Genomic DNA, 140748 nt, shown 5'->3' with positions numbered 1-140748 from the left:
ATCTCTTTTTCCATACAAGTATGAACTGATGCCCTTACGAGCCAAGGGAAGCCCACCCATGGTGGATATGATTTCACGAGAGACTCTCTCAAAATTCTTCAAAGAATGGCCCATGCGAAATGCATGTCTGTTAAATAAAAGCAAGGAATGCACCTCATCTAATTCGTTCAATTCATACTTATAGTCTACCTGAAATTCAGATTGATCAAGAACAACTTTATATCTAGTTGTAACAATGATTATGCTCCCTTTCGTAAACCACTCACGTTCTCTAGCCAATGCATTTAGTTGATCTTGGCGATCAACATCATCCAGAAGAATGAGAACCTTTTTTCCTTTAAATCTAGATTTGACCAAACTAATTCCATCATCAAATTTACAAATTTGGATGTTCGTTTGCAGATATTTCCTTAGTTAGTAGATTTTGCAGATAAGGAATATCTTTGCGGTCAATTGTTTCTCGTATATCTAGAAGGAAGCTACGATATACAAAGTCAATCGACAGCTCATTGTAGATGAACTTGGTAAGAGTCATCTTACCGATCCCACCCATGCCATATATTCCAACCAATCGAGCATGACTGGTAGGAGTGTCTACCCAATTCCTAATGTTGCACACATGATCGTCAACTCCAACTAAGTGCTTGGGAATGTCAAGTTGAATATCATGTCTCAACTTGCTCAGAATAGTTTTGATAACTTCTTTCACTAATTCTCCTTCACGCCTGTCCAACAAAAAAGACTCCTTATAACTTCGTGGTTTTACGTAATCTCATCAAAAGACACCCACATATATGTGAAGGATGGATGGAACCAATTAACATGCAATAGGAAAACTTGAAAAGAAAAAAAGTTAAGGTGGAAGTGAAGTACCCATTAGCAATTTTCTCAGTTTCCCATCCGTTTATGTCACTCACTTCTTTAAGTTGCCGCTGCCTTTCCTCAATATCCTTCTTATCAAACTGTTTTCAATGCGAATGGAAGGTCTTCCCAAAATTTCCTTTCAGATGCCATACATCCGACGGGGCGACTTTGTAGAAAATGGACAATACTATGTGTGATGTGCTCTTCTTGCACTCCATGACATGGATCAACTCACGGAGGCACCATCTGCTCGAACCGTACTTTTCAGAGATGGGGACTAATATCTTAGACCGTGTGATCGCATTAAGAATCTGCAACTCGAAATCCTCGCCAATCGGGATGCTGATATCATCCTTGAACATAGAAATCAGTATGGTCCCTGCGTTGACCAGACTGCGGTGGAGGTAATTGGTGAATCCATTGCGGGTATCCGAGCCTCTAAAGCTCAGGAACACGTCAAATTGATGGCTGACTCCTCCTGTGGGTATCAAAGGGAAGGAAGAACTGGCGGATGCTCCCTCAGTGCTCTGTGTTTCTGCTCTCTTTTTCTTCTTATTGAGATTGTTGAACAAAAGCATAGAGAGAAGAATCGGCACAACAAGCACCGTAGAGGGACGACCAAAAATGAAACGGTGCATCACTTTGTTTGCGTTGCTCTGACTTTGCCCTTCCTCCATGGAAGTCTGATAGGCGAAATACGGATGCTTTCCTGCTGCATGAAAAGATCAAGATAAACAAATGAGAAGGCTGGATGGAGAGCACATGCTTTCCATGTAAAATCAACCAAAATTAAATGGGCGATGCTCAAATTTAATCTTACGTGCATGTCGGCCCGATGCATCCCAACCATACATCATGTGAGTTTCACATGAGGGCCACTAATATTAACCCAGATCATCTAAAAAATATTCGTGTTTACTTCAACCATGCCTTGGAGCGCTGCTTACCAATATTCCTATCACCTTTCTGTGTCTTCTCCATTTAGTTCTTCTCCCACCACATCCAAAATGTCTAACATCATGGGTGGCTTTGAAGGGGGCGCCGGGGCCCCCAACTTTTCAAAATTATGTTTAGGCTCACTGGTTTGAAGAAATTCACAGATTTATCCATAAATCCGGCCAACTTTGGCGGGCGGGAGCCAACATGTGTCAATTTTTAAAAATTTCTTAATATCTTTTCAATTTTTTAAGAGTTTTCTCTCTCTCTCTCTCTCTCTTTTTTTTTTTTTTGTCCTTCTCCTTCTTCTGCCCGCCGGTTGCCAGAACGGTGATCGAACAGAGGCGAGGGCGAGGTTAGCCTCGCCATCACTGGGCAAGGCTGAGCCTCATCCTGTCTAAATTATTTTAAATAACTTCCTAACGGAAACAGATACGAATCGATCTATATATCTCAGAATACAGAGGATGACGCCTTGATCTAGAAAAGAGTGTGAAAACGTGTGAAACAGAATAATCAAGTCGAACGCTGGACTTCGTACAGTTCTTCAACATTCGTTCTATCATCAGTTATCACGTGAGGTTGAGCCAGACGGCAGTCTCAACAAGTTTGGCCCTATTTGGTTAAATAATGCAGTCGGGTGCAAGCAATTCCACAAAAGCAATGTGCTGAGCGTGATAAAAATGCAAGCATGAAGTCAAGATGACCATGGACGACACCTCCTTGAGCAGAGGTGGTTAATCAAGGTTGGGGCTTTACCTGGAGGAACGATGCAGAGATGAAGTTAAAGCAATGGGTTCGTTTTGTGCTCGAGAATCAGTTGAGCTCGGAGCAGATCAAGCTGCGTCCGAGTCCCGAAAGGCGGCACAATCGAGAGGATCACACCTTCACGCCTCAATGAGTTATCAAAACATATGTTTCTTGTCGCGTCCCTCCCGAACCGGGGGCTCGTCTGGCAAGGTATTCTCCCAAGAACGATGAACAACAACAGAACGACCGTCTCGGTGGTTTCCCTTTCTGGGGTTTGCGTAGGTGTCTTTGCCTCTGGACAAGCCAAAAGCAGATCAAATGCGTTTCTCCTCTTCAAGCACAAGCCATTCTTGCACTTGAACAAGCTCTGCTTCCTCTCTTGCACCGAATGATAAACACAGACGGGCTTTTGGATACAAGCAAAACTTTGCGGTGGATAGCGTTCTTGGGCGAGGCAATTCACTTCTTGAACCCTCGTCTCTTGACCAAGACCACAACCAGCACAGTAGACTTCCATGATATTTTCTCACCTCTCTTTGTGATTGGACCACGTGGCCACGCAAATCGGGATGGGAATGGAGATGGCCCGCATTTTGCCTTCCCTGCCTTAAATGAAAGAATTCGTACTCACAGTGGGGTCAAGGTGCTCATACTGAAAATTTTAATTCACATGATGCTTTTCTTTAAGAACTATGTAACTCGGGTGTGCAATCGAACCGGGTAGATTCGAAAATCGGACCGAACAGCCCCAAAAATCAGTTCGGTTCTTGGTTCTCATTGAAACCGGCATGATTCCTGATTCCAAAAATTTGGAATCGATTGAAACGAGCCTAGTTCCTAGTATATCAGACCGGTTTTAGATACATTAAAAAAATCCTAATTTTCTGAGTTGAGCAATATCCTTATGAATGAATGAGGATGGAATTTTATAAAGTCACGTGCATGAACTTTTTATTGTATATAATTGTACGTGATTACATGTTTTGGAACTTCTCATCGTTTATAATTATACATGACTACTGTTTGAATTTTTTATAAATTGTAATTGTATGTGACTGCTCATCTTATGATTTGTTTTTTTTTTTTTTACAAATAGAGATTTATGTGACTCATCTTTTAATTTGAACCATTTTGTTGCTCATATTGTTTTGCTATAAAAAATGAAATCAAAAAAGAAAAAGGAAAATAAATTTTCGGTAGACCCTAGAACAAGATCGGAAAAACAAGATAGGTTCTAGAACCGATTTCAGAAAAAACAGGATAAGTTCCAAGTTTCAAAACTGGAAATAATCATCTCTAGACAACACATGACACTCGGCGAAACGAGAATAGACTTTGATGTGTATAGACCACTTTTTTAAAGAGGTTATTATCCTTACTATGGTGGGAGAAAGAACATAAAGCAATAAACCTCGAGAAGACTCGAATGATAAAACCTAAGTGAAAAGTTTAGGCACAATGGAATTGTCAGTGCCCTGTATATTTTCAATTTGTTCGATATGTTCTTACTAAACTTAGCCATTCCGAAAAATTGAAGACGGAGACACTAAGGTGGCAGCCATTAGTGCCATGACGACGTTGACCACCAGGACGGGAATTCTAGGCCCAATGGCCAAGTGACACATGATCTGTTCCCTGCTCGTTTTTCTGCTAAGATTATCTAGTGAACCCGATACACAAAATGCACACCTCAACTTGAATTTGGACCTCTAGATCTACTGATCTCATATCATGGATCTTGTCGGTTTTGGTGTTGCAAATATGATCATTTTCTCTTTATCAATTAGCTCCACATCCAGACGACGACATCAATTAGCTCCACATCCAGGCGACGATATCAATTAGGGGCCATTCGACTAAACCTCCTTCATACACTTAGGTACGTAAGAAATCGAACTCATATAGCGTGCTTGATCTGCACACGATTTTTTATCTAAGGTATTTATGGATCAAAGTTATGGTGAAGTGTAAGGGAGTGAAAAAGCATCCACAGCCATCGTGAGGGAAAAGTACATTTTTAGTGTCAAAAGTTGTATATGGAGATCACTTTGATGCCAAAAATTTCAATCGGATCACTTTAGTGCTAAGTTTTTTGAAAAACGATCACTTTGGTGCCAAAAATTTTAATCGGATCACTTTAGTGCTAAATTTTTTGAAAAACGATCACTTTGATACCAAGTCCGACTTGCTCAGCCGAAATTATGACATCGTACTTTTTTATTAGTATTTTCAGGTGACGTGGCTTGCCGACGGTCCACTATGGCATTTTTTAAAAATTGAATTTTTTTATTTAAAATAATTAGAGAAATAACCTAAAAAAAACTTAAAAAAAAAAGATTGCGGGCGGTGAGGGTTGCTGTAACTCTCGCCGTCGCCGCCCTACCATTGCTAGTAGTGACTCTCGGCCGGACTTGGGTGAGGGCTGCCGAGCTCTCACTTGAGGCCGGCGGGGGTCACCGAGCCTCGAGCCCACCCTCCTTGGACATTGCTGGCAATAGTGGGGCGACGGCGGCAAGAGTTACAATAACCCTCGCCGCCTAAAGTTTTTTTTTTTAATTTTTTTTCAACTTATTCTAATTTATTTTAAATAAAGTTTTTATTTTAACAATTTTATATTAGCTTTTTCTTTTTTAAAATATTATTTTATTATTTTTATTTTTTTCTAAATTTTGAAGTCCACGTGGAACCAACGTGGACTTCATTTAAAAAAAACCAATTAAAATTTAAAAATTAATTAAAAATTTTACTTGGCAATTTTGGTAGGAATTTTTCGCAGGAGGCGCCAAAGTAATCATTTTTTCTTTGACTTGGCGTTAAAGTGATTTGATTGAAACTTTTGATATCAAAGTGATTTCCGTACACAACTTTTGATACTAAAAGTGTACTTTTGCCGCCACCGCAAAGGTATGGACATGGTGATTCCTAAGACAGTCCTTCATTACTCTAGTGGATCTTTTCAGATTCTTCTTGTTAGAAAACGACAGACAATGGCGTGGCCATTTGTGAAATGTGCGGGTAGCCTCCACATCAGGGGGACATTGCAACCGATTTCAAATTTTAGGGGAGACATTGCAAAGAATTAAAAAGTGAGGGGCAACTCGTAATAAATGCAAAAGCATGGGGAGGACAAGCGTGTTCACCCATATTCCAGCCATCTACGATCTACCATTCAAAACCAAAATCCAAAATTCCACCGTCAAACCGACTCCATAGACATTCCATCTCTCTCTATCTAAATGGGCTGCTGCGGCGACGACGACGACGGGGAACCCCCACTCCCTCCCCCTCCCGGGACCCCCAATCTTTCTCCGCCGTCATCCTCCGCCTCCTCCTCCACTGATTCCACCATTTCGCCGATGAACTCCCACTTCTCCGCCCTCACCTGCCGCGACACCCTCCGGCTCATCTTCGAGAAGCTCCCGGTCCCGGACCTAGCTCGCGCGAGCTGCGTCTGCCGAATCTGGAACTCGGTCGCCTCCGATCGGGGCATGGTCACTCGAGCCTTCGTAGCCCCCTGGAGGTTGAAGGAGGTGGTCGGCGTCCCCAGCTCGGGTAGCTTCTGGAGAGATAATGGCATAGGGAAGTTCGCGATCTCGCATTGGATTAAGCGCGGCGATAGCGTTGCGGGCCTAGCTGTGAAGTACTCCGTTCAGGTGATAGAGTTTCTGTCCCTTTTGCTGTATTAATTATAAGCAATACTGTCAATAATGTTCGCGGCGAAATGATGTTCTTAGTATACTTTACACGTTGCAAATGACATGCTTTGACGCTGCATTTGTGATGGAGATTCACTTTCAGCTGATTCCGAAGAACATATAGACCGCTTTTTCCATTTAAAGGTTAGCTAAAGGGGTGTATATAGCTACAGCTTTTGAAACTTTACGGAGAAAGATTCCTGATAGTGTCCTTCTGATGTTTGGAAGTCTTGTAGGTTTGCTCTGCATGTAGTCATGGGTAGACAGAGTCAGACGTAGGTAGGTCTGTTTGAGTGATGATGAGGTGGATGTAAGCTGGGAGCTTAATTGTGAATTTTCGTCATGAAATTTCGGGTGAGTTGCTTGGCTGATGGTTTAGAATCATTTGGTTTGCTCCTCCAGTTCCTTGGCGCTGAGAAAATGGGTCGAGATGGACTTGGTGCCTCTCATAATATGTGAACTACTTTGCGATCCATTACCTGAATTACATTGCTAAAACCGTGAATCCAAAGAAAGGGAAGTAAGATGGTGAATTTGATGAAATGAGTAAATTATTAGGTGACTAAGATCATTGATTGGTGAAGGACCTGTTGGTTGAGGGATGCTGTGAAGCTAGTGACTATTATCAGGTCTTTGCAGAGACTTTTTCTCCTTGAAGAACTTTCTGGTGTACCACCACCAAGTTGTGTAGCTACTGTTGATTGGTACAGAATTATTATACAGTTTTCACAGAATTTTGAGTGGTCGTATGCTTTCTTAACTATCAAAATTATGTCATGACTTATTCTACCAAACATTTTATCCCCTAGAGTCCCATTTTTAGTGATTCTCAAATGCTCACCAAGGATTATGGTAGAGTAGAGGACCCCCCTTTTATTTCTGTTCTTTACCTCTATGTATATCATTTTCTGTAGGTTTTCTTTTACTCTTTTTATACCTCCATCTGATAGGGTTCTGGCCTCTTTGAGGTTAGATTGGGTCATATACAATGAGAAGGAAAATGTTGACAAGATGCTAGATGATCTATATATCATTTGATGATGTTCATAGCTTCTATGTGCAAGCTGGTGGTTGGATGACTTCAATGTTGATGATATCCACTGAATGGAGTTAGCTATATGAACCAATTAACCTTGCTGCTCTATTTTGTACCAAAGAGGTCATAGGATAGATGCTCAATGGAATTTCCTGCAAAGCTTGTACATTCAATTTGCACTGGAGAAAGCCCAACTGAGTGACATATGAATTTGGTGATTTTGGGATAACTTAATTTATTGGCGAAGCCTAGAAAAAAGGAAAAGAAAACGGTTATGCTTGGAAGTCATTGTTGGGGTTTCTTCTGGAGGTGTGAGGAAGGTTGGGGCTAGAACATACATGTTCTGTCTTAGGGAGCATGGGGTTCTCTTCATGTCACACATTCTGCAATCTGTTCATGTGATAATGTATTGTTAACTTTGCCAAGCAAAAAGCATATCTGATTACTAATAGCAAAAGGATATGCTTGATTGACCAACATTAATATGTAAACACCATCTAGTAGCTCCCAGAACAGTTGGGGCTAGTAATAATGATGCTCAGATGTTGCGAATCGTCAGTATGTAATGATGGTTGATGCACTTTTGTGATGGTCATGATAGTTCCTGACTAAATAACACTTACACAGAAATAGCAGGTGATTCTGCAGAAATGGAGATGTTGATCCATGGAAATGGTTGAATACGAATCTCAAATTCTGATACCAGAACTTAATTGTTGGTGAAATTAGGAAATGAACGTGTATTTTCATGGAACATTGTGATGGTTGTAGTCATAATGATTCCTGAACAGTCAGAAATGATGTGTTGTGATCCATGATTTCGAGTCAGATCTCTGTGTGTTGACATTTTCGATCAACTGTTGGTAGAGACTTACGTTAAGAATGGCTCCCCTCAATTTTTCCTCCTGCTTCGAAGTTTCTTTCATGCATATCCTTTTTGTCCCTGTCTACACCGCATGTTACATGCTTAAAGAATTTTTTTCATGCTGTCAGGTCATGGACATAAAGCGCTTGAACAACATGATGAGTGACCATGGTATATATTCGAGGGAGAGGTTGTTAATCCCCATAAGCAACCCTGACATTCTTATCGATTCCACATGCTACATAGAGCGAGATAACCATGCAAAGAGGGAAGTTGCCATGCTTTATCCAGAAGGCGTGCGGGACATAGAGATAAGTTCTTTGTTAAAGAGGACATCCTCTGAACAAGGGAAGAAGAGAATACTCGACTCGCTCCGGAGGAGCATGCAGGTTGATGATGGGACTGCACAGTACTACTTGTCTATCTCTGATGGTGACCCAAGGGCAGCACTCTCTGAATTCTCCGAAGACATTAGGTGGGAGAGACAGGTGGGGTTGGCCTAATCTGAATGGTTAGGCATCGTCCTGGCTGCTTTAAAAGATGAAATGAATGGTGAAGGACCTTGAAGCAAGGAATTGGAATTGGAATTGGACCTATTTCTCCATGTGTATGAGTAACTTGTTTCCCACACTTTGTGGATACAGCATTGTAGAATGCACTTGTAATATGCATTTCATATGAAAATACAGTGTCCAAAAGGAAGAGGGTGACGGTGCCTTGTATGATTCTCTGATCAAGTGATCAACGTACATATGTTTAGCCATTTGCAAAGAAGCGGAGCATACGATTCAGTTATGTGTGGACTGACAATGTTTTACGAAGTAATTTGTGCGTGGATCGACTAATGTTTTAGCGAATAGTCCAAGGTGTTGATAAACTTTAGAGATGTAGCTATGGTTGGACAGTTTCTTTTGAATTGGGTGACTATGGCTGTGGGAGAAGTCTCTTGAAAGTTTGTTATTCAGGAGCGTCGCCACTGACCAGGACAGTTCTGGTGTTCCGTATTAGTAAGTTCATAAATATTTTTGAGTAACTTTTGAAAACAGTTTGTAAGATAAAGGCAAAATGGCACAAATAGTTGCTAAATTTTTTGCCTTACTTGTAATGTGTAACTTGTTCAATGTGATCTCTAAATTTTTGGTGCATGTTTAATTTTTTTTCTTTTTTTTTGGTAAGGTTGGTGCATGTTTAATTTAATCTATGGACTATATCAAAATGTTCACCATTGTCTCTAAATTTAAATTAATCGAAAGATAACATTTGATATTTTCATATAATATGAGACTATATTGAACATTTACCAAAATTTCAAGGATCACGCTGAATAAGTTGAAAGTTCGGGAACAACATTGTACATTGAGTTAGAGTTAATGACCACATTTGATAAGTTAAAAGTTTAAGGATGACATCGTCCATTGGATGAAAGTTTAGGGATTATTTGTGTCATTATCACTAAAACAAATGATCAGCGACTTATTTGGCTTTTGACATGTTTGTACCCACTTTTATAAAGGATACTGGGGTTTGTTTGATTGTTCCAAAATTATCATTTTTTTAATAATTTATAGATGTTAATTGGTGAAGCTTATTTTGGTCGTTAATGTCATTAGTTCTTTTATGAAATTACAAATCTTAATTTGAGCTACACACAAATTTTTCTCTGATTAAGTTATGAACTAGTTTTGTTCTACTTTAGGTTGCTTACCAATTTTTATTTTTTTTGTTTTGAAATGCTCGACGATTTCAACGACTTAGACATGTTTTCTTTGTGTGTGTGGAGCTTAGCAACCTGTTGAAATAACAAACTTCTATAAGGAGTAACCAACCTTAATTATGGTGATTTCCTAACTTTAACAAGGTTTCAAACTAATATATACTTTTATTTGAATCATTTACTTGTGTTTATTTGGTTTCTCTGAAATCACCAACTTCTATTAGAATTCACCTACGCTTATTTCCGTATCTTATGGACGTGTTGAATGACTAACTCTTATGCGAGATTACTTATCTTTTAATTCGAGTGACTACTCAATTTTTGTCCAATAAATTTTAACTAGTTTTAATTTGCAAACTTTACATGACTAACTTAACGGGGTTTATCAATTGTTTTGAAAATAACAACTGCTTCAATTGTTTATGATTTTTTTTTTTTTGCTAAGCTTTCAAAATTAGTTAATTTGGTATAGAAAGTTAGTAATGTGTTGGTAATTTGAACACTCTGGGAAGCTTATCTACCAACAGGGCTCATTTGTAAAATTTACAAACAATTGCCAATATGCTGTTAAATACGATAGGGGTGAAATCATTATTTTGTTGGTAATTTATCGATAACTATCTGAGCCCACTTATTAAATAAGCGAATAGTATATAATGGAATTTGACATTGGTAAAGTCTTTATTTCGTTGGCAAATTACTAGCAAATAAACGGGTTCACTTGTAAGATAAAATCGAAGATTATTGGATGATTCAGTTTTTAAATCACTAAAGTATAGACAAGTGGGCTTGTACAATTTCAAAAACAGTCGATAATCTACTAAATAATTTAAAATTTATAAAAATCATAATTTGGTTGCTAATAAATTGCTAATATGGTCGAATCTATCATTATACTAACTAAATCGGCCCAATGAGTTCTCGGTCAAAATTTTATGTTCCCGGGCTAGTGCACCGCAGCGAGAGGGAAAATGGGAAAGAGCTTGTAGAAGACGCTCTTAGTTTCGCGAAGCCAGGTTAACACCACACCAGAGCTCTGACCTCTTGCCTGCAATCGACTTTTGGCTAACCACGCAGTGGGTTTCGGCGTTTCGCGAGCAAGGGTCGTGGAAGGTTTCGCAAATGGAGACTCTTCCGACAGAAGATTCGCAGCCCAATACAGCGCCGGATTCGGAGGACTCCTCGATTTTCAGCGTCCGGATTGTGTCGATCGACTACTACATGGCGTCTCCGATCCCGGATTTCGATGTCTGTTACAGCAGCTTTCAAGGTACGGCAATTCTCGACTGTGGAAACATGGGCGTTAGTGGAAACAAGAAAACGAATGGAAAGACTCGTTTTTTCACTGTGCCCGTGATGGCGATAGATAGTCGCAGCTCAAGAACTTTGTTGGGTCTTTCTGTTTCATGGAGTTGTGGCTGAATTGGTCTCTTAGAACGTGTCTTGATATTGTCTTCTCCTAGGAACAACGGTGCTTTTGAAGTTATTCTATGTTTTCATAGCAATAATATGTATGCAACGTGTCTTTGGTAAAAATGAATGAGAGTCTCTTTTGTAGCATAATTTTTGTGTTCGATTCTTTACACTGTTAATTTTGTTGCTAAAGTAGGACTAAATCAATCACTGCATTGCAGACAAAAGTTTGATGGCTTTTTTCTTACGAGTGTGAGAAAAATGCTTGGCTTAGTGTTCTGTTATGAAGAACTTATCAGTTTGTCCGTGGATGTCTTATTTTGACTTCTTGTTAGGGCTGCTGGATCTATGTTAATTAATTTACTGGCATGGATATCCGTAGGGATTGATTGGAATTGTAGCGCGGAGTCATGGAATCAGCCCATCGGCATCTTTATAATTTGTTACTTGATTGGTTTGGTTGCTTAGAAAATCCAGAGAGTATTGAATGTTTTTCTAAATATTTGGTGGACACTGTTCAACTCACCGTCTTCTTCAGTAGGCTGATGATTACTTGTTCTTTGGAGCATGTAGTTGTCTTCATGATGGAGTTTTTGAAATTTTCTTTTTTGTTGCTGAAGCATAGACAAGAAGGTGGGCTTATAGTTTTTATGTGGCACAGTACCATGTCAATCTTTAGAATTCCGTGTGAGGATTTGACCTTTAAGTAGCAAAAGTGAAAATAACAGATGCAATTACTATGGAGTAGCTAGAAATTGCTACTTTTGTATGTTCATAATCTCGTTCATGATTGATTGATGAAGGTGAAAAAGTGAACGTGGTTCCTGTAATAAGAGTATATGGTTCAACTCCTGCTGGTCAAAAAACTTGCTTACATGTACATAAGGTGAGTGTAGTCCCTGTTTATTTGTAGTTTTTTAGTTGTTCCAAGTACTTGCTCCCGCCCTCCTCCCCCCAACCCCCTCTTTTCCCTTTTCTCTCTCGAGCTGTGGAGCAATAATTTCCTTCTTCCCAAGAAAGAATTTGAACCAGCATAGGTTTTACGGACTTAACTTTAGGTACAGGCTACAAGAGAAAAGGCAAATTCAGGTTGCAGAAACTTTCTTCCTATTTCTGCTTGCAAGAGGCAGCATATTGGCAACGATGTTCTTTCTCTGACTGGCTGGACACTAGTTGAATGTCTAAATAACAAATGAAGAGCTAAAATGGCCACAAGTAATCAGTTGCAAAAAGTACATGATGCTCATCCACTGCATATCTTATGAGGCAGAAATATGTTGTACATATTTCCTTCATACTGGTTCTAAACTATGTTTCTTTTCTTGTAGGCTTTACCCTATTTGTATGTACCATATGCAGATATTCCGATCCATCCAACATCTGAAGGTACTTATGCGTGTTACAAATGCTTAGACTGCTTTGTGCATATCCTGGTTTGAAGAAACTAATCAACATTTCTCTCAGTTTGCAATACCTCTATCGTGTAGCTCGTGTGTTTTCAGGGTGATATGTTCTTTTGGCAACGTGGCAATGGTTTCACATGGCCAGTTTTTGTCAATGTGCTTGCAATGTATTGTTGTTGTCGACTTAAACTCAATTTCTTTGAATTATACGTGCTTTCATATATTGAATTCATGTCCTTTTTTTAACTAGTTCTGATTGTTCTGATACTTCTTGGAATTAATTGGGCATCGTTGAATTGCACAGGGGATGCGTTTACAAATGCTGTAGCTCTAGCCATGGAGAAAGCCTTGAAGGTATAATTTTTCATTCTCCGAAAATTTTAAGGTTGTAGCTTTAACTTGCTTAATTGGTTTTCATGGGATTTTTTTGCATTATTCGTTTGCTAGTTTGTGTCTGTAAGTATTGTTTTGTGAGTTGCTACAGCTCAAAGGCAATGCAGGCATGAGACGGCAACATGTGCATGGTTGCAGCCTTGTACGAGCAAGGAGATTTTATGGTTATCATGCATCTGAAGAGCTGTTTGTCAAGATATACCTGTATCCGTAAGCGATGGCTTGTACTTATATATTTTTTTCCCTGAATATTACATCGAAACATCTTTGAGGCACCTTGACTGAAGCTTTAGCTATCATCCGCCTGACGTCTTGCGTGCTGCCAAGCTTCTTTTGGTATTCTTCTCTCTCTGTCAGTAGTGCCTTATTTTCCAGTGGAACTGGAATCTCTTTTGAATGCTAAACTGTTTTCATTGTTTTGCTCTAGATTTGGTACTTGTCATCTTCGGCTTCTTCACTTGCATGCCTTCGAGTGTTTCCATTGTTTCGAACTGGAGTGTGCATGCCTGAGAGGGTTTTTAACTGAATTTTTCTGTTATATCACAAAAGGAAAACATTTTCTATTCATATGTTATTCGGGGCATCCGAGAAATATATGGGTCAAACTATGGCAATTAAGTTTTGATGGAATGAGAGGCCTGAGAAAATTGGTCTATGTTTTGTTCTTCGATGGAATAATAAAACGTATTAGTGGAAGCCCACTAGTAATTGAACGTGCCCATTGGAGTATGTTTTGTTGAACGCTTTCTCAGATACCAATTCCTTCAGAAGGTCAAAGAAGTATCTTTTGGCTCATATGGTTTCACAATTTTTAACCTGCAACAGCACTCAACAAATCCCCTTTTTCCATCTCTTTTCAAAGGGTCAGAATCAGTCTGCTGCTGGTGGTGGTCAATTCTACAAGTCACATGCAGGAAAGTTTTCTTGAAAGAAAAGCTTGTAAATGGAGAAGTTAGTTTTGGTAAAAAAGGGAAAACTTCTGAATATCATGCTAACATTTCACGCAAATATCACTTTGCATAATCGAATTTTGAAATCCCCAAATTGCATCTTGGCCCCAAACTGCATAGTCTAAAGACCAAGTTGCCCTTCCTTCAACAAACTACAAAAAAGATTATCCCAAAATCATTTCCAAGTCCTAATCATCTCCACCAATCACACCAATCAAAGGCTTCACAGCCATCAGTCACTGTCTTTGGCCATGCCCTGGCTGTCTTCAACCTCTATTCCTCCCCCTTCCCCCCCTTCTCCCTCTCCCTCCCCAGTTCAATATCAATAACTCTCTCGAATTGGTGTTTTTAAAAGTAGTGGTTGCAAATTGGTATGTGCATGAAAATTTGGATGTATTTGGAATTGTCCCAAACGGTAATTTTCTATGAGGAAGGTTTTCTTTTGAGAAAAGCTTGTAATCAATATGTTAGTTTTGGCAAAAAAAAGTGTGTCATGTATTACAAGTTCCTGTAGTGATCTTTTTTCTCTATTTTTCTTTTATATATGGTCCAACATCGTTTTCCAGGGAGGGGCAGTATTTGACAGAAGTTTGCAGCCGCATGAATCGCATATTCCCTATCTTCTTCAGTTTTTGGTATGATCTTTTGACATTTGTTTATCTTTCTTTCTTATCCAAATTTTCCTTAATGCATCATGCCTAGACTTGCCATCTTTCATGCGTGTGTTTCTTGACGCACTTGAGGTTAACTAATGTCAGGTCGACTATAACTTATATGGGATGGGTCTTCTTCATCTAATGAGAATAAGGTTTCGACATCCAATACCAGATATTTTTGCCCCAAAGAGATGTAGTTACAATGATCAAGGAGGACAGGTGATGGCAAAGTCATATTGCTTGTTTGCTGCTTTTAAGTCATAATTATCTCCTCTTGTTTGGCAGATGCAATGCAAGATCGTCTTTCTTTTCATGCTTCATATTGTATATGGTTTTCATAATATACAGGTACGTATGTTTGTGGATAGTCAATGATACTTGGAAGTTCCTCATTAGGTTGTCTTGGCTAGGGATGCCCACCTGGAGACTCCTGTTTGGATATCATCTACGATCCCAGGAAGTTGGAGGTGGCAGCCTCTGGGTAGCTTGGATGCTTCGTCTGGAGACATGGCTAAACGTCAGAGCACGTGTGAACTGGAGGGAGATGCTGGCATAGATGGTTTGTTGTCTTTATTCAAGATATAAACATAGAGGCACTTCTTTTTCTCTTAATAAATTGCTTTCCCTGTTTGGTGCAGATATTGTCAACCAGCAGTTCAAAACATATACATCTCTTTCTCAAGCTCGTTCAGATGTGAAAATGGTCCAATCTCTTGTGCCAATTTGGGAGGTTTCCTTTTGTCCATTCTTTCAGCAGTTTAATTTAGATTAATGCAATAGTATTTTCCTTATCCATTACTTGCAAAGATGTTTTGATTAGGTTTCTATTCATATAGGAGGAATTTGAAAGGAGTGGGATGCACGAGGCAGCACTACCGCCTGATCCTGGAAAACCACGCCCTGAGGATGTTCTGAAAGTTCTCTCACGTGGTCTTGACTTGGAATACAAGCTGTTGGATCTCTGTTCAGGTGTTGTAAGTTCAAGCACCCCAGAGCGAAGTATGAGGCCGCTGAGCTTGAGAACAGCTCCCCTTGATGATGGCAATTTGACTGAGTTAGCCCGTGCCGAATCAAGTTATGCTGGTAGAGATCTTTTGCTGCATCTTGAGGAACAGGCTCTGAATGGTTTCCCCTCATCAACAGATTTGTTCTGTGGCGATAGAATGGTTGCAACATCCGTCAAAGAAAAAGCTGCATGTTATGAGTTGTTGAATGAAAATAGATCATCTCAACTGACACAACCATTGGGTGGGAAGGTAATATCATGGCTCTCGAGGTGTCTTTTCCTTAACATCAATGCTTTTTGGTGATTTTCATGTAAGCATTCTTTTGTTATCTTTCCTTTCCTTTTTGTATTGCATCTTGCTCATCCTTAGCTGGTTTATTCTACTGCCAATTATTGATATTTTCATCGTTTTCAGTTGCATGAAGCCAAGACAGTACCTTACCCACTTCCTCTTGCTTCTGTTACTCTGGTGTCTCCTCAGACTGACATAGGGTTGTTTTAGTATCCTCCTGGTGTAAATCTGTTTAAATTATCATTTGGCAGTTTTATTCTGTTTAATTAGGATAGAGAATACTTCATCTACTTTGTTGTTGAGCTATTTTGTATCAAGTGTTTTGTACTTGTTAGCTTTTCCTTTTCTTTTTCCTTGATATTGCCTCTTTCATATGGTGCTTGTTATGGCGTTGCATTGTACGAACAGCGAAGCCACTCGTACACTTTTTGTATTGGATTTCCGCTGTGGATCCTTACTGATCTTTTTTTCACCGCTCTTTTTGGCATCATGAGTGATCATCAATACTCATTTCCCCTTTCAAGCATCGCATCAAGGACTTATAAATCATTGTTGATCACTTAAGTCATTTTCTAGAATGTAAATTGGTGCAACTCACTGGCATGTAAAGGAATTTTTCTTTCCAGGGATAGCTTGGAGGCAATTAGTTTGTCATCGAGCAATAAGTCCGCTTTTAGCATGAGCGCAAAATCCTCTAATTCACTCATCCTGTTGTTATTTCTCTGTGCATTTTAGGTAGTAGATAAGGAAGTCCTTGGGCTTCTCAAATGGCTTGCCACATCCCAGGCTGCTGAAGACATAAACTCGGATGATGAACTTGTTCGAGAGACCATTCTGACTCCCCTTTTGCCCACAACAACTATTGATAAGGTGCTAGAAAAGGCTAATATCGAGTATGAGAGTGAGTCTCAGAAAGAGTGTCAGGACATTCTTGATTCAATCGAGGATACGAATGATTTTGGCAGTTCAAAGGAAAGAGGAACTTCTTCTGCTTATCCTGGTAGCCATTCCCAAGCTTCATCAGAGAAAAGTATTCCCCAAGTTGATGGCTCTAGTGATGGTTGTTGCGATTCTCCTTGTAATGGGTTGGAAGAAGGTTTATCTAAGATGGAGAAGAAGGTTGAACTTAAGAAATTCTTGCAGCAACAAGCTCTAGATAATAACAGCAAAAGTTCTTCCACTAAGAAAAGAAAGAACAGTTCATTATGGGGTAGTTTACCTTTTGCCATGATTCCCAAGGTCACAAACCACCCAGAGTTGATGAGTCTAAACATGAATGATGAATCTTCTGGGGGCTGTGAGGATCAAAATTTGGAATGTTCTAGTTCATACAGTCAGAGAAGGTTGGACTTTCTTTCTGATACACCAACAGAAAAAGCAGAATCAGATACTCATTTACGGGAAGCAAGCGTATTTGAGAGATGCTCTGTTCGAGATCTGATGAGGAAAAAGCGATGCCACCTTTCCAACCCCCTAGACTGCACTCCTCACAGTGGAAAAAGGGTAGATGTGTTTGCATGTCCTGAAGAGATAGACTTGCTTGAGCATGGCAATGAGGATGGCACAAGGCAGGTCAGATCATGTCCTGACTTTCAGATAGAGTCAAACGAGGCTTGTCAAGGAAATTTTAATGTATCTGGGACAGCACTAAATGGAGGATTCCTTCCAGTGGACGTAGTTAAAGTACCACAGCGGTCTTCCTCTGAGATGCATAATTCTTTACATCCATTGTTATTTAATGAAGTTAACGAGACTCGAGGGCCTGTCCTCAACAGTAAGTCAGCAACTTCTGATGTCTCCTCCTCCAGAGGTAATAAGCTATTAAGTAAGATGGAATATCACTCCCAGGACAAACTTTCTCCGGAAAAACTGCATTCAGTACGTGAGACAGCTAGTGCTACTGGATCTGAGATATATCACAGAAGTGTTCACTTAAAAAAAAGTGACCACGGGACAGGAAATCTGATGGCATGGAAGGCAATGCCGCATGAGAACCTTGAGGCCAATGAAGACACGAATTTTACACCGTTAAGAGAAAGCTTTGATCGTAGTGACGGTGAATTGGGACAAGATGTGGATTTCTCAAGGGCTGTCACCTTAATGCAGACAACTGTTGATGCATTAGAGAAACCTTCACCTTTAATTGCCATGACCCTCCGGGAGAAACCGCCTGTTGCTGACTGGGGTAATGAGGCTCCCGAACATCTAATGCCCCTGAATGGTAAAATTAAGCATTCTCACTCCATGGTCATGGAACATGATGGGCATGAAGGAACCTCAGGTTGGATGTTAGCACTTTTGGTACTTTCCGGTGACTCTAGATTATGTTTCAGTTTCTTAAATCATCAATGACTTTATGGCTAAATATTATAGCTTTTTGCTGACAAACTCATGTTGCCTCCTCAAGGGAGAGCTTTGGTACTTTCCGGTGACTCTAGATTATGTTTCAGTTTCTTAAATCATCAATGACTTTATGGCTAAATATTATAGCTTTTTGCTGACAAACTCATGTTGCCTCCTCAAGGGAGAGCTTTGGATGAAATTCCTCCATTCTTCGTCCAAGGCTTTAGAGAAGACAAAGAGGTTCAAAGTGGTGGCATTACGGATGGTGGCTCCAATTACAATCAAGAAGCTCATGTGGGTGTCCCTACTCACTATCAAAATGATGGCTCATGCTTATACCTTTTGACACCTGTAATTTCACCTCCTTCTGCTGATATCATAAATGACTGGCTATGGTGCAGTGAGAAAGGTAGTTCTCGTGCATAAAACAATCCATATATCTCGTTTCTCATGTTAGCCGTATAATATTTATGTTCTTACTTTAGGTGCTTCTGGAAAGAACTGTAGAGTATTGAAGGATTCTTTGCCTTTGGAAGGTAATTTGGTTATAAATGCTTTGCCATACTGGCAGTCTTGCAGTTCTGTTTCTTCAACTTAGTGGCTTGTGGTTTCTGCAGGATCTCCAGTCACCCCAATTCATTCACAAGAAACTTCCCAAGATGATGTCAATGGGATTGTGCCCGAATCTGGTTCTTTATCTCATTGTAAGCCTTCTATAATGCAAGTTAGTCAGGATAAGTGTGGAAAGCTAGAGGCGGAAGAGGAGTCATCTCATAGTGAGACAGCGACATTGTTCATCGATGGAAAAAGTACTGCTAGAGTGAAATCACACCACTGTTCTCAAGATATCTCGCAGATTTCAGGTCCAGACGGAAAATCCAGATCTACACCTTTCAGTCAATTAGGATTTCGAGATCCTGCAAGCACTGGGGGAGGGCAACAGCTTACATTATTGAGTATAGAGGTACATTTGACATGGTTTCTAATTTGATAAAAAAGTTGCTGGGAAATGGGCATTGATTCTGATAATTTATTAAGTGGTGGGTCAAGTCATCTGGATTTGATAGCACTAAAATTAAGGTTTGTGTACTAGAAAATTATTTAAAGGATTACCTTATGAGTAGAAATCATTTGATGTAGTTGTGAATAAATTTTGTAAGTAACTAAGGTACCCAAATGCTTGCAGATAGGGATCTACAGGATTTGCAACTTGTAATGTGGTAAATAAGATAATTCATTTGATGATATTTGACTGGAAAAGATATTGAACGATCTATCCTCCATATACATGATTTTCTGGATATTTACTGATGTTTCCTGAGGACGTTATGCATAACCTCTCCTTACAACAATTTCAAAATTACATTTGGGTGACGCTTGTACCTTCTACCCGTATTACCTACCTCTATAACTCAACGGTAAATTCTTGAAATTAGATTTAATCTATTTGGTTTTACCAGGTGATGTTTGAATTTTATTTTTTATTCTAACATTTGAATTGAATTTGATGCTTTGTGAAAGGTTCAAGCAGAATCTAGAGGAGATCTCCATCCAGATCCTCGATTTGACGCTATCAATATTGTAGCTCTTGCTGTTATGAATGATCAGGACTCTGTTACTGACGTATATGTGCTGGTTCACTGCAAAACTGATTGTCAAAGGTAAGATGCAGTTATGAGGTGATATGCATTTTCTCTGTTCTGATATTCTCTTCTTAGGGACTTCATGAACTGTGTTGTAGCTGCTCGACATGGAGAGTAGTGTTTTTGGCAGATTTGATGCTTCAAACAAATGGCCTCTTTTTCTAGAGATCCTACTTTCTTACCGTGATATCAATTTGCTAATAGGTCATACTATAGTAGGCAAGTTTGATTGCTGAACTCCAGCAATTTCTAGCGGAGAGTGGTAATGTTAGCAACTCTATATGGTGTTGAATTGTTAGGCAGTTAAGTGCTAACTTCTGTGCAAAATGAGTTTAGCATAGATGACAAAGCTTCAGTGGATATATGGACACTTGAGGAAGATAGTTTTGGAATAGGACGAAAAATATTGCCGGCCCAATTGAGGATAAGATTGGAGAAACTCTTTTAAGGTTATTGGCTGCATGAAACAATCGACATTGATTGATCCATTGAGAAGCTGTGACGTTATGATGGAGATGTAGGGTAAAAGGACAGGCAACTAAAATGACGTGAGTAGACTCCTGAAGGAAAGATATCAGATACTTCTATTTAGCGTGGTGTAAAAGGATCCATGTAATTGACCTCTGGCGGACAAGCTTGCTTGTTGTCATTGCATAACATATACACCTACGAGCAGCTTCTTTAGATGTCCTTAAATTGAAGTTTAACTTAAGCTGAGTAGGAAAACCTTCTATAAATTGAAGCAAAAGCTTGATGATTTATCATTTTTCAAATTACCCAGAATCAACTTTTTAGCAAAAATTAGTGCAGTTCACTTTTTCAGTTCCTTAGTTGAAATGAGGTTGTCTGCTTTTGATTTCTCAATCTACTGAAGTCCTTGCTTTTGTTATATGACCGGGGCAGATACAGGCACCACTTTGCTATTATGACATAGCTATCTGATTTTTAATCTATGACGTATGTGGCACTTCTACAAATAGGTAACCAGCTGCATTTTGTCAACTTAATAAACCCAGTTTTTTAGACGTCACTCTTTGGATCATTTTTCTTCTAAATTTTCCCGCTTTATTATTATATATTTCACATTTAAGTTGTGAGGACAAGATAAATTATTGCTTTACTCTGATATAAGCGCAGATTGTTAGTGATGATGTGGAGCATAGTTAAACTTAGTAGGCTGACAGTGTCACAAAGGAATCAAACTAGCATATCAATTCTAAGAGCTAAAAAAGGGTAATCCCTATATAGCACGTAACGTTGTGGACAAGGCTAATTTGTTGAGCCCTTTGGTATGTGCTGCAGTTAGTGTGACATGTGTGTTTCATGCTCTTGGATTAAATTATCCTTTTCTTGTTTCATTGTCATCTTGAAGGAGTCATGATGGAGTATCCAGCTGTGAGGTTTTAGTGTTTCCGCAAGAAAATCAATTGTTGACCCACTTTGCTAAGATTGTAAGCAAGCTTGATTCAGATATATTGGTGGGATGGGATGTTCAAGGTGCTTCTCTTGGTTATTTGGCTGAAAGGGCTTCATACCTGGGAATTGGTTTGCTTAATATGATATCTCGAGTTCCATCGGACAGCAAAGTTTTTTCTGGAGATTCAGAACTCATTGACGAAGGGATGCCAGAGAATGCACCAACTGAACCTTTGATGTTTGATTCCGTACAAACAGGAGGTGCTGTTATTGAAGATGAGTGGGGTAGAACCCATGCGAGCGGTCTTCATGTTGGTGGTCGAATTGTCTTAAATGTTTGGCGCTTGGTGCGTGGTGAAGTTAAGCACAATATGTATACAGTGGAAGCTATAGCTGAAGTTGTTTTGAGAAGGAAAATTCCCTCATTTCAGCACAAAGTACTGACAAAATGGTTCTCTAGTGGGCCTGGAAGAGCAAGATATCGTTGTCTTGAATACATGATCGAGAGAGCAAAGTTGAATGTAGAGATTATCAATCAACTTGACTTGGTATTTCTATGCAATCATATAGTTTCGTGGTTCAATTGATTATTTTCTCTCTCATATATGCATAACATTCGATGTTTCTTCTGTTCAAGTTTTCAATCTATTTTGTGTATCAAACCTAGTGGAAGGTTGTTTGTGTTTAAATAGTTCATATGAAATGAATGGGGGTAATTGCTCATAAAGAAGCTTGAGGAAGAGACACCTTATATATGGATGGCATTCCAGTCATAGAATTTTAGTTGGTGAAGTCAAGTGCTAAGCCGTTTACTGGAAAGTTAGATGAAGTTCTAAGCATTTCAGTTGGTTTGGTCAAATCCTAAATTGTTGTTAAAACGTGCATCAAGTCCTGAAATTTTACTGGCAAATGCATTATGAAGTCACCAAGGAGGCTATTTTTGGCTTCCAACTAGGCAATTCCTTATGCTATGATCGAAAGGATTTAATTACACTTCTAAAGAAAGGTTTAATACTTGATTGCACCAAATGGAAGGGTTATGGCATGATTGGATTTTGTACGCATGTTTTAAGATTTTAGATGAAACATTCCCTTTTTAATATATCGTCTCCATCATATATGCATAAACTTTCGATGTCCTGTGGTTCAAGCTTTTATTAATGTTCTGCCTCAAAGCTAGGTGGAAGAAGTCAATGGGGGTAATTGCTGATGAAGAAGCTTGAGGAGCTAGACGTCATGTGCAGATTGTTTTTAGTCTTAGAATCTTAGTTAATGAATAAACCATTACTTAGAGATCATTTGAGTTATAAACATTTCGTGGGCTTAAGTACATCTGCCTAATGTGGGAACTATTTGCAGGTCAACCGAACTGCAGAGCTTGCCCGCGTCTTTGGTATTGACTTTTTCTCTGTTCTTTCTCGAGGTTCACAATACCGTGTTGAATCTATGTTCCTCAGGTTGGCTCATACTCAAAACTACATTGCCATTTCGCCTGGGAATCAACAGGTACTAGTCATGCTGCAGAGATTAAAGAGATGATTTGTCTAATTTTGGGATGGAACGGATGTTTGCTTTCTATTTCGCAATGGCATCCCTTGGGCTTTTCCCTCTTATTTTCAATGGATTATCTCAAGCTCTTTCTAAGTATTTGGATCTGGCTGGCTGTTGAAAATGTATATGAAATTGTAATCAGCATGTTTTGCAGAGCCTTTAATGTATTTGTTTTGTATTCTGTATCAAAACTTTGGTGATTTCTTCTTTAGGTACTTTTCATCTTCTTTCCCTCTATCATGATAGATGTGAGAAAGGTACTGCATAATGTTTGAATAACGCACTTTACACCAAAAATATTACTCCGTGCAGACTCTCATCCCAAAAATCTTTCAATAACAATCCATAAGAGATGTCATAAGTTCATTCATAAGCAGTATATGGCCACCACTATCACCGCGTTTTTCTTTCTTAAAAAATGTCTGCCTTTCTGCTTTGTATTTGAGAGACCCTGTGCCAATGCAGAAGTATATTAGATTGTAGTGCTTATTTAAAAGTATGAAATGATTGGTTCAAATGCATTTTTATGGTGCTTTCTAGCTCTTCTACAATCTATCCATCTAGTGACTTTTAATTCTTTGATGATATTGTTTCTGTTCATTTGGTTGTTTTCCTTGTTTCTGGTAGACAATCCCACGTGTATTCTATATTATGTTCCTTCAGGGATTCTTATATCGACTTAACAAGACAGTGAACTCACCTTCTGGTTGATCAGGTTGCTTCACAACCTGCAATGGAGTGCTTACCACTGGTGATGGAACCAGAATCTGGTTTTTATGCAGATCCTGTGATTGTTTTGGATTTTCAGTCTCTATATCCATCAATGATAATCGCATACAATCTTTGCTTTTGCACATGCCTCGGAAAAGTTGTGCCTTCGAAGGCCAACACACTTGGAGTGGCTTCTTTTACAGCAGATCAATATGTTCTGCGAGATTTAAAAGATCAAATGCTGTTGACACCAAATGGTGTTATGTACGTGCCTCCAAAGGTAATTTAGGCTGTAAAGGAATTTGCTCTCTTTATATTTATAAATCATTGATCAATTTCATAACGGTTTAAGATTTTGGTTAAAAGGGGATCTAACATGTCTTAAAGGACTGTTCTAGAGTTTGAATCCTAACAATCGTCGTTTTTCTGCCTTTTTTATTTTTATTTCAAGTTCTATTGTTTCTATCTCAGGTTGTCTACTAGATGTGGCTACGTCCCTGTTCGTGTAAGGCCTGATTTAGATGCAGGAGTGTTATGACATATGCCATATACCTGCGTTAGGGGTAATGACACAAATAGTCATGAACTTTGGCCTAATGTGCAATGTGGTCCCCGACCTTCTTAAATTTGTTCAATGTGGTCCCTAAACTTTAGCCTAATGTGCAATGTCGTCCCTGAACTTTTAATTTGTTCAATGTAGTCCTTGGACTTTTGATAAATTTTCAATTTAGTCCTTGGACTGTATGAAAATATTCCATATTGTCCTTCCACTAATTCAAGTTCAGTGACAACAAAAAACACTTTCATACAGTCCAAGCACTAAATTTAACATGTACCAAAAGTCATTGGACCACATTGAACAAATTAAGAGTTTAGGGATAACATTGCACATTGAACTAAAGTTAAGGGACCGCATTGAACACAGTTAAAGTTGAAGGATTACATTGTACATTGGGCTAAAGTTACGGACCATTTGTGTCATTTACCCTTCTCGGCTTAAGCTTTTGGGAAGATAGTTATGGTCTTTAATATGCACCAACTTAAGGAAGTTTATTTGGTATATTCCATACACTGTTCTGGGTGTTCTTTAGTGCATAATTGCGACAATAAGAAGCATCTAGGAGGACATCCATCTGTGATTATAGAACTCCAGTTTGATATGCTTATGCAAATTGAGTGTCCTCACTCACGAAATTCCTAACTCATGAAAGGCCAGGCTCTTGGAAGGTATTCAGGATTAGTGGGCAGACTGATACTGGAAAGACTTGAGTACATATAATGTTCCATTGGCAGGCAAACTTGCGTTTAAGCAATAATATTGGTGATTTGATTGGTTCTATTTGCCAATTCCTGGGTTCTATATATGAAGGATTTAGTCTACTGTGATGTTGAATTTCTCTCTTGAAGGTCTATGGCTGCTTTTGTGTGGGTTAATGCAAGAGAGCTTATATTTTTTCTTTGGTTCTGAAGTAGAAATTGATTTTTAGTCGCATCCACTCTTCCTCTCGGAGATATCTTTGTAGAAGAAAAATATTCTAATAAACTGTCTTGATGCAGGTACGTAAGGGCATTCTGCCTCGTTTACTGGAGGAAATATTGTCAACCAGAATAATGGTAAAGCAAGCAATGAAAAGATTGGCATCTCCACAGCAAGTGCTTTACAGGGTAAGGCCTGGGCACCTATAAATTTATGACTGGAACCAGGTAGAAGCTTAGCTTGGCATGACTAGTTTTTTCACTTTTTTGTTCGAGGCAATTTCACCTTCCCCCTCCAATTTAAATGTTTGCTTGAAACTATGGTTTCTCGTGCCTTTTGACTCCTCTGTTCTATGTAGTTCACAGGTCAACATTTTGTATAAACATTGAAATTTTGACTGCTCTTGTTTTTCAAAATATGTTGTGAAATCATGAAAGGTGGATGAAAGGTGGTTAAGCAGCTCTTCTCTTGTTTCAGATTTTTAATGCGAGGCAACTTGCTTTGAAGCTAATAGCCAATGTGACTTATGGCTATACTGCTGCGGGTTTTAGTGGCCGCATGCCCTGTGCAGAGCTTGCAGATAGTATTGTTCAGTGTGGCCGCAGAACACTAGAAAATGCAATTTCCTTTGTAAATGCAAATGACAAGTGGAACGCAAAGGTTATCTATGGAGATACTGATAGGTAAAGACAGTCTATCTCTGAGAAAGATGTACATTTCGATGAACATTTTCAGGAATTTTAGTCCATGCCTGTTCCTGTACGTCGACCGTCACCTTCAAGACTAAAAAGTTGTGATTTGTGAGATGATATAAACACCACTTTAGGAGTTCCGGAGGTTCACTATAAGTTGTTTCCTCGTTTATCTGGTTGTAACATTAACTGGTCCAATGCTGATTTAATTCAGGAGTCTTTCCCACTCCGGATTTTTTTGATGGAAAATGAACTCGTAGTGCCTAATCTAGACAGATAAGAACCTTATGATAATATACGTGCAAGTGATAATTTTTTTTCCTTTTTTTTGTGCATAGTATGTTTGTCCTCTTGAAAGGACGAACTGTCAAGGATGCTTTTCGAATTGGTCAAGAGATTGTCTCTGCAGTAAATGAGATGAATCCAAATCCAGTTGCTTTGAAGATGGAGAAAGTCTATCACCCTTGTTTCCTCCTTACAAAGAAACGTTACGTAGGTTACAGCTATGAGACTCCCAACCAAGTAGAACCTCTTTTTGATGCCAAAGGTATCGAAACAGTACGCAGAGATACATGTGGAGCAGTTGCCAAAACTATGGAGCAATCTTTGAGGATCTATTTTGAGCATCAAGACATTTCCAAGGTAAAGTCTTACCTGTTCTCTTCTTCCTGTGGATGTTTTCTCCTTATTTTGAACTTTTTTCTTGAGTGAACTCTTAGGACTCATATGTCCAAATATTTTCCTGATAAGTATTGAACTTGAGCAGATTGGTCTTCTTCTTTTCCTTGGAGTTCAAGTTGAAGAACTTGTAAAGTTAGACATTGTGATCTTGGAGTTTATCTTGTTCAGTCATAAATGGAAGGAAAGGAGATTCATACCATTTGATATGTGCACTCGTTTATCCATATGTACCATCTAGACCAGATGAAATTACATAATACTGTTCAAATTACTAAGACGACACTTCTCAAGTCTGCACCTGGTTCATTCGTTTACTCTTTTATGCGCCGGTTGAAGGTGCCAATATATCTCTCTATTGAGGATTTATACCACATGCACATAATAGAAAAGGCTTCCTAATTATGGTGGCAGATGGATTATGTGTCTGTCTAAAACCATACTAATTATAGGAGTTTGAACTCTTTAGTACAGACTTATTATCTCTGTGAATTGAAACAAGTAAATGTACATGTCTGTCTACTTATTCTCACGTGATTATTACACAATAGGGGTTTCAATGGTTCTACTGAACTCCGACTATTTCCAAAGAATGCTTATGATCTGTAGTACCATAATCTTTCAAACAGATGGGGATTCTGTTGATTCAGAATTGAACATTGGAGAAGTTGGTAATCTGAGTGATCCAATTTATTTGATGTTTCTGGAATGCTTACTTGCTCATCCCCTTTTTTGTTCAGCTAGAGGCATTGCTTAAAAAGGTGATTTGTAGATTTTTAAGCGCTCCTTCATATTGCTCTCTTTGCACAGGTTAAGGTATATTTATACCGCCAGTGGACAAGGATTCTGTCTGGAAGGGTATGTCTTCAGGATTTTGTTTTTGCGAAGGAAGTTCGATTAGGTACTTACAGTACAAGGCCTTCGTCATCACTCCCACCTGCAGCAATTGTTGCAACAAAGGCAATGAGAGTCGATCCCAGGGCAGAACCACGTTATGCGGAAAGAATACCATATGTTGTTGTCCATGGGGAGCCAGGGGCACGCTTAGTGGATATGGTTGTTGATCCCATGGAGGTTTTGGAGATTGATTCACCTCTTCGACTCAATGAACTGTATTATATAAAGAAGCAGATTATTCCAGCTTTGCAGCGAGTATTTGGACTTGTTGGTGCTGATCTAAACAAATGGTTTTCAGAGATGCCCCGTCCTATTAGGGAAAATTTTGCAAAACGTCCCATTAGTTCACCTAATCCACAGCGAAAACGAATTGATTTCTACTATCTTTCGAAACATTGTATACTTTGTGGTGAGCTGGTCCCGACATCAACGTATTTGTGCAATAAATGTTCACACAAGAGGCCAGCTGCTGCAACAGCTTTAGTTGGAAGGACATCAAGAGTGGAGAGAGAGATGCAACATCTTGCTGCAGTGAGTATTTTTATCTGCACTATAAAGTTTTCTGGGAATTGGCATTTAGTTTGGTGTCTCATCTGCCCATCTGAGTGCATTCTAGCGATGATGTTGCTGACTTCATCCTGCTAGATAATTCACTGAATTATAAAATCTTTTCTTATATAATTGCTGTACCAATGGTTGAGCAGTAAGTCTCTTACTATTTTCGACAGATGACGCTCTTATTCACTTACACTCTCGTGCCTGCCTTTTCTGTTCTGTCTTAAGAAGTACTTTAACCTTTTCCTATTTAACTGTCTACCCAGTGTAAATTTCCTCTCTCTACTGTCTTCTAATCAAGAATTGGAATATATGGAGTTTCCATATGCATGCAGAATCCCCTGTGGCAGCATTTTTCCATCTTTCGGCTGTAATCTTATTTAGCAATATGAATGAGCTCGCAGCTGCTTCACATCATATTATTTGAATTATCAATGCAGATTTGTCGGCATTGTGGTGGCGGGGACTGGATTTTGGAAAGTGGAGTGAAGTGCACTTCACTCGCTTGTCCAGTGTTCTACGAGAGGCTCAAAGTTCAGAAAGAGCTTCGAGGCCTTTCCGCCGTGACCAATGAGGCAGGCTTGCACCCGAAGTGTATGGTGGAGTGGTTTTGATTTTTGACCACAAAAGTCAGGTACCCTTTTGAGAGTGAACAGGATCAACGAAGTGCCAGAATCTTTGCCGCTTTCAGCTGTCAGTGGATTCGCTTTCTGTTTCTTGTCAAGGTTCTCAGTTTGTTGGTGTGAAGTCGTCGTTGAACTTTCATCCCTCGAATCTGTCGATTCATCTGAAGTTGGTTGAGGGGATAGAAGAGCATGTAAGCCTAGGTTGTGATGTTCAAACATCGAAGAGGACAACGAAGGACTCGTCCTCCTGCTTCTCATGGCGAGCCCTGAGCTGGAGGACACTCGGGCTTTTTCAAAGCAAATGAGTTTAACCAGCCGACGGTGCTTTGAGTTCGCACGGGGAGCTGCTGCGAATTGGCTGCATGTGCAATTAGAGAGATCTGTAAATGTGTGTACAACACTAGGGAAAAGGAAAAAAGTTGGTCGTTTTTCTGTTGTAAATTTGTAATCATGACATTGTTATCAGCTAATGTATAATACCAAAAGCACAGTTGAATTGAATTGCAGTCTTTGCTCGAAAAATTTGAAGTAACAAGAGGAGGGAGAGGCTGCCCTATAGTAGCTTCATCTCATCCACTTATCTTAAAGATTTGACACTATCAAACTCATTCAGCAGTACTAAAAGCCCAGTTTAATGTCTGTTTTATATTCTGTATCAAGACATTTCATCCTTCTGCAAAACATAAACGAAAAATTGAGAAGGGACGTGGACTGAGAACACACCATCTGCTGATATCTAGAGCGTCTAGACCGAGGGCGAAGTACTCGAAAGAATTCGTAGGAGGGGTCATTTCATTTTTGGATTTGGACCAAACAGGTTCAAGAGATGAGAGGATTAAGGATACCCACTAGAAAGGCTAATCCAATCCATAATGGCGTGCCAGAAAATAAAACATTTTTTTTCCTCCACCAGTGAAGAGCTTGTTCTTTTTTATTTTTGGTCGAAAGTGAAGAGCTTGATCTAGAGAGAGATTACATAAAGAATGATACAGAATGCGCCACAAGAATAATCGCGAGCCACACGATCGCCTGGATCACCAGGTCCACGCCTAACGAGCCGTACATGGCCTTGACAGGGGGACGCCGGCGGCGAGTGAGTTGGTCAGCGTGCACGGCGGCGAGAAGCTGGTGATGGACCAGCCATAGCTCGCCTTGGTGCTGCACTTGGCCCCAAAACGCGAGCACCACCACGACTATGATGACCTTGGAGACCAACGTCGGCAGCAATGAACATGTAATCCCAGGGATCGACATGGACCGCGAACTCGTAGGAGAAGAGAGAGGAAGGGCGAAGTAGCAAACGAGCCGATTCATCGCGTCGCACTGGTCCGGCGTGAAGATATTCCACCACTTCACGGACCTGTAGCCCAACATCAACGGCTAACGGGCGATAATACGAACTACTTTTCCGAGGTATCAAAAGTCGTGAATCTGACAAATCCGAAAAATAAATGATTCGGAGAACATTCTCTTAGAGAAATGATTGGTTCTGCAATTAATCAATAAGAGATGTTGTTCATTGTTTTTTTTTTGGTAAGGAGAGATGTTGTTCATTGTTGGCATCAATTTTCATCTAAATATTCTCGTGAACGATGAGAATATCTTTCATTCATTCATTCATTTGTATTAGCGGCAATTAATCAAACACACCAAAGATTGATTTAGTAAATTACATTTATATGGTTGTCAATTGTCGGTGATTCACTTTCTGTTTGCCACAAACACCCCAAATTTTTCCAAAGGGGCTTTGGAGGAGTAAAGCCCCTTGAGAAAAGCTAACCAAACGCACCCTCAGTATGTTATTGTGCAGTCATCTGAAAAGTCGCCGGTACCTTTTATCCCTCAAATCCGTCAATTCATTTGATGTTGGTTGATGTTGGTTGAGGGAAAAGAAGAACATGTAGGCCCAGGTTGATGGTCAGCCATTGAAGCGGACAACGAAGGACTCATCCGCCTACTTCCTGTGGCGAGGCCTGAGCAGAGAAAGGATGCCTGAAGCACACTGGGGTTCTTTCGAAGCAAATGAGTTTAACCAATCGATGGGACTTTGAGTTTATTTGAGGAGTAGTGAATTGTCTGGATGTAAAAGGATCTGTCAATTTGCGTACGACACAGAAAAACAAAAAAAAGTTAGTCGTGAATTTGGAATCACGACAGTTTATCGGCTAATGTATAATACTAAAAAGCACAGTTGAATCGAATTGCAGTCTTTTGCTCCAAACATTTGAAGTTATAAGAGGAGAGGCTGCCCTATTGTAGCTTCATCTCATCCACACTGCCATTTTCACTTGTGATTGTTGTGTAGCCTTGCTGCTTCTCCCGGTCGATCGCAATCCCGTCGATGAACTTTGATATATTTCAGGCACGAAAAAAAAATTTACATCTCAATTATCGAATGCACTAAACTTTGATTTTTGTTTCTTTTTATATAATTTGTGTATTTGAATCAATTTCCGGTTTCCGACCAAAAAAAAAAAAAAATTCAATTTCCGGTTAATTTCGACAATTGAAAGCCCAGCCCAATTATTTCCTATATGACTAGTCTTCGGCCCATTTTCAGAACAAGCCCACTAAGGCCCATGAGGTTTTAGGTTCGTCTTCTTCCCCCGCCCCGCTTCTGCTTCGCCGTGAGACTGACTGTGATAGATTCATGGACGACGTCATGACTTAAACCCTAAATAAACCTCTCGCTTTCTCTCTCTAGCACCCCCTTCTCTCTCTCGATGTCACGAACCCCACTCTCTCTCCTCATCCTCAAGCGCCTCTCCCCTCCTTGCCCGGCCCCTAGACCCTACCCCCTCTTCGCCGGAAGACGGTACTCCTCCTCCTCTCCCTCGGCTCCTTCGCCGGAGCCGCCGCCGAAGCCGTCCAACCTCTCGGCTCGCCTCAGCTTTGTGTTCGAACAGATCGACGCCATCGAGAAGGAGCGCGAGCGGTCTCAGAAGGACGAGACTCTCCAGCGGATACGCGCCTGGCGCGAGGCGAAGAACGGTCACTTGTCGCAGAGCGTGGGCGCCGAGACGGCGGGAACGGCCGGGGCATCGAGCTTGGATGGTGATGGTAAGGATGGGAGTTCGAGGGAGGAAGTGGGTTCGCCTGAGAGTGGAGTGAGTGGTTCCAAAGGAGGGGAGTCGGTGAAGGAGGTGGAGTTGGTGCATCCGTGGAGAGAGTGGATTGAGTTGATGGAGAGGCTAGTGCAGCAGAATTACTTTGATCATAGGAGGAAGGATGAGGACAGGATGGTGAGGGAATCGGGGTTCGAGGTAGAAGATATTCCGGAGGAGCGTTTCGATGGTAATGCCGATCTCAAGACTGTTCAGACGGCTTGCTTGAATTTTGGGAAAGACCGGTTTGACATCTTGAGGTGTGTGGCGGTGATGATTGAAGCATTTCGCACTCTCAATATCTAATGTGATAGCAAAGTTCCTCTCGAGACGTTCCAAATGTGATAACTTTGTCAATTGCTGTTCGTAACTAAGAAAGACTAATGAGGTTTTCTTTATATACACAGTGGCATACTCTGTAAGTTTTCGTAGTTCTCAGTGAAAACTCAGCAAACCGACAACTCGGCCCAAATGTGGGTCATTTTGAACAGAAGTGAAATGACTGAAAGTAATTTTAATGTAATGATTATGCTGGTTCGATTTGAGTTCTTCTTATCATGTTTTGCTTGTTGATTAACTCTTGGGGCACATTATATTGCTTTTTTTTTTTTTTTTTGAGTTTTTGTGGTGAATTGTGTGTTGTGTAGACTATTTATCTGCTGCTGCAAATGAATATCCAGCTACTACGACTTGTCTGCAGCAAAATACTTTTGTTTGTGTAGTAGTGACTAGAATGTTTGGTAACATCAGAGGTTACATGAGCACTTTGAAAATGTGGAATATATTTAGGTTTCTTGGCTTGAGGGTTTTAGTGGCCAAGGAGAGTATGTCTCCACTTTTTTAATTTTATATGAGGAATGGTTCAGATTAGATCTCTCTAATTGCCATCTCTCTAGGAAATATCAGTATCCTTTCTAGCCAATAAAGTTTGAAATCTCTAATTTGGATTTTAATAAGGAAGAGCTGGTGAATGTGGGTCACCTAGAGCTACATAGTCGAGTTTTCCCATTTGAAACTGAAGCCACAGACAATTCATGTGATGTTTTCACAATGCACTTCCCGAGTTTATTTTGAAAAAACAAAAATTTCCAATGTGGAAATGAGTGTCAATTTCTGGCAAAAAGGCCTGCATCAGGTCTTCAGCTTGATATTCATTTGAATAATAGTGCTGCAGATTTTTCCAATGAATAATAATTCTTTTCATCAAGAATGATCCCACTAAGTGGTTTCATGTGTAGTTTCCTGAATATAAGAAGAATAAGATGAGCACTAACCAAGTTGACACTCGAGCCAATCCAAGTTGGATCTTTCGGTGATCTCAACTCATATTACTGAGTAGGGTTGAGATTGTTAACTGCCTTTGCACTAAAGTCTTTCTAAATATAGCACCTTGTTTAATGATGGCTGAGGTAAAATTGATGTCAGGTCATTGTCGAGACAGGACATTCAAATTCTTGTTGGTTATGGATGCCCTAGTGCTGACAAGAAGGTGGTTATGGCTGCCAAACTGTTGAGAAAGCATGTGCACCTTGATGAAGGAGATGTAAGAGTTGCATCTTTTACTTGTTACTTTTTTTCCTCCATCTTCAGTTTCTTGCATGCAATTGTCTCTTTCTTTAACTTCTATATGTTCTGGATATAACTGATTAGTTTGCAGGTGTGTAGTTCCTGCAATCTGAGGAGCTCCTGTGAAAAAGCATATCTTTTGACCAACAAAGAGGACGAGGCACGAACGATTGATGTAATGCGAGTTTTGGCTACATTTGGTCTTGATCATGCCCATGGCTTAGTGGCAAATAAACCTCTTCTGAAGCAAAAATCTGTGAAAATTGTTGTGCGCAAGTTGCTTCATCAGGTTGTTAAGTTGAGTGCAGTTCCTATTGATCCAAACCTTCCCCCTCCAGTTATCAAAAGACCTCCACCTAAGGTCAAACAACCTCCACCAACTCCAAAGAGACGAGTTGGACGGGATGATGTAGAAATGAAGAAAGGAGACTGGTTATGTTCTAAGTATGATTCTTTACTTGTTTCTTACACTCGTATTACCATGTAGGATTTCTCCTTAATTAAAACCACAATTTCAATAGGTTCTGCTGAACACTTCTGTATGGCACTCATATGCATAATATTAATACTTGGACACCTGGTGTGATTTCCACAAAATTTAAATTAAAGCCGTTTCTTGCGCTTTTTATTCACATTTCCCCATCCCGTGAGATCTTCTTATGAACTTAGCTACATTGAGCTTGCAGTGTCTGAAGAGATGAATGATGCTGGATACTTACCGTTTTGAAAAGATAGAATCTTTATTACCTTTTTCTGTTTGGTTATGTTTCTTATATGCATGAATATATCCAAGTTGGTCTTTCCTGAAGGTGCTAAAATTTTTTAATGTGGTTTCAGGTGTGACTTCATGAATTTTGCAAAGAATACAGTGTGCCTACAGTGTGATGCAAAGCGTCCAAAGAGACAGCTGCTTCCAGGAGAATGGGAATGCCCAGAGTAAGTTACTCTGAGATTAGTTGAAAATTTGTGGTTTGCGTATTTTGCATTGAGTGGTGCCGGCATTCTAGGAGCTTTACAGTTACATCATCTATCATGTAATTTTAAGTTTTCATATTTACATGCCAGTTCTTTACTTGTTGTGGAACTTGCGCCACCCTTTTAATGTTGCAGTGATTATTCATAGATTATATGCTTCAAAGTCATGGTGCCAGACTCCATCGCTCCCTGAGTTTGGACCTTTTTTTTTTTTTTGTATTGATGGTGCCAACGCTGTTGGAGCTTTATTGTCGCATCATCTAGCATGCAATTTTAAGTTGTTTACATGCCATTTCTTGAAAAGTTGTGGAAATTGCCCCATCCCTTTAATATTGGAATAATTATTCATTACTACAGTAACTTTTATTCATTATATTGTTGAGATATAATGAGCAAAGTGTCGAAGAATCTTCAATGTGTACAGAGATCCAAGAAGATGTGCCTACGCACTACTAATTTTACAATATACTGAATGAACGGTCCATACTAATTGTGCATTTTACATAGCTCACACTGGTCCTGGTCCATGTTTTCTGGTAGGTGCAACTTCTTAAACTACCGGAGAAATACGGCCTGCTTCCATTGCGATTGCAAGCGCCCGCCTGACCAGTTCATGGAAGACAAATTGCAGGAAAGACATCAGAATCCAAGGACAAGGCTGGAGAGGACTGCCAGCCGCCCAGAAGTCTCTAATGCATGGAACTTTGATTTTGATGATGATGAATCTGATGGAGCAGATGTTGCTGCTTTTGAGTATGCAGACTCGTCAATGAAGGGCAAAGATTCCTGTTTACATAGCCCGGAGCAGGGGAGGAATCATCAAGGGTTTGAAGAAGATTTTCGTCGTGATAATAAATTCCCAAGAGTTGTTAACAGAGAATACTCTGATTCCGATCACGGTTCTCGTACTGGTTTTGACGATTTTGATGATGAGGAAGATGACGTGGACAGATACGAGCTAGATGCACGGAATAATCCACCGGTTAGGAATGGGTCATCAATAGACTTTTCCGAGTTTGAAGGGGACTCGGGTCCGAAGATGGAGACGTAGACAATAAATCACTTGCCCGACAAAAACCAAGGTTACCCTCTCCCAATAGGCAATTGAAACCCTTACATCGCGGGCCCTCTGTTCCTGGTTCATATGATGATGAAGTTGATTTTGATTCCGAGGATGAGAGTTCAGTCCGTCCTAATTGGAGATCTAGTCACGTTGCCGATTCTAGAAATAGAGGCGAGTAGAAGTCCTCCCGAGGTAAACTCGGGGGATTGAGCTATGGCTCGATGAAGAGGCCGGGCTGTATTCGATTCAGGCGATGATTCGGACGAGGACTTACGGATGCGGGGAAGTAAAGCGGGTAAATTTTCTGATAAAGTAGGACGTCGGAGGAATTCTCACTTTTCTGACTCCGAATCAGATGAATATGCCAGTTCTCATAGAACCAAGTTTAGAAGAAAAGACATGGAACCAAATAGAAGAGGGAGCAAACTTGATGGGCGTGGCTCGCGTGGTAATAGGGACAACTTTTTGGATGACGACTTTGATGGGCGGTTAAGAGGGGCACGTGGAGGTATCAAAAGCAGAGGACCTCGAGTAGATGAGTTCAGTGGGCGGAGGAATGCTCGGAGATTGGATGGTTCAAGGAATTATAAGAGTCCCGGACCTCGAGCAGATGAGTTCGGTGGGCGGAGGAATGATCGGAGATCGGATGGTTCAAGGAATTATAAGAGTCCCGGACCTCGAGCAGATGAGTTCAATGGGCGGAGGAACGATCGGAGATCCGATGGTTCAAGGAATTATAATAGTCCCCGACCTCAAGCAGATGAGTTCGGTGGGTGGAGGAATGATCGAAGATCGGATGGTTCAAGGAATTACAAGAGTCCCGGATCGGGGAAATTTGAGAACAACCAGCGGGGAAGGTTTAACACACACAAGGATGACAGGGGCGGCGATTCCGATGACTTCGGAAATCGAAGGCGGGTCATTGAACGATGATCTCGGTTTGTCGCTTCCGGAAAATTCGAGCAAATTCACGTACGTATGCCGGGTAAAGTAGTTTTGCATGAGAATCCCTTATGGAGCGGAATGACGCTACCGGAATAGGGTCTTTCTAATTGTCTGCTTATCTAAGGTAATATCTCCGAGAGAGCACGGTGGAAACAGTGAAGTGATTCGATCATCCTCCTTCCTCTTGGCCTCGTGACTTAGTTTCGGGAGAAAAGATACCGACTTGTGGTACCAAAGTCAGGCACATTGAGGCTTGAGATTTTCAAATGTATGATTATTTTTTTTTCTCTTTCGGAAAATTTTTAATTTTTATACTAAGCCCTTGTAACAAAATGAAAGGGATCTACATTTTTTGCGTTATCAATATATGGTGGGCCACACGACAAGGCAGTATGTCAAGTGTCGTGCCATATGGCAAGCACATGATAACGCACCGAATGTAGGACCGAAAGTTCTTTAAATTCGGGCTTGAGCAATATGCAGTACATTCAACAGAGAATGAGAAGATCAAATGAAATAGGTAGTGTCATTTCTTAACAGTAGGTGACCAAAAGGTCGTGGAATACAAGATGTGGCATCTTCTTCGCATACCAGTCGAACTCTGTGTCAAGGCCCAGTAGATTTTACGAGGAATTACTGTTGCTGTCCGAGTGCAGGTGGCGTAACTACACCAGCTACGACCAAAGGGCAACCAAACCGATCGAATCCTCAAGTTGGTAATGGGCTTTTATGGGCCCGAACTGGAAGCATGAAAAAGCCCATTAGTGTTGTTTGGGCTAGAGCCCACTATCATATCAATAGTTCTTCCCGGGAGAATTATAAAAAAAAATCCTAAATCTATTGTAATTGTGCTGATTCAGTTTTAAACTTTTTGCAAGTATGTTAATTCAGTTCATTTGACTAAATTTAGTCAGCCGGTACTGATGTAGACGCTAATTGTTTCATTTTTTTTTAATTATGTTGTTTTTTCTTTTTCTCTTCTATCTTCTTCTTCTTGCCAACGATCGGCCAAAGGCAATGGCAGGCAAGGTTGCCTTAGGTTAAGCTTGCCATCGCTAGCCACGTTGAGGTTGAGCCTCACTTGGCCATGGCAAGCCGATGTCACCTATCAAAGGCGAGGCTCGCCCCCGCCAGGGGTTGGGGAGGTCAAAGAAGAAAAAAAAAAGACAAAAAGACAAAAAAATTAAAATATGAGTCGCCGGCCTCAAAGTTGGTTAGAATTTTTTTTTTTTTTGGTTGGAAGTTAGATGAATTGAATTGCCACAATTATAAAAAATTTTATGACTGAATCGGCAATAAAAAAAATAAAATTAATAAAATTAAAATAAGTTTAGAATTTTTTTTGCTAATTTTTCCTGCAGTTTAGCAAATGAAAACTTTTCTATCCCTTATAATTAGTGAAAAACAACATGATTAGTTTTTATTTTTTTTTTAATATAATCAGCTGGGCGAAAGCGAGAGCTAAAGCGGGTTTTTCATTTTCACTCTCTTCTCTCTAAAACCCCTCAAGGTTCGCCGTGGTCGTAATGGCAGATTTCCAGACCTCGACTCACCGAGCCAAGTGGATATTCACTCCTCATGATCTGGTAATTTCTTGAAATTTCCAATTTGAGATCGAAAACTTGGAAAAATTCTAGCTGTGTGCTCCGTGGAGTTTCCAAGGCATGCATGTTCTACCGTTGATCGATATGTGGTGGAAGCGATCGATTTGAAGGAGCTGAATGGATTTCATTCTGTGAAATGGCCTGCATTTTTCAGTGTCCTGTAGTATAAGAATATGCAATCTGCTGATGAGCTGTGAGAATTCCATGATTAGCTGTGAGTTCGTTGTGCTTGGTGGATGTAAATTTCTGGGTTCTATTTTGTACTGGGCCTTTTGTTTTTGGGATGAGGAAGTAAATTGCTCTACTTTCTACTGGTGCAGGCTGAAAAGTATAAGGCTGCTAATCAAAGAGCGGTACAAACTCTTGAGAAGGTTCGGATTTCTTCCTCTGTCGTCTTTGGGTGTTTCTCGACGAGTGTCACTCCCACTTGGATGGCATTTGAATACTTTTTGTGACAGCTTTTGCTCGTGCGGTTTCAGTTCATTAGCTTTGTTGTTTTATTTGTCCTTGCTCAATCCTAGAAGAGCGCCACGTGAAGTACACGGGAGATTGGCCGGTGTTGGATTTGTGACTACTTTTCTTTGCTTATGAGATTATATTCAGATATCTTATGCATCGTACTTCTAAGGAAGCAAAAGAAGTTATTTTCTTCTTGGTATGTATGAAAGAGGAGAGTGCTTGAATAGGGGACCTTCTTTGTTACCTGGCCTTTAGCTCAGAAACTTGCCCATGCACTTTTGAGTTAAGCTCATCAACCAATTGGTCTTGAACCTTGATTGTTTATGCTGAACTACAGTTGGATGCCATAGAGGTCTTGTCGTCATGTTTTCTCCTGCTTTTTCAATTGTTCCGAGTCCCTTCAAATATCAAGGCCAGGAAACCTCTAATTGTATTGTTTCCTGATGGAATTTGCTGATATGATGTGAAGTATGGAGCGACACGCATGGAAGTAGATGTCGATGGTACATTGCTATACCGAGAGGCTCAAGTTAATTCGAATGGTAATCCGTTTTCTTTTGCACAGCTATAACTCTTTCAGATGTATTCCTGGTGGTGATTGTTTAGCCACTCATTACATGCTCTTTCACAGTGGTGTGAATCCAGCAATCTACTGCCTAATTTTTTTTTCTACCCTCAACAGACAAGCATTCCTGTCCAAAACTCCTTAATATTGAGGAAGAACAGTTTTTGAATTGCCGTACGCCAACTAATAGCTTTTAGTATTGTCATGGCTATTAATTTCTCAACCTTAGATTTGCCAATCGGATGATCACCCGTTTATCTTTTCGACCCCATTTGGTGACCACGAAATTGCAATGGCACTCAACTTTTGATTTTGATGATCATTTCAAGCATTTTGTAGGCCACATTTTCGCAAATGTTCCTTTTAATTTCAATTGATATGCTACGTCTATCTTTTTTTCAAAGTAGCTTATAATTTGCAGGTGATCTTCCCAGAAGGACATTTTGGCTTTTAACTTATAATTGGAAAATGGAAATGTCGGGGGAGGAGGGTTCAATCTCACAAAGGAATTAAACAGATCTTACTTACAAGATTTAATTGGCTTCAAACAATAGTGATGTAACTCATAGGCAAAAACTCCTCTTTGATACTCTCATAAAGAACAACCACTTCTTACAAAAGAGTAAAAATTAGATAAAAAATAGCAGCATTCTCTGAATATGAAACCATCAATTAGAAAACCTATTCAAAAAAGCAAATTTACTTAAATCAGGAAATTGTCCTTTTTTCGGTTCAAATTCGAGAAATATTTTAATAGGTACATTGTCCAAATGTAAGTGGACAAAGTAGTACAAAAATTGCTAATTTTGCAAATTACCGTAAAGGTTGGGTAACTTTGTAAACGTGTTGGTAAAACAAGTTAACACTAAAAGAAGCCACACGGGTAATTTTCTTCACAAATACATTTTTTTTTAACACTTTCGAACTTATTCAAACTTTCTGGCTCGAAAAAAATATTTTTAGACATGGAACAGTAAAGTTCTACCACACAATGTGGTTGACTATGGCCAGCGGATCAAGTGATACTCATGACCATACCACACTATAAAAGCTCCGGCAATCTTCACAATTACCCCTTTTTTTTTTTTTTTTTCAGATTTATCTCAAACTTATTATTGCAAGATGAGATTACATACAACAAGGAAACGAAGAATCAACTTGACGTCATGTGTTTATTTATTTATGTTTTGTTGGAAGAATTCACTGGAGAAAAGGTCTAAGCTTTTTGATGCACGGCAACATAATTGCTAAGGATATTGGTTGAATCACCGGCACGGAACGAACGAATCTACAACTCCACAATGATCTGAATACAATCACAATGAAAGTATTCTCGTTCCATAGGCAAAATGCCGATTGCCTTCTCATAGTAACGATGGATGCATTTTGTGTGTTTATTTGATGGAGAGGAGAATGCACGTTTCTCTGTAAGTTTCTTTGTTCTCGAACATGTGTCATCGAAGTTATTAACTTTCTTTATTGATAAGGAGACGGTGCCTTTCTAACACACCCCTTCGCCTCTCAAACACACCCTACCATGGACGAACAGCCAAAATATAACATGCTTTTTTTTTTCCTCGTGAAGTACTCGAACGGAGACTTACTAACCTCGACATCAAAGCGCTAGGAATTATTGAAATACTACAATTACATCATACACTATACTTGCAAACTTAACGACACCATACAGATATGCATCGTTTATTTATGACTTTCATCACGCAAATCAATATGAAAGTGCATACTAGTAATGATAGTTTACCTCATACATCCCGGAAAAGCCTGTTGATTTTCAGTTACCTATTTGGTGTGACGACGTTTGGTCCAGACTTCACATCGGCAAGGGACTAACGAAGAGCAATGTAACATAACCTTTGAGATTGGTTCCAGAATGGGTGTAGTGATCTCCGTTGGTGTACATCACATCCATCGCCCGCGAGAAATTGAGAACCCGTGTGAGAACCGGTGCTGGAACCGCGGTTGGACGAAGAAACTCTTCATTGGTGTCCTTCCAGGCATCAATGACTCCTTTCCGGATTTCCTTCTCAGCTTCTAGCTCCGACATACTGCGTTCTTTCATGAGCAACTCCACCGCAGACACTAAGTGCCCCCTCTTTTGCTCAAATCGTATGTCAAACGACATTGGTGTCGTTAGATTAAGTGGTGGTTAATCAAATTTCATAAGATCATCCGAGGAAAATTATGTTTTTCACTATACGTGGTGGGAGGAAATGTCATCCATGAGCCTACCGATAGTTTCTGCAGCCTTCACAATCTTGCAGTCACCACTCGCCCATTCAAAAGTATGCTTTGTGACCACATCACCCATTCCCACTAGTGATGTAGTCGATAACAGTCCATAGCCAGTCGTTATTAGTTGAAGGGGTATGTACTCCTTCAATGTTGGTGTGTAGTTGGTATGGAACCATTTGGCTTCTTAATAGTACGCTCTTGCTTGCTTCTTCATCTAAGAAATTGAACATAAACAACAACGTCGGATTTCTAAATAAAGAGCGCGTTCGACGCATGTAAAGTGTACCAATGATGCTTACGGCTTCTTTTGCATAGATGAGGCGGTACGATCTTCCTTCTATGGCCAGTTCATTCCCAATTTCTTCATAGAGATGGAGAAGCTCCCTGTAATAAGCTTGCATATACTCTGGTTGTCCATCCATGGCATCAATATCCCACCCGAATCCAAGTCCTAAAAAAATAAGCCACTTGACTCTATACAAAATTGATCAAATTCAGAGGTTTGAGATAGAGAGTGCAGATTACGTACTTTTGGATTGCTTCGGTGATGAGTGCAAGTTCTTCCAACGTGCCATACACATCGTAGATATCGTCGAGAATGGAAGTCAAGGCGATCACTTTGGTTAGTATATCTCTGGCCAAGGCGAACTCTGGCTCGAAATATACTCCCGAGATCCGGAAGAACAATTCCACAATCCTGTCTCTAGCAAATGGGAAATTCCTCGGAACATCTATGGCCTTCCACCACCTATGATTAGACAAACATAAGCGTTATCGAAAGTACTTTAGCTCGATGACTTCGCATAGTTTAAACTCCCATTTTCACTTGTAAAGGACTTTGAAAAGCACCATCTAGAAGGGTGAAATGAAACTAGGCAAGTAAACCTTTGGAACAACACCAAAAATCGATAGTACGGGCATTGTTAAAACATAGCCCTAGAAGCTAAATTCAGATTATGCTATCACATGAAGTTAATGAACCTTGTAATCTTGCCAAGTTCCTTCTGGTGTTGCTCTTGCAGTAAGTTGAAATCTAGTTTAGCCAAGGCGAGCAAGACTTAATCATGTGAAGGATCTTCTTGGTAGAGTGGAATGTAATGCCTCGCCTCGAGCCTCGGCAACCCCTTGCGAAGTGGTTGCTTTAGGGCATGACTCACTTGTTTCGCAAGACTAGTGCTCACTTTGTTTTCATTGATTAATTCAAGGTAAGTTGTAGCAAAAGAAAGTGCTTCTTCCAAGATAGAATCGCTATGACACCTTAATTGGCAAGCTTCATATAGGCTAAGCAATCCGCCCACATCACCGATGAGTGATTCCCTAAAGTTCCCTTCACTATCTTTGAATTTGTTAAAGACATCCGTGCCACCAATCAACATGGGAAAAAGACGTAATCGACTAGAAATTAGGAAGGGAGTATGCATGGTTAATTTTCTGCTACTTGTTTCTCCTAAAATTCGATAGAGCGATAGGACTTTTATGGTATCTTCCACATTGGTTCACTAAATCAAAGACATACCCAATGAAATATTGTAACCTTGTTGTCGCAACAATCGAAAGATAAGAGCAACCATGTGAAGGTCATCTCCCCTAAAATCTGCATGATCAAGTCGGGAGTAACTTTTGTGAATTTGTTCTAATTGCTCATCCATGTCACGTTCAAAATGGTATTCAATTCCCAAGCGTTGGATTTGATCAATCAAGAGAAGCATCTGTGAAGGCTTGTCCGCGACATCAATCAGCATCTTCCTTACCTCTCCTTTCGGTTCCTCCACTCGTTCCTCCACTCTTCCAAGGAATTTGAACTCCTGTAAATATATCATACTCTATTTCAAATAAAAGCAAGCATGAGATGCATATTTTGTAAAATATAAAATTTATTTTGATGATCCCATCTGTGTATTTAATTTAGATATTTCATAGGGTGGGTTGGGTTAAAAATGTTCTGACTCAAATTTGTCCATTTAACCATTTTTGAGGCATTTCCATGCAACATAAATCTAGTAACCCATGCTTAACCCTATCAATACCCAACTCATACTCGCAATGGAGGACATCCTGGGATTGGTGAAGCTTTAAGAGTTGTTTTGGACTAAAAATGCAAAAGTGTTATGGTCGAATGAGAGTCCTTTTAAACCCATAAGTGACTGCACAAGGATTGAAGACCGGACATAGGACCTACAAGAGACTTTTTTAGGAGAAAAATAGAAACAACAATTCCGTGCACGTACAGAGAAAGAGGGCTTAAGTACACTACAAGTGTCAAAACTTATATATGATGCTTACTTTAGTGTCAAAACTTTCAAAACTATCACTTCGGTGCGAAAACTTGCAAAACAATCACTTAAGTGTCAATTTTTTTATAAAAAAAATAATCACTTAATTGCCAAATGTTTTGAAAAACACACACATCAATGCCAACTCCGGGGAGCCACTTCAACTCAAATATTAATAAAAATAGGTCACGTCGGATTCCGGTGAGCCACATCAGCTCAAATTAGAGTTGGCAATGAAGTGATCAGTGATCGTTTTTTTAAAAAAATTGACACTTAAGTGATCATTTTTAAAAAAAATTGACATTAAAGCGAGTGTGGTACACAAGTTTTGGCACTTATGGTGTTCTTTAGCTAAGAAAGAGAGAGTGGTGGTGCTCCTACGTGGTGCCACCGGAGCACGAGTAGGTTTATAATGGTCGGACAGCTTGCCAAGCCTTACTGTCTAATGGCGGAGAAAATCGAAATCTTGCTCTGTTTGTGTCGCAGAAAATGTCGTGTTTTTGGAAAATGATTTTTATTAAGTCAATTTTCTGAAAAAATGACGATATTTTCCCCTGTTTTGCTAAAATCTAAAATGAACTAGAAAACATCAACCACTACATTAGGAAATTCAGTTTGATTTTCCTCCTCACACTCATTCTAATAATATTTCGTTTTTCTTCTTCTTTGGCCGGTCGCTGGTGATCGGCCCGGGCAAGGTGGAGCCTCGGTCCTCGCCGATCGAGCGAGGCCTCGGGCATTGATTTTCTTTGCGAGGGTCGACCTCGCTCAATACCGATGCAAGCTCGACTTCGCCGGGTTTGGCAAGGCGAGCCCACTCTAGTCTCGCCGAAGACGAGGTTGAGCTCGACCTCACCCGATCTAGCGAGGTGAAGCCTCGCATAAGGCCGGCGAGGCTCGTCCTTGCCTATGGCTGGTCGCCGATGACTGGAAGAAGAAAGAAAAAACAAGGAAATCAAAATGAAAATAAAAGAAAAAGAAACAAGGAAAACAAAACAAAAATGAAATTATTCAGAATTAATAATAGAAATTGCTTAAAACATTTGGAATTTATTTTGAAATAATCAAAAGGAAAATGAATGTGAAAGAATGAAAGGAGGAAAGATGAGGGAATGTTTCAACGTTCTCAAAAACAGAGAAAAACATTCTCCTCACTTTTGAACGTGTATTTTTCATGGGTAGAAAATATTTTGCTTAACTTGTTTATCTTCCGCGAATTAAGCACTGAAAAATTCGAAAAACATTTTCCTGAACGTTGTTTTTCATTAAACAAACGGAGCCTAAGTTTGCAAAATGCAACCGCAAGAAAACAAAATAAGAAGATGAAAGGAAAATCCCAGACCAATGAGGTGGATGGAGAAGCATATTTAAGGAAATAATCGCCCCATATGCTCGGATGATAACCCGCCGACCTACGTCGGATCGCGGGGCCGGTTCCTTCATTCGGAGAAGGGGATGGAATTGTCGATCTCCCAAGAGACATTTTGCTTTTCGCCGTCTTCTAAGATTTAGGCATCCGAGCAAATATAGATAAAGAACGCTAGAGGGTAGAGACTTTTCTATGAGTGACCAAAACGTTATGGATTGGATGGGTTCAGGTCTATCACCACTACTATTTAGAATTTATAAGCTCAACTTGGAAAGGTCGAGGGGTTACCGAACCAAAAACGCAACAGTTTATTTTATCAAAATGCGTTCTTGCTGGTGTAGTTTCTATTCAGCGACGACTCTCGTAATATCATCTAATTTTATCCAATCAGCTACAAGTCTTAGTTAATTCATATTTGGAGTCTTAACCTTAATTGTTGCGTTTCTTCGTTTGGCGATCAAACGCAACTACTGGGTATAGCCAATACAAATGCAGCCCAAACACATACATTGGGTATAGCCAATACAAACGCGTTCTTACCGGTGTAGTTTCTATTCTGTGACGACTGTCATAATATCATCTAATTTTATCAAGTCAGCCACTAGTCTTAGTTAATTCATATTCGGAGTCTTAACCTTAACTGCTGCGTTTCTTCGTCTGGCAATCAAATGCGGTTGGCGGATTGAGAAGCATACAATAATGGTACGCGAGTTTATGACGCCCAGATATTGATGCCATACAGTTGACAAAAACCATGAAGATAAGCACCACCATTTCGTCTCTTTCTCAAACGACAAAGAACGTAACATATTATAGAAATGAAGAACGCTAGAGGATAGAGACTTTTTTGTGAGCGTCCTAAACGTCATTGATGGGTATTTATTTATAAGTAAGAAAAGTATCAAGAAAAGTTTTAAATTTATTATAATTATATTAATTCAGTTTTAAATTTTTTAATTATAATAATTTAATCGTAATTATTAAATTATATTTTGAATTTGAGCCAGTGTACGATGTACCTACGTTGAATTTAATTTTGGTCGCGAGTAAAAAAGAGGGGCACACTTATTTTATTATGTCTCTATATGCACCTCCTTTTTTGTGGGGCCCATGAGGAAATTACAGGAAAGTAAATGAAGAAGGCTTTTTGCCCTGCTGGTTTTCTTCCCTGACACTTCGAAAAGACAAGTGCCGCACAGTGAAAGAAATCGTGGTTTTTAAGCAGAAGCCCCGCCGCGAAAAAATGGAGAGCGCCGCACAGCGGCGTCCGAAAGGCTGAAGAGAGCGCTTCGGGAGGTAATAGAAAAGGCGGGCTCTTGAACACGCGAAGATTTTGTACGTGAGTTTTTATATCTACTTTTTTTTTGGTCCAATAGTTTTTATATTTACTTGAGAGTTGTTTTATTTATAAATATTTTGATTTTGGATATAATTTAGATGTAGAAAATACGAGCATATTAAGCGATTGTAACTCCGATTCTCCGATTATAGTGTATTATTTTTGCTGGCTCTTCTTTTGAATGTAGACATTCGGATCGAGCCATGTAATTTCTAGAGTCTTTTATCGTTCCTCATTTATTTCTCCAGGCTTTTCGCATTGACTTATTTTGCAAGATCCCGATTAGTTTCCGCGTAATATTACTACAGTAATCTTGTTCACATTTTTTTGCTGATTGAGTTCATTTGGCCAAATTTGGCGAGAAATCGCCGACGTGGACGCCTGCTATCTACATGGTACGATCGACGCCGATGTGGACTTCTCAAATAATATTTTGAAATTTTCTACAATTTTTGTTTTTCTTTTCTTTTCTTTTTTTATTATTGTTTTTGTTTTTTCCTTCTTTATTTTTCCTTTCATTTTGGCTAATGAGGGCCAACAAACCCTTGCTGGTTGTTGGCAAGGGTTACGGCCCTCACCCAGTCCCTTGCCTAGGAGTACCGCAAGGGGAACCTTTGCACCCTTGCCGGCAAAAATGAAAGGAAGAAAAAAAAAATATTAACATACTAAAAATTTTATTTTATTTTAAGTATAAAAATCGTCCACGTCAGCGCTGGCTATGCCTTATAGGCCAACCGTCTTCTACGTTAGTGATTTCCTAGCAAAATTAGCCGGACAAAATCAATTAGCAAATTGTAAAAAAGTTTAGGACTAAATTAACATAATTATGATGTTTAGGACTAAATTAGCACAAATATAATAGGTTTAGACTTTTTTTTGTGGAAAAGGTGGAGCGGAAAAGAAACAGAAAACGCAAAAGTTTATTTTATCAAAACACATTCTTCCCCGTGTATTTCTATTTCGTGATGAGTCTCGAAGTGTTATTTACTTTCGAGGTCTGATTGATACACCGTGTGTTCATGTATAGCAAAGAGAAGTTGAATAGCTCATGAATGCGGCCATGGAAATAGGACAGCTCTCTAAGAATTTGACCTGACTATGGTGCGGACTGTCAGCGCTAATGCATGTTTGTGATTGCTTCTCTACTGTTCATTTTGCAAGAAGAAGCTCTGCTCTGTTTTCCGTTGTGTCTAACGTACGGAGAACAAGAATTTAACCTTCGATTGTGTCCAAGGTCGATTCAATGGCTCCATTCCTCTGCGAAAATGGTGTTAATCATGTTGTGTTGTTCCTGACTTGGTTCAAATCGTGAAGATGATGGTGCATGCAGAAAGTATGTGGGAACTTGTATTGAAATAGTTTGTTATCATGCGAAAGAAGTAATTATTGAACATCGAAAAAGGTAATTGTTGAATATGAAATGAAGTGATTGTTGACGTGAAAATAAGTGGTAGGGATATGGTATATATTCCCAAAAGATGTATTTATTGGTTGTCTATAAATAGTACTGGGTGAGCAAAAGAACCGGACTGATTCGGGAACCACCGGGACCGAGCAAATCGGCCAATTCTAGGAAGCTACCATGATTACCGGTCCAATTTTCGGTTCCTAAATTTGGAACTGGTGAATATTGATCCGGTTCCTGGTTTCAAGTGTGGACCCACCCACTCGGACTAGAGCAATTTTTTTATTGTTATTATTAGAAAACAACAACAATTGTTCTTCGGCCGCATCTTGGGAGACTTAACTGGTGGTACTGGCGTTCATATCCCCACCATCCCGAGAAATAGTCCATTGCATGTGGGAAACCTCGGTTATAAAAAAAAAAAAACAATAATTGTTCTTCATCTTCACTATCCAACATCAAAAACCTGGCTGCCTCATTCCTATTTTAAAGTGAAGCATAATGACTTTGAGGCAAACTCCTATAATGATTGTTATGATCAACAAATTTTGTGGCAAACTCATAGACTTGGTTCTTGATGATCAACAAGTTTTCCCATTTGAGACTGAAGCCACAGACAATTCATGTGATGTTTTCACAATGCACTTCCCGAGTTTATTTTTAAAAAAAAACAATTCTAATGTGAAAATGAGTGTCAATATCTGGCAAAAAGGGCTGCATCAGGTCTTCAGCTTGATATTCATTTGAATAATAGTGCTGCAGATTTTTCCAACAAATAATAATTTTTTTCATCAAGAATGATCCCACTAAGCGGTTTCATCTGTAGTTTCCCGAATTTAAGAAGAATAAGATGAGCACTAACCAAGTTGACACTCGAGCCAATCTAAGTTGGATCTTTCAGTGATCTCAACTCATATTACTGAGTAGGGTTGAGATTGTTAACTGCCTTTGCACTAAAGTCTTTCTAAATATAGCACCTTGTTTGATGATGGCTGAGGTAAAATTGATGTCAGGTCATTGTCGAGACAGGACATTCAAATTCTTGTTGGTTATGGATGCCCTAGTGCTGACAAGAAGGTGGTTATGGCTGCCAAACCATTGAGAAAGCATGTGCACCTTGATGAAGGAGATGTAAGAGTTGCATCTTTTACTTGTTACTTTTTTTCCTCCATCTTCAGTTGCTTGCTTGCAATTGTCTCTTTCTTTAACTTCTATATGTTCTGGATATAACTGATTAGTTTGCAGGTGTGTAGTTCCTGCAATCTGAGGAGCTCGTGTGAAAAAGCCTATCTTTTGACTAACAAAGAGGACGAGGCACGGACGATTGATGTAATGCGAGTTTTGGCTACATTTGGTCTTGATCATGCCCATGGCTTAGTGGCAAATAAACCTCTTCTGAAGCAAAAATCTGTGAAAATTGTAGTGCGCAAGTTGCTTCATCAGGTTGTCAAGTTGAGTGCAGTTCCTATTGATCCAAACCTTCCCCCTCCAGTTATCAAAAGACCTCCACCTAAGGTCAAACAACCTCCACCAACTCCAAAGAGACGAGTTGGACGGGATGATGTAGAAATGAAGAAAGGAGACTGGTTATGTTCTAAGTATGATTCTTTACTTGTTTCTTACACTCGTATTACCATTTAGGATTTCTCCTTAATTAGATCCACAATTTCAATAGGTTCTGCTGAACACGTATGTATGGCACTCATATGCATAATATTAATACTTGGACACCTGGTGTGATTTCCACAAAATTTAAATTAAAGCCGTTTCTTGCACTTTTTATTCACATTTCCCCATCCCGTGAGATCTTCTTTTGAACTTAGCTACATTGAGCTTGCAGGCTCTGAAGATGAATAATGCTGGATACTTACCGTTTTGAAAAGATAGAATCTTTATTACCTTTTTCTGTTTGGTTATGTTTCTTATATGCATGAATCTATCCAAGTTGGTCTTTCCTGAAGGTGCTGAGAAATTTTAATGTGGTTTCAGGTGTGACTTCATGAATTTTGCAAAGAATACAGTGTGCCTACAGTGTGATGCAAAGCGTCCAAAGAGACAGCTGCTTCCAGGAGAATGGGAATGCCCGGAGTAAGTTACTCTGAGATTAGTTGAAAATTTGTGGTTTGTGTATTTTGCATTGAGTGGTGCCGGCATTCTAGGAGCTTTACAGTTACATCATCTGTCATGCAATTTTAAGTTTTCTTATTTACATGCTAGTTCTTTACTAGTTGTGGAAATTGCGCCATCCTTTTAATGTTGCAGTGATTATTCATATATTATATGCTTCAAAGTTAAGGTCCCAGACTCCATCGCTCCCTGAGCTTGGACAATTTTTTTTTTCTTTTTTTTGCATTGATGGTGCCAATGCTGTTGGAGCTTTATTGTCACATCATCTAGCATGCAATTTTAAGCTGTTTTTACATGCCATTTCTTGAAAAGTTGTGGAAATTGCCCCGTCCCTTTACTAGGGGAATAATTATTCATTACTACAGTAACTTTTATTCATTATATTGTTGAGACATAATGAGCAAAGTGTCGAAGAATCTTCAATGTGTACAGAGATCCAAGAAGATGTGCCTATGTACTACTAATTTTACAATATACTGAATGAATGGTGCATACTAATTGTGCATTTTACATAGCTCATGCCGGTCCTGGTCCATGTTTTCTGGTAGGCGTAACTTCTTAAACTACCGGAGAAATACGGCCTGCTTCCATTGCGATTGCAAGCGCCCGCCTGACCAGTTCATGGAAGACAAATTGCAGGAAAGACATCAGAATTCAAGGACAAGGCTGGAGAGGACTGCCACCCGCCCAGAAGTCTCTACTGCATGGAACTTTGATTTTGATGATGATGAATCTGATGGAGCAGATGTTGCTGCTTTTGAGTATGCAGACTCATCAATGAAGGGCAAAGATTCCTCTTTACATTGCCCGGAGCAGGGGAGGAATCATCAAGGATTTGAAGAAGATTTTCGTCGTGATAATAAATTCCCAAGAGTTGTTAACAGAGAATACTCTGATTCCGATCATGGTTCTCGTACTGGTTTTGACGATTTTGATGATGAGGAAGATGACGTGGACAGTTTCGAGGTAGATGGACGGAATAATCCACCGGTTAGGAATGGGTCATCAATAAACTTTTCCGAGTTTGAAGGGGACTCTGGGTCTGAAGATGGAGACGTAGACAATAAATCACTTGCCCGACAAAAACCAAGGTCACCCTCTCCCAATAGGCAATTGAAACCCTTACATGGCGGGCCCTCTGTTCCTGGTTCATATGATGAACACGTTGATTTTGATTCTGAGGATGAGAGTTCAGTCCGTCCTAACTGGAGATCTAGTCACGTTGCCGATTCTAGAAATAGAGGCAGGAGCAGAAGTCCTCCAGGTAAAGTGTTGACGAAACACCTTGCCATTGGAGTTAGGTCCGAGCAGCGCGTGAATAAGTCAGTCCATCGCAACGACGAGTTCCGAATCCTAGAGCTCGAAAATTCGTATTTGCATAAGGCTTTGCCGTGCCAAACCCAATGCACAAGCTGTAAAGACCAACCTCAAAAGGTGGGGTCGAGAAACAACTGATGCTGCTCCTAAACTCTCGAGCTCGGCTGGTCTTTTACGTACATGTCCGCACGAGAATGTGGTCGATCCTACGCAACAAAACCGCCACCGCCACGACGATGACATGCTTCTTCCTCGCCCACTCGCTCCCTCCCCCACTCTTCTCCGCCCTTTTTAAACCCTCCCCTCCTCTCTCCGCCGTGAGTCTTCTCTCTCTACTCTCTCTCTCTAGCCATTTTTGTCGACGCCTCAAATTCATCGCTCGCTCCTTCTTCTTCTTCGTCTTCTTCTTTGCCAGGGATTTCCTGGTGCTGGTTGGGGCCCCGCGATTCGTTCCTTCTGCTCCAGGTCGGACCGCGAGCGCCGAGCGATGGCGGACCGGTTGGAGGGCTTCTGCGATCCGAGCTCCATATCGTACCTCACGCAGAGAGAGGCCGCCGAGATCGACGAGAACCTCATGGGCCCCCTCGGCTTCAGCGTCGATCAGCTCATGGTCGGTGCCTGAGTTCGAATTGTTGAGATGTGACCGCACTGCGCGTCGCGTTGTCTGTGATTGTAGTGTTTTTGGGGTGTGGAGTCTCGTTTGCAGCTAGTTCGAATCAGTTTACATTTTTGGCTTTTGATTTCTGCAGGAGTTGGCTGGCCTGAGCGTGGCGACTTCAATCGCTGAGGTAAGGCCTTCCTCGCCTTTTTCTCAATTCTGTTCTGTCACTGCTGTTTGAGGACTTACGGATGCAGAGAAGTAAAGTGGGTAAATTTTCTGATAAAGTAGGACGTCAGAGGAATTCTCACTTTTCTGGCTCCGAATCAGATGAATATGCCAGTTCTCATAGAACCAAGTTTAGAAGAAAAGACATGGAACCAAATAGAAGAGGGAGCAAATTTGATGGGCGTGGCTCACGTGGTAATAGGGACAACTTTTCAGATGACGACTTTGATGGGCCATTAAGAGGGGCACGTGGAGGTATCAAAAGCAGAGGACCTCGAGCAGATGAGTTCAGTGGGAGGAAGAATGATCGGAGATCGGATGGTTCAAGGAATTATAAGAGTCCCGGACCTCGAGCAGAGGAGTTCAGTGGGCGGAGGAATGATCAGAGATCGGATGGTTCAAGGAATTATAAGAGTCTCGGACCTCGAGCAGATGAGTTCGGTGGGCGGAGGAACGATCGGAGATCGGATGGTTCAAGGAATTATAATAGTCCCCGACCTCGAGCAGATGAGTTCGGTGGGCGGAGGAAGGATCGAAGATCGGATGGTTCAAGGAATTATAAGAGTCTCGGAGCAGGGAAATTTGAGAACAACCAATGGGGAAGGTTTAACACATACAAGGATGACAGGGGCGGCAATTCTGATGACTTCAGAAACCGAAGGCGGGTCATTGGACGATGATCTCGGTTTGTCGCTTACGGAAAAATTGAGCAAATTCATGTACGTATGTCTGGTAAAGCAGTTTTGGATGAGAATCCCTTATGGAGCGGAATGACCCTACCGGAATAGGGGCTTTCTAATTGTCTGCTTATCTAAGGTAATATCTCTGAGAGAGCACAGTGGAAACAGTTAAGTGATTCGATCATCCTCCTTCCTCGTGGCCTCGTGACTTAGTTTCAGGAGAAAAGATACCAACTTGTGGTACCAAAGTCAGGCACATTGAGGCTCGAGATTTTCTCATGTATGATTTTTTTTTTTCTCTCTTTCGGAAAATTTTTAATTTTTATACTAAGCCCTTGTAACAAAATGAGAGGGATCTACCTTTTTTGCGTTATCATTATATGGTGGGCCACACGACAAGGCAATATGTCAAGTGTCGTGCCATATGGCAAGCACATGATAACGCATTGAACATAGGACCGAACGTTCTTTTCAATTCGGGGTTGAGCTATATGCAGTACATTCAACAGAGAATGAGAAGATCAAACGAAATAGATAGTGTCATTTCTTAACCGTAGCTGACCAAAAGGTCGTGGAATACAAGATGTGGCATCTTCTTCGCATACCAGACGAACTCTGTGTCAAGGCCCAACAGATTTTACGAGGAATTACGTTTGCTGTCCGAGTGCAGGTGGCGTAACTACGCCAGCTCCGGCCTAAGGGCAACCAAACCGATCAAATCCTCAAGTTGGTAATGGGCTTTATAGGCCCGAACTGGAAGCATGAAAAAGCCCATCAGTATTGTTTGGGCTAGAGCCCACTATCAAGTTAATAGTTCTTTCGGGGGAGAATTTCCCAAAAGATCATAAATATATTGTAATTGTACCGATTCAGTTTTAAACTTTTTGCAATTATACCGATTCAGTCCATCTAACTAAATTAGGCCAGCCGGCGCTGACGTAGACGCTGACTGTTTTAATTTTTTTTATAATTATGTTATTTTTCTCTTTTTTCTTCTATCTACTTCTTCTATGGCCAACAACCAGCCAAAGGCGTTGGCTGGCAAGGTTGTCTCAAGTGAAGCTTGCCTCCACCGGCCACGTCGAGGCCGAGCCTCGCTCGGCCATGGCAAGTCAACGTTGCCTATCAAAGGCAAGGCTCGCCCCACCAAGGGCCGGGTGAGGTCGAAGAAGAAAGATGAAAAAAATAAAATAAAAATAAAAAATAAAAAATATTAAAATATGAGTTCTCCGTAAAGATGTCAATATGGGTCATTAATTCACTTTTTAACTCACTTTTTAACTCACTTTTATACACTTAAGTCATATATGGGCTCACTAAATTTAAAAAATAGTTCAAATATGGATATAAACTTATAAAACCTATTTAAATATGGGTTTTAATGGATTTTAGCTCAACCCATTTTCGACCTATTTTTGACCCATGGGCTATATCTTTCCAAGCGCCCGTCGTCGCAACCGCTAGCCTCCAGCGGCCCACCACCTCCACCTGCCTCGCATCTGCCGCCACCGCCGCTTGCCCACTACTGTCGCCGCAGCCGCCCACAACCACCGCCTGTCCGAGCACAAACCTCACAATGCATAGATACGAAGGCCTGAGTAGAATTGGAGATTAGATTCTATCGCTATGTCCTCTCCGATTTTGAAAATCAACGGAAGATGAGAGAGAGAAAGAGAGCGAGCCACAGAGCAGAAAACAAAGATGATGACAGATTTTACGGTGATGACGGAGGAAGGAGAGATGTTTCACTCGCATTTTCCTCGCATTCACTGTCCGGGTCATTTCTTCTTCTTCCTTGAAATCATGAGTACTCGTTTTCCTTCTCTCCAATTCATTATTCAGCTCAAGCACACCCCCCACTTCCCACCTTCTTCTTCTTGGCTCCGCTTTGGCGCTCCGAAACTAGTCCCGCCACCCTTTGTCGCTCTCGTAGCTACACCTCACCTGCTCATCGCACCCGGTCCTCCGCTCTGTTGCTCGGCTACGCAACCCACGGCCTCTTGCATCGAGCATGGCCCCTTTGGCTCCACCTCTTGTTCGAACCTTCTTTCCTTCCCGACCTTCTCCTTCTTTCCCTCATAATCTCTGCGTGCGGCGCCGCCTGCCATTTCGACCTGGTCCTCCGGGATCACCTCTTTTCTGCCGTGTTTATTTATTTATGTTTTGTTGGAAGAATTCACTGGAGAAAAGGTCTAAGCTTTTTGATGCACGGCAACAAAATTGCTAAGGATATTGGTTGAATCACCGGCACGGAACGAACAAATCTACAACTCCACAATGATTCGAATACAATCACAATGAAAGTATTCTCATTCCATAGCGAAAATGCCGATTGCCTTCTCATAGTAATGATGGATGCATTTTGTGTGTTTATTTGATGGAGAGGAGAATGTACGTTTCTCTGTAAGTTTCTTTTTTTTTTTTTAACAGGTGTCATCGAAGTTATTAACTTTCTTTATTGATAAGGAGATGGTGCCTTTCTAACACACCCCTTCGCCTCTCAAACACACCCCATCATGGACGAATAGCCAAAATATAACATGCTTTTTTTTTTCCCGTGAAGTACCCGAACGGAGACTTACTAACCTTGACATCAAAGCGCTCGGGATTATTGAAATACTACAATTACATCATACACTATACTTGCAAACTTAACGACACCATACGGATATGCATCGTTTATTTATGAGTTTCATCACGCAGATCAATTTGAAAGTGCATACTAGTAATGATAGTTTACCTCATACATCCCGGAAAAGCCCGCTGATTTTCAGTTACCTATTTGGTGTGACGACGTTTGGTGCGGACTTCACATCGGTAAGGGACTAACGAAGAGCAATGTAACGGAACCTTTGAGCTTGGTTCCAGAATGGGTGTAGTGATCTCCGTTGGTGTACATCACATCCATCGCCCGCGAGAAATTGAGAACCCGTGTGAGAACCGGTGCTGGAACCGCGGTTGGACGGAGAAACTCTTCATTGGTGTCCTTCCAGGCATCAATGACTCCTTTCCGGATTTCCTTCTCGACTTCTAGCTCCGACATGCTGCGTTCTTTCATGAGCAACTCCACCGCAGATACTAAGTGCCCCCTCTTTTGCTCAAACCGTACGTCAAACGACATTGGTGTCATTAGATTAAGTGGTGGTTAATCAAATTTCATAAGATCATCTGAGGAAAATTATGTTTTTCACTATACGTGGTGAGAGGAAATGTCATCCATGAGCCTACAAATGGTTTCTGCAGCCTTCACAATCTTGCAGTCACCACTCGCCCATTCAAAAGTATGCTTTGTGACCACATCACCCATTCCCACTAGTGATGTAGTCGATAATAGTCCATAGCCGCTTGTTATTAGTTGAAGGGGCATGTACTCCTTCAATGTTGGTGTGTACTTCGTATGGAACCATTTGGCTTCTTGATAGTACGCTCTTGCTTGCTTCTTCATCTAAGAAATTGAACATAAACAACAACGTCGGATTTCTAAATAAGGAGCGCGTTCGACGCATGTAAAGTGTACCAATGATGCTTACGGCTTCTTTTGCATAGATGAGGCGGTACGATCTTCCTTCTATGGCCAGTTCATTCCCAATTTCTTCATAGAGATGGAGAAGCTCCTTGTAATAAGCTTGCATATACTCTGGTAGTCCATCCATGGCATCAACATCCCACCCGAGTCCAAGTCCTAAAAAAATAAGACACTTGACTCTATACAAAATTGATCAAATTCAGAGGTTTGAGATAGAGAGTGCGGATTACGTACTTCTGGATTGCTTCGGTGATGAGTGCAAGTTCTTCCAACGTGCCATACACGTCATAGATATCGTCAAGAATAGAAGTCAAGGCGATCACTTTGGTTAGTATATCTCTGGCCAAGGCGAACTCTGGCTCGAAATATACTCCCGAGATCCAGAAGAACAATTCCACAATCCCGTCTCTAGCAAATGGGAAATTCCTTGAAACATCTATGGCCTTCCACCACCTATGATTAGACAAACATGAGCGTTATCGAAAGTAATTTAGCTCGATGAGTTCGTATAGTTTAAACTCCCATTTTCACTTGTAAAGGACTTTGAAAAGCACCATCTAGAAGGGTGAAATGAAACTAGACAAGTAAACCTTTGGAACAACAACAAAAATCGATAGTTCGGGCATTGTTGAAACATAGCCTAGAAGCTAAATTCAGATTATGCTATCAAATGAAGTTAATGAACCTTGTAATCTTGCCAAGTTCCTTCCGGTGTTGCTCTTGCAGTAAGTTGAAATCTAGTTTAGCCAAGGCGAGCAAGACTTCATCATGTGAAGGATCTTCTTGGTAGAGTGGAATGTAATGCCTCGCCTCGAGCCTCGGCAACCCCTTGCGAAGTGGTTGCTTTAGGCCATGACTCACTTGTTTCGCAAGACTAGTGCTCACTTTGTTTTCATTGATTGATTCAAGGTAAGTTGTAGCAAAAGAAAGTGCTTCTTCCAAGATAGAATCGCCATGACACCTTAACCGGCAAGCTTCATATAGGCTAAGCAATCCGCCCACATCACCGATGAGTGATTCCCTCAAGTTCCCTTCACTATCTTTGAATTTGTTAAAGACATCTGTGCCACCAATCAACATGGGAAAAAGACGTAATCGACTAGAAATTAGGAAGGGAGTATGCATGGTTAATTTTCTGCTACTTGTTTCTCCTAAAATTCGATAGAGCGATAGGACTTTTATGGTATCTTCCACATTGGTTCACTAAATCAAAGACATACCCGATGAAATATTGTAGCCTTGTTGTCGCAACAATCGAAAGATAAGAGCAACCATGTGAAGGTCATCTCCCCTAAAATCTGCATGATCAAGGCGGGAGTAACTTTTGTGAATTTGTTCTAATTGCTCATCCATGTCACGTTCAAAATGGTATTCAATTCCCAAGCGTTGGATTTGATCAATCAAGAGAATCATCTGTGCAGGCTTGTCCGCGACATCGCTTAGCATCTTCCTTACCTCTCCTTTCGGTTCCTCCACTCGTTCCTCCACTCTTCCAAGGAATTTGAACTCCCGTAAATATATCATACGCTATTTCAAATAAAAGCAAGCATGAGATACCTATTTTGTAAAATATAAAATTTATTTGGATGATCCCGTCTATGTATTTAATTTAGATATTTCATAGGGTGGGTCGGGTTAAAAATGTTCTGACTCAAATTTTTCCATTGTTTTGATGCATTTCCATGCAACATAAATCTAGTAATCCATGCTTAACCCGATCAATACCGAACTCATACTTGTAGCGGAGGATATCCTGGGAACGGTGAAGCTTTGAGAGTGGTTTTGGACTAAAAATGCAAAAGTGCTATGCTCTAATGAGAGTCCTTTTAAAACCCGTAAGTGACTGCACAAAGATTGAAGACCAGACATAGGACCTACACAAGACTTTTTTAGGAGAAAAATAGAAACAACAATTATGTGCACGTGCAAAGAAAGAGGGCTTAAGTACACCACCAGTGTCAAAACTTATATACGGCATTTACTTTAGTGTCAAAACTTTCAAAACCATCACTTAAGTGTTAATTTTTTAAAAAAAAAAACTATCACTTCATTGCCAAAACTTTCAAAACAATCACTTAAGTGTCAATTTTTTTTTAAAATGATCACTTAATTGTCAAATATTTTAAAAAACACTCACATCGGTGCCAACTCCGGCGAGCCACTGCAACTCAAATATTAATAAAAATAGGTCACGTTAGATTCCGGTGATCCACATCAGCTCAAATTAGAGTTGGCACTCAAGTGATCGTTTTTTTAAAAAAAATTGGCACTTAAGTGATCGTTTTGAAAATTTGGCACTAAAGTGAGTGTGGTATACAATTTTTGGCACTTATGGTGCTCTTTAGCTAAGAAAGAGAGTGGTGGTGCTCGTACGAGGTGTCGCTGGAGCACGAGTAGGTTTATAACGATTGGACAGCTTGCCAAGCCTTGCTGGCTGATGGCGAAGAAAATCGAAGTACCGCTCTGTTTGTGTCGCAGAAAATGTCGTATTTTTGGAAAATGATTTTTAGTAAGTCAATTTTCCGAAAAAATGACGATATTTTCCCCTGTTTTGCTAAAATATGAAATGAACTAGAAAACATCAACCGCTACACCAGGAAATTCAATTTGATTTTCCTCCTCACACTCATTCTAATGATATTTCGTTTTTCTTCTTCTTCGGCCGGTCGCTGGTGATCGGCCTAGGCAAGGTGGAGCCCCGGTCCTCGCCGATCGAGCGAGGCCTCGAGCATTGTTGTTCTTTGCGAGGCTCGGCCTTGCTCAATGCCGATGCAAGCTCAACCTCGCCGGATCCGGCAAGGCGAGCCCACTCTTGTCTCACCGGCAACGAGGTTGAGCTCGACCTCACCGGATCTAGCAAGGTGAAGCCTCGCATAAGGCCGTCGAGGCTCGTCCTTGCCTGTGGTTGGTCGCCGATGACTAGCGGAAGAAAGAAAAAACAAGGAAATCAAAAAGAAAATAAAAGAAAAAGAAACAAGGAAAGCAAAACAAAAATGAAATTATTCAGAATTAATAATAGAAATTGCTTAAAACATTTGGAATTTATTTTGAAATAATCAAAAGGAAAATGAATGTGAAAGAATGAAAGGAGGAAAGATGAGGGCATGTTTCAATGTTCTCAAAAACAGAGAATAACATTATCCTCACTTTTGAACGTGTATTTTTCATGGGTAGAAAATATTTTCCTTAACTTGTTTATCTTCCACGAATCAAACGCTGAAAAATTTGAAAAACATTTTCCTGAACGTTGTTTTCCGTTAAACAAACGGAGCCTAAGTCCGCAAAATACAACTGCAAGAAAACAAAATAAGAAGATAAAAGGAAAATCGCAGACCAATGAGGTGGATGGAGAAGCATATTTAAGGAAATAATCGTCCCATATGCTCGGATGATAACCCGCCGACCTACGTTGGACCGCGGGGCCGGTTCCTTCATTCGGAGAAGAGGATGGAATTGCCGATATTTGAAGAGACATTTGCTTTTTGCCGTCTTCTAAGATTTAGGCGTCTGAGCAAATACAGATAAGGAACGCTAGAGGGTAGAGACTTTTCTATGAGTGATCAAAACGTTATAGATTGGATGGGTTCAGGTCTGACACCACTACAATTTAGAATTTATAGGCTCTTCCTACGTTGGAAACTTGGAAAGGTCGACTGGTCGATGGCGTGCCGAACAAAAAACGCAACGGTTTATTTTATCAAAACGTGTTCTTACCGGTGTAGTTTCTATTCCGTGGCGACTCTCGTGATATCATCTAATTTTATCAAGTCAGCTACAAGTCTTAGTCAATTCATATTCGAAGTCTTAACCTTAATTGATGCGTTTCTTCGTCTAGCGATCAAACGCAGCCATTGGGTATAGCCAATACAAACGCAGCACAAACGCGTACGTTGGGTATAGCCAATACAATTCACACAGCTGGCGGATCGAGAAGCATATAACAATGGTACGCGAGTTTATGACGTCTAGATATTGATGCCATACAGCTGACAAAAATCAAGATGATAAGCGCTGCCATTTCGTCTCTTTCTCCGAGGACAAAGAACAAAACATATTATATAAATGAAGAATGCTAGAGGGTAGAGACTTTTTCGCGAGCGTCCCAAACGTCATTGATGGGTATTTATTTATAAGCGAGAAAAGTATAAAAAAAATCTTAAATTTATTATAATTATATTAATTTATTTTTTAATTTTTTTAATTATAATATTTTATTTGTAATTATTAAATTATATTTCGAATTAGAGTCAGTGCACGATGTGCGTACGTTGAATTTAATTTTGGTCGCGAGTAAAAAAGAGGAGCACGCTTATTTTGTTATGTCTCTATATGTACGGTCAAATTTGGACCAAATTGTGTGGATCTCCTTTTTTGTGGGGCCCATGAAGAAATTACAGGAAAGTAAAATGAAGAAAGCTTTTTGCTCTGCTGGTTTTCTTCCCTGACACTCCGAAAAGACAAGTGCCGCACGGTGAAAGAAGTCGTGGTTTTTTTAGCAGAAGCCCCGCCGCGAAAAAATGGGGAGCGCCGCACAGCGACTTTCGAAAGGCTGAGCAGAGAGCGCTTCGGGAAATACTTATGTGTATGCCACAAATGAAACTAAATGTTTTTGTTCTGATACCATCATCAAAGTCCGGCTCCTCGAGCTAGGCCCAATCGTCGATGGGATGACCCACGAGCCTGTCTCGATCCAATCCGATTCACAAAGGGAAGGAAGACACAATTAAGCAAGCTCCAGCGATGTTATTTAGTGAAAAATTGCAAATTTATAGGCTATAAATGAACGAGTTGGATCGATAATTCAAGCATCGATCAATCGGCAGGTTCGGTTTAAGTTCGCTCAATGATTACCTCTGTGTCGATTCCACGGCGACTTCCAAATATCTTTTCATATGGGCGCGAGTTCTCCGTAAATAATTTTTTATGAAGTGTAATTAGTTCTTTTTCTATAACATTGTGTGTTTTTTTTTTTTCCATTTGGTTGAAATGAAAAGTCAAGCGTCTTTTATCTTTGGCTGACGGGGCTGGGTCCCCTTTTCCCACGAAGGGGTACGAAAATAATTGTACCTTCGCTTGCCCGACAATGACCTCTGCTTTTTCACACGTTGATTGGACAGCGGCCAAAACTCGACCACATAGTGAGATGTCGGCCCCACGGCGGCTGAGCATTGCCACGTGGTGGGGCCCCCCGGGGTTCGCTTTGGACGGTCGCGATGGAGCCCGCCGCCCCCGATCGCGATCACAGCCTGTCACCGATGAGAAAATATTGGGTACCCACGGGGTGCCAGCACATTTTTACCCAGGTTGATTCACTGAGCGACGCGTGTTTAATGGGGCTGGATCCCTTGGGTGGGCCCCCTCATTGGATCGAGATAAAGGAAAGGACAGTCATGATGACATCTCAGCCGCCCACGTGGCTCCATTTATGGAGCTTTTGGCGTCTTGTGATGGACTCGTGATCCGGAAGTAAGCCTTTTAATTTGAGGTACACGGGGCGGTTGGGTCGTTGACGCCGCCAGCTGTCACTTTGCACTCTGCACCAAATCCGACGCCACCGACTAATGTTAAGTTCAGTGGATTATGTTACTATAATCCCATTATTTAAGGCCTAACGACATTATTGTTAGTTTATTGGATAGAAGCCACGAACCTCTGAGTGGATAACGATGTCCCCAAATTGCAATTGGGACAACTTTAAGATTCATCCAAGTGCCTTTCAGATTTGAAATCGAAGTGTACCCAAGAGTTAATGCTATTGGGCTCTTGAACATGCGGAGATTTTGTATGTGAGTTTTTATATCCAGTTGAGAGTTGTTTTATTTGTAAATATTTTGATTTTAGATACAATTTAGATGTGAGAAATACGAGCATATTAAACGATTGTAACTCCGATTCTTTGATTATAGTGGATTATTTTTGCTTGTTCTTCTCGTGGATGTAGACATTCGGATCGAGCCTCGTAATTTCTGGCGTTTTTTATCGTTCCTCATTTATTTCTTCAGGCTTTTCACATTGACTTAATTTGCAAGATCCCGATTAGTTTCAGTATAATATTACTACAGTAATCTCATTCATATTTTTTTGCTAATTGAGTTCATTTGACTAAAATTGGCCAGAAATCGCCGACGTGGACGCCGGATATTTACGTGATACAATCGACGCTGATGTGGACTTCTCAAATAATATTTTGAAATTTTCTACAATTTTTGTTTTTTTTTTCTTTTCTTTTCTTTTTTTATTATTGTTTTTGTTTTTTCCTTTTTAATTTTTCCTTTCATTTTGGCTAACGAGGGCCAACAAACCCTTGCTGGTTCTTGGCAAGGGTTACAGCCCTCACCCAATCCCTTGCCTAGGAGTACCGCGAGGGGGACCTTTGCACCCTCGCCAGCCAAAATGAAAGGAAGAAAAAGAATATTAAAATAATAATTTTTTTAAAATTATAAAAATCGTCCACATCAGCGCTGGATATGCCATATAGGCCAATCGTCTTCCACGTCAATGAATTCTTGGCAAAATTAACCGGACAAAATCAATTAGCAAATTGTAAAAAAGTTTAGGACTAAATTAACATAATTATGAGGTTTAAGATTAAATTAGCACAAATATAATAAGTTTAGACTTTTTTTGTGGAAAAGGTGGAGCGGAAAAGAAACAGAAAAAGCAAAAGTTTATTTTATCAAAACACGTTCTTCCCCTCGTATTTCTATTTCGTGATGAGTCTCGAAATGTTATTTACTTTCAAGGTCTGATTGATACACCGTGTGTTCATGTATAGCAAAGAGAAGTTGAATAGCTCATGAATGCGGCCATGGAAATAGGACAGCTCTCTAAGAATTTGACCTGACTATGGTGCGGACTGTCAGCGCTAATGCATGTTTGCGATTGCTTCTCTACTGTTCATTTTGCAAGAAGAGGCTCTGCTCTGTTTTCCATTGTGTCTAACGTACGGAGAACAAGAATTTAACCTTCGATTGTGTCCAAGGTCGATTCAATGGCTCCATTCCTCTGCGAAAAAGGTGTTAATCATGTTGTGTTGTTCCTGACTTGGTTCAAATCGTGAAGATGATGGTGCATGTAGAAAGTATGTGGGAACTTGTATTGAAATAGTTTGTTATCATGCGAAAGAAGTAATTATTGAACATTAGAAAAGGTAATTGTTGAATATGAAATGAAGTGATTGTTGACGTGAAAATAAGTGGTAGGGATATGGTATATATTCCCAAAAGAAGTATTTATTGGTTGTCTATAAATAGTACTGGGTGAGCGAAAGAACCGGACTGATTCGGGAATCACCGGGACCGAGCAAATCGGCCAATTCTAGGCAGCTACCATGATTACCAGTCCGATTTTCGGTTCCTAAATTTGGAACTGGTGAATATTGATCAGGTTCCTGGTTTCAAGTGTGGACCCACCCACTCAGACTAGAGCAATTTTTTTATTGTTATTATTAGAAAACAACAATAATTGTTCTTCCTTACCAAAAAAAAAAAAAAAACAATAATTGTTCTTTGGCCGCATCTTGGGAGACTTAACTGGTGGCACCGGCGCTCATATCCCCACCATCCCGAGAAATAGTCCATGACATGTGGGAAACCTCGGTTATAAAAAAAAAAAACAATAATTGTTCTTCATCTTCACTATCCAACATCAAAAATCTGGCTGCCTCATTCCTCTTTTAAAGTGAAGCTTAATGACTTTGAGGCAAACTCCTATAATGATTGTTATGATCAACAAATTTTGTGGCAAACTCATAGACTTGGTTCTTGATGATCAACAAGTTTTCCCATTTGAGACTGAAGCCACAGACAATTCATGTGATGTTTTCACAATGCGCTTCCCGAGTTATTTAAAAAAATAAAAACAATTCTAATGTGAAAATGAGTGTCAATATCTGGCAAAAAGGCCTGCATCAGGTCTTCAGCTTGATATTCATTTAAATAATAGTGCTGCAGATTTTTCCAACAAATAATAATTGTTTTCATCAACAATGATCCCACTAAGCGGTTTCATCTGTAGTTTCCCGAATATAAGAAGAACAAGATGAGCACTAACCAAGTTGACACTCAAGCCAATCCAAGTTGGATCTTTCAGTGATCTCAACTCATATTACTGAGTAGGGTTGAGATTGTTAACTGCCTTTGCACTAAAGTCTTTCTAAATATAGCACCTTGTTTAATGATGGCTGAGGTAAAATTGATGTCAGGTCATTGTCGAGACAGGACATTCAAATTCTTGTTGGTTATGGATGCCTTAGTGCTGACAAGAAGGTGGTTATGGCTGCCAAACTATTGAGAAAGCATGTGCACCTTGATGAAGGAGATGTAAGAGTTGCATCTTTTACTTGTTTCTTTTTTTCCTCCATCTTCAGTTGCTTGCATGCAATTGTCTCTTTCTTTAACTTCTAGATGTTCTGGATATAACTGATTAGTTTGCAGGTGTGTAGTTCCTGCAATCTGAGGAGCTCCTGTGAAAAAGCCTATCTTTTGACCAACAAAGAGGACGAAGCACGGACGATTGATGTAATGCGAGTTTTGGCTACATTTGGTCTTGATCATGCCCATGGCTTAGTGGCAAATAAACCTCTTCTGAAGCAAAAATCTGTGAAAATTGTTGTGCGCAAGTTGCTTCATCAGGTTGTTAAGTTGAGTGCAGTTCCTATTGATCCAAACCTTCCCCCTCCAGTTATCAAAAGACCTCCACCTAAGGTCAAACAACCTCCACCAACTCCAAAGAGACGAGTTGGACGGGATGATGTAGAAATGAAGAAAGGAGACTGGTTATGTTCTAAGTATGATTCTTTACTTGTTTCTTACACTCGTATTACCATTTAGGATTTCTCCTTAATTAAATCCACAATTTCAATAGGTTCTGCTGAACACATTTGTATGGCACTCATATGCATAATATTAATACTTGGACACCGGGTGTGATTTCCACAAAATTTAAATTAAAGCCGTTTCTTGCGCTTTTTATTCACATTTCCCCATCCCGTGAGATCTTCTTTTGAACTTAGCTACATTGAGCTTGCAGTGTCTGAAGATGAATGATGCTGCATACTTACCGTTTTGAAAAGATAGAATCTTTATTAACTTTTTCTGTTTGGTTATGTTTCTTATGTGCATGAATCTATTCAAGTTGGTCTTTCCTGAAGGGGCTGAGAAATTTTAACGTGGTTTCAGGTTTGACTTCATGAATTTTGCAAACAATACAGTGTGCCTACAGTGTGATGCAAAGCGTCCAAAGAGACAGCTGCTTCCAGGAGAATGGGAATGCCCGGAGTAAGTTACTCTGAGATTTGTTGAAAATTTGTGGTTTGTGTATTTTGCATTGAGTGGTGCCGGCATTCTAGGAGCTTTACAGTTACATCATCTGTCATGCAATTTTAAGTTTTCATATTTAAATGCCAGTTCTTTACTAGTTGTGGAAATTGCGCCACCCTTTTAATGTTGCAGTGATTATTCATATATTATATGCTTCAAAGTCATGGTCCCAGACTCCATTGCTCCCAGAGCTTGGACTTTTTTTTTTTTTTTTTGCATTGATGGTGCCAACGCTGTTGGAGCTTTATTGTCGTATCATCTAGCATGCAATTTTAAGTTGTTTACATGCCATTTCTTGAAAAGTTGTGGAAATTGCCCCGTCCCTTTACTAGGGGAATAATTATTCATTACTACAGTAACTTTTATTCATTATATTGTTGAGATTTAATGAGCAAAGTGTCGAAGAATCTTCAATGTGTACAGAGATCCAAGAAGATGTGCCTATGTACTACTAATTTTACAAAATACTGAATGAACGGTGCATACTAATTGTGCATTTTACATAGCTCACACTGGTCCGGGTCCATGTTTTCTGGTAGGTGCAACTTCTTAAACTACCGGAGAAATACGGCCTGCTTCCATTGCGATTGCAAGCGCCCGCCTGACCAGTTCATGGAAGACAAATTGCAGGAAAGACATCAGAATCCAAGGACAAGGCTGGAGAGGACTGCCAGCCGCCCAGAAGTCTCTAATGCATGGAACTTTGATTTTGATGATGATGAATGTGATGGAGCAGATGTTGCTGCTTTTGAGTATGCAGACTCGTCAATGAAGGGCAAAGATTCCTCTTTACATAGCCCGGAGCAGGGGAGGAATCATCAAGGGTTTGAAGAAGATTTTCGTCGTGATAATAAATTCCCAAGAGTTGTTAACAGAGAATACTCTGATTCCGATCACGGTTCTCGTACTGGTTTTGACGATTTTGATGATGAGGAAGATGACGTGGACAGATACGAGCTAGATGCACGGAATAATCCACCGGTTAGGAATGGGTCATCAATAGACTTTTCCGAGTTTGAAGGGGACTCTGGGTCTGAAGATGGAGACGTAGACAATAAATCACTTGCCCGACAAAAACCAAGGTTACCCTCTCCCAATAGGCAATTGAAACCCTTACGTCGCAGGCCCTCTGTTCCTGGTTCATATGATGATGAAGTTGATTTTGATTCCGAGGATGAGAGTTCAGTCCGTCCTAACTGGAGATCTAGTCACGTTGCCGATTCTAGAAATAGAGGCGAAGCGAAGTCCTCCCGAGGTAAACTCGGGGGATTGAGCTATGGCTCGATGAAGAGGCCGGGTCAGTATTCGATTCGGGTGATGATTCGGATGAGGACTTACGGATGCGAGAGAAGTAAAGCGGGTAAATTTTCCGATAAAGTAGGACGTCAGAGGAATTCTCACTTTTCCGGCTCCGAATCAGATGAATATGCCAGTTCTCATAGAACCAAGTTTAGAAGAAAAGACATGGAACCAAATAGAAGAGGGAGCAAATTTGATGGGCGTGGCTCGCGTGGTAATAGGGACAACTTTTTGGATGACGACTTTGATGGGCCGTTAAGAGGGGCACGTGGAGGTATCAAAAGCAGAGGACCTCGAGCAGATGAGTTCGGTGGGCGGAGGAATGATCGGAGATTGGATGGTTCAAGGAATTATAAGAGTCCCGGACCTCGAGCAGATGAGTTTAGTGGGCGGAGGAATGATCGGAGATCGGATGGTTCAAGGAATTATAAGAGTCCCGGACCTCGAGCAGATGAGTTCAATGGGCGGAGGAACGATCGGAGATCAGATGGTTCAAGGAATTATAATAGTCCCCGACCTCAAGCAGATGAGTCCAGTGGGTGGAGGAATGATCGAAGATCGGATGGTTCAAGGAATTACAAGAGTCCCAGATCGGGGAAATTTGAGAACAATCGGCGGGGAAGGTTTAACACACACAAGGATGATAGGGGCGGCGATTCCGATGACTTCAGAAACCGAAGGCGGGTCATTGAACGATGATCTCGGTTTGTCGCTTCCGGAAAATTCGAGCAAATTCACGTACGTATGCCGGGTAAAGTAGTTTTGGATGAGAATCCCTTATGGAGCGGAATGACGCTACCGGAATAGGGTCTTTCTAATTGTCTGCTTATCTAAGGTAATATCTCCGAGAGAGCACGGTGGAAATAGTGAAGTGATTCGATCATCCTCCTTCCTCTTGGCCTCGTGACTTAGTTTCAGGAGAAAAGATACCGACTTATGGTAACAAAGTCAGGCACATTGAGGCTTGAGATTTTCAAATGTATAATTATTTTTTTTTTCTCTCTTTCGGAAAATTTTTAATTTTTATACTAAGCCCTTGTAACAAAATGAAAGGGATCTACAGTTTTTTGCGTTACCAATATATGGTGGGCCATACGACAAAGCAATATGTCAAGTGTCGTGCCATATGGCAAGCACATGATAACGCAGCGAACATAGGACCGAACGTTGTTTCAATTCGGGCTTGAGCTATATGCAGTACATTCAACAGAGAATGAGAAGATCAAATGAAATAGATAGTGTCATTTCTTAACCGTAGCTGACCAAAAGGTCGTGGAATACAAGATGTGGCATCTTCTTCGCATACCAGACGAACTCTGTGTCAAGGCCCAACAGATTTTACGAGGAATTACTTTTGCTGTCCGAGTGCACGTGGCGTAACTACGCCAGCTCCGGCCTAAGGGCAACCAAACCGATCGAATCCTCAAGTTGGTAATGGGCTTTTATGGGCCCGAACTGGAAGCATGAAAAAGCCCATCAGTGTTGTTTGGGCTAGAGCCCACTATCATGTCAATAGTTCTTCCAGGGAGAATTATAAAAAAAAAAAATCCTAAATTTATTGTAATTGTGCAAATTCAGTTTTAAACTTTTTGCATGTATGCCAATTCAGTTCATCTGACTAAATTTTGTCAGCCGGTACTGACGTAGACGCTGATTGTTTTATTTTATTTTATTTTAATTATGTTGTGTTTTCTTTTTTTCTTCTATCTTCTTCTTCTTATTGCCAACGACCAGCCAAAGGCGATGGCTGGCAAGGTTGCCTCAGGTGAAGCTTGCCTCCGTTGGCCACATTGAGATTGAGCCTCGCTTGGCCATGGCGAGCCGATGTCGCCTATCAAAGGTGAGGCTCGCCCCCACTAGGGGTTGGAGAGGTCAAAGAAGAAAAATAAAAAAAAAATAAAAAAAATTAAAATATGAGTCGCTGGCCTCAAATTTGGTTAGAAATTTTTTTTTTGGGTTGGAAGTTAGATGAATTGAATTGCCACAATTATAAAAAAGTTTATGACTGAATCGGCAAAAAAGAAAATAAAATAAAATTAATATAATTAAAATAAGTTTAGAATTTTTTTTGCTAATTTTTCCTGCAGTTTAGCAAATGAAAATGTTTCTCTCCCTTATAATCAGTGAAAAACAACATGATTTGTTTTTTTTTATAATATAATCAGCTGAGCGAAAGCGAGAGCTGAAGCGGGTTTTGTAGTTTCACTCTCCTCTCTAAAACCCCTCAAGGTTCGCCATGGCCGTAATGGCGGATTTCCAGACCTCGACTCACCGAGCCAAGTGGATATTCACTCCTCATGATTTGGTAATTTCTTGAAAGTACCAATTTGAGAGCCGAGAATTGGAAAAATTGTAGCTGTGTTCCGTGGAGTTGCTGAGGCATGCCGGTTCTACCGTTGATCGATATGTGCTGGAAGCGATCGATTTGAAGGAGCTGAATGGATTTCATACCGTGAAATGGCCTGCATTTTTCAGTGTCCTGTAGTATAAGAATATGCTATCTTCTGATGAGCTGTGAGAATTCCATGATTAGATGTGATAGTCCACTGTGCTTGGTGGATGTAAATTTCTGGGTTCTATTTTGTACTGGGCCTTTTGTTTTTGGGATGAGGAAGTAAAGGTCTGTATGGTAACGTTTCTATTTCCGAGAACATATTAAGAACAGAAACATTTTTTTGTTTTTCTGTTCCCGAGAACATATTAAGAACAGAAACATTTTTTTGTGTTTCTGTTCCCGACTATGATTTTCAAGAACAGAAACGCATTTGGTAAATACAAAAAAAAAAAAACACTTTTTTCACCAAAAACGCGAAGGCCGGCGATCGGCGACGGAGGGTGGCGGTGGCGGCCGGCGACGCTCAGCGGGGGCCAGAGGCCGGCGGCGGCGATGGCATCCGGCGACGATGGTGGGCTATGGTGGCTTGCACAAACTCGCCCTTGAGTTGTTTCTAAAAAGTGTTCAGAAAAACAAGAAACAAGTTTTTTTTGCTCCTTAATTTTGCTTCAAAAGTGTTCTCCGGAACACTTTTGGAATATCTTTTTATCATACGCGTTTCTGTTTCGAAAGTGTTTCGGGAACACTTTCGGAACAGAAACACTTTCTAGGGAGTGTTACCATAGGCCCTAAATTGCTCTACTTTCTACTGGTGCAGGCTGAAAAGTATAAGGCTGCTAATCAAAGACCGGTACAAACTCTTGAGAAGATTCGGATTTCTTCCTCTGTCGTCTTTGGGTGCTTCTCGACGAGTGTCACTCCCACTTGGATGGTATTTGCATACTTTTTGTGACAGCTTTTGCTCGTGCGGTTTCAGTTCATTAGCTTTGCTGTTTTATTGGTCCTTGCTCAATCCTAGAAGAGCGCCACGTGAAGTACATGGGAGATTGGCCGATGTTGGATTTGTGACTACTTTTCTTTGCTTAAGAGATCATATTCAGATATCTTATACATCGTACTTCTAAGGAAGCAAAAGAAGTTATTTTCTTCTTGGTATGTATGAAAGAAGAGAGTGCTTGATAGGGGACCTTCTTTGTTACCTACCTAGACTAGCATCTCTTAGTTGCGGATATTGAAGCTGCAACTCTCGATCTTGTCCCTTAGATCTGGCGACTGGATTCGCTCTCGTCTTCCCTCTCGCGCGCTCCTCTCCAGCGCACCGCCATGGGGCGGAGCAGCCTTGAACCTCAACTTGACCCAGGGCGGATAGGGGCCTGACCATGGGAGTTGACTTGCCGAGTTGCCGGCCGGCTGCGACGCGAGGTCGGCACAGCAGACAGGGCAGGTGACGTTGCCGATGCAGTCGGGATGGAAAGCGTGGCCGCACTTCGGGATCAGACACAGCATGTCGTGGTCCTCGAAATCGTTTAGGAATAATGTTATGCTGAACTACAGTTGGATGCCATAGAGGTCTTGTCGTCATGTTTTCTCCTGCTTTTTCAATTGTTCCGAGTCCCTTCAAATATCGAGGCCAGGAAACCTCTAATTGTATTGTTTACTAATGGAATTTGCTGATATGATGTGAAGTATGGAGCAACACGCATGGAAGTAGATGTCGATGGTACATTGCTATACCGAGAGGCTCAAGTTAATTCGAATGGTAATCCCTTTTTTTTTTGCACAACTATAACTCTTTCAGTTGTTTTCCTGGTGGCGATTGTTTAGCCACTCATTACATTCTCTTTCACAGTGGTGTGAATCCAGCAATCTACTGCCTATTTTTTTTTGTACCCTCAACAGACAAGCATTCCCGTCCAAAACCACTTAATATTGAGGAAGAACAGTTTTTGAATTGCCTTACGCCAACTAATAGCTTTTAGTATTGTCGTGGCTATTAATTTCTCAACCTTAGATTTGCCAATGGGATGATCACCCACTTATCTTTTCGACCCCATTTGGTGACCCCGAAATTGCAATGGCACTCAACTTTTGATTTTGATGATCATTTCGAGCATTTTGTAGGCCACATTTTCGCAGATGTTCCTTTTAATTTCAATTGATGTGCTACGTCTTATCTTTTTTTCAAAGTAGCTTATAATTTGCAGGTGATCTTCCCAGAAGGACATTTTGGCTTTTAACTTATAATTGGAAAATGGAAATGTCGGGGGAGGAGGGTTCAATCTCACAAAGGAATTAAACAAATCTTACTCACAAAAATTAATTGGCTTCAAACAATAGTGATGCAACTCATAGGCAGAAACTCCTCTTTGATACTCTCATAAAGAACAACCACTTCTTACAAATGAGTAAAAATTAGATAAAAAATGGGAAGCATTGTCTGAATATGAAATCATCAATTAGAAAACCCATTAAAAAAAGGAAAGTTACTTGAATTAGGAAACTTTTCTTTTTTTGGCTCAAATTCGAGAAATATTTTAATAGGTACGTTGTCCAAATATAAGTGAATAAAGTAGTACAAAAATTGCTAATTTTGCAAATTATCGTAAAGGTTGGGTAACTTTGCAAACGTGTTGGTAAAATAAGTTAACAATAAGAGAAACCACACGGGAGATTTTCTTCACAAATACATTTTTTTTAACGCTTTCGAACTTATTCAAATTTTCCGGCTCGAAAAAAATATTTTTAGACATGGAACAGTAAAGTTCTACCAGACAATGTGGTTGACTATGGCCAGCGGATCAAGTGATACTCATGACCATACCACACGATAACAGCTCCGGCAATCTTAACAATTGCCCCTTTTTTCTTATGTTTTTTTTTTTCAGATTTATCTCATACTTATTATTGCAAGATGAGATTACATACAACAAGGAAACGAAGAATCAACTTGACGTCATGTGTTTATTTATTTATGTTTTGTTGGAAGAATTCACTGGAGAAAAGGTCTAAGCTTTTTGATGCACGGCAACATAATTGCTAAGGATATTGGTGGAATCACCGGCACGGAACGAACGAATCTACAACTCCACAATGATCCGAATACAATCACAATGAAAGTATTCTCGTTCCATAGCTAAAATGCCGATTGCCTTCTCATAGTAATGATGGATGCATTTTGTGTGTTTATTTGATGGAGAGGAGAATGCATGTTTCTCTGTAAGTTTCTTTTTTCTCGAACAGGTGTCATCAAAGTTATTAACTTTCTTTATTGATAAGGAGACGGTGCCTTTCTAACACACCCCTTCACCTCTCAAACACACCCCATCATGGACGAACAGCCAAAACATAACATGCTTTTTTTTTCCCCCGTGAAGTACCTGAACGGAGACTTACTAACCTCGACATCAAAGCGCTAGGAATTATTGAAATACTACAATTACATCATACACTATACTTGCAAACTTAACGACACCATAAAGATATGCATCGTTTGTTTATGAGTTTCATCACGCAAATCAATCCGAAAGTGCATACTAGTAATGATAGTTTACCTCATACATCCCGGAAAAGCCTGTTGATTTTCAGTTACCTATTTGGTGTGACGACGTTTGGTCCGGACTTCACATCGGTAAGGGACTAACGAAGAGCAATGTAACATAACCTTTGAGCTTGGTTCCGGAATGGGTGTAGTGATCCTCGTCGGTGTACATCACATCCATCGCCCGCGAGAAATTGAGAACCCGTGTGAGAACCGGTGCTGGAACCGCGGTTGGATGGAGAAACTCTTCATTGGTGTCCTTCCAGGCATCAACAACTCCTTTCCGGATTTCCTTCTCAGCTTCTAGCTCCGACATGCTGCGTTCTTTCATGAGCAACTCCACCGCAGATACTAAGTGCCCCCTCTTTTGCTCAAACCGTACGTCAAACGAGATTGGTGTCGTTAGATTAAGTAGTGGTTAATCAAATTTCATAAGATCATCCGAGGAAAATTATGTTTTTCACTATACGTGGTGAGAGGAAATGTCATCCATGAGCCTACAGATGGTTTCTGCAGCCTTCACAATCTTGCAGTCACCACTCGCCCATTCAAAAGTATGCTTTGTGACCACATCACCCATTCCCACTAGTGATGTAGTCGATGCCAGTCCATAGCCACACGTTATTAGTTGAAGGGGCATGTACTCCTTCAATGTTGGTGTGTAGTTGGTATGGAACCATTTGGCTTCTTGATAGTACGCTCTTGCTTGCTTCTTCATCTAAGAAATTGAACATAAACAACAACGTCGGATTTCTAAATAAAGAGCGTGTTCGACGCATGTAAGGTGTACCAATGATGCTTACGGCTTCTTTTGCATAGACGAGGCGGTACGATCTTCCTTCTATGGCCAGTTCATTCCCAATTTCTTCATAGAGATGGAGAAGCTCCTTGTAATAAGCTCGCATATACTCCGGTAGTCCATCCATGGCATCAACATCCCACCCGAATCCAAGTCCTAAAAAAATAAGACACTTGACTCTATACAAAATTGATCAAATTCAGAGGTTTGGGATAGAGAGTGCGGATTACGTACTTACGGATTGCTTCGGTGATGAGTGCAAATTCTTCCAACATACCATACACATCATAGATATCGTCGAGAATGGAAGTCAAGGCGATCACTTTGATTAGTATATCTCCGGCCAAGGCGAACTCGGGCTCGAAATATACTCCCGACATCCAGAAGAACAATTCCACAATCCTGTCTCTAGCAAATGGGAAATTCCTTGAAACATCTATGGCCTTCCACCACCTATGATTAGACAAACATGAGCGTTATCAAAAGTGCCTTAGCTCGATGACTTCGCATAGTTTGAACTCCCATTTTCACTTGTAAAGGACTTTGAAAAGCTCTATCCAGAAGGGTAAAATGAAACTAGACAACCGAACCTTTGGAACAACAAAAAAAATCGATAGTTCGGGCATTGTTGAAACATAGCCTAGAAGCTAAATTCAGATTATGCTATCACATGAAGTTAATGAACCTTGTAATCTTGCCAAGTTCCTTCCGGTGTTGCTCTTGCGAGAAGTTGAAATCTAGTTTAGCCAAGGCGAGCAAGACTTCATCATGTGAAGGATCTTCTTGGTAGAGTGGAATGTAATGCCTCGCCTCGAGCCTCGGCAACCCCTTGCGAAGTGGTTGCTTTAGGGCGTGACTCACTTGTTTCGCAAGACTAGTGCTCACTTTGTTTTCATTGATTGATTCAAGGTAAGTTGTAGCAAAAGAAAGTGCTTCTTCCAAGATAGAATCGCCATGACACCTTAACCGGCAAGCTTCATATAGGCTAAGCAATCCGCCCACATCACCGATGAGCGATTCCCTGAAGTTCCCTTCACTATCTTTGAATTTGTTAAAGACATCTGTGCCACCAATCAACATGAGAAAAAGACGTAATCGACTAGAAATTAGGAAGGGAGTATGCATGGTTAATTTTTTGCTACTCGTTTCTCCTAAAATTGGATAGGGCGATAGGACTTTTATGGTATCTTCCACATTGGTTCACTAAATCAAAGACATACCCGATGAAATATTGTAGCCTTGTTGTCGCAACAATCGAAAGATAAGAGCAACCATGTGAAGGTCATCTCCCCTAAAATCTGCATGATCAAGTTGGGAGTAACTTTTGTGAATTTGTTCTAATTGCTCATCCATGTCACGTTTAAAATGGTATTCAATTCCCAAGCGTTGGATTTGATCAATCAAGAGAAGCATCTGTGAAGGCTTATCGGCGACATTAGTCAGCATCTTCCTTACATCTCCTTTCGGTTCCTCCACTCGTTCCTCCACTCTTCCAAGGAATTTGAACTCCTGTAAATATATCATACGCTATTTCATATAAAAGCAAGCATGAGATACCTATTTTGTAAAATATAAAATTTATTTTGATGATCCCGTCTGTGTATTTAATTTAGATATTTCATAGGGTGGATCGAGTTAAAAATGTTCCGACTCAAATTTATCCATTTAATCATTTTTGAGGCATTTCCATGCAACATAAATCTAGTAACCCATGCCTAACCCAATCAATACCCAACTCATACTTGCAGCGGAGGACATCCTGGGATCGGTGAAGCTTTAAGAGTGGTTTTGGACTAAAAATGAAGAAGTGTTATGCTCGAATGAGAGTCCTTTTAAACCCGTAAGTGACTGCACAAAGATTGAAGACCGGACATAGGACCTACAAGAGACTTTTTTAGGAGAAAAATAGAAACAACAATTATGTGCACATGCAGAGAAAGAAGGCTTAAGTACACTACAAGTGTCAAAACTTATATACGACGCTTACTTTAGTGTCAAAACTTTCAAAACAATCACTTAAGTGTTAATTTTTTTTTTAAAACTATCACTTCAATGCCAAAACTTTCAAAACGATCACTTAATTGCCAAATATTTTAAAAAACACATACATCGGTGCCAACTCGGCGAGCCACTTCAACTCAAATATTAATAAAAATAGGCCACGTCGGATTCCGGTGAGCCACATCAACTCAAATTAGAGTTGGCACTGAAGTGATTGTTTTTTTAAAAAATTGACACTTAAATGATCGTTTTGAAAGTTTGGCACTAAAGTGAGTGTGGTACACAAGTTTTGGCACTTATGGTGTTTTTTAACTAAGAAAGAGAGAGTAGTGGTGCTCCTACGAGGTGCCGCTGGAGCACAAGTAGGTTTATAATGGTCGGACAACTTGCCAAGCCTTACTGTCTGATGGTGGAGAAAATCGAAGTACCGCTCTGTTTGTGTCGTAGAAAATGTCGTAGTTTTGGAAAGTGAAATTATTCGGAATTAATAATAGAAATTGCTTAAAACATTGGGAATTTATTTTGAAATAATTAAAAGGAAAATGAATGTGAAAGAATGAAAGGAGGAAAGATGAGGGAATGTTTCCATGTTCTCAAAAAAGAGAAAAACATTCTCCTCACTTTTGAACATGTATTTTTCATGGATGGAAAATATTTTCCTTAACTTGTTTATGTTCCGCAAATCAAACGCTGAAAAATTCAAAAAATATTTTGCTGAAAGTTGTTTTCCGTGAAACAAACGGAGCCTAAGTCCGCAAAATGCAACTGCAAGAAAACAAAATAAGAAGATAAAAGGAAAATCGCAGACCAATGAGGCGGATGGAGAAGCATATTTAAGGAAATAATCGCCCCATATGCTCGGATGATAACCCGCCGACCTACGTCGGACCGCGGGGCCGGTTCCTTCATTCGGAGAAGAGGATGGAATTGCCGATATCTGAAGAGACATTTTGCTTTTCACCGTCTTCTAAGATTTAGGCGTCTGAGCAAATATAGATAAAGAACGCTAGAGGGTAGAGACTTTTCTATGAGTGACCAAAACGTTATGGATTGGATGGGTTCAGGTCTGACACCACTTCTATTTAGAATTTATAGGCTCAACTTGGAAAGGTCGAGGGGGTACCGAACAAAAAACGCAACAATTTATTTCATCAAAACGCGTTCTTACCGATGTAGTTTCTATTCCGTGACGACTCTCGTAATATCATCTAATTTTGATCAAGTCAGCTACAAGTCATAGTTAATTCATATTCGGAGTCTTAACCTTCATTGCTGCGTTTCTTTGTCTGGCAATCAAACGCGGTTGGAGGATTGAGAAGCATATAATAATGACACGCTAGTTTATGACGCCTAGATAATGATGTCATACAGCTGACAAAAACTAAGAAGATAAGCACTGCCATTTCGTCTCTTTCTCAAACGACAAAGAACATAATATGTTATATAAATGAAGAATGCTAGAGGATAGAGACTTTTCCGTGAGCGTCCTAAACCTCATTAATGGGTATTTATTTATAAACAAGAAAAGTATAAAAAAAAGTGTTAAAATTATTAAAATTATATAAATTTAATTCTAAAATTTTTAATTATAATAATTTAATCATAATTATTAAATTATATTTCGAATTTGAGCCGGTGTACGATGTGCGTACGTTGAATTTAATTTTGGTCGCGAGTAAAAAAGAGGGGCACACTTATTTTATTATGTCTTTATGTGCACGGTCAAATTTGGACCAAATTGTGCGGATCTCCTTTTTGTGGGGCCCATGAAGAAATTACAGGAAAGTAAAATGAAGAAGGCTTTTTGCTCTGCGGGTTTTCTTCCCTGACACTCCGAAAAGACAAGTGCCACACAGTGAAAGAAATCGTGGGTTTTTTTAGCAGAAGCCCCGCCGCGAAAAAATGGAGAGCGCCGCACAGCGACTTGTGGAAGGCTGAGCAGAGAGCGCTTCGGGAAATACTTATATATATGCCACAAATGAAATCAAATGTTTTCGTTCTGATACCATCATCAAAGTCCGGCTCCCCGAGCTAGGCCCAATCGTCGGCGGGATGACTCACGAGCCTGTCCCGATCCAATCCGATTCACAAAGGGAATGAAGACACAATTAAGCAAGCTCCAGCGATGTTATTTAGTGAAAAATTACAAATTTATAGGCTATAAATGAACGAGTTGGATCGATAATTCAAGCACTGATCGGCAGATTCGATTTATGTTTGCTCAATGATTACATTTACCTCGATTCCGCGGCGATTTCCAAATATCTTTTCGTATGGGCGCGAGTTCTCCGTAAATAATTTTTTATGAAGTGCAATTAGTTCTTTTTCTATAACATTTGTTTTTTTTTTTCCATTTGGTTGAAATGAAAAGTCAAGTGTCTTTTGCCTTACCAAAAAAAAAAAAAATAAAGTGTCTTTTATCGCTGGCTTACGGGGCTAGGTCCCCTTTTCCCACGAAGGGGTACGGAAACAATTGTACCTTCGCTTGCCCGACAATGACCTCTGCTTTTTCACATGTTGATTGGACAGCGGGCAAAACCCGACCACATAGTGGGATGTCGGCCCCCCGGCCGCTGAACATTGCCACGTGGTGGGGCCCCCGGGGGTTCGCTTTGGACGGTCGCGATGGAGCCCGCCTCCCCCGATCACGATCGCGATCACAGCCTCTCACCGATGGTGAATGGACTGGATCCCTTGGGTGGGCCCCCTCATTGGATCGAGAGAAAGGAAAGGACAGTATGATGACATCTCAGTGGCCCACGTGGCTCCATTTATGGAGCTTTTGGCGTCTTATGATGGACTCGTGATGGCGATCGCGATCAAAGCCTATCACCGATGGTGAATGGACTGGATCCCTTGGGTGGGCCCCCTCACTGGATCGAGAGAAAGGAAAGGACAGTGTGATGACATCTCAGTGGCCCACGTGGCTCCATTTATGGAGCTTTTGGCGTCTTATGATGGACTCGTGACCAGCTGTCACTTTACACTCTGCACCAAATCCGACGCCACCGACTAATGTTAAGTTCGGTGGGTTATGTTACTATAATCCCATTATTTAAGGCCTAACGACATTATTGTTAGTCTATTGGATAGAAGCCACGAATCTTTGAGTGGATAACGATGTCCCCAAATTGCAATTGGAACAACTTTAAGATTCATCCAAGTGCCTTTAAGATTTGAAATCGAAGTGTACCCGAGAGTTAACGCTATTAAGCTTTTGAACACGCAGAGATTTTGTATGTGAGTTTTTATATTCAGTTGAGAGTTGTTTTATTTGTAAATATATTGATTTTGGATACAATTTAGATGTGGGAAATACGAGCATATTTAACGATTGTAACTCCGATTCTCCGATTATAGTGGATTATTCTTGCTGGTTCTTCTATTGGATGTAGACATTCGGATCGAGCCACATAATTTCTGGCGTCTTTTATCGTTTTTCATTTATTTCTTCAGGCTTTCACATTGACTTAATTTGCAAGATCCTGATTAGTTTCTGTGTAATATTACTACAGTAATCTCGTTCACATTTTTTTGCTAATTGAGTTCATTTGGCTAAAATTGGCTAGAAATCATTGACGTGGATGCCGGATATCTACGTGGTACAGTCGACGCTGATGTGGACTTCTCAAATAATATTTTGAAATTTTCTACAAATTTTCGTTTTTCTTTTCTTTTCTTTTCTTTTTTTATTATTATTTTTGTTTTTTCCTTCTTTATTTTTCCTTTCATTTTGGCTAACGAGGGCCAACAAACCCTTGCTGGTTGTTGACAAGGGTTGCAGCCCTCACCCAATCCCTTGCTTAGGAGTACCGCGAGGGGGACCTTTGCACCCTCACCAACCAAAATGAAAGGAAGTAAAAAAAATATTAAAATACTAAAAATTTTATTTTATTTTTAAATTATAAAAATCGTCCACGTTAGTGCCAAATATGCCATATAGGCCAACCGTCTTCCACGTCAATGAATTCCTCGCAAAACTAGCCGGACAAAATCAATTAGCAAATTGTAAAAAAGTTTAGGACTAAATTAACATAATTATGAGGTTTAGGACTAAATTAGCACAAATTTAATAGGTTTAGACTTTTTTGGTGGAAAAGGGGGAGCGGAAAAGAAACAGAAAATGCAAAAGTTTATTTTATCAAAACACGTTCTTCCCCTCGTATTTCTATTTCGTGATGAGTCTCGAAATGTTATTTACTTTCAAGGTCTGATTGATACACTGTGTGTTCATGTATAGCAAAGAGAAGTTGAATAGCTCATGAATGCGGCCATGGAAATAGGACTACTCTCTAAGAATTTGACCTGACTATGGTGCGGACTGTCAGCGCTAATGCTTGTTTGTGATTGCTTCTCTACTGTTCATTTTGCAAGAAGAGGCTCTGCTCTGTTTTCCATTGTGTCTAACGTACGGAGAACAAGAATTTAACCTTCAATTGTGTCCAAGGTCGATTCAATGGCTCCATTCCTCTGCGAAAAAGGTGTTAATCATGCTGTGTTGTTCCTGACTTGGTTCAAATCGTGAAGATGATGGTGCATGTAAAAAGTATGTGGGAACTTGTATTGAAATAGTTTGTTATCATGCGAAAGAAGTAATTATTGAACATGAGAAAAGGTAATTGTTGTATATGAAATGAAGTGATTGTTGACGTGAAAATAAGTGGTAGGGATATGGTATATATTCCCAAAAGATATATTTATTGGTTGTCTGTAAATAGTATTGGGTGAACGAAAGAACCGGACTGATTCGGGAACCACCCGGACCGAGCAAATCGGCCTATTCTAGGCAGCTACCATGATTGCCGGTCCGATTTTCGATTCCTAAATTTGGAATTGGTGAATATTGATCCGGTTCCTGGTTTTAGGTGTGAACCCAAAATATGGAGCACGTGCCCTTGTTAAAAGGGGCATGTATTAGCATGTAAGCGTCATCTGTGGAGAGAGAGACAGAGAAGGGCATGTAAGGCAAATACAGAACAATGCAATTGCAAATTAGCCAAAAACTTTGCTAATTAAGCATACGATTGTTTTGCAGAAAATGAACGACTCGGAAAACATTTTCTTAAAAATAATCGTTTGTAATATGACATATTTTCGTGGGCGAAGAGATTTTTAGTTCATCCATTTTTTCGTAAAAAATTATGCACTATAATTTTTAAAAGTTGTTTTCCGAATCATTGATTTTCGTGAAACAAACAGAGCCTAAACTGTAGTATGATATACCACAACCAACGAAAATAACCTCCTTTTTCTAGTAAAAGGTAGCATAGATGATTTCAGCACTTGTAAAGAGTACTTCCAATAGAACAATTCCAAACTTTCTGAATAGAACGATGGTAGAACAAGGGCACGCGCTCCATGTTCAATCGCTGTTGGAGCTTCATTGTCACATCATCTAGCATGCAATTTTAAGTTGTTTACATGCCATTTCTTGAAAAGTTGTGGAAATTGCCCCGTCCCTTTAATATTGGAATAATTATTCATTACTACAGTAACTTTTATTCATTATATTGTTGAGATATAATGAGCAAAGTGTCGAAGAATCTTCAATGTGTGCAGAGATCCAAGAAGATGTGCCTATGTACTACTAATTTTACAAAATACTGAATGAACGGTGCATACTAATTGTGCATTTTACATAGCTCATGCCGGTCCTGGTCCATGTTTTCTGGTAGGTGCAACTTCTTAAACTACCGGAGAAATACGGCCTGCTTCCATTGCGATTGCAAGCGCCCGCCTGACCAGTTCATGGAAGACAAATTGCAGGAAAGACATCAGAATCCAAGGACAAGGCTGGAGAGGACTGCCAGCCGCCCAGAAGTCTCTAATGCATGGAACTTTGATTTTGATGATGATGAATGTGATGGAGCAGATGTTGCTGCTTTTGAGTATGCAGACTCGTCAATGAAGGGCAAAGATTCCTCTTTACATAGCCCGGAGCAGGGGAGGAATCATCAAGGGTTTGAAGAAGATTTTCGTCGTGATAATAAATTCCCAAGAGTTGTTAACAGAGAATACTCTGATTCCGATCACGGTTCTCGTACCGGTTTTGATGATTTTGATGATGAGGAAGATGACGTGGACAGTTACGAGCTAGATGGACGGAATAATCCACCGGTTAGGAATGGATCATCAATAGACTTTTCCGAGTTTGAAGGGGACTCTGGGTCTGAAGATGGAGATGTAGACAATAAATCACTTGCCCGACAAAAACCAAGGTCACCCTCTCCCAATAGGCAATTGAAACCCTTACATCGCGGGCCCTCTGTTCCTGGTTCATATGATGATGAAGTTGATTTTGATTCTGAGGATGAGAGTTCAGTCCGTCCTAACTGGAGATCTAGTCACGTTGCCGATTCTAGAAATAGAGGCAGAAGTAGAAGTCCTCCAGGTAAACTCAGGGGATTGAGCTATGGCTCAGATGAAGAGGCCGGGTTGTATTCAGATTCAGCTGATGATGCAGATGAGGACTTACGGATGCTGAGAAGTAAAGCGGGTAAATTTTCTGATAACGTAGGACGTCAGAGGAATTCTCACTTTTCTGGCTCCGAATAAAATGAATATCCCAGTTCTCATAGAACCAAGTTTAGAAGAAAAGACATGGAACCAAATAGAAGAGGGAGCAAATTTGATGGGCGTGGCTCGCGTGGTAATAGGGACAACTTTTCGGATGACGACTTTGATGGGCCATTGAGAGGGGCACATGGAGGTATCCAAAGCAGAGGACCTCGAGCAGATGTGTTCAGTGGGCGGAGGAGTGATTGGAGATCGGATGGTTCAAGGAATTATAAGAGTCCCGGACCTCAAGCAGACGAGTTCGGTGGGCGGAGGAACGATCGGAGATCGGATGGTTCAAGGAATTATAAGAGTCCCGGACCTCGAGCAGATGAATTCGGTGGGCGGAGGAACGATCGGAGATCGGATGGTTCGAGGAATTATAATAGTCCCCGACCTCGAGCAGATGAGTTCGGTGGGTGGAGGAATGATCGAAGATTGGATGTTTCAAGGAATTATAAGAGTCCCAGAGCAGGGAAATTTGAGAACAACCAGTGGGGAAGGTTTAACACATACAAGGATGACAGGGGCGGCGATTCCGATGACTTCAAAAACCGAAGGCGGGTCATTGAACGATGATCTCGGTTGTCTGCTTACGGAAAATTTGAGCAAATTCACGTACGTATGCCGGGTAAAGCAGTTTTGGATGAGAATCCCTTACGGAGCGGAATGACCCTACCGGAATAGGGGCTTTCTAATTGTCTGCTTATCTAAGGTAATATCTCCGAGAGAGCACGGTGGAAACAGTGAAGTGATTCGATCATCCTCCTTCCTCGTGGCCTCGTGACTTAGTTTCAGGAGAAAAGATACCGACTTGTGGTACCAAAGTCAGGCACATTGAGGCTCGAGATTTTCTCATGTATGATTAATTTTTTTTCTCTCTTTCGGAAAATTTTTAATTTTTATACTAAGCCCTTGTAACAAAATGAGAGGGATCTACATTTTTTGCGTTATCAATATATGGTGGGCCACACGACAAGGCAATATGTCAAGTGTCGTGCCATACGGCAAGCGCGTGATAACGCAGTGAACATAGGACTGAACGTTCTTTTCAATTCGGGCTTGAGCTATATGCAGTACATTCAACAGAGAATGAGAAGATCAAATGAAATAGATAGTGTCATTTCTTGACCGTAGCTGACCAAAAGGTCGTGGAATACAACGTGTGGCATCTTCTTCGCATACCAGACGAACTCTGTGTCAAGGCCCAACAGATTTTACGAGGAATTACGTTTGCTGTCCGAGTGCACGCCAGCGCCGGCCGAAGGGCAACCAAACCGATCAAATCCTCAAATTGGTAATGGGCTTTATAGGCCCGAACTGGAAGCATGAAAAAGCCCATCAGTATTGTTTGGGCTAGAGCCCACTATCAAGTTAATAGTTCTTTCCCGGGAGAATTACCAAAAAGATCATAAATCTATTGTAATTGTACCGATTCAGTTTTAAACTTTTTGCAATTATGCCAATTCAGTCTATCTGACTAAATTAGACCAACCGGTATTGACGTAGACGGTGACTGTTTTAATTTTTTATAATTATGTTATTTTTTCTTTTTTTCTTCTATCTACTTCTTCTCCGGCCAACAACTAGCCAAAGGCGTTGGTTGGCAAGGTTGTCTCAAGTGAAGCTTGCCTCCACCGGCCACGTCGAGGTTGAGCCTCGCTCGGCCATGGCAAGTCAATGTTGCCTATCAAAGGCGAGGCTCGCCCCCACCAAGGGCTGGCGAGGTCGAAGAAGAAAGATGAAAAAAAAAATAGAAAATAAAAAAATATTAAAATATGAGTTCTCCATAAAGATGTCAATATGGGTCATTGATTCACTTTTTAACTCACTTTTATACACTTGAGTCATATATGGGTTCACTAAATTTAAAAAATAGGTCAAATATGGATCTAAACTTATAAAGCCTATTTAAATATGGGTTTTAATGGATTTTAGCTCAACCCATTTTCGACCTATTTTTGACCCATGGGCTATATCTTTCCAAGCCCCCGTCGTCGCAACCGCTCGCCTCCCGCGGCCCGCCACCTCCACCCGCCTCGCAGCTGCCACCGCCACCGCTTGCCCACTACAGTTGCCGCAGCCGCCCACAACCACTGCCTGCCCGAGCACAAGCCTCACAATGCATAGATACGAAGGCCCGAGTAGAATTGGAGATTAGATTCTATCGCTATGTCCTCTCCGATTGTGAAAATCAACGGAAGATGAGAGAGAGAAAGAGAGCGAGCCACAGAGCAGAAAACAAAGATGATGACAGATTTTACGGTGATGATGGAGGAAGGAGAGGTGTTTCACTCGCATTTTCCTCGCATTCACTCTCTGGGTCATTTCTTCTTCTTCCTTGAAATCATGAGTACTCGTTTTCCTTCTCTCCAATTCATTATTTAGCTCAAGCACACCCCCACTTCCCACCTTCTTCTTCTTGGCTCTGCTTTGGCGCTCCGAAACTAGTCCCGCCACCCTTTGTCGCTCTCGTAGCTACACCTCACCCGCTCATCGCACCCAGTCCTCCACTCTGTTGCTCGCCTACGCAACCCACGGCCTCTTGCATCGAGCATGGCCCCTTTGGTTCCACCTCTTGTCCGACCCTTCTTTCCTTCCCGACCTTCTCCTTCTTTCCCTCATAATCTCTGCGTGCGGCGCTGCCCGTCATTTCGACCTGGTCCTCCGGGATCACCTCTTTTCTGCCGTGGTTCCTCCCGACTTGGGGCAGCAGCAGGCAAGCGGGGCCGACTAGTGGGGAACAGGGGCGGAAGCGCCGTGGTGGCAGGGCGAGTGAGAGGCCGGCGAGGGGGGTAGGTGGGCTGGCCGCCGGTGGCGGGGGCGGGCCGGCGGGAGTGGCGACAAAGAAAGGCAGGAGGTGTCAATATGAATTGGGTCGAATATGGGTTGAGTGTGGATCGAGTTAGATATGAGTCATTGGATTTTCATTACATGAATATGAGTCAAAACGAGTTAAATGAGTTAATATGAGTTGGACCATATTCGACTCTACCCAAATCCAATCCGATCCACCCATTTAACACCTCTAGTCGTCGGCCTCAAATTTGATTAGATAATTTTTTTTTTGGTCGGGAGGTAGATGAATTAAATTGCTCTACTTTGCACTGGTGCAGGCTGAAAAGTATAGGGCTGCTAATCAAAGAGCGGTACAAACTCTTGAGAAGGTTCGGATTTCTTCCTCTGTCGTCTTTGGGTGTTTCTGGACGAGTGTCACTCCCACTTGGATGGCATTTGCATACTTTTTGTGACAGCTTTTGCTCGTGCGGTTTCAGTTCATTAGCTTTGTTGTTATATTGGTCCTTGCTCAATCATAGAAGAGAGCCATGTGAAGTACACGGGAGATTGGCCAATGTTGGATTTGTGACTACTTTTCTTTGCTTATGAGATTATATTCAGATATCTTATGCATCGTACTTCTAGGGAAGCAAAAGAAGTTATTTTCTTCTTGGTATGTATGAAAGAAGAGAGTGCTTGAATACGGGACCTTCTTTGTTACCTGGCCTTTAGCTCAGAAACTTGCCCACGCACTTTTGAGTTAAGCTCATTTAGCAATTGGTCTTGAATTCTTGATTGATTATGCTGAACTACAGTTGGATGCCATAGAGGTCTCGTTGTCATGTTTTCTCCTGCTTTTTCAATTGTTCCGAGTCACTCCAAATATGAAGGCCATGAAACCTCTAATTGTATTGTTTACTGATGGAATATGCTGATATGATGTGAAGTATGGAGCGACACGCATGGAAGTAGATGTCGATGGTACGTTGCTATGCGGAGAGGCTCGAGTTAATTCGAATGGTAATCCGTTTTCTTTTGCACAGCTATAACTCTTTCAGATGTTTTCCTGGTGGCGATTGTTTAGCCACTCATTACATTCTCTTTCACAGTGGTGTGAATCCAGCAATCTACTGCCTAATTTTTTTCTACCCTCAACAGACAAGCATTCCCGTCCAAAACCACTTAATATTGAGGAAGAACAGTTTTTGAATTGCCTTACGCCAACTAATAGCTTTTAGTATTGTCATGGCTATTAATTTCTCAACCTTAGATTTGCCAATGGGATGATCACCCACCCACTTATCTTTTCGACCCCATTTGGTGACCACGAAATTGCAATGGCACTCAACTTTTGATTTTGATGATCATTTCAAGCATTTTGTAGGCCACATTTTCGCAGATGTTCCTTTTAATTTCAATTGATATGCTACGTCTATCTTTTTTTCAAAGTAACTTATAATTTGCAGGTGAGTTTAACTTATGATTGGAAAATGGAAATGTCGGAGTGGGGGGGGGGGGGATGGTTTCAATCTCACAAAGGAATTAAACAAAAGTTACTCACAAGATTTAATTAGCTTCAAACAATAGTGATGTAACTCATAGGCAGAAACTCCTCTTTGATACTCTCATAAAGAACAACCACTTCTTACAAATGAGTAAAAATTAGATCAAAAATAGGAGCATTCTCTAAATATGAAACCATCAATTAGAAAACCTATTCAAAAAAGCGAATTTACTTAAATTAGGAAATTGTCCTTTTTGCGGCTCAAATTCGAGAAATATTTTAACAGGTACGTTGTCCAAATGTAAGTGGATAAAGTAGTACAAAAATTGCTAATTTTGCAAATTACCGTAAAGGTTGGGTAACTTTGTAAACGTGTTGGTAAAACAAGTTAACAGTAAAAGAAGCCACACGGGTAATTTTCTTCACAAATACATTTTTTTTTAACACTCTCCAACTTATTCAAATTTTCCGGCTCGAAAAAAATATTTTTAGACATGGAACGGTAAAGTTCTACCAGACAATGTGGTTGACTATGGCCAGCGGATCAAGTGATACTCATGACCATACCACACGATAACAGCTCCGGCAATCTTAACAATTGCCCCTTTTTTCTTATGTTTTTTTTTTTTTCAGATTTATCTCATACTTATTATTGCAAGATGAGATTACATACAACAAGGAAACGAAGAATCAACTTGACGACATGTGTTTATTTATTTATGTTTTGTTGGAAGAATTCACTGGAGAAAAGGTCTAAGCTTTTTGATGCACGGCAACAAAATTGCTAAGGATATTGGTTGAATCACCGGCACGGAACGAACAAATCTACAACTCCACAATGATTCGAATACAATCACAATGAAAGTATTCTCGTTCCATAGCGAAAATGCCGATTGCCTTCTCATAGTAATGATGGATGCATTTTGTGTGTTTATTTGATGGAGAGGAGAATGTACGTTTCTCTGTAAGTTTCTTTTTTTTTTTTTCGAACAGGTGTCATCGAAGTTATTAACTTTCTTTATTGATAAGGAGACGGTGCCTTTCTAACACACCCCTTCGCCTCTCAAACACACCCCAACATGGATGAACAGCCAAAATATAACATGCTTTTTTTTCCCGTGAAGTACCCGAACGGAGACTTACTAACCTCGACATCAAAGCGCTAGGGATTATTGAAATACTACAATTACATCATACACTATACTTGCAAACTTAACGACACCATACAGATATGCATCGTTTATTTATGAGTTTCATCACGCAGATCAATCCGAAAGTGCATACTAGTAATGATAGTTTACCTCATACATCCCGGAAAAGCCTGTTGATTTTCAGTTACCTATTTGGTGTGACGACGTTTGGTCCGGACTTCACATCGGTAAGGGACTAACGAAGAGCAATGTAACATAACCTTTGAGCTTGGTTCCAGAATGGGTGTAGTGATCTCCGTTGGTGTACATCACATCCATCGCCCGCGAGAAATTGAGAACCCGTGTGAGAACCGATGCTGGAACTGCGGTTGGACGGAGAAACTCTTCATTGGTGTCCTTCCAGGCATCAATGACTCCTTTCCGGATTTCCTTCTCGGCTTCTAGCTCCGACATGCTGCGTTCTTTCATGAGCAACTCCACCGCAGATACTAAGTGCCCCCTCTTTTGCTCAAACTGTACATCAAACGACATTGGTGTCGTTAGATTAAGTGGTGGTTAATCAAATTTCATAAGATCATCCGAGGAAAATTATGTTTTTCACTATACGTGGTGAGAGGAAATGTCATCCATGAGCCTACAGATGGTTTCTGCAGCCTTCACAATCTTGCAGTCACCACTCGCCCATTCAAAAGTATGCTTTGTGACCACATCACCCATTCCCACTAGTGATGTAGTCGATAATAGTCCATAGCCAGTTGTTATTAGTTGAAGGGGCATGTACTCCTTCAATGTTGGTGTGTACTTCGTATGGAACCATTTGGCTTCTTGATAGTACGCTCTTGCTTGCTTCTTCATCTAAGAAATTGAACATAAACAACAACGTCGGATTTCTAAATAAGGAGCGCGTTCGACGCATGTAAAGTGTACCAATGATGCTTACGGCTTCTTTTGCATAGACGAGGCGGTACGATCTTCCTTCTATGGCTAGTTCATTCCCAATTTCTTCATAGAGATGGAGAAGCTCCTTGTAATAAGCTTGCATATACTCTGGTTGTCCATCCATGGCATCAACATCCCACCCGAGTCCAAATCCTAAAAAAATAAGACACTTGACTCTATACAAAATTGATCAAATTCAGAGGTTTGAGATAGAGAGTGCGGATTACGTACTTTCGGATTGCTTCGGTGATGAGTGCAAGTTCTTCCAACGTGCCATACACGTCATAGATATCGTCAAGAATAGAAGTCAAGGCGATCACTTTGGTTAGTATATCTCTGGCCAAGGCGAACTCTGGCTCGAAATATACTCCCGAGATCCAGAAGAACAATTCCACAATCCTATCTCTAGCAAATGGGAAATTCCTCGAAACATCTATGGCCTTCCACCATCTATGATTAGACAAACATGAGCGTTATCAAAAGTACTTTAGCTCGATGAGTTCGTATAGTTTAAACTCCCATTTTCACTTGTAAAGGACTTTGAAAAGCACCTTCTAGAAGGGTGAAATGAAACTAGACAAGTAAACCTTTGGAACAACAACAAAAATCGATAGTTCGGCATTGTTGAAACATAGCCTAGAAGCTAAATTCAGATTATGCTATCAAATGAAGTTAATGAACCTTGTAATCTTGCCAAGTTCCTTCTGGTGTTGCTCTTGCAGTAAGTTGAAATCTAGTTTAGCCAAGGCGAGCAAGACTTCATCATGTGAAGGATCTTCTTGGTAGAGTGGAATGTAATGCCTCGCCTCGAGCCTCGGCAACCCCTTGCGAAGTGGTTGCTTTAGGGCATGACTCACTTGTTTCGCAAGACTAGTGCTCACTTTGTTTTCATTGATTGATTCAAGGTAAGTTGTAGCAAAAGAAAGTGCTTCTTCCAAGATAGAATCGCCATGACACCTTAACTGGCAAGCTTCATATAGGCTAAGCAATCCGCCCACATCACCGATGAGCGATTCCCTGAAGTTCCCTTCACTATCTTTGAATTTGTTAAAGACATCTGTGCCACCAATCAACATGGGAAAAAGACGTAACCGACTAGAAATTAGGAAGGGAGTATGCATGGTTAATTTTCTGCTACTTGTTTCTCCTAAAATTCGATAGAGCGATAGGACTTTTATGGTATCTTCCACATTGGTTCACTAAATCAAAGACGTACCCGATGAAATATTGTAGCCTTGTTGTCGCAACAATCGAAAGATAAGAGCAACCATGTGAAGGTCATCTCCCCTAAAATCTGCATGATGAAGGCGGGAGTAACTTTTGTGAATTTGTTCTAATTGCTCATCCATGTCACGTTCAAAATGGTATTCAATTCCCAAGCGTTGGATTTGATCAATCAAGAGAATCATCCGTGCGGGCTTGTTCGCGACATCGATCGACATCTTCCTTACCTCTCCTTTGAGTTCCTCCACTCGTTCCTCCACTCTTCCAAGGAATTTGAACTCCTGTAAATATATCATACGCTATTTCAAATAAAAGCAAGCATGAGATACCTATTTTGTAAAATATAAAACTTATTTTGATGATCCCGTCTGTGTATTTAATTTAGATATTTCATAGGGTGGGTCGGGTTAAAAATGTTCTGACTCAAATTTATCCATTGTTTTGATGCATTTCCATGCAACATAAATCTAGTAACCCATGCCTAACCCAATCAATACCGAACTCATACTTGCAGCGGAGGACATCCTAGGAACGGTGAAGCTTTAAGGGTGGTTTTGGACTAAAAGTGCAAAAGTGTTATGCTCTAATGAGAGTCCTTTTAAACCCGTAAGTGATTGCAGAAAGATTGAAGACCGGACATAGGACCTACACGAGACTTTTTTAGGAGAAAAATAGAAACAACAATTATGTGCACGTGCAAAGAAAGAGGGCTTAAGTACACCGCCGGTGTCAAAACTTATATACGCCGTTTACTTTAGTGTCAAAACTTTCAAAACCATCACTTAAGTGTTAATTTTTTTTTAGAAAAACTATCACTTCAGTGCCAAAACTTTCAAAACGATCACTTAAGTGTCAATTTTTTTTTTAAAATGATCACTTAATTGTCAAATATTTTAAAAAACACTCACATCTGTGCCAACTTCGGCGAGCCACTTCAACTCAAATATTAATAAACATAGGTCACATCGGATTCCGGTGAGCCACATTAGCTCAAATTAGAGTTGGCATTGAAGTGATCGTTTTTTTAAAAAAATTAGCACTTGAGTGATCGTTTTGAAAGTTTGGCACTACAGTGAGTGTGGTATACAATTTTTGGCACTTATGGTGCTCTTTAGCTAAGAAAGAGAGTGGTGGTGCCCGTACGAGATGTCGCTGGAGCACGAGTAGGTTTATAACGATTGGACATCTTGCCAAGCCTTACTGGGCGATGGCGAAGAAAATCGAAGTACCGCTCTGTTTGTGTCGCAGAAAATGTCGTATTTTTGGAAAATGATTTTTAGTAAGTCAATTTTCCGAAAAAAATGACGATATTTTCCCCTGTTTTGCTAAAATATGAAATGAACTAGAAAACATCAACCGCTACACCAGGAAATTCAATTTGATTTTCCTCCTCACACTCATTCTAATGATATTTCGTTTTTCTTCTTCTTCGGCCGGTGGTCGGTGATCGGCCTAGGCAAGGTGGAGCCCCGGTCCTCGGCGATCGAGCGAGGCCTCGAGCATTGTTGTTCTTTGCGAGGCTCGGCCTTGCTCAATGCTGATGCAAGCTCAACCTCGCCGGATCCGGCAAGGCGAGCCCACTCTTGTCTCACCGGCAACGAGGTTGAGCTCGACCTCATCGGATCTAGCGAGGTGAAGCCTCGCATAAGGCCGTCGAGGCTCGTCCTTGCCTGTGGTTGGTCGTCGATGACTAGCGAAAGAAAGAAAAAACAAGGAAATCAAAAAGAAAATAAAAGAAAAAGAAACAAGGAAAGCAAAACAAAAATGAAATTATTCAGAATTAATAATAGAAATTGCTTAAAACATTTGGAATTTATTTTGAAATAATCAAAAGGAAAATGAATGTGAAAGAATGAAAGGAGGAAAGATGAGGGCATGTTTCAATGTTCTCAAAAACAGAGAAAAACATTATCCTCACTTTTGAACGTGTATTTTTCATGGGTAGAAAATATTTTCCTTAACTTGTTTATCTTCCACGAATCAAACGCTGAAAAATTTGAAAAACATTTTCCCGAACGTTGTTTTCCGTTAAACAAACGGAGCCTAAGTCCGCAAAATACAACCGCAAGAAAACAAAATAAGAAGATAAAAGGAAAATCGCAGACCAATGAGGTAGATGGAGAAGCATATTTAAGGAAATAATCGCCCCATATGCTCGGATGATAACCCGCCGACCTACGTTGGACCGCGGGGCCGGTTCCTTCATTCGGAGAAGAGGATGGAATTGCCGATATTTGAAGAGACATTTGCTTTTTGCCGTCTTCTAAGATTTAGGCGCCTGAGCAAATACAGATAAGGAACGCTGGAGGGTAGAGACTTTTCTATGAGTGATCAAAACGTTATGGATTGGATGGGTTCAGGTCAGACACCACTACAATTTAGAATTTATAGGCTCTTCCTACGTTGGAAACTTGGAAAGGTCGACTGGTCGATGGCGTGCCGAACAAAAAACGCAACAGTTTATTTTATCAAAACGTGTTCTTACCGGTGTAGTTTCTATTCCGTGGCGACTCTCGTAATATCATCTAATTTTATGAAGTCAGCTACAAGTCTTAGTCAATTCATATTCGGAGTCTTAACCTTAATTGCTGCGTTTCTTCGTCTGGCGATCAAACGCAGCACAAACGCATACGTTGGGTATAGCCAATACAATTCATGCAGCTGGCGGATCGAGAAGCATATGACAATGGTACGCGAGTTTATGACGTCTAGATATTGATGCCATACAGCTGACAAAAATCAAGATGATAAGCGCTGCCATTTCGTCTCTTTCTCCAAGGACAAAGAACATAACATGTTATATAAATGAAGAATGCTAAAGGGTAGAGACTTTTCCGCGAGCGTCCTAAACGTCATTGATGGGTATTTATTTATAAGCCAGAAAAGTATAAAAAAAATATTAAATTCATTATAATTATATTAATTTATTTTTAAAATTTTAAATTATAATAATTTAGTCGTAATTATTAAATTATATTTCGAATTGGAGTCCGTGCACGATGTGCGTACGTTGAATTTAATTTTGGTCGCGAGCAAAAAAGAGGAGCACGCTTATTTTGTTATGTCTCTATATGCACGGTCAAATTTGGACCAAATTGTGCGGATCTCCTTTTTTGTGGGGCCCATGAAGAAATTACAGGAAAGTAAAATGCAGAAAGCTTTTTGCTCTGCTGGTTTTCTTCCCTGACACTCCGAAAAGACAAGCGCCGCTCGGTGAAAGAAATCGTGGTTTTTTTAGCAGAAGCCCCGCCGCCAAAAAATGGGGAGCGCCGCACAGCGACTTTCGAAAGGCTGAGCAGAGAGCGCTTCGAGAAATACTTATGTGTATGCCACAAATGAAACTAAATGTTTTTGTTCTGATACCATCATCAAAGTCCGGCTCCTCGAGCTAGGCCCAATCGCGGATGGGATGACCCATGAGCCTGTCTCGATCCAATCCGATTCACAAAGGGAATGAAGACACAATTAAGCAAGCTCCAGCGATGTTATTTAGTGAAAAATTGCAAATTTATAGGCTATAAATGAACAAGTTGGATCGATAATTCAGGCATCGATCAATCGGCAGGTTCGGTTTAAGTTCGCTCAATGATTACCTCTGTGTCGATTCCACGGCGACTTCCAAATATCTTTTCATATGGGCGCGAGTTCTCCGTAAATAATTTTTTATGAAGTGTAATTAGTTCTTTTTCTATAACATTGTTTTTTTTTTTTTTTCCATTTGGTTGAAATGAAAAGTCAAGTGTCTTTTATCTTTGGCTGACGGGGCTGGGTCCCCTTTTCCCACGAAGGGGTACGAAAACAATTGTACCTTCGCTTGCCCGACAATGACCTCTGCTTTTTCACGCGTTGATTGGACAGCGGCCAAAACTCGACCACATAGTGAGATGTCGGCCCCACGGCGGCTGAGCATTGCCACGTGGTGGGGCCCCCCGGGGTTCGCTTTGGACGGTCGCGATGGAGCCCGCCGCCCCCGATCGCGATCACAGCCTGTCACCGATGAGAAAATATTGGGTACCCACGGGGTGCCAGCACATTTTTACCCAGGTTGATTCACTGAGCGACGCGTGTTTAATGGGGCTGGATCCCTTGGGTGGGCCCCCTCATTGGATCGAGATAAAGGAAAGGACAGTCATGATGACATCTCAGCCGCCCACGTGGCTCCATTTATGGAGCTTTTGGCGTCTTGTGATGGACTCGTGATCCGGAAGTAAGCCTTTTAATTTGAGGTACACGGGGCGGTTGGGTCGTTGACGCCGCCAGCTGTCACTTTGCACTCTGCACCAAATCCGACGCCACCGACTAATGTTAAGTTCAGTGGATTATGTTACTATAATCCCATTATTTAAGGCCTAACGACATTATTGTTAGTTTATTGGATAGAAGCCACGAACCTCTGAGTGGATAACGATGTCCCCAAATTGCAATTGGGACAACTTTAAGATTCATCCAAGTGCCTTTCAGATTTGAAATCGAAGTGTACCCAAGAGTTAATGCTATTGGGCTCTTGAACATGCGGAGATTTTGTATGTGAGTTTTTATATCCAGTTGAGAGTTGTTTTATTTGTAAATATTTTGATTTTAGATACAATTTAGATGTGAGAAATACGAGCATATTAAACGATTGTAACTCCGATTCTTTGATTATAGTGGATTATTTTTGCTTGTTCTTCTCGTGGATGTAGACATTCGGATCGAGCCTCGTAATTTCTGGCGTCTTTTATCGTTCCTCATTTATTTCTTCAGGCTTTTCACATTGACTTAATTTGCAAGATCCTGATTAGTTTCCGTGTAATATTACTACAGTAATCTCATTCACATTTTTTTGCTAATTGAGTTCATTTGGCTAAAATTGGCCAGAAATCGCTGATGTGGATGCCGGATATCTACGTGGTACAGTCGACGCTGATGTGGACTTCTCAAATAATATTTTGAAATTTTCTACAATTTTTGTTTTTCTTTTCTTTTCTTTTCTTTTTTATTATTGTTTTTGTTTTTTCCTTCTTTATTTTTCCTTTCATTTTGGCTAACGAGGGCCAACAAACCCTTGCTGGTTGTTGACAAGGGTTACAGCCCTCACCCAATCCCTTCTCTAGGAGTACCACGAGGGGGACCTTTGCACCCTCGCCGGCCAAAATGAAAGGAAGAAAAAAAATATTAAAATACTAAATATTTTATTTTATTTTTAAATAATAAAAATAGTCCACGTCGGCGCCGACTATGCCATATAGGCCAACCGTCTTCCACGTCAATGAATTCCAGGCAAAATTAGCCGGACAAAATCAATTAGCAAATTGTAAAAAAGTTTAGGACTAAATTAACATAATTATGAGATTTAGGATTAAATTAGCACAAATATAATAGGTTTAGACTTTTTGTTGTGGAAAAGGAGGAGGGGAAAAGAAACAGAAAACGCAAAAGTTTATTTTACCAAAACACGTTCTTCCCCGTGTATTTCTATTTCGTGATGAGTCTCGAAGCGTTATTCACTTTCAAGGTTTGATTGATACACCGTGTGTTCATGTACAGCAAAGAGAAGTTGAATAGCTAATGAATGCGGCCATGGAAATAGGACAACTCTCTAAGAATTTGACCTGACTATGGTGCGGACTGTCAGCGCTAATGCTTGTTTGTGATTGCTTCTCTACTGTTCATTTTGCAAGAAGAGGCTCTGCTCTGTTTTTCCATTGTGTCTAACGTACGGCCAACAAGAATTTAACCTTCAATTGTGTCCAAGGTCGATTCAATGGCTCCATTCCTCTGCGAAAAAGGTGTTAATCATGCTGTGTTGTTCCTGACTTGGTTCAAATCGAGAAGATGATGGTGCATGTAAAAAGTATGTGGGAACTTGTATTGAAATAGTTTGTTATCATGCGAAAGAAGTAATTATTGAACATGAGAAAAGGTAATTGTTGTATATGAAATGAAGTGATTGTTGACGTGAAAATAAGTGGTAGGGATATGGTATATATTCCCAAAAGATATATTTATTGGCTGTCTGTAAATAGTATTGGGTGAACGAAAGAACCGGACTGATTCGGGAACCACCCGGACCGAGCAAATCGGCCTATTCTAGGCAGCTACCATGATTGCCGGTCCGATTTTCGATTCCTAAATTTGGAATTGGTGAATATTGATTCGGTTCCTGGTTTTAGGTGTGAACCCAAAATATGGAGCACGTGCCCTTGTTAAAAGGGGCATGTATTAGCATGTAAGCGTCATCTGTGGAGAGAGAGACAGAGAAGGGCATGTAAGGCAAATACAGAACAATGCAATTGCAAATTAGCCAAAAACTTTGCTAATTAAGCATACGATTGTTTTGCAGAAAATGAACGACTCGGAAAACATTTTCTTAAAAATAATCGTTTGTAATATGACATATTTTCGTGGGCGAAGAGATTTTTAGCTCATCCATTTTTTCGTAAAAAATTATGCACTATAATTTTTAAAAGTTGTTTTCCGAATCATTGATTTTCGCGAAACAAACAGAGCCTAAACTGTAGTATGATATACCACAACCAACGAAAATAACCTCCTTTTTCCAGTAAAAGGTAGCATAGATGATTTCAGCACTTGTAAAGAGTACTTCCAATAGAACAATTCCAAACTTTCTGAATAGAACGATGGTAGAACAAGGGCAAGCGCTCCATGTTCAATCGCTGTTGGAGCTTCATTGTCACATCATCTAGCATGCAATTTTAAGTTGTTTACATGCCATTTCTTGAAAAGTTGTGGAAATTGCCCCGTCCCTTTAATATTGGAATAATTATTCATTACTACAGTAACTTTTATTCATTATATTGTTGAGATATAATGAGCAAAGTGTCGAAGAATCTTCAATGTGTGCAGAGATCCAAGAAGATGTGCCTATGTACTACTAATTTTACAATATACTGAATGAACGGTGCATACTAATTGTGCATTTTACATAGCTCATGCCGGTCCTGGTCCATGTTTTCTGGTAGGTGCAACTTCTTAAACTACCGGAGAAATACGGCCTGCTTCCATTGCGATTGCAAGCGCCCGCCTGACCAGTTCATGGAAGACAAATTGCAGGAAAGACATCAGAATCCAAGGACAAGGCTGGAGAGGACTGCCAGCCGCCCAGAAGTCTCTAATGCATGGAACTTTGATTTTGATGATGATGAATGTGATGGAGCAGATGTTGCTGCTTTTGAGTATGCAGACTCGTCAATGAAGGGCAAAGATTCCTCTTTACATAGCCCGGAGCAGGGGAGGAATCATCAAGGGTTTGAAGAAGATTTTCGTCGTGATAATAAATTCCCAATAGTTGTTAACAGAGAATACTCTGATTCCGATCACGGTTCTCGTACCGGTTTTGACGATTTTGATGATGAGGAAGATGACGTGGACAGTTACGAGGTAGATGGACGGAATAATCCACCGGTTAGGGATGGGTCATCAATAGACTTTTCCGAGTTTGAAGGGGACTCTGGGTCTGAAGATGGAGACGTAGACAATAAATCACTTGCCCAACAAAAACCAATGTCACCCTCTCCCAATAGGCAATTGAAACCCTTCCATCGCGGGCCCTCTGTTCCTGGTTCATATGATGAAGACGTTGATTTTGATTCTGAGGATGAGAGTTCAGTCCGTCCTAACTGGAGATCTAGTCACGTTGCCGATTCTAGAAATAGAGGCAGAAGTAGAAGTCCTCCAGGTAAACTCGGGGGATTGAGCTATGGCTCAGATGAAGAGGCCGGGCTGTATTCGGATTCAGCTGATGATTCGGATGAGGACTTACGGATGCGGGGAAGTAAAGCGGGTAAATTTTCTGATAAAGTAGGACGTCGGAGGAATTCTCACTTTTTCTGGCTCTGAATCGGATGAATATGCCAGTTCTCATAGAACCAAGTTTAGAAGAAAAGACATGGAACCAAATAGAAGAGGGAGCAAATTTGATGGGCGTGGCTCGCGTGGTAATAGGGACAACTTTTCGGATGACGACTTTGATGGGCCATTAAGAGGGGCACGTGGAGGTATCAAAAGCAGAGGACCTCGAGCATATGAGTTCAGTGGGAGGAGGAATGATCGGAGATCGGATGGTTCAAGGAATTATAAGAGTCCCGGACCTCGAGCAGATGAGTTTAGTGGGCGGAGGAATGATCGGAGATCGGATGGTTCAAGGAATTATAAGAGTCCCGGACCTCGAACGGATGAGTTCGGTGGGCGGAGGAACGATCGGAGATCGGATGGTTCAAGGAATTATAATAGTCCTCGACCTCGAGCAGATGAGTTCGGTGGGCGGAGGAATGATCGAAGATCGGATGGTTCAAGGAATTACAAGAGTCCCAGAGCAGGGAAATTTGAGAACAACCAGCGGGGAAGGTTAAACACATACAAGGATGACAGGGGCGGCGATTCTGATGACCTCAGAAACCGAAGGCGGGTCATTGAACGATGATCTCGGTTGTCTGCTTACGGAAAATTTGAGCAAATTCACGTACGTATGCCGGGTAAAGCGCTTTTAGATGAGAATCCCTTACGGAGTGGAATGACGCTACTAGAATAGGGGCTTTCTAATTGTCTGCTTATCTAAGGTAATATCTCCGAGAGAGCACGGTGGAAACAGTGAAGTGTTTCGATCATCCTCCTTTCTCTTGGCCTCGTGACTTAGTTTCGGGAGAAAAGATACCGACTTATGGTACCAAAGTCAGGCACATTGAGGCTCGAGATTTTCAAATGTATGATTAATTTTTTTTGTCTCTCTTTAGGAAATTTTTTTAATTTTTATACTAAGCCCTTGTAACAAAATGAGAGGGATCTACCTTTTTTGCGTTATCATTATATGGTGGGCCACACGACAAGGCCATATGTCAAGTGTCGTGCCATATGGCAAGCGCATGATAACGCAGCGAACATAGGACCAAACGTTCTTTTCAATTCGGGCTTGAGCTATATGCAGTACATTCAACAGAGAATGAGAAGATCAAATGAAATAGATAGTGTCATTTCTTAACCGTAGCTGACCGAAAGGTCGTGGAATACAAGGTGTGGCATCTTCTTCGCATACCAGACGAACTCTGTGTCAAGGCCAAACAGATTTTACGAGGAATTACGTTTGCTGTCCGAGTGCACGCCAGCTCCGGCCGAAGGGCAACCAAACCGATCAAATCCTCAAGTTGGTAATGGGCTTTATAGGCCCGAACTGGAAGCATGAAAAAGCCCATCAGTATTGTTTGGGCTAGAGCCCATTATCAAGTTAATAGTTCTTTCTCGGGAGAATTTCCAAAAAGATCATAAATTTATTGTAATTGTACCGATTCAGTTTTAAACTTTTTACAATTATGCCAATTCCATCTATCTAACTAAATTAGGCTAGCCGGCGCTGATGTAGACGCCGATTGTTTTAATTTTTTTATAATTATGTTATTTTTTCTTTTTTTCTTCTATCTACTTCTTCTCCGGCCAACAACTAGCCAAAGGCGTTGGCTGGCAAGGTTGTCTCAAGTGAAGCTTGCCTCCACCGGCCACGTCGAGGCTGAGCCTCGCTCGACCATGGCAAGTCAACGTTGCCTATCAAAGGCGAGGCTCGCCCCCACCAAGGACCGGCGAGGTCGAAGAAGAAAGATGAAAAAATAAAAAATAAATAAAAAATAGAAAATAAAAAAAATATTAAAATATGAGTTCTCCGTAAAGATGTCAATATGGGTCATTGATTCACTTTTTAACTCACTTTTATACACTTGAGTCATATATGGTTTACTAAATTTAAAAAATAGGTCAAATATGGATCTAAACTTATAAAGCCTATTTAAATATAGGTTTTAATGGATTTTAGCTCAACCCATTTTCGACCTATTTTTGACCCATGGGCTATATCTTTCCAAGCGCCCGTCGTCGCAACCGCTCGCCTCCCGTGGCCCACCACCTCCACCGGCCTCGCAGCCGCCGCCGCCGCCGTTTGCCCACTACTGTCGCCGCGGCCGCCCACAACTACTTGCTGTCCGAGCACAAGCCTCACAATGCATAGATACGAAGGCCCGAGTAGAATTGGAGATTAGATTCTATCGCTATGTCCTCTCTGATTTTGAAAATCAACGGAAGATGAGAGAGAGAAAGAGAGCGAGCCACGGAGCGAAAAACAAAGATGATGACAGATTTTACAGTGATGATGGAGGAAGGAGAGGTGTTTCACTCACATTTTCCCGGCATTCACTCTCTGGGTCATTTCTTCTTCTTCCTTGAAATCATGAGTACTCGTTTTCCTTCTCTCCAATTCATTATTCAGCTCAAGCACACCCCCCCACTTCCCACCTTCTTCTTCTTGGCTCTGCTTTGGCACTCCGAAACTAGTCCCGCCACCCTTTGTCGCTCTCGCAGCTACACCTCACCCGCTCATCGCACCCGGTCCTCCGCTCCGTTGCTCGGCTACGTAACCCATGGCCTCTTGCATCGAGCATGGCCCCTTTGGCTCCACCTCTTGTCCGACCCTTCTTTCCTTCCCGACCTTCTCCTTCTTTCCCCCTTAATCTCTGCGTGCGGCGCCGCCCGCCATTTCGACCTGGTCCTCTGGGACCACCTCTCTTCTGCCGTGGTTCCTCCCGACTTGGGGCAGCGGTGGGCGGCGGGGGCCGGCTGGTGGGGAACATGGGGCGGAAGCGCCGCCGCGGGGTGAGCGAGCGGCCGGCGAGGGGGGTAGGTGGGCTAGCGATCGGCGGCGGGGGCGGGCCGGCGGGAGTGGCGGCAAAGAAAGGCGGGAGGTGTCAATATGGATTGGGTCGGGTATGGGTTGAGTGTGGGTCGGGTTAGATATGAGTCATTGGATTTTCATTACATGAATATGAGTCAAAATGAGTTAAATGGGTCAATATGGGTCGGATCATATTCGATTCTACCCAAACCCGACCCGATCCACCCATTTGACACCTCTAGTGCTAGCCTCAAATTTGGTTAGATAAATTTTTTTTTTTTTTGGTCGGAAGGTAGATGAATTAAATTGCTCTACTTTGTACTGGTGCAGGCTGAAAAGTATGAGGCTGCTAATCAAAGAGCGGTACAAACTCTTGAGAAGGTTCGGATTTCTTCCTCTGTCGTCTTTGGGTGTTTCTGGACGACTGTCACTCCCACTTGGATGGCATTTGCATACTTTTTGTGACAGCTTTTGTTCGTGCGGTTTCAGTTCATTATCTTTGTTTTTTATTGGTCCTTGCTCAATCCTAGAAGAGCGCCATGCGAAGTGCACGGGAGATTGGCCGATGTTGCATTTATGACTACTTTTCTTTGCTTATGAGATTATATTCAGATATCCTATGCATCGTACTTCTAGGGAAGCAAAAGAAGTTATTTTCTTCTTCGTATGTATGAAAGAAGAGAGTGCTTGATAGGGGACCTTCTTTGTTACCTGGCCTTTAGCTCAGAAACTTGCCCACGCACTTTTGAGTTAAGCTCATTTAGCAATCGGTCTTGAATTCTTGATTGATTATGCTGAACTACAGTTGGATGCCATAGAGGTCTCGTTGCCATGTTTTCTCCAGCTTTTTCAATTGTTCCGAGTCTCTTCAAATATGAAGGCCATGAAACCTCTAATTGTATTGTTTACTGATGGAATTTGCTGATATGATGTGAAGTATGGAGCGACACGCATGGAAGTAGATGCCGATGGTACGTTGCTATACCGAGAGGCTCGAGTTAATTCGAATGGTAATCCGTTTTCTTTTGCACAGCTATAACTCTTTCAGATGTTTTCCTGGTGGCGATTGTTTAGCCACTTCATTACATTCTCTTTCACAGTGGTGTGAATCCAGCAAATCTACTGCCTAATTTTTTTTCTACCCTCAACGGACAAGCATTCCCGTCCAAAACCACTTAATATTGAGGAAGAACAGTTTTTGAGTTGCCTTACGCCGACTAATAGCTTTTAGTATTGTCATGGCTATTAATTTCTCAACCTTAGATTTGCCAACGGGATGATCCCCACTTATCTTTTCGACCCCATTTGGTGACCACGAAATTGCAATGGCACTCAACTTTTGATTTTGATGATCATTTCAAGCATTTTTGTAGGCCACATTTTCGCAGATGTTCCTTTTAATTTCAATTGATATGCTACGTCTATCTTTTTTTCAAAGTAGCTTATAATTTGCGGGTGATCTTCCCAGAAGGACATTTTGGCTTTTAACTTATAATTGAAAAATGGAAATGTCGGGGGAGGAGGGTTCAATCTCACGAAGGAATTAAACAAATCTTACTCACAAGATTTAATTGGCTTCAAACAATAGTGATGTAACTCATAGGCAGAAACTCCTCTTTGATACTCTCATAAAGAACAACCACTTCTTACAAATGAGTAAAAATTAGATAAAAAATAGGAAGCATTCTCTGAATATGAAACCATCAATTAGAAAACCTATTCAAAAAAGCAAATTTACTTGAATTAGGAAATTGTCCTTTTTTCGGCTCAAATTCGAGAAATATTTTAACAGGTATGTTGTCCAAAAGTAAGTGGATAAAGTAGTACAAAAATTGCTAATTTTGCAAATTACCGTAAAGGTTGGGTAACTTTGTAACGTGTTGGTAAAACAAGTTAACAGTAAGAAAAGCCACATGGGGTAATTTTCTTCACAAATACTTTTTTTTTTTACACTTTCGAACTTATTCAAATTTACCGGCTCGGAAAAAATATTTTTAGACATGAAACAGTAAAGTTCTACCAGACAATGTGGTTGACTATGGCCAACGGATCAAGTGATACTCATGACCATACCACACTATAAAAGCTCCGGCAATCTTAACAATTGCCCCTTTTTTCTTTTCTTTTTTTTTTCAGATTTATCTCATACTTATTATTGCAAGATGAGATTACATACAACAAGGAAACGAAGAATCAACTTGACGACATGTGTTTATTTATTTATGTTTTGTTGGAAGAATTCACTGGAGAAAAGGTCTAAGCTTTTTGATGCACGGCAACATAATTGCTAAGGATATTGGTTGAATCACCGGCACGGAACGAACGAATCTACAACTCCACAATGATCCGAATACAATCACAATGAAAGTATTCTCGTTCCATAGCGAAAATGCCGATTGCCTTCTCACAGTAATGATGGATGCATTTTGTGTGTTTATTTGATGGAGAGGAGAATGTACGTTTCTCTGTAAGTTTCTTTTTTTTTCGAACAGGTGTCATCGAAGTTATTAACTTTCTTTATTGATAAGGAGACGGTGCCTTTCTAACACACCCCTTCGCCTCTCAAACACACCCCATCATGGACGAACAGCCAAAATATAACATGCTTTTTTTTTCCCCGTGAAGTACCCGAACGGAGACTTACTAACCTCGACATCAAAGCGCTGGGAATTATTGAAATACTACAATTACATCATACACTATACTTGCAAACTTAACGACACCATAAAGATATGCATCGTTTATTTATGACTTTCATCACGCAAATCAATCCGAAAGTGCATATTAGTAATGATAGTTTACCTCCTACATCCCGGAAAAGCCTGTTGATTTTCAGTTACCTATTTGGTGTGATGGTCCGGACTTCACATCGGTAAGGGACTAACGAAGAGCAATGTAACATAACCTTTGAGCTTGGTTCCAGAATGGGTGTAGTGATCTCCGTCGGTGTACACCACATCCATCGCCCGCGAGAGATTGAGAACCCGTGTGAGAACTGGTACTGGAACCGCGGTTGGACGGAGAAACTCTTCATTGGTGTCCTTCCAGGCATCAACGACTCCTTTCCGAATTTCCTTCTCAGCTTCTAGCTCCGACATACCGCGTTCTTTCATGAGCAACTCCACCAAAGATACTAAGTGCCCCCTCTTTTGTTCAAACTGTACGTCAAACGACATTGTTGTCGTTAGATTAAGTGGTGGTTAATCAAATTTCATAAGATCATCTGAGGATAATTATATTTTTCACTATACATGGTGAGAAGAAATGTCATCCATGAGCCTATTGATGGTTTCTGCAGCCTTCACAATCTTGCAGTCACCACTCGCCCATTCAAAAGTATGCTTTGTGACCACATCACCCATTCCCACTAGTGATGTAGTTGATAACAGACCATAGCCACACGTTATTAGTTGAAGGGGCATGTACTCCTTCAATGTTGGTGTGTAGTTGGTATGGAACCATTTGGCTTCTTGATAGTACGCTCTTGCTTGCTTCTTCATCTAAGAAATTGAACATAAACAACAACGTCGGATTTCTCATTAAAGAGCGCGTTCAACACGTGTAAAGTGTACCAATGATGCTTACGGCTTCTTTTGCGTAGACGAGACGGTACGATCTTCCTTCTATGGCCAATTCATTCCCAATTTCTTCATAGAGATGGAGAAGCTCCTTGTAATAAGCTTGCATATATTCTGGTTGTCCATCCATGGCATCAACATCCCACCTAAATCCAAGTCCTAAAAAAATAAGACACTTGACTCTATACAAAATTGATCAAATTCAGAGGTTTGAGATAGAGAGTGCGGATTACGTACTTCTGGATTGCTTCGGTGATGAGTGCAAGTTCTTCCAACGTGCCATACACGTCGTAGATATCGTCGAGAATGGAAGTCAAGGCGATCACTTTGGTTAGTATATCTCTAGCCAAGGCGAACTCCGGCTCGAAATATACTCCCGAGATCCAGAAGAACAATTCCACAATCCTGTCTCTAGCAAATGGGAAATTCCTCGGAACATCTATGGCCTTCCACCACCTATGATTAGACAAACATGAGCGTTATCAAAAGTGCCTTAGCTCGATGACTTCGCATAGTTTAAACTCCCATTTTCACTTGTAAAGGACTTTGAAAAGCTCTATCCAGAAGGGTAAAATGAAACTAGACAAGTGAACCTTTGGAACAACAAAAAAAAATCGATAGTTCGGGCATTGTTGAAACATAGCCTAGAAGCTAAATTCAGATTATGCTATCACATGAAGTTAATGAACCTTGTAATCTTGCCAAGTTCCTTCTGGTGTTGCTCTTGCAGTAAGTTGAAATCTAGTTTAGCCAAGGCGAGCAAGACTTCATCATGTGAAGGATCTTCTTGGTAGAGTGGAATGTAATGCCTCGCCTCGAGCCTCGGCAACCCCTTGCGAAGTGGTTGCTTTAGGGCATGACTCACTTGTTTCGCAAGACTAGTGCTCACTTTGTTTTCATTGATTGATTCAAGGTAAGTTGTAGCAAAAGAAAGTGCTTCTTCCAAGATAGAATCGCCATGACACCTTAACCGGCAAGCTTCATATAGGCTAAGCAATCCCCCCACATCATTGATGAGCGATTCCCTGAAGTTCCCTTCACTATCTTTGAATTTGTTAAAGACATCTGTGCCACCAATCAACATGAGAAAAAGATGTAATCGACTAGAAATTAGGAAGGGAGTATGCATGGTTAATTTTTTGCTACTCGTTTCTCCTAAAATTCGATAGAGCGATAGGACTTTTATGGTATCTTCCACATTGGTTCACTAAATCAAAGACATACCCGATGAAATATTGTAGCCTTGTTGTCGCAACAATCGAAAGATAAGAGCAACCATGTGAAGGTCATCTCCCCTAAAATCTGCATGATCAAGTTGGGAGTAACTTTTGTGAATTTGTTCTAATTGCTCATCCATGTCACGTTCAAAATGGTATTCAATTCCCAAGCGTTGGATTTGATCAATCAAGAGAAGCATCTGTGAAGGCTTGTCCGCGACATTAGTCAGCATCTTCCTTACCTCTCCTTTCGGTTCCTCCACTCGTTCCTCCACTCTTCCAAGGAATTTGAACTCCTGTAAATATATCATACGCTATTTCAAATAAAAGCAAGCATGAGATACCTATTTTGTAAAATATAAAATTTATTTTGATGATCCCGTCTATGTATTTAATTTAGATATTTCATAGGGTGGATCGGGTTAAAAATGTTCCGACTCAAATTTATCCATTTAATCATTTTTGAGGCATTTCCATGCAACATAAATCTAGTAACCCATGCCTAACCCAATCAATACCCAACTCATACTTGCAGCGAAGGACATCCTGGGATCGGTGAAGCTTTAAGAGTGGTTTTGGACTAAAAATGAAAAAGTGTTATGCTCGAATGAGAGTCCTTTTAAACCCGTAAGTGATTGAACAAAGATTGAAGACCGGACATAGGACCTACAAGAGACTTTTTTAGGAGAAAAATAGAAACAACAATTATGTGCACGTGCAAAGAAAGAAGGCTTAAGTACACCGCAAGTGTCAAAACTTATATACGACCCTTACTTTAGTGTCAAAACTTTCAAAACGATCACTAAAGTGTTAATTTTTTTTTTTAAAAACTATCACTTTAATGCCAAAACATTCAAAACGATCACTTAATTGCCAAATATTTTAAAAAACACATACATCGGTGCCAACTCGGCGAGCCACTTCAACTCAAATATTAATAAAAATAGGCCACGTCGGATTCCGGTGAGCCACATCAACTCAAATTAGAGTTGGCACTGAAGTGATTGTTTTTTAAAAAAAATTGACACTTAAATGATCGTTTTGAAAGTTTGGCACTAAAGTGAGTGTGGTACACAAGTTTTGGCATTTATGGTGTTCTTTAACTAAGAAAGAGAGAGTGGTGGTGCTCCTACGAGGTGCCGCTGGAGCACAAGTAGGTTTATAATGGTCGGACAACTTGCCAAGCCTTACTGTCTGATGGTGGAGAAAATCGAAGTACCGCTCTATTTGTGCCGTAGAAAATATCGTAGTTTTGGAAAATGATTTTTAGTAAGTCAATTTTCCAAAAAAATGACGATATTTTTCCTCGTTTTGCTAAAATCTGAATGAACTAGAAAACATCAACCACTACATCGGGAAATTCAATTTGATTTTCCTCCTCACACTCATTCTAATAATATTTCGTTTTTCTTCTTCTTTGGCCGGTCACTTGTGATCGGCCCAGGCAAGGTGGAGCCTCGGTCCTCGCCGATCGAGTGAGGCCTCGGGCATTGTTGTTCTTTGCGAGGCTCGGCCTCGCTCAATGCTGATGCAAGCTCGACCTCACTGGATCCGGCAAGGCGAGCCCACTTTGGTCTTGCTAGCGACGAGGTCGAGCTCGACCTCGCCGGATCTAGCGAGGTGAAGCCTCGCATAAGGCCGTCGAGGCTCGTCCTTGCCTGTGGCTGGTCGCCGATGACCGGCAAAAGAAAGAAAAAAAATAAGGAAATCAAAACGAAAATAAAAGAAAAAGAAACGAGGAAAATAAAACAAAAATGAAATTATTCGGAATTAATAATAGAAATTGCTTAAAACATTGGGAATTTATTTTGAAATAATTAAAAGGAAAATGAATGTGAAAGAATGAAAGGAGGAAAGATGAGGGAATGTTTCCATGTTCTCAAAAAAGAGAAAAACATTCTCCTCACTTTTGAACATGTATTTTTCATGGATGGAAAATATTTTCCTTAACTTGTTTATGTTCCGCAAATCAAACGCTGAAAAATTCAAAAAATATTTTGCTGAAAGTTGTTTTCCGTGAAACAAACGGAGCCTAAGTCCGCAAAATGCAACTGCAAGAAAACAATATAAGAAGATAAAAGGAAAATCGCAGACCAATGAGGGGGATGGAGAAGCATATTTAAGGAAATGATCGCCCCATATGCTCGGATGATAACCCGCCGACCTACGTCGGACCGCGGGGCCGGTTCCTTCATTCGGAGGAGAGGATGGAATCGCCGATATCCGAAGAGACATTTTGCTTTTCACCGTCTTCTAAGATTTAGGCGTCTGAGCAAATATAGATGAGGAACGCTAGAGGGTAGAGACTTTTCTATGAGTGACCAAAACGTTGTGGATTGGATGGGTTCAGGTCGGACACCACTACTACTTAGAATTTATAGGCTCTTCCTACGTTGGAAACTTGGAAAGGTCGATGGGGTACCGAACAAAAAACGCAACAGTTTATTTTATCAAAACGCGTTCTTACCGGTGTAATTTCTATTCCGTGACCACTCGTAATATCATCTAATTTTATCAAGTCTGCCACAAGTCTTAGTTAATTCATATTCAGAGTCTTAACTTTAATTGCTGCGTTTCTTCGTCTGGCAATCAAACGCGGTTGGCGGATCGAGAAGCATATAATAATAGTACGCGAGTTTATCACGTCTAGATATTGATGTCATAGAGCTGACAAAAACCAAGAAGGCAAGCACTGCCATTTCGTCCCTTTCTCAAAGGACAAAGAACATGGCATGTTATATAAATGAAGAATGCTAGAGGGTAGAGGCTTTTCCGTGAGCATCCTAAACCTCATTGATAGGTAGTTATTTATAAGCGGGAAAAGTACCAAGAAAAGTCCTAAATTTATTATAATTATGTCAATTTAGTCCTAAATTTTTTAGTTATGTCAATTTAGTCGTAATTATTAAATTATATCTCGAGTTTGAATCCGTGTACAATATGCTTACTTTGAATTTTTTAGTTATGTCTTCCCCGACACGACAAGTGCCGCATCGTGCAAGAAATCATGGATTTTGCGTAGAAGCGGCGCCACAAAAAAAAAAAGAAGAGGAGAGCGCCGCACAACGACTTTCGAAAAGTTGAACAGAGAGCACTTCGAGACGCGCTAGAAAAGGCGGGCTCTTGAACACGTAGAGATTTTGTATGTGAGTTTTTGTATCTAGTTGAGAGTTAGTTTTATTCATAAATATTTTGATTTTGGGTATAATTTAGGTGTGAGAAACACAAGTGTAATGGGCGATTGTAACTCCTATTCTCCGATTATAGTGGATTATTCTTGCCGGCTCTTCTTGTGGATGTGGACATTAGGATTGAATCACGTAATTTCCGATGTCCTTTATTGTTTCTCACTTATTTTTCCAGGCCTTTCGCATTGACTTAATTTGCAAGATTCTGATTAGTTTTCGCGTAATATTACTACATTAATCTTGTTCACATTTTTTTGCTAATTGAGTCCATTCAGCCAAAATTGGCCGAAAATCGGCGACGTGGACGCTGGCTATTTATGTGGCACATTCGAAGCTGATGTGGACTTCTCAGATAATATTTTGAAAGTTTTTATAATTTTTATTTTTCTTTTATTTTCCTTTTTATTATTGTTTTTAATTTTTCTTGCTTTATTTTTCATTTCACTTGGGCTAATGAGGGCCAACAAACCCTTGCTGGCCGTTGGCAAGGGTTGCGGCCCTCACCTAGGCCCTCGCCTAGGAGCACCGTGAGGGGGCCTTTGCACCCTCGCAGGCCAAAATGAAAAGAAAAAAAATATTAAAATACTAAAAAAATTACTTTTTTAAAAAATATAAAAATAGTCCAGTCACGTCGCAGCCATGTCATGTAGGCCAACCCTCTTCCACGTCGGTGATTTCCAGACAAAATTGGCCAAACAAAATCAATTAGCAAATTGTAAAAAAATTTAAGACTAAATTGACATAATTATGAGATTTAGAATTAAATTAGCACAAGTATAATAGGTTTAGATTTTTTTGGTACTTTTCCCATTTATAGGCTATAGCGTCATACGTGGGAAAGGTGAAGCGGAAAAGAAACAGAAAACGCAAAAGTTTATGTTATCAAAACACGTTCTTCCCCGTGTATTTCTATTCCGTGATGAGTCTCGAAATCTTTCAAGGGCTGATTGATTCACAGTATGTTCATGTACAGCACAGAGAAGTTGAATAGCTCATGAATGCGGCCATGGAAATAGGACAGCTCTCTAAGAATTTAACCTGACTATGGTGGGGACTGTCAGCGCTAATGCATGTTTGTGATTGCTCCTCTACTGTTCATTTTGCAAGAAGAGGCTCTGTTCTGTTTTTCCATTATGTCTAACGTACGGCCAACAAGAATTTAACCTTCGATTGTGTCCAAGGTCGATTCAATGGCTCCATTCCTCTGCGAAAAAGGTGTTAATCATGCTGTGTTGTTCCTGACTTGGTTCAAATCGAGAAGATGATGGTGCATGCAGAAAGTATATGGGAACTTGTATTGAAATAGTTTGTTATCATGCGTAGAAGTAATTATTGAACATGAGAAAAAGTAATTGTTGAATATGAAATGAAGTAATTGTTGACGTGAAAGATGTATTTATTGGTTGTTTGTAAATAGTACTGGGTGAGCGAAAGAATTGGACTGATTCGGGAACCACCCGGACAGAGCAAATCGGTATATTCTAGGCAGCTACCATGATTACCAGTCTAATTTTCGGTTCCTAAATTTGGAACTGGTGAATATTGATCCGGTTCCTGATTTCAGGTGTGGATCCACCCACTCAGACTAGAGCAATTTTTTTTTATTGTTATTATTAGAAAACAACAATAATTGTTCTTCATCTTCACTATTCAACATCGAAAACCTGGCTGCCCCATTCCTATTTTAAAGTGAAGCTTAATGACTTTGAGGCAAACTCCTATAATGATTGTTATGATCAACAAATTTTGTGGCAAACTCATAGACTTGGTTCTTGATGATCATTATATATTTGTTCTTGAAGATGATCATCATGTTTAGCTTATCACGACATTGTGCTATTAACATTACCTGTGTAGTAGTATATACTATGCAACAACACTTTGCAGTCTTGTAGAGAATAGGAAAAAAAAAAAAAAAAAAGGAGAGTACACTGTCGGTTTCTAGACCCACCAGGGAACCAAACTGGATCAGTTGGTCCAATTCTCAAGTGCGTCCAGGACTAGGTAGGCGATTCTTGATTCCATAAACTGGGAACCGGTCTTTCTAATTCGATGCCTAATTCCAAGGTGGGAATCGGCCCACCCTAGAACTGGTTACCCCTAGTAAATAGGACCACTCACTAGTAAATAGGACCAAATCATACATTGCAACTCGTTTCTCTATGGCTTTGGTGTATGTCTTGGATGTATATTTCTTTTAAACCCCATAGCAACAATAGTGTGGGCAAATAATATATTAACAAATAGTGATCGTCCTCATCCTCTATCTTTACCCATCTTCAAAATTCCCCAACAATCTTAACCTATTATTTTCAAGGAGATGGAGACAGTAGCTGCATCAAATGCTTGCAATCTTGACAGAATGTGAACCAGTCTTTATGATGGAACTAATTTCATACGTTAGAAAAAACAATATGGTTATTCTTTTATCTGAATTGGGTATCTTCTACATCTTGGATCCCAATTTGCCTGCTATCCCTGATCCAAAGGATAATGATTCCGATGAAATCAAAGCTGCAAGGTAAAGACATGAGGATGATGAAAGGAGGTGCCTAGGAAGGATTCTCAATCCTCAGTCAGATTGTCTATATTGAACTTTTCAATCTTACACGAATCCCAGAGATATTTGGAACACCTTAGAGACCAAATACAATGCTGAAATCAAGGCACCGATAGATTTATTGCTTTGACATATTTTGAATTTACCATTATTAATGGAGGATCCATCGCTAAGAAGTGAAGGAACTTCAAATATATGTTTCCAACCTCAAAGACCTTATGATTGAAGTTTTTGAACATCTTCAAGATGCTGCAATTATTTCGAAATTGCCTTCAACTTGAAATATCAATCGAAATAAACTTCTTTATAAGACAGAGAACCTAACTATGGATAATTTGACAAAAACACATCCAAATTGAGAAAGGTTCTCGAAAAGTAAGGCTAATTATGTGAAAGAATTTGCAAACAAGGTGCATTTTGTTGAGAATGACAACATGAACAGAGACAAAGAAATTAAGAAGGGAAAATGAGGAAATTTATTGACACCAACAACAACACCACCACACCTAGCAACAACAATACATTCAGGAAAGACAAGTTCTGCTTTTATTGTGGTAAAAAAGGCCGCTACAAGAAGAAGTGCCTCTACTGGAAAAAGCAAAAGGTTGACACAACAACAAATGTTGAGGATCAAAACACCAATGGATTGATTGCCACCGTCTCTAAATTGCAAATTGAGATGGTAACTGAATGAAACATGACAATATGAATGATTCAAAGGATTGGTGATTTGATTCCGGTGCTATTGTTCAAGGTTGCAATGGTAACAAGCAATTTAAAACTTATACATGTACTTAATTGCAATTCACTTTAGAAATCACAATACTGCAATTATTCTAAAGACAGGCACAATTGAATAACAATTCACTTTGGAAAGAAATTGACTTTGATCAATGTACTGCATGTTCTTGGTATTCGTAAGAATCTTGTATCAGAAAATTTATTGTGAAAGAATTGAATTATTATCTAATTGCTCGCAACCACTGAGTTAAGCTAGCAGTGCGTGACAAAGCATCCAATCGAATCGCTCACGAGTATCTCCAATGGATTGCACCATGGAAGGGGTGGCCGGCGAAGGCAAGGCCATGGGCGAGCTCGGAGAATTGGGGAGGGGCCGAGTTTGGCCATGCTGTCGAAGGAGATGTAGACCATGAAGCTGGGTGAAGACGGTGGAGGTGGTGGTCAAGGTGAAGAGATTGATGCCGTAAGCGGTGTCGCCGAGGAGGCATTTGTCCATGTAAAAGAGAGGAAGGAGAGAGTTGGCATGGGTCATAAATGGGTTGAAAATGAGTTTGTAAAAGATCAAATAAAACTCATCATATCTAGGCTTTTTTTTGTAAAAAAAAATCTATTTATGACCCGTATCATAATTTTAAGGTGACCCAGATATAACCCATTTTCATAAATGTGGATTAAAGTATGAATCTCGCTACGTTTTTACAACCCTACTTATGAGTTGGTGATCAGAAAATAAACAAATAAAAGAAAAAACCCTCTACGTGACGTTTTATTACTCTACTATGGACTCAATTCCACGAAACTTCTCAATTTCTTCTCTCTCTCTCTCTCTCTCTCTGTTTTGTTCTGCCAGAACACGGAACTTCTCTGTTGGCTCACCCCCTCAAGTTCCGATGTTACCTCGGAACTTGTTATTGACTCAGTATTTTTTGAATCCTTTCTGAAGATTGAATTAGCTAATATTTTTCTTTCTTCTTATTGACTCAATATTAAAGGAAATAAAATTGAGAGGTACAACCCGGCAATCGGATGCTTTTCTCAGTTTTCTGATTCGATCAGAACTCCAACTCAGGTGGTACGTCGATGCCAGAAGATGGATTGCATGAATACATGCTAGCGTGCTACAATCTCTCCGGCAAGGGCCCTCTTGAGCCTGTCAATTTGATTTACAGAGACGGGAGGCTGTTAGGATGTGATCCTCATTTTTATATGCCGGTGCTCGCACATCTTGCATCTCTAATTCCCTACCGAATCCATTTTTTCTTCCGTAAGGTGGGAATACTCTCTCCTTATTCAACGTCCAAGGAATCTCGAGGTCCGGACGAGAGCTCGTGACAAAGGAATTTAAGGATTTGTTTAGATCCCAAGATGCTTCTTGATGTTTGTGGTGAAAACTATCTAAGAGGTGACCAGAAAAGGACAATCGCGCGGCCCTCTTCTTTGCGAAAGAAGCAGGAAGCTGTCGGACGTTGCATCAATCACAACGTTTACCTCGCCCTCACGTGACAAAATGTCGGAGTTTTATATAAGGACGAGAGACCGTCACGTTTCGAACCCCACCAAATACATTAAATAAGTTTCAGTGACCACGAGATGGCGAAGGCTTTGGCAGTGGTCGGTGGGCTCGTGGATGACGTTGTCGAAGACAGGGCATATAAAAACTGTACTAGGGAACAACATCAATGCATCCGAATCTTGTCCTATAGAATTCATCAATAAACGTTTAATAAGCAAGCGCTCATAGATTGCACTACACATGACAATTGCTGTTCTCTGGCCTTGAGCAATGGGGACACCTAATTTTGTCGGTCTCTCTTTTAAAATATGACAGAAGCAAAGTAACATGGGCAACACAAAAATAGACAAATAGGCATTTTTTTATTATAAATAAATAAATAAATAAATAAAGCAACAATAGTGTGGGCATATAATAAATTAACAGACAGTGATTGTCATCATCCTATGTCTTTACCCATCTTCAAAATTCCCCAACAATCTTAACGAATTATTTTTAGGGAGATGGAGACGGTAGCTGCATCAAATGCTTGCAATCTTGATAGATTGTGAACCAGTCTTTATGATGGAACTAATTTCATACGTTAGAAAAACAATATGGTTATTCTTTTATCTTAATTGGATATCTTCTACATATTGGATCCCAATTTGCCTACTATCCCTGATCCAAAGGACGATGATTCCGATGAAATCAAAGCTGCAAGGTAAAGACATGAGGATGATGAAAGGAGGTGCCTAGGAAGGATTCTCAATCCTCAGTCGGATTGTCTATATTGAACTTTTCAATCTTACACGAATCCTAGAGATATTTGGAACGCCTTAGAGACCAAATACAATACTGAAATCAAAGTACCAATAGATTTATTGCTTTGACATATTTTGAATTTACCATTATTAATGGAGAATCCATTGCTAAGAAGTGGAGGAACTTCAAATATATGTTTCCAACCTCAAAGACCTTATGATTGAAGTTTCTGAACGTCTTCAAGATGCTGCAATTATTTCGAAATTGCCTTCAACTTGAAATAATGATCAAAATAAACTTATTTATAAGACAGAGAACCTAACTATGGATAATTTGATAAAAACACATTCGAATTGAGAAAGGTTCTCGAAAAGTAAGGCTAATTATGTGAAAGAAGTTGCAAACAAGGTGATTTTGTTGAGAATGACAACATGAGGAGAGACAAAGAAATTAAGAAGGGAAAATGAGGAAATTTATTGACATTAACAACAACAACACCACACTTGGCAACAACAATACATCCAGGAAAGACAAGTTCTGCTTTTATTGTGGTAAAAAAGGCCGCTACAAGAAGAAGTGCCTCTACTAGAAAAAGCAAAAGTTTGACACAACAACAAATGCTGTGGATCAAAACACCAATGGATTGATTGCCGCAGTCTCTAAATTGCAAATTGAGATGGTAACTGAATGAAACATGACAATATGAATGATTCAAAGGATTGGTGATTTGATTCCGGTGCTATTGTTCAAGTTTGCAATGGTAACAAGCAATTTAAAGCTTATACATCTACTTAATTGCAATTCACTTTAGAAACCACAATACTGCAATTATTCTAGAGACAGGCACAATTGAATTGCAATTCACTTTGGAAAGAAATTGACTTTGATCAATGTGCTACATGTTATTGGTATTCGTAAGAATTTTGTATCAGCAAATTTGTTGTGAAAGAATTGAATTACGGCCTAATCGCTCGCAACCAGTTAAGCTAGCAGTGCTTGACAAAGCATCCAATCGAATTGCTCGTGAGTATCTCCAATTGATTGCACCATGGGGAGGATAAGCGCCTACTAGGTGTTTAAGTCTAAGAGATGGCAAGGGAGCTTGTGCTGCTCGGATGATCGAATGATCTAGAGGAAGGGGTGGCCGGCGAGGGTAAGGCCATGGGCGAGCTCGGAGAATTGGGAGGGGCCAAGGTCGGCCATGCTGCCGAAGGAGATGTAGACCACGAAGCTGGACGAAGACGGTGGAGGTGGTGGTCAAGGTGAAGAGATTGATGCCGTAAGCGTTGTCGCCGAGGAGGCATTTGTCCATGTAAAAGAGAGGAAGGAGAGAGTTGGCATGGGTCATAAACGGGTTGAAAATAAGTTTGTAAAAGATCAAATAAAACTCATCCTAGCTGGGCTTTTTTTTTAAAAAAAAATTCTATTTGTGACCCGTATCTTAATTTTAAGGTGACCCGGACATAACCCATTTTCATAAATGTGGATTAAAGTATGAATCTCGCTACTTTTTACAACCCTACTTATGAGTTGGTGATCAGAAAATAAACAAATAAAAGAAAAAACCCTTTACGTTACGTTTTATTACTCTACTATGGACTCAATTCCACGAAACTTCTCAATTTCTTCTCTCTCTCTCTCTCTCTCTCTCTCTCTCTTTGTTTTGTTCTGCCAGAACACGGAACTTCTCTATTGGCTCACCCCATCAAGTTCCGATGTTACCTCGGAACTTGTTATTGACTCAGTATTTTTTGAATCCTTTCTGAAGATTGAATTAGCTAATATTTTTCGTTCTTCTTATTGACTCAGTATTAAAGGAAATAAAATTGAGAGGTACAACCCGGCGATCGGATGCTTTTCTCAGTTTTCTGATTCGATCAGAACTTCAACTCAGGTGGTACGTCGATGCCAGAAGATGGATTGCAAGAATACATGCTAGCATGCTACAATCTCTCCTGCAAGGGCCCTCTTGAGCCTGTCCATTTGATTTATGGGATGGAATGCTGTTAGGATGTGTTCCTCGTTTTTACATGTCGGTGCCCGCACACCTTGCATCTCTAATTTCCTACCGAATCCATTTTTTCTTCCGTAAGGTGGGAATACTCTCTCCTTATTCAACGTCCAAGGAATCTCGAGGTCCGGACGAGAGCTCGTGACAAAGGAATTTAAGGATTTGTTTAGATCCCAAGATGCTTCTTGATGTTTGTGGTGAAAACTATCTAAGAGGTGACCAGAAAAGGACAATCGCGCGGCCCTCTTCTTTGCGAAAGAAGCAGGAAGCTGTCGGACGTTGCATCAATCACAACGTTTCCCTCGTCCTCACGCGACAAAATGTCGGAGTTTTAGATAACGACGAGAGACCGTCACGTTTCGAACTCCACCAAATACATTAAATAAGTTTCAGAGACCACGAGATGGCGAAGGCTTTGGCAGTGGTCGGTGGGCTCGTGGATGACGTTGTCGAAGACAGGGCATATAAAAACTATCCTAGGGAACAACATCAATGCATCCGAATCTTGTCCTATAGAATTCATCAATAAACAAAAAAACAAATGATTTACAAGAAATTTGTTTATGGTTTGAGCAAGAGAGAAAGTCATGTGGGATCTTCAATGGAGTTTTCCGTAGAGTTACAGAGGAAGAGGCTAAGGAGGAACATTAACGAAGAGTTGTGCCATCCGACCATCGTCCTCCCCATGTTGCTCATCGTCCGAATTCTCGATCTCACACTATCCATTCATGCGGGTGTATACTAATGAGAAAAGATCGCTCCTCTCATGCTGGATCCAAGTTCAAAGAGCATGCGACTCCTCTGCTCGTCGATCCGTTGCCAATTTGATATGGCTTGTGAGAATGTGTTCAATAAGCAAGTCAATCCATTGCCAATTCGATATGGCTTGTAGGAACAAGTTTAATAAGCAAGCCCTCATAGATTGCACTACACATGACAATTGCTGTTCTCTGGCCTTGACCAATGGGGACACCTAATTTTGTCGGTCTCTCTTTTAAAAAATGACAGAAGCAAAGTAACATGGGCAACACAAAAATAGACAAATAGGCATTTTTTTTATTAAAATAAAAAATAAATAAAGCAAAAGCCAGCCCGCAAAGGGCCCAGTACTTTCGACAAAAAAAAAAAAAAAAAAGGCCCAGTACTGGGAAGAACCTTAGGTTTGGTGGTTGGGGCACATTTTACGAATAATTCTAATCAACCCAAACAACCGTGCATGAACATTTATTGGAAAGAACCTTAGGTTTTTCATAACATGACAGGACCGTGTGAATCACCTTATAGACAAACAAATCAAGTTGAGGTACCGATAGGACACTAATCAGACATTGGCGAAATCAAGCCCCCGGCCCTAAAATATCCGGTTCGCAAGAAATGAAATGTCCTCCACATTTTCTATGGCTTCTTACCTACCCCAATAGACTAGTGGCGACCTCAAATAGAATAGAATTCCATAGTTTGGAATGAAATTGGAAATTCCCAACGTCGAGCGGGATAAGGGTTTGGAAGGACTCGCACCGAGCAAAATCGAGAGCAAACCTTTGATGCCAGGGGGCGACGCATGTTTCCGCTCGACAACATGATAAACCCGTTTGCCCCGCCTTGCTCGGGACCGAGTCATGAAAACTTAATTCTAGTATCCTCAATTGTGGATTATGAAGGGCTTCGGGAGGGCAACCCTAATACCCTTGGGCTGCGTTTGGTCGTCCATATAAAACTCGGGATATGATATGTTTTATCATATCCCGTGTTTGATAGGTGTCCTGGATAGTATAATGTCGGATATAGAGGGGATATAATCTGGATAAAAAAATCCGAGGGGAGAGGGTAGGATAAAGTCGGATAGGATTTCTCTTATCCGTCATATAAAAGCTAACTTTTACAATGATGACAACTTTCTTGTCTCATTTGTTTCTATTTTCATTTTATTTTATTTTATTTGCAAAAAGGTTTGAAAATCTAATAAAATGTGTATATTTTCAAGTTTTTTTTGTGTATGAGAACGTTATTTTTATAATAATAAGATCGGAATATTTCATGAGCATCACGTAGGGGCATATATATCATTTATATTGATATACGGTTTCTACTAAATGCGGGATATGATAGAATATGAGAATATCCGACTTTAAATCCACAGTTCACCAAATAGTGGATAGGATATGGCCAAATCCCTACATTTCTTATCCTATCCTATCCAATCTTATCCCGACCGGAAATCCCGACGACCAAACGCAACCTTGGGGATTTGGAATGTAGGAGTAAAGTTCAATTTCATCTCCTCAACTACAGCTAAGAGTGATCCGACATTCATAGCTCACAAAACTCTCGTCAATTAGTATGAGACCGGCATTCTCATTAGCATGATCAAATCGACGGTTTTTGCATGCCGATGAAAGAGGAGCTTGGCACCACATGGTTGTCGAGATACTTATGAAAAAACAAAGTCCTAAACTTATTGCACTTTTGGCAATTCAATCATAAATTTTTTAATTTGGCCAATTTAGTACTAAATCTTTTGACAATTTAGCAATGTAGCCCATCCCGCCAATTCTAGCTGGAAATTGCTGCCGTAAACTGCTGCCGTAAACGTCCGTTGTCCGACTTGGCACCGTCGATGATGGCTTGAACAATTTTTTTAAAATTTTTGTTAAAGAATTTTTGATTTAGTAATTTGTTTTTTCTTTTCTTCCGTTTTCCTTCTTTTTCCTTTCACTGTGGCCGGCGAGCTTCGGCGAAGGTCGCCGGAATATGAACAAGGAGTTCACAAAGAGTTCTTAGCTGAATTCAATTATTTTGGCTCTAGCCGAAATATTTTTGCAAAGGTTTTGAGTGGTATATGTAATTATCTACCATTTGAAGATGTTTAAATATTAACTTTATCTATTATCTGAAAGCAGCAGATAATATTAACTTTATCTATTATCTGAAAGCAGCAAATAGGACTGTAGACTAACATGTCGAAGTCCAGTCAGATTATTGCGTCACAACGTCAGGTGCTGTGTCACATGACAAGCACGTGGCTACACAGAAGTATTTCATTTCATTACCGGTCGTGGAATTCAGAATTTTGCATCTAGGCCCAATCCAATCAGAGAGATTGGTCAAGTCTTAATGGGCTTTTATGGGCCCAAACTGGGGGCTTGAAAAAAGCCCATTTTCATTTGTTGGGCCAGAGCCGATCAGTTCTCTCCGGGTCGACCAAATGCGTTTTATGTAATCAGCTGAGCAGGAGCGAAGTGGGTTTTGGATTTTCACTCTCTCCTCCTCTCTAAAACCCCGAAGGTTGATCGTGCTCGTAATGGCGGATTTCCAGACCTCGACTCACCGAGCCAAGTGGATATTCGCTCCTCATGATCTGGTAATTTCTTGGATATTCTCAATTTGAGATCGAAATTTTGGAAAAATTTCAGCTGTATGCTCCGTGGAGTTGCCGAGGAGTGCAGGTTCTACCTTTGATCGATATGTTGCTTGAAGCGATTGATTTGAAGGAGCTGTAGGAATTTCGAACTGAGAAATCACCTGCATGATTTCCAGCGTCTTGTAGAACAAGAATATGCAATCTGCTGATGAGCTATGAGAGTTGCATGATTAGATGTGATCGTTCGTGGTGGATATCAATTTCTGGGTTCTAATGTGTACTTTCCTCATTTTGGATAAGTGAGTAAATGAAATATTTTGTGCTGATGCAGGCTGAAAAGTACAGGGCTGCTAATCAGAGAGCGATACAAACTCTCGAGAAGGTTCGGATTTCTTCCTTGTCATCTTTGGGTCTTCATCAAACCGTGTCTCTCCTGCTCGGATGGCATTTGCATATTGATTGGGACAGTTTTTGGTTCTGCGATTTCGATTCGCTAGCTTTGAGTTTTCGTTGGTCCCTGCTTGATCCTAGAAGAGCGTGGTGTGAAGTACACGGGAGATCGGCCAATGTTGGATTTATAACTGCTTTTCTTGCTTATGATAAATTATTCAGAAATCTTATGCACCGCGCTTCTAGGGAAGCAAAGGGAGTTATTTTCTTCTTGGTTAAGTTTGAAAGGAGGGAGTGCTTGATTGGGGACCTTCTTTGTTGCCTGGCCTTTAGTTCAGAAACTTGCCCATGTACTTTTGAGTTAAGCTCATCAAGAAATTGGTCTTGAATCTTGATTGATTATGCTGAACTATGGTGACATTCTTCTTGTTGTTGAGCGGGTTATTATGATAATTAGATGCCATAGAGGTCTCATCGTCACGTTTTCTCCTGCTTTTCTCAATTGTTCTGTGTCCCTTCAAATATCAAGACCATGAAACCTCTAATTGTATTGTTTACTGATGGAATTTGCTGATATGATGTGAAGTATGGAGCAACACGCATGGAAGTAGATGTTGATGGATCGTTGCTATACCGTGAGGCTCAAGTTAATTCGAATGGTAATCCCTTTTCTTTTGCAGAGTTGTAACTCTTTCAAATGTTTTCCTGGTGGCAATTGTTTAGCCAATCATTGCATTCTCTCTCATAGTGGTGTGAATCCAACAATTTTTTTCAACTGCCTACTTTTTTCTACTCTCAACAGACAAGCATTCCCGTCCAAAATCACTTAATATTGAGGAAGAACAGTTTTTGAGGATGTTCTATGAAAATAAACTTCGAGAAGTTTGTGGAGCCTTTTACTTTCCGCATAAAGTTCAGGTGCGGTTTCCTTCTGTGCGGTATCACAATAGCAGCCAACATGGATGTGATTAGAGAGTAAAATTCTTATTTGGATTTTGGATTGTGCTTTGCTAGGCAACAGCTCTCATATACTTCAAAAGGTTCTATCTACAGTGGTCGGTCATGGAACATCACCCAAAGGACATAATGTAAGATGCAACGATGCTGTTTTGATTCTATCTGAAATTATGGCTATGGTAATTCTGTAGCATCCCGAAATTATTTGCATGTGTGTTTCTGTGCATGTGTGAGATCAAGTTGCCTTTTGTGTACAGATGTTATATGAATCCCTATTTGGACTTGCTAATTACACACTGCCATGTTCAGTTCAGTTGCCTTTTTCAATTTTCTGTGGAATCTGTAGCTTCAATGCTCATTCTCAGTGTCCTTTTTCTTCTTTTGAGCGCATTATGACCGTTCTTCTGGAAAGTCTCATGATCTTGGAACTGAAATGAGTGCCTCTGTATGCACAGCTTAACCTGCATATATGCAGCATGTAAAATAGAAGAAAATCATGTATCCGCGGAGGAGCTTGGTAAGGGAATCTCACAGGATCATCAAGTCATTCTCAATAACGAGATGCTAGTTCTTCAGGCATGATTATGCCTCCTCAATTGTATCATCTTTTCTATTCTTTTATTTTACTTATTTCAAACTCAATGCATTTTTTGCAGAGTTTAGAGTTTGATCTTATTGTATATGCACCATATCGCTCAATCGAAGGTTTTACAGATGATGTTGGGGTAATTTTTTTTTATCTCATCGTAATATCCCTGAATAACATCGACATATTTGTTAGAACAATGCTATATCTGCTATTATGCTACGTGTATCTTCTTTTCCCTCAATAATGCTAGTGCTGCAGGATTTCTGCCATGCAGAGGATGACCAGTTTCAATTGCTAAAGGTGATATCTGTATTCTCTATACCCTGCAGATGTCTTTGGTCTTAATTTGGAAATTACTTTGCATGAGCATATAAGTTGCGTATCCTCAGATGGTTTTCAGATGCTTTTTATGTAGATCTCATATTTTGCTTAGCATTATCGAGTAGCTTTAGGCTTCCTGTTTATCCTTCCTCAAAACACTGTATTACACTGACAATGAGAGTTTGAGAGGTCAAGACTTGTGGTATTATTAAGTGTCTGCTTAATGAGTAGCTGGTCTCAAGGCTCAGCTTACTTTGTATTTTTAGAGACTGCCCATGACGTAAAATTGATGCATTACTCGTATTAGCTCCTTTTATAGTGATTCACATGGTATTATCAAATGGTACAAGGCTTGGATAAGAATCTACAATGCGCTGACCTCGTGTTGGTCACATCTCGGAGAGTGTCGGAGTGTCGGAGAACGTTCGACACGACACGACACGACACGACACAGAGGCCTTCGGAGAGTGTCCGTGTAACATAGTGCGCAATACCAGTCTTTAATACCTTGTGGAACTGTATATCTACCTTGATAAACTTAACTTCTTAACAGATCTAACTTGGTGAGAACCTTAGTTGTGATTACAACATGTGAGGAGTAAAAACAAAAGCACCCTATATTCATCAACTTAGTTGCTTGAAATTATAGAAGCATGACCTTTGGAATGAGATTTAGGTTAAAGGCCACAATAAGCAGGTGGGCTGAGCCGACATCTGGCATTTTGCCATACCGCTGGGGCACGTTCGTGCTCAGAAATATGCATGCTTTCGATGAACTTGAAATTGTGTTATTATGTGCTTGTGCCTTACGTACGTGATAGCCTCTGACCCAAGCGTTGTAGAATATTCATTCAACAATTAATCAAGTCAATTGTTTTTTTTATCTGTCCCTGCTTCATATCAAGTCTTCATCTTATTTATCTTACTGCTGCAAATTATCTGTGTACTTTTGGAAGTAGACTGCTCATATCATCCTTGCGTTGTACTAATTATCTACTTTATGGTTGTTGATCATTTCCAGGAAACTGCAAAAGAGGAAGTAGATAAAATTATGCTTACTGATGCACCACTTCTCTTTCCTCCTGGACAGGTACTTCATGCAGTTTAGATAATTTTTTGTGCTTCTTTTCTTACAGGTCTACTTTTACTTGGTTCATGAGCAAATTTTTAGATATGCTTTCTAAATTTGAAACATGTCACCCGGCAGCTTGCTTTCAATTTTTGAATGATTTCCCATGAGGTTTATAAGCTCCATAGAAAGGAGTTAAACTCATGTCAGATGCTTCAACGTGTTCAATTGGTATCTGGCCAACAGAGAAATGTGGCACAGTAGCAATTGTGTAACCTTTAAAAATGTTGGCTACAATACCGATAATAGTGGATGTCTTTGCAAACTATAACTGCTGAATGGTTCCAGAGATCCTGGCCCATACCTCATTGTATGAATCCTTTAGAATTGCACCATACTTTGACGGTGTAGCAGAACTCTCATGTTATATGCTTAATGGCCCTTTTATGTTTTCTGGTGCAGCTGGCATTGGCGGCTTTGCGTCGTGCTAATGAGGTGCATAGTGTTTTCGACTATGAGAGGTTAAAAGCTACTCAATTTCTTCTATGCAAGAATTACTGTTGCCATACTCATTTCTACATTGGGGAGCTTGGTTGTTCTGTTTCTCTTGGTACCTTAGTTGTAATGATGATGGAGCCAATTGAAACTTATGCGTCTTTTCAGATACCTAGAGAACATGCTCGTGTGCCAAAATTCCATCCACTGCAGCACAGAGCTCATTGAACATCTGAATGTCATAGATTCCTCGGTAAATACTCAAGTTTCCTTGCATTCAGCTTAAAACTTGATCCAGCCTCATCTCCAGTAAAAGCATAACTGGTCTTGCAATTGCAATTCTACTTGAAATGCAAGTCATGAACCAAGTTCTACGTATGGATAAAAAATTATAATTTTTTCTTCATACTGCCGACTGACTACAGGTTAGGACATATAAATTCCCTTCCGAGAAGGATATGAAACACATTAATAGGAAGCTGAGATCTTGTTGGGGCCTTAGTTCACATGATGAGTAATTACTTTAAACCCTTGTCTTGTGTTATTTTTTTAGTGCTCTCTGGCAATTGGCATGTGAAACCTATGAGATTGATGCTTTGCAGTAGTAAGAAACGAGAGAAGAAATCAAAGCACAAATCCAAGCAGAGTGCAGATTAGATGCACGATGGGTCATCTCTTGCTTAACAGTACGTCATATGTATCCATATGTCATATGTATACCTTGTGTACTACTCTCATTATTTCCATTAGAACTGTTCTGATTGCTAGTTTCGTCCTGTTTTAGACTTTTTCTCAGAAATGCTTCCAGTTCTTAAATAACTAGTCGTTGATTCATGGCAGGTGTCTGCACAGCTGAAGCATTGTCATTAGTGCTGCACTGGTCAAAATATGCATCCACTGCGACCAAGGTTGCTGAACTTACTCTTCAAAGCTTGTTTTGCAGCACGAAAATATTCCACAGTAAGTAGTTGACAGAGAAAATTGTCATCTAGCAGGGGTTATTCACAGCTTGAAAGAGCTCTTGCAATGTAACTGATTTAGGAGTACTGCTGATCGATGAAGGTTGAGAATTTACATAAACTACTTTGCGTATGTTGTGTTTATGTCTGATGTAAATCTGCAGGAAGAGGCAGTCTCGTATGTGCGACTTTGGGCTAGAGGATGAAAATTTAGCTGATTAGAATTTTCCTCTGTACTGGACCATAATTTTGTTGTGAGGGGCGTCGCAAATTATAAGTTCCGGGGAAGCTCTTTGGTAATTTATATCTTTGCTGACTTTACTCTTGTTTATTGAAACGAATTCACGAGGATGCTACCTCCAGTTTTAGCATAATTCGTTCCACAGCAGCAAATCAGATGGGGACATCCCCTCTCGATGGGATGAAAAGAGAGCGAGTAACGGGTTCTTATTCTATTTACCATAGGGTAAGCTACACATCTTGATGGATAGAGACTCCCCTTTTCGAGAAAAAAAAAAAAAAAACCCCTCAATTCCTGAGTGATTTCTAATTACTCCCATTTTGTAATGTTGGAAAAACGCAAAATGATTAACAAACATTTATATATTGAGTGATGTGACGATGACGTGGAATTTGATGAGCACTGAATATTTTCTCCCAAGCAAGGCTTTCTTTCTTGTACCTACTTTCCAATTTGAGCACTCTCCGTCTTGTTTTCGTTTTTTTCTGTATCTAAGTCATCCCTTCTTGTATAAAGCCTCTTCATGTTGCTTTTGTTTATATTTCTTTTGCCTCTTCATCTTGTATTCGGAACAATTGGGTTACGGGCTTCCCTTAAGTGTAAAAATCGAGCTCTCATTGTTCGGAAAGTCTTAAACCTATTGTACGGCGGCTAATTCAATTCTAAAACTTTCAAATTTATCCAATTTCTTAACCCTTATCTTGAACCATTCAAATGCAAGACTATGTTTACCAAAACACATATGATGTCTCATGGCATTACGTTAAGACTATTGCGTTAAGGTACTCGCAACTTGATTAGACGATGGACTTTTGGTCTATGCCAATGACGAGTTCTCCCAATAACAAAAGGCTTGAAAGCAGTTTTAGATTCTAATGTCCACATTTGACGATGACATGCGTAAAATCTTAGGTGCATTAAACATCGACTAAAACAGATAAAGAGATGATTATACTGATGATTATATTGTGTACATGTCTAGCATCTATAAATGCACCAATGCCTCTAAGATCGAAGGGAGTTTCTATTTTAGGGCATGTAAGAATTCAAGTAGAGTGTGCTAAGATTTGTCGAGCAAGAAAAAGAAAGTGGAAGGGATGCGATTGCCCTTTCGGACTGAAATCCTCCATTTTATGTATATTTGAGTATTTACACTGTGTTAACCTTCCCAAATAGAATTGGTAATGCAAACTAAACAGAATAGTCCAGACATTCCTTGTGCCACGGGTAGTACCAAACAAGTTCTTTGTCCAGCAGAGTATTTTCCTGATGGGTCCGATTATGTCGCCACGACTACTTTATGGCAAGGGCATAGCTTTCTACACTACTTTTGTAGAATTTGCACTGCATACTTGCTCGTACAATTCTTTGCAGCCATGAAAGTGCAACATTGGAGTCTTTGATAAATAAGTATTTCAGACATCATCGAATTGCAATTTCTTTGCAAGGGAAAGTCGACAAATTTGTGCAATTGTTGTTGCCAGAACACTGCACAAGCCATTACCGCATATTCTTCTTCCCCGCATCCTGTAGCCCCTTTCACGGTCCTGCCAAGAACTTGTGCTATTGAGAAATTCTTCTGCCTTCTATGATAAAATCCAATAATCTACAAATACGTCACAGTTTTCGTGAAGTAATAATCCATGCAGAAAGCACACCATACTATCCTCTCTGTATAAATCCTTATAATAGAATTCCTCATCAACTCGTAATTTCTTTGCAGGAATAAAGTCTACAAATTTGTGCAATTATTGTTGGCAGAAGATTGCACAAGTCATTATCTATTAAAGAAATTTGACTGGCAGATGCATGTTCTTCTTCCGAGCCTCCCTTTCACGGTCTTGCCAAGAAATTATGCAATGGAGAAATTCTTCTACCTTCCATCATGAAAACAAATAATTTACAAATATGCCAAAGTCTTCAAGAAGTAATAATCAAAGCACACCATACTATCCTTTCCATATAAATCCTCATAATAGAATTTGAAAAATTCAGTCACTCTATCCATTAATTTTGATATCGGATCAACTCCGTATGATAACCGAAATTTCCACGTGACCACTATTGAGGAAATCTCCAAGCAAGCCAGTCTTTCTTGCACTTGCTTTCCAATTTGAGCGCTTCTTGTTCAGCCACCTTTTGACCTTGCAAATCTAAGCTTCATATCCCTTGGTAGCCCTCTTCACCTTGTTTTTTTTTCCTCTGCCTCTACATCATCCCTTCTTGCATAGAGCCTATTTTTTGTTTTTTTTTTTGCCTCTTCATCTTGTTTTTAGAGTAATGGGGTTATGGGCTTCCCTTAGGTGCAAAAATCAAGGAAATGTAGCATTAGACGGAAAAGTTATGTCCGGTAAAAAATTAGTTAAATTTGGAAAACATTATTTAAAAAGTCCTAAATATTTAATACGGCGGCCAATTCATTTCTAAAACTTTCAAATTCCTAACCATTTCTTTCCTTATGAGAGAGGGATCCCTTAGGGAGCGGGGCTTCTTTATTGAAAAAAGGGAGGTGAGGGGAAGGACACGTCACCACTATTGAGAAAATCTCCAAGCAAGCCAAATTTTTTTTGTACTACCTTTCCAATTTGAGCACTTCTTGTTCGTTCAGCCACCTTGACCGGGCAAATCTAAGCTTCACATTCCTTGATAGCCCTCTTCATCTTGTTTTTTTTTTTCCTTGCCTCTATATAATCCCTTCTTGCATGAAGTCTCTTTTTTGTTTTTTTTTTTTGCCCCTTAATTTTGTTTCCAGAATAATCGGGTTATGGGCTTCCCTTAGGTGCAAAAATCAAGGAAATGTGGTATTAGACAGAAAAGGGCTAAAGAATATTAGAAGTGCCAAAACTTGTGTACGGCGCTCACTTTAGTGCCAAAACTTTTAAAACGATCACTTAAGTGCCAACTTTTTAAAAAAAACGATAACTTAAATACCAACTTTTTTTTAAAAACGATTACTTTAGTGCCAACTCTAATTTGAGTTGACGTGGCTTACCGGAAATCCGACACGTGTTATTTTTTTTATTAATATTTGAGCTGACGTGGCTCGGTGGAGTTGACACTGAACCGATTGTTTTTTAAAAAAATTGGCACTTAAATGATCGTTTTTAAAAAAAGTTGGCACTTAAGTAATCGTTTTGAAAGTTTTAGTACTGAAGTGATCGTTTTTAAAAAAATTTGGCACTTAAGTGATCGTTTTGAAAGTTTTGATACTAAAGTGAGCGCCGTACACAAGTTTTAGCACTTGTAGTGTACTTAAGCCGACAAAAAAGCTATGTCCGGTCAAAATTTAGTCAAATCTGGAAAAAATTATTTGAAAAGTCTTAAACCTTTCGTATGGCCAATCCTAAGACTTTCAAATTAGCCAATTCTTTAACCATCCATCTGAATTTCTAGCATTGCCTCTAAGCTTGAAGAGAGTTATATCAAAGGCATGCAAGAATTCAAGTAGGGTGCGCTAAGACTTGTCGAATAAGAAAAAATAAGGTGGAAGGGATGCCTACCAAATTTGTGCAATTTAGTGTTGCCGAACACCTGGACAAGACAATATCGATAGAAGAAATTCGATTTGCTGATGCTCATTCTTGATTTGAGTCTCATCTAGTCCCTTGAACGGTCTTGCCAAGAACTAATGCCATGGAGAAATTCCTACCTTCCATCATTAAATCACAAAAATGCTTCACATCGAGTAACTTTTGCTTCAAACATTTTATATGCATAGGCATCAAATAAACGTTTTATATTGACAAGAAACTAGCCATTCATGTCACAGCACAAATCTTGGAATACACTGGCAAATACCACCATGCTATTTGACAAGGGCCGAGGTTTTCATGCCCTAAACGGTCGTGTAGATGGCCGAGAGATGCCCTAAGACTTGCTGTGTCTTGGTCCCCTAGGGTTTGTCTAGGGTTTTCTACTAGTTTCTATAATATTCTAGAAGGTTTCCGGGGGTGGGCGAGTTGGTAATTTGGCAAAGTTCTGGAACCTTCCTATTTATTGTCGGTGGTTGGGGAGTCGGTAAATGAAGTCTAGGCCATTAGATGAGATCTAGATCTACGGTTGTAATATGAGGCCCCCTCCTATATAAAGGGGAGTCTTCATTCTCATTTGATCATCCACAAAAGAAATAGAAAGCATTCCTCCTTAGAGCCTCTCCCTCTCGATCATCTCTCTCCCTACGCGATCCAGGTTAGAAAGGCGAATAGAAAGGAGAAGAATATAGAGAAAAGGCTTAGCTCGGGTGCTCCAACGATCCAAAGGAAGCCCGAGTCACCGCGTGGGTCGAGCAAAATCTCTCGGCCCGTGACAAGTGGTATCGGAGCGAACAACGTAGAGACGAGCCGTTCGTGAGGCCGACGATCATCAAGCGGGTTGAGGTAATGTCTAACTCAGAAGTGGATCATGTTTATGCCGCTACGGACAGGTAACTTCCCCATGACAAAGTTCCACAAGAGAAATGGGGTAAATCAAAAAGAAGAGAAGCATCGTCGGATGTGGTGTCTGTACTTGCCAACAATTTCGATACGATGAAGAGAACGGTGCAAGAGTTGCTCGATGGTCTTGAAGATGCTAAGGACCGGATCACCAGCATGGACGACAAGAATTGCGAAAACTTCGCCATCGGACTCAACGCAGCCATAGGACCGTTGCAAATGAAGGACGAAGCTCTCGAAGCGTGAATCGAAGCTTTGAAGCTAGACGTCAAGGAAAAGGAAAACTCCCACCAAGCCGAGATAGAGACACTCAAGGTGGAGATTCAAGAGCTCAAGATGGAGTTAGTCTTGTGCAAAACCAGCATAACAAACGGTGCAACCGCAAATGGTGCATACACCGTTCAAGCAGCGCCTAGGATCGAGGTGCCGAAACCAAAAGACTTCAAAGGCAAACGATCCGCCGTGGATGTTGAAAACTTCATCCGGAGTATGGAGCAAAGCTTTGATGCCGTGGGAATTCGAGACGAAGCGGCCAAGGTACGAACTGTTGTTCTATATTTATCTAACCAAGCCATGCTATGGTGGCGATTCATGTGCGATGAAGCTAGAAAGGGTAACTCGGACATGATAGAAACATGAGACGAGTTTATTGAACAACTCAGGAACAACTTCTGGCCGTTGTTCGCGGCACAAGAAGCTCGTAGCAAGCTTCATCATCTTGAACAAAAGAGCTCGATCCGGGAGTACATCAAGGAGTTCATCGAGCCCAAACTCCAAATCCCCAATCCGGGCGAAGAGGAGGCTCTTGGAGCATTCATGGACGGATTCAAGTCGTGGGTGCAAGTCAAGTTAAAGAGGAGAGACATCCAAAGTCTCACAAAGGCGATATCCGTGGCCGAGTCACTGGTCGACTTCAGCAGACCCGACTCATCTAAATCCAAGGGAAATGGAGGAAGAGATCGAGACGCGGATCGTAGAGATGAAGAAAACAATTCCGGTCATGGTCGATCAGAATATCGAGACCGAGGAAGAGAAAGAAATTAGGGAGAAGGGGTCTTCTAGACAACAACCCTACCAACATCGGGGTAACCGACCCTAGAACAAATACATCAACCCGAAGGACAAGTTCAAACATCCTCCCTCATAGCCATGCGCGATTTACAGTGGCGGCCATTGGACTCAACAGTCTCCAAAGAAGAACAACGGCAAAACTCTCTACTCTATCGTTGCCAAGCATAAGGAGGACGAGGAACAAAAAGAAGAAGAACCGAAGATTGCGCGACTTGGTGGCATAGCTCGAATCAACACCATCCGGACTCAATCTTCGTCAAAGAAGACTGCTAGAGCATCATCACCGAACTTTGTAGAGGTCAAGGTACGTGGTAAAACTTTGATCGCCTTGGTTGACACGGGAGCGACAAATCTATTCATATCAAGCGAAGCGGCAAAGTGGCTGGGTCTCCGTGTGGAACCAACCGAATGTTTCTTCAAGCCGATCAACACTTCGGACCAGCTAGCTAATGGCATAGCCAGAGGCATGGAAATTCAAGTCAGCGGATGGAAAGGAAAGCTTGATTTCGATGTAATCCCGCTCGATGATTACGATCTTTTGCTGGGGATGGACTTCTTCGACGAAGCTCTAGCGATGCTTGATCCGAGGTCCAAGATGATCATCATTACCGATCCTAAAGGTGCGTCGGTCGTATTGATGTTCAACGGGGTAAAGGAGTCGCAAAGCATCAACACGATTCGAGTCGTGGAAAAGAAGAAAGCAAGTGCCAAGTCGCTACCCAAGTCAAGCATCAAGATCGGATCTCTGGAGATGCCAAAGGAAAAGTGGGAATTGCCCACAAACACTCAAGATAATCTGCCGATCGGTGTGCTATTCCCGGAGTTGGAAGTCATTGATGCGGCCAAGACAAAGAACGAGTCGCTGATGACTCATGAAGCGGTCCAAGCACCGAAGAAATCCCAAGTCCCAAAGCCGAAGAAGAATCGCTCTCGTGGACGCAAAAACAAAAGTCAGAAGAAGCCAACGGTCTAGGTAAAGGATGTGGGTGGCCAAAACAAAAAAAATTCCGCTGCAAAGAAAAGCCCCGAGCCAAGAGCACCGAGGACGGCGTCGAATGGGTGGGGGAGAATGACACGGGCCGAGGTTTTCATGCCCCAAACGGTCGTGCGGATGGTCGAGAGATGCCCCAAGACTTGCTGTGTCTTGGTCCCCTAGGGTTTGTCTAGGGTTTTCTATTAGTTTCTATAATATTTTAGAAGGTTTCTAGGGGCGGATGAGTTGGTAATTTGGCAAAGTTTTGGAAGCTTCCTATTTATTGTCGGTAGTTGGGGAGTCGGTAGATGAAGTCTAGGCCGTTAGATGAGATCTAGATCTACGGTTGTAATATGAGGCCCTCTCCTATATAAAGCGGAGTCCTCCTTCTCATTTGATCATCCACAAAAGAAATAGAAAGTATTCCTCCCTAGAGCCTCTCCCTCTCGATCATCTCTGCGAAGAATATAGAGAAAAGGCTTAGCTCGGGTGCTCCAACAATCCAAAGGAAGCTCGAGTCGCCACGTTGGTCGAACAAAATCTCCCGGCCCGTGACATATTCTTGTGAGGTTTAGGAGAATGTATGTATGTTGATAAGAAAAATCCCAATCTTAATCAAGATGTAACTACCTCATGCCTGTCCATGTCAACTCTATTTAAAAAGTGTTTACTTTCATGAAAATTATTATTATTATTATTATTTGCATAAAAGAGATGGCCATGTTTATTTAATCACCATAATCCATGAAAGTAAACAAAAAGGGTTATTACCCTATTTAAAAAAAAAATACTAAATAGGAAAATCTCCAACACGGTGATCACATAGGGTGATTTCTTTGTCAATTCACTAATGTCGGATGTTTGACCTTATGAGGCTAGAGCTTTAGTATCATTTACATTGCTTAGGGTCAATCAGTAGTCGAATTTTTAATGAAGACTTATGGCCATCCATTCGGTCCAATTCCTGGAAATTTGCAATCCGGCCACTTATTTTTTAAATTAAAATCGCATTTTTTTAACAATCCAAGTCACACGCAGATGTAAAAATCGAGTCAATAAGATGTTGGACGAAAAGGTTATGCCCAATCAAAATCTGATCAAATTTAGATTTAAAAAAAAACACATAAATCTCCTATTCCTATTTCAATTTCTTTCCAAATTATGTTATTTGAAAGCTTTAAATTTCACAAAACCACACATTTCACCGGCTGGGGCTAAACTAGTTTTGTGCTTTCCTTTCTATCTCAGAGACAACCAACTCTACCAATTTCTAGATCCCAACCAAAAATACTTAGTAGTAATGGTGATTGAATAATACGTTATTTACTATCCACCAGTTATTTTTTAAAATCAAATCGTATTTTCCAAATAATCAGGTCATGGGCTTTCTGTAGGTGCAAAAATCGAGTGAATAAGATGTTGGACAAAACACTTATGCTCAATCAAAATCTGATCAAATTTAGATAATAACTGCGAATTCCCCTATTTCAATTTTTTTTTTTACAAATTACGTAATTTGAAAGCTTTAAACTTCACAAGACCACGCAGTTCGCCCGGTTTAGTCTTTCCTTTCTATCTCAGAGACAACTAAATCCACCAATTTCTAGATCCCAAACAAAAATACCTATTTCCAAATTACGTTATTTGAAAGCTTTAAAAGCCACGCATTTCACCTTGTTGGAGCTAAACTTGTTTGGTGCTTTCCTTTCTATCTCCAAGACAACTAAATCTACCAATTTTGAAGAAATGGGTAAAAATAGGGAAATAAAAATAGGGTGATTACCCAAAAAAAAAAAAAAAAAACACAGAAGGGAAATTGCCCTATTTTAAAGAAATGGATAAAAATAGACAAGTACAAAGTAGGTAATCACCCTATTTAGCAATTAAAAAAATAGGGTGATCAAGTAATAAGGTGATTACCCTTTTATTTAATCAATTATTGCGTGAAAGAATGGGGATCGCCTTAGGTGTAATCACCCACTTTATCCTGTTAGGTGCAAAACTAATTCACATTCCGTGGTAGCCATCTTCATCTTGTTTTTGTTTATTTCTGCCACTACATCATTCCTTCTTGCATAAAACCTTCTCATCTTGTTTTTTTTTTTTAATAAAATTTCTGCATCTTCACTTGTGTTTGCAACAATTAGGTTATGAGCTTCCCGTCGATGCAAAAATCGAGCAAATGTGACATTAGATGAAAAGATTATGTCCGGTAAAAAACAGTCAAATTCAGCGAACATTATTCAAAAAGCCGTAAATTTATTACATGGTGGCCAATTCAATCCTTAAATATTTCAATTTAGCTAATTCTTTAATCATTCGAAACATTCGAATGCAAGACTATATTGTCGAAATCACATAACACATGATCACGTTGTTGCGTTAAGGTACTCGCAATTTGATTTGACCATGAATTTTCCGTATATCAATGCGAATAGAGGGCTAACCTCCCTGCAATAATATGAGTTGCAGCCCTTCCAAACTATTTCTCTGCACTAGATTATCAAGTAGATCGAGTCAAATAGGCTGGTCATACCCTAGCATAGTTCCAGTAGCAGCTGAATGTGCTCCAACTCTCATAGTGGAAAAAGGTGGAGTTCCTCCTCTTCGCTTAGATGAATCCAAAAGGATGGCTTTGAAGCAAATCGAAGCTTTTATCTAGCAAATGCTTTAACGATACTCTTGAACCATTTGAATGCAAGACTGTATTGTCAAAAACACATATGATATATGTGCATTAAGGTACTCGCAACTTGATTAGATGATGGAGTTTCGATCTAGACCAATGGTGAGTTCTTCCAATAACGAAAGCCTTGAAATCACTTGGAGATTTTTTTTTCGATGTCCAAATTTGATGATGGCATGCGTAAATATTTCAAGTGCGTTCGACATCAACCCAAATTGGAGCACCAAATGTCTAGCATCTATAGATGCACAAGTGCCTCTAAAATAGAAAGGAGTTCTATCAAAGGCATGCTAGAATTCAAGCAGAGTGCGCTAAGACCTGTCAAGCAAGAAAAAAGAAGTGGAAGGGATGTGATTACACTATCATGTAAGTCCAAGATTGGAATCTTTGATAGATGAGAAGAAAGTATCTGGGATCATCATCAAATTGTAATTTCTTTGCAAGAGAAAAGTGGGCATATTTGTGCAATTTAGTATTGCCAATGACTGAACAAGTCATTATACATAGAAGAAATTCAACTTGTAGATGCCCATACGAGCACTTCTTGTTCGGACACCTTGACCATGCAAATCTAAGCTTCACATTCCTTGGTATCCACCTTCATCTTGTGTTTTTTTTTTAAATTTCTGCCTATACATCATTAATTCTTGCATAAAACCTTCTCATCTTGTTTTTTTTTTATAAAAAATTTCAGCGTCTTCACTTGTGTTTGTAGTAATCAAGTTCTAAGCTTCCCGTTGATGCAAAAATCGAGCAAATGTGACATTAGACGAAAAGATTATGTCCAGTAAAAAATAGTCAAATTCAGGAAACATTATTCAAAAAGCCATAAATTTGCCAATTCAATCCTTAAATATTTCAATTTAGCCAATTCTTTAACCATTCGAAAAGTTCGAATTGAAGACCATATTGTCGAAAACACATAACATTTCATCGCAATGTTGTGTTAAGGCACTCACAATTTGATTTGATCATGGATTTTCAGTCTATCAACTTGAATAGAGAGTAACCTACCTGCAATAATATGAGTTGCAACCCTTCCAAACTATTTCTCTGTGCTAGATTATCAAGTAGATGGAGTCGAATAGGCTGGTCATACTCTAGAATGGTTCCGCTAGCAGTCGAATGTGCTACCAACTCTCCTCATAGTGAAAAAAGGTGGAGTTCCTCTCTTGTTCACCTTTGCTCTTCATCAACCTCCAAAACGACAAGTTTCATGGCTACATTAGCATCGTTATTTATGATTGATGGCAGGATGGACGGACATGCATTGATTGGCTTAGATGAATATAGAAGGATGGCTTTAAAGGAAATCAAAGCTTTCATCTAGCAAATGCTTTAACCGTTCTCTTGAACCATTCGAATGCAAGACTATATTGTCAAAAACACATATGATATCATAGTGGCCTTGCGTTAAGGTACTCGCAACTTGATTAGATGATGGAGTTTCGATCTAGACCAATGATGAGTTCTTCCAATAACCAAAGCCTTGAAATCACTTCGAGATTTTGTTTTTGATGTCCAAATTCGACAATAGCATGCTTAAATATTTCAGGTGCATTAAACGTGAACTTAAATTATTATAGGGCATCAAATGTCTAGCATCTATAGATGCACAATTGCTTCGAAAATTGAAATGTGTTCTATCAAAGGCATGCTAGAATTCAAGCAGAGTGCGCTAAGACTTGTCGAGCAAGAAAAAAGAAGTGGAAGGGATGTGATTACACTATCATGTAAGTCCAAGATTGGAATCTTTGATAGATGAGAAGAAAGCATATGGGATCATCATCAAATAGTAATTTCTTTGCAACAGAAAAGTGGGCATATTTGTGCAATCTAGTATTGCTAATGACTGCCCAAGTCATTATCCATAGAAGAAATTCGACTTGTAGATACCCATTTGAGCACTTCTTATTCAGCTACATTGACCGTGCAAATTTAAGCTTCACATTCCTATGTAGCCATCTTCATTTTGTTTTTGTATATTTCTGCCTCTACATCATTCATTCTTGCATAAAACCTTCTCATCTTGTTTTTTTTTTTTTTTTTTATGCGTCTTCACTTGTGTTTGTAGCAATCGGTTTATGAGCTTCCTGTTGATGCAAAAATCGAGCAATTGTGACATTAGATGAAAAGATTATGTCCGGTAAAAAAAGTCGAATTTAGGGAACATTATTCAAAAAGCCATAAATGTATTGTACGACGGCCAATTTAATCCTTAGATATTTCAATTTAGCCAATTCTTTAACCATTACGAAACATTCAAATGCAAGACAATATTGTCGAAAACACATAAAACATTATCGCGGCGTTACGTTAAGGTACTCACAATTTCATTTGACCATGGATTTTCGGTGTGGCAACTCGAACAGAGGCCTAATCTCCCCGCAATAATCTGAGCTGCTGCCCTTTTAAACTATTTCTCTACACTAGATTATCAAGTGAATGGAGTGGAATAGGCTGGTCATACCCTAGCATGGTTCCGGTAGCACCCGAATGTGCTACCATCTCTCCTCATAGTGGAAAAAGGTGGAGTCCCTCTCTTGTTCACCTCTGTTCTTCATCAGCCTCCAAAACGACAAGTTTCATGGCTGCATTAGCATAGTTATTTATGATTGATGGCACGATGGATGGACATGCATTGGTTGGCTTATATGAATAAAGAAGGATGGCTTTGAGGCAAATCAAAGCTTTCATCTAGCAAATGCTTTAACCGTTCTCTTGAACCATTCGAATGCAAGACTATATTGTCAGAAACACATGATATCATAATGGCTTTGTGTTAATGTACTCGCAACTTGATTGGATGATAGAGTTTCGATCTAGATGAATGATCGGTTCTTTCAATAACCAAAGCCTTGAAATCACTTGGAGATTTTGTTTTCGATGTCCAAATTCGACGATCGCATGCTTAAATATTTCAAGTGCATTAAACGTCAACTCAAATTAACATAGGGCATCAAATGTCTAGCATCTATAGATGCACAAGCGCTTCTAAACTTGAAATGAGTTCCGTCAAAGGCATGCTAGAATTCAAGTAGAGTGCACTAAGACCTGTCGAGCAAGAAAAAGGAAGTGGAAGGGATGTGATTACACGAACATGTAAGTCCAAGATTGAAATCTTTGATAGATGAGAAGAAAGTATCCGGGATCATCATCAAATTGTAATTTCTTTGCAAGAGGAAAGTGGGCATATTTGCGCAATTTCGTATTGCCAAAGACTACACAAGTCATTATCCGTAGAAGAAATTCGACTTGTAGATTCCCATTTGAGCACTTCTTGTTCAGCCACCTTAACCGTGCAAAACTAAGTTTCACATTCCTTGATAGCCGTCTTCATCTTGTTTTTGTTTATTTCTACCTCTACATCATTCATTCTTGCATAAAACCTTCTCATCTTGTTTTTTTTTTTTTAATTTTTACATCTTCACTTGTGTTTGTAGCAATCGGGTTATCGGCTTCTTATTGGTGCAAAAATCGAGCAAATGTGACATTAGACGAAAAGATTATGTCCGGTAAAAAATCGTCAAATTCAGGGAACATTATTCAAAAAGCTATAAATTTATTGTACGGTGCCAAATTCAATACTTAAATATTTCAATTTAGCCAATTCTTTAATGAGTCGAAACATTTGAATGCAAGACCATATTGTTGAAAACACATAACATATCATTGCGGTTTTGCATTAAGGTAGTTGCAATTTGATTTGACCATGAATTTTTGGCCTATCAACTTGAATAGAGGCTAGCCTCCCTGCAATAATACGGGCTGCAGCCCTTCCAGACTATTCTTTTGCTCTAGATTATCAAGTAGATGGAGTCGAATAAGCTGGTCATACCCTAGCATGGTTCCAGTAGCAGCTGAATGTGCTACCAACTCTCCTCATAGTGGAAAAAGGTGGAGTTCTTGCCCTTCTTCATCTTTGTTCTTCATCAGCCTCCAAAGCAACAAGTTTCATGGCTGCATTAGCATCATTATTTATGATTGATGGCAGGATGGATGGATATGCATTGGTTGGCTTAGATGAATCCGGAAGGATGGCTTTGAAGCAAATCAAAGCTTTTATCTTGCAAATGCTTTAATCGTTCTCTAGAACCATTCAAATGCAATATTATATTGTCAAAAACACATATGATATCATAGTGGCCTTGCATTAAGGTATTGGCAACTTGATTAGTTGATGGAGTTTCGATCTAGACCAATATGAGTTCTTCCCATAATGAAAGCCTTGAAATCACTTGGAGATTTTGTTTTTGATGTCCAAATTTGACAATAGCTTGCTTAAATATTTCAGTGCATTATACGTCAACTCAAATTATGATAGGGCATTAGATGTCTACCATCTATAGATGCACAAGTGCCTCTAAACTTGAAAGGAGTTCTGTCAAAGGCATGCCGGAATTCAAGTAGAGTGTGCTAAGACCCGTTAAGCAAGGAAAAGGAAGTGGAAGGGATGTGATTACACTATCATATAAGTCCAAGATTGGAATCTTGATAGATGAGAAGAAAGTATCCGGGATCATCATCCAATTGTAATGTCTTTGCAGGAGGAAAGTGGGTAAATTTGTGCAATTTAGTATTGCCAAAGATTGCACAAGTCATTATCCATAGAAGAAATTCGGCTTGTAGATGCCCATTTGAGCACTTCTTGTTTAGCCACCTTGACTGTGCAAATCTAAGCTTCACATTCCTTGGTAGCCATCTTCATCTTGTTTTTGTTTATTTCTGCCTCTACATCATTCATTCTTGCATAAAACCTTCTCATCTTGTTTTTTTTTTTTTTAATTTCTGCATCTTCACTTGTGTTTGTAGCAATCAAGTTATGACCTTCCCATTGATGCAAAAATCGAGCAATCGTGACATTAGATGAAAAAATTATGTTCGGTAAAAAATAGTCAAATTCAGGGAACATTATTCAAAAAGCCGTAAATTTATTGTATGGTGGCCAATTTAATCCTTAAATATTTCAATTTAGCCAATTCTTTAACCATTCAAAACATTCGAATGCAAGACTATATTGTTGAAAACACTTAACACATCATCTCGGTGTTGCGTTAAGATACTTGCAATTTGATTTGACCATGGATTTTCAGTGTGTCAACTCGAACGGAGGCCTAACCTCCCTGCAATAATATGAGCTGCTGCCCTTCCAAACTATTTCTCTACACTAGATTATCAAGTAGATGGAGTTGAAGAGGTTGGTCATACCCTAGCATGGTTCCAGTGGCACCCGAATGTGCTACCAACTCTCCTCATAGTGGAAAAAGGTGGAGTTCCTACTCTTGTTCATCTTTGTTCTTCATCAGCCTCCAAAATGACAAGTTTCATGGGTGCATTAGCATTGGTACTTATGTTTGATGGTAGGATGGATGGACATGCATTGGTTGGCTTAGATGAATCCAAAAGGATGGCTTTGAAGCAAATCGAACCTTTTATCCTCAAATTTTCTAATTGGCAACATTTCATTGCTTAAGCTGAATTATCTACTTCTACAGCATTAGAGAAGTCCGATACCTTCATCCAGAGAGATCCCTAAGAGGGAACGCAAATCCGAGCCCATCAATCTACCCAATTGAAACCACATTCACTCAAAAGCTTAAGCTTTTAGATTGGACTTTCTAACATGATATCAGAGCCCTTATTGTCTCTTTCGCGAATGTGCATCTATCCTAAGTTAAATTCCATGTGCCGCTCGTAATCCGGCTTGTACGTGAGAGGGGGTGTTGAAGTTTTTGTCGCACATCGTTTGACAATGGGTCCTATTTATTTTTATAGAATGCACCAGCAAATATTACCTGCTATCATTGTCAATGTTCGGAATATGTATCTATGTTGATCAAAAGAATCCCAATCTTAATTAAGGAGAGGTAACTACCTCTTGCCTCTCAACTCATCCGATATAAATAGAGCAAACTCAACCTCGTTGACTTTATTTGAAAAATGTTTACTTACGTGCAATCTATTTTTTCTTCGCATAATATAGGGTGTCCCGGTTTATTTAATCACACTACTTCATGAAAGAAAAAAAAAATCACCCTATTTTCTAAAAAATACTAAATAGGGATATCACCAATAGGTTGATTACCCTATTTAATATGGTGTTACAAAATAGGCTGATTACCTAATTAGTAATTAAAATGGGTAATAGAAATACAGGGAAATAAATAGGTTAATCGCCCTTTTTTTATTCATGTACAATTTGAAAAAATATAGGACAATAAACAGGGTGAATATCCTATTTTAAAAACACATAAGGTGGTTGCCCTATTTTTTTTAAACTGGGTAAATTGCCCTATTTATTAAAAATAGGGTAAAACTAGGTAAGGAAAAAATAGGGTAATCGGCCTATTTGGTAATTAAAAAGTAGGGTGATTAAATAGTAGGGCAATTACAAAAAACATAGTAAACAGGGTGATTACCCTATTTTTTATTTAGCATTTAAAAATTAGGGTGATTAAGTAATAGGGTGATTACCCTTTTTAATCTAATCAACTATTTGTTTAATTGCATGAAATAATGGGGTGATTATCATTTGTCGCATGAAAATAATCACCTTAGGTATATCATTCTATTTATTTAGTCGCCTTATTTTTTCAATCGCCCTCTTTCAAATAAGGCGATTGCGTTAACAACCTATGTTAAAATATATGGTGTTTATGTTAATGTGTGAGTGTATCTTGCACATTATCAATATTCCAAGTTTTACGATGCCCAAACAACAAATCGCACATTTTCTTAACATCTAGATTATTATTCAAATTCTGCAAGACTGTTGCTTTTTCTGTCCAAAACATTCCCTAGAGTCTTATCCTTTTGACAATTCTCTTCTCTGAAAAATCTAATATCTCTTCTCGGTGGCCCATTGGTGAAATATTATTCTCAGTCCTAGGGTCATCTATGACTCTCACTGACTGACTCCGGAGGTTTTTCAGCTACCACCTCCTTAGCGAGCTTTCCATATTCCACCTAGTTTTGTTATTGGTCATGCTTCTTGGCCATATGCTTGCTGAACCTTCAGGCAAGCCTTTCTTTCTTTTCTTTCTTGTACTTTCTTTCCAATTTGAGCACTTCTTGTTCAGTCACCTTGACCGTGCAAATCTAAGCTTCACATTCCTTGGTAACCCTCTTTCATCTTGTTTTTGTTTATTTCTACCTCTACGTCATCTCTTCTTGCATAAATCCTCCTCATCTTGTTTTAGTTTATTTCTGCCTCTTCATCTTATATTTGTAAGTTAAGAGATTCCCATTGATGCAAAAATCGAGCAAATGTGATATTAGATGGAAAAGTTATGTCAAATTTGGGAAACATTATTTAGAAAGCCCTAAATATATTATAACATCGCTAATTCAATCCTAAAATATTCCAATTTAGCCAATTCTTTAACCATTCTCTCTAAACATTCGAAGATTATATTGTCGAAAACACATAACATATCATCGCGGAGTTGCGTTAAGGTACTCGCAACTTGATTAGACGAAGGAGTGTTGGTCTCCAATAACAAAGGTTTGAAATCACTTGGAGATTTGGTTTCCAATGTCCAAATCCGATGATGACATGTGTAAACATCTCAGGTGCGTTAAACATCAACTTGAATAGAT

General features: G+C 40.2%; 11 protein-coding genes, 1 long non-coding RNA gene and 1 pseudogene across 18 annotated transcripts; 8 read left to right on the top strand and 5 right to left on the bottom strand.

Moving 5' to 3' along the window:
* Positions 1–5739: 5739 nt before the first annotated feature.
* LOC115751693 (F-box protein At1g55000) lies at positions 5740–8941 on the top strand. Its single transcript, XM_030689655.2, has 2 exons — positions 5740–6203; positions 8275–8941. Exons 1-2 carry the CDS (start codon positions 5787–5789, stop codon positions 8647–8649), a joined length of 792 nt encoding a protein of 263 aa, XP_030545515.1. The 5' UTR covers positions 5740–5786; the 3' UTR covers positions 8650–8941.
* A 1885-nt stretch (positions 8942–10826) lies between these two features.
* LOC115751670 (DNA polymerase zeta catalytic subunit) lies at positions 10827–28963 on the top strand. 3 transcript variants are annotated; one of them, XM_030689617.2, is made up of 24 exons: positions 10827–11130; positions 12077–12159; positions 12602–12659; positions 12981–13030; positions 13161–13273; positions 13363–13405; positions 14586–14654; positions 14778–14894; positions 15072–15234; positions 15314–15405; positions 15512–15931; positions 16709–18254; positions 18498–18725; positions 18802–18852; positions 18934–19280; positions 19838–19977; positions 21332–21923; positions 22735–22881; positions 23642–23917; positions 25195–25302; positions 25592–25797; positions 26145–26448; positions 27295–27912; positions 28377–28963. In XM_030689617.2, exons 1-24 carry the CDS (start codon positions 10983–10985, stop codon positions 28548–28550), a joined length of 6093 nt encoding a protein of 2030 aa, XP_030545477.1. In that variant the 5' UTR covers positions 10827–10982; the 3' UTR covers positions 28551–28963. The 3 variants fall into 3 exon arrangements, with proteins under 3 accessions (XP_030545477.1, XP_048136377.1, XP_048136376.1); XM_048280420.1 differs by lacking the exon at positions 14778–14894; XM_048280419.1 differs by lacking the exon at positions 18802–18852.
* Positions 28964–29534: 571 nt separating this feature from the next.
* On the bottom strand, positions 29535–29936 carry LOC115751672 (auxin efflux carrier component 5-like). The gene has a single exon (XM_030689623.1). The coding sequence runs from the start codon at positions 29934–29936 to the stop codon at positions 29535–29537; it is 402 nt and encodes a 133-aa protein (XP_030545483.1).
* A 1232-nt stretch (positions 29937–31168) lies between these two features.
* LOC115751671 lies at positions 31169–35407 on the top strand. The gene is made up of 5 exons (XM_048280438.1): positions 31169–31926; positions 33092–33209; positions 33324–33676; positions 34070–34168; positions 34748–35407. The coding sequence occupies exons 1-5, from the start codon at positions 31286–31288 to the stop codon at positions 35256–35258; spliced, it is 1722 nt and encodes a 573-aa protein (XP_048136395.1). The 5' UTR covers positions 31169–31285; the 3' UTR covers positions 35259–35407.
* A 139-nt stretch (positions 35408–35546) lies between these two features.
* On the top strand, positions 35547–36203 carry LOC115733747 (putative carbonic anhydrase 2). Its single transcript, XM_048280694.1, has one exon. It carries the CDS (start codon positions 35547–35549, stop codon positions 36201–36203), a length of 657 nt encoding a protein of 218 aa, XP_048136651.1.
* Positions 36204–40420: 4217 nt separating this feature from the next.
* LOC125315444 lies at positions 40421–44852 on the bottom strand (annotated as a pseudogene).
* Positions 44853–48484: 3632 nt separating this feature from the next.
* Positions 48485–51765, top strand: LOC125315519. The gene is made up of 7 exons (XM_048280693.1): positions 48485–48613; positions 48728–49080; positions 49472–49570; positions 50158–50931; positions 51030–51243; positions 51342–51536; positions 51676–51765. The coding sequence occupies exons 1-7, from the start codon at positions 48566–48568 to the stop codon at positions 51763–51765; spliced, it is 1773 nt and encodes a 590-aa protein (XP_048136650.1). The 5' UTR covers positions 48485–48565.
* A 3476-nt stretch (positions 51766–55241) lies between these two features.
* On the bottom strand, positions 55242–57170 carry LOC125315446 ((-)-germacrene D synthase-like). The gene is made up of 5 exons (XM_048280468.1): positions 56644–57170; positions 56193–56411; positions 55963–56101; positions 55629–55877; positions 55242–55535 (listed from the first exon to the last, which is right to left on the bottom strand). Exons 1-5 carry the CDS (start codon positions 57081–57083, stop codon positions 55242–55244), a joined length of 1341 nt encoding a protein of 446 aa, XP_048136425.1. The 5' UTR covers positions 57084–57170.
* A 6478-nt stretch (positions 57171–63648) lies between these two features.
* LOC125315518 lies at positions 63649–66720 on the top strand. The gene is made up of 6 exons (XM_048280692.1): positions 63649–63772; positions 64146–64279; positions 64394–64746; positions 65138–65236; positions 65818–66592; positions 66712–66720. The coding sequence occupies exons 1-6, from the start codon at positions 63649–63651 to the stop codon at positions 66718–66720; spliced, it is 1494 nt and encodes a 497-aa protein (XP_048136649.1).
* A 2056-nt stretch (positions 66721–68776) lies between these two features.
* On the top strand, positions 68777–85573 carry LOC115733325. The gene is made up of 3 exons (XR_007198719.1): positions 68777–68882; positions 84922–84972; positions 85531–85573. It is a non-coding gene; the product is annotated as an uncharacterized LOC115733325 (long non-coding RNA).
* Positions 72433–76270, bottom strand: LOC125315447 ((-)-germacrene D synthase-like). The gene is made up of 7 exons (XM_048280469.1): positions 76059–76270; positions 74470–74758; positions 73935–74310; positions 73488–73702; positions 73254–73405; positions 72920–73168; positions 72433–72826 (listed from the first exon to the last, which is right to left on the bottom strand). Exons 1-7 carry the CDS (start codon positions 76197–76199, stop codon positions 72533–72535), a joined length of 1716 nt encoding a protein of 571 aa, XP_048136426.1. The 5' UTR covers positions 76200–76270; the 3' UTR covers positions 72433–72532.
* Positions 85574–87291: 1718 nt separating the features above from the next.
* On the bottom strand, positions 87292–107110 carry LOC115733422 ((-)-germacrene D synthase-like). 2 transcript variants are annotated; one of them, XM_048280439.1, is made up of 7 exons: positions 106942–107110; positions 104855–105143; positions 104320–104695; positions 103868–104086; positions 88179–88317; positions 87845–88093; positions 87292–87751 (listed from the first exon to the last, which is right to left on the bottom strand). In XM_048280439.1, exons 1-7 carry the CDS (start codon positions 107080–107082, stop codon positions 87458–87460), a joined length of 1707 nt encoding a protein of 568 aa, XP_048136396.1. In that variant the 5' UTR covers positions 107083–107110; the 3' UTR covers positions 87292–87457. The 2 variants fall into 2 exon arrangements, with proteins under 2 accessions (XP_048136396.1, XP_048136397.1); XM_048280440.1 differs by lacking the exons at positions 87292–87751; positions 87845–88093; positions 88179–88317 and adding exons at positions 103283–103552; positions 103638–103776.
* Positions 107111–118838: 11728 nt separating this feature from the next.
* LOC115751269 (cyclin-H1-1-like) lies at positions 118839–124064 on the top strand. 4 transcript variants are annotated; one of them, XM_048280462.1, is made up of 14 exons: positions 118839–118965; positions 119297–119347; positions 119942–120014; positions 120158–120273; positions 120370–120443; positions 120768–120888; positions 120969–121037; positions 121160–121201; positions 122244–122312; positions 122754–122812; positions 122955–123039; positions 123212–123300; positions 123389–123472; positions 123902–124064. In XM_048280462.1, exons 1-13 carry the CDS (start codon positions 118906–118908, stop codon positions 123441–123443), a joined length of 963 nt encoding a protein of 320 aa, XP_048136419.1. In that variant the 5' UTR covers positions 118839–118905; the 3' UTR covers positions 123444–123472; positions 123902–124064. The 4 variants fall into 4 exon arrangements, with proteins under 4 accessions (XP_048136419.1, XP_048136416.1, XP_048136418.1 ...); XM_048280459.1 differs by having other exon boundaries at positions 123639–124064; XM_048280461.1 differs by having other exon boundaries at positions 123627–124064.
* Positions 124065–140748: the final 16684 nt, after the last annotated feature.

The sequence above is a fragment of the Rhodamnia argentea genome, chromosome 6 (assembly GCF_020921035.1).
Source record: "Rhodamnia argentea isolate NSW1041297 chromosome 6, ASM2092103v1, whole genome shotgun sequence".
Taxonomy (NCBI): Eukaryota; Viridiplantae; Streptophyta; class Magnoliopsida; order Myrtales; family Myrtaceae; genus Rhodamnia; species Rhodamnia argentea.
The sequence above is the reverse complement of the archived record's forward strand: the minus strand, read 5'-3'. Positions and strand labels throughout refer to the sequence as shown.

What these genes read in the sequence shown, in the direction of transcription:
- LOC115751693 (XM_030689655.2), top strand. Translation starts at nt 5,787, where the DNA reads ATGGGCTGCTGCGGCGACGACGACGACGGGGAACCCCCACTCCCTCCC. An exon ending in CTGTGAAGTACTCCGTTCAG is followed by an intron (nt 6,204 to 8,274) that starts GTGATAGAGTTT and finishes TCATGCTGTCAG; the next exon opens with GTCATGGACATAAAGCGCTT.
- LOC115751670 (XM_030689617.2), top strand. Translation starts at nt 10,983, where the DNA reads ATGGAGACTCTTCCGACAGAAGATTCGCAGCCCAATACAGCGCCGGAT. An exon ending in CTGTTTGTCAAGATATACCT is followed by an intron (nt 13,274 to 13,362) that starts GTATCCGTAAGC and finishes CTGAAGCTTTAG; the next exon opens with CTATCATCCGCCTGACGTCT. An exon ending in ACAATGATCAAGGAGGACAG is followed by an intron (nt 14,895 to 15,071) that starts GTGATGGCAAAG and finishes GTTCCTCATTAG; the next exon opens with GTTGTCTTGGCTAGGGATGC.
- LOC115751672 (XM_030689623.1), bottom strand. Translation starts at nt 29,936, where the DNA reads ATGTTGGGCTACAGGTCCGTGAAGTGGTGGAATATCTTCACGCCGGAC.
- LOC115751671 (XM_048280438.1), top strand. Translation starts at nt 31,286, where the DNA reads ATGTCACGAACCCCACTCTCTCTCCTCATCCTCAAGCGCCTCTCCCCT. An exon ending in GGAGACTGGTTATGTTCTAA is followed by an intron (nt 33,677 to 34,069) that starts GTATGATTCTTT and finishes ATGTGGTTTCAG; the next exon opens with GTGTGACTTCATGAATTTTG. An exon ending in GGAGAATGGGAATGCCCAGA is followed by an intron (nt 34,169 to 34,747) that starts GTAAGTTACTCT and finishes GTTTTCTGGTAG; the next exon opens with GTGCAACTTCTTAAACTACC.
- LOC115733747 (XM_048280694.1), top strand. Translation starts at nt 35,547, where the DNA reads ATGCGGGGAAGTAAAGCGGGTAAATTTTCTGATAAAGTAGGACGTCGG.
- LOC125315519 (XM_048280693.1), top strand. Translation starts at nt 48,566, where the DNA reads ATGGCTGCCAAACCATTGAGAAAGCATGTGCACCTTGATGAAGGAGAT. An exon ending in TGCACCTTGATGAAGGAGAT is followed by an intron (nt 48,614 to 48,727) that starts GTAAGAGTTGCA and finishes ATTAGTTTGCAG; the next exon opens with GTGTGTAGTTCCTGCAATCT. An exon ending in GGAGACTGGTTATGTTCTAA is followed by an intron (nt 49,081 to 49,471) that starts GTATGATTCTTT and finishes ATGTGGTTTCAG; the next exon opens with GTGTGACTTCATGAATTTTG.
- LOC125315446 (XM_048280468.1), bottom strand. Translation starts at nt 57,083, where the DNA reads ATGCATACTCCCTTCCTAATTTCTAGTCGATTACGTCTTTTTCCCATG. An exon ending in GAACTTGGCAAGATTACAAG is followed by an intron (nt 56,412 to 56,643) that starts GTTCATTAACTT and finishes GTCTAATCATAG; the next exon opens with GTGGTGGAAGGCCATAGATG. An exon ending in TCATCTATGCAAAAGAAGCC is followed by an intron (nt 55,878 to 55,962) that starts GTAAGCATCATT and finishes TCAATTTCTTAG; the next exon opens with ATGAAGAAGCAAGCAAGAGC.
- LOC125315518 (XM_048280692.1), top strand. Translation starts at nt 63,649, where the DNA reads ATGACTTTGAGGCAAACTCCTATAATGATTGTTATGATCAACAAATTT. An exon ending in TGCACCTTGATGAAGGAGAT is followed by an intron (nt 64,280 to 64,393) that starts GTAAGAGTTGCA and finishes ATTAGTTTGCAG; the next exon opens with GTGTGTAGTTCCTGCAATCT. An exon ending in GGAGACTGGTTATGTTCTAA is followed by an intron (nt 64,747 to 65,137) that starts GTATGATTCTTT and finishes ACGTGGTTTCAG; the next exon opens with GTTTGACTTCATGAATTTTG.
- LOC125315447 (XM_048280469.1), bottom strand. Translation starts at nt 76,199, where the DNA reads ATGTCTCTTCAGATATCGGCAATTCCATCCTCTTCTCCGAATGAAGGA. An exon ending in AGGCTACAATATTTCATCGG is followed by an intron (nt 74,311 to 74,469) that starts GTATGTCTTTGA and finishes TTGGTGGCACAG; the next exon opens with ATGTCTTTAACAAATTCAAA. An exon ending in GAACTTGGCAAGATTACAAG is followed by an intron (nt 73,703 to 73,934) that starts GTTCATTAACTT and finishes GTCTAATCATAG; the next exon opens with GTGGTGGAAGGCCATAGATG.
- LOC115733422 (XM_048280439.1), bottom strand. Translation starts at nt 107,082, where the DNA reads ATGTCTCTTCGGATATCGGCGATTCCATCCTCTCCTCCGAATGAAGGA. An exon ending in CTTCTCCATCCCCCTCATTG is followed by an intron (nt 105,144 to 106,941) that starts GTCTGCGATTTT and finishes ATATATTTACAG; the next exon opens with GAGTTCAAATTCCTTGGAAG. An exon ending in GAACTTGGCAAGATTACAAG is followed by an intron (nt 104,087 to 104,319) that starts GTTCATTAACTT and finishes GTCTAATCATAG; the next exon opens with GTGGTGGAAGGCCATAGATG.
- LOC115751269 (XM_048280462.1), top strand. Translation starts at nt 118,906, where the DNA reads ATGGCGGATTTCCAGACCTCGACTCACCGAGCCAAGTGGATATTCGCT. An exon ending in TATTCGCTCCTCATGATCTG is followed by an intron (nt 118,966 to 119,296) that starts GTAATTTCTTGG and finishes GTGCTGATGCAG; the next exon opens with GCTGAAAAGTACAGGGCTGC. An exon ending in GTTTTACAGATGATGTTGGG is followed by an intron (nt 121,038 to 121,159) that starts GTAATTTTTTTT and finishes CTAGTGCTGCAG; the next exon opens with GATTTCTGCCATGCAGAGGA.